A 144,179-nucleotide genomic window follows, 5' to 3' on the forward strand; every position below is an offset into this window, starting at 1 on the left:
AAAGAAATAGATAAACACAAAAAAAAGGTTTTGGAAATTCTATTGGAAAAATGAGAAAATTGCTGATGAACTTTTACCCCTTCTAACTTCCTAACAAAAAAAAAAGTTATGTTTCAGAAATTGCGCTGATGTAATGTAGACATGTGGCAAATGTTATTTAGTTACCAATTTTTGTAACAGAACTTTCTGGTTTAATGTCCCAAAAATTAAAAAGTTTAAAATTGCAAAAATATTTTTAAAATGTTTGCCAATTTCCAATATTTTCACAAATAAAACACGAAGATGGTCTTAATTTTATCCCTATCCTAAAGTACAATAGGTCACAAAAAAAATTTGAATTTCAGAATCACCAGGATCCATTGAAGCGTTAAGAAACGAAAAACGTGGCCCGGTCACGAAGGCAAAAACAGGCTCTGGCATGAAAGGGTTAAAAAGTTAAATGTACTAAAAAAATAAAACACAACACACTTTTTTAGCCAGATGGACTCATATTGCCATATTGTCCAGAGGTCAATATGCAGGGAAGGGGAACAGGCTGTATTAAGTATAAATGCAGTTCACCTGTCATTATAATCCTGTCTGTGATGATAATGCTGCTGAAAAGTCATCTGTACAGAACAGGAAGTGTACGTGTAGTACTAAGACTAGTGGATAGTGTGAAATTTTCAAGATTTCTGCAATACTCATGTTTTGTTTTTTTTTTAATTCGTTTATTGCTGTCACTACTGAAGACAGATACATTTCACTTTCCTATGTGATGTTGTTCACTTAAGATCTTGCGGATTCTGCAGTAACCAGGGCCATGATGCAAATTAGTAAAGATGCAGTGGGTCAGGCCAGGTTTGCGATAATATTAAAAAAAAAATAAAAAATAAAAAATATAATAATAATAATAATAATAATAATAAATTATTATTATTAATAATAATATTACACAGTATATTCATGAGCTCTGTATAACTGCTAGATCAGCAGCAGAGAAAACAACAATTTTTATCAAAATTACGGCAAACAGCTCAGTAAGTGACACATCGCTGGAATCAGGGTCTGTCTCTACATTATGCTATTCTCAGATGGGGAGCAAAAATCTGGTGACAGATACCCTTTAAGGCTGGAGTCACACCTGCGAGAGACTCGCGCGAGTCTCACATCGCATCACCCGGCATGGCCACACACTCTCCTAACAGGAGCGGGTCAGCTGCATGTATTTCTATGCAGCTGAGATGCTCCTGTCCGTAGAGCTGCAGGCCATGTCGGGTGATGTGATGCAAGACTTACAAGAGTCTCGCACAAGTGTGACTCCGGCCTAACGAAACAAGCTGCGACGGCATCAGAATGACAGCAATGAGCAATCGGTAACAGCCAATTAGTGATGCAGGTGGCGCTTTATCTGGCGTTCTGAGAATGTGCACACAATGCGTTGTAAACTCATATCAGGCAAGGTTTGTCTTTTTTTTCTAATGTATTAATGACATCCGCCATATATGTCGCGGGTGTATAAATTAGGCTCACAGGGTGAGTGCCCCAAAACCAGCATATATTGGCTGCGAATTACAGCCAGGGCCTGCCGCTAACAATGGCAAGTGCAGCAGAGCTCCCCCCACAATTGTTAACCTGTTAAACTCCAATGTCAAACCCTGGACACAGCATTTAACATGCATCGGCTTAGGGGAGTGTCCTATGCTCCCAATGGCACACTTGTGAGGTGATCGCAGATCACCATGACAGTCGGGGGGTCTGCTAAAGACCTCCGTACTTATAGTAGTGCTCCCTTATGACATGCCTGTGGCTGGGCTTCAAAAGAGACTGATTTTTTCACTCTATAGGAAACGGTGATTTTTTTCACTCTATAGGAAACGGTGATTTTTTTCACTCTATAGGAAACGGTGATTTTCACTCTATAGGAAACGGTGATTTTCACTCTATAGGAAACGGTGATTTTTTTCACTCTATAGGAAACGGTGATTTTTTTCACTCTATAGGAAACGGTGATTTTCACTCTATAGGAAACGGTGATTTTCACTCTATAGGAAACGGTGATTTTCACTCTATAGGAAACGGTGATTTTCACTCTATAGGAAACGGTGATTTTCATTGCGAGTATATGTAGCAATGTTATGGCCCTGCTGTACATAGCACAAGCCATCAGATGATGATGAAGATTCAAGTCCCCTAAGGTGACTAAAAAGAAGGGAATTTTGTTACTTACCGTAAATTCCTTTTCTTCTAGCTCTTATTGGGAGACCCAGACGATTGGGTGTATAGCACTGCCTCCGGAGGCCACACAAAGCAATTACACTAAAAAGTGTAAGGCCCCTCCCCTTCTGGCTATACACCCCCAGTGGGATCACTGGCTCACCAGTTTTAGTGCAAAAGCAAGAAGGAGGAAAGCCAATAACTGGTTTAAACAAATTCACTCCGAGTAACATCGGAGAACTGAAAACCGTTCAACATGAACAACATGTGTACCCGCAAACAAACCAAAAATCCCGAAGGACAACAGGGCGGGTGCTGGGTCTCCCAATAAGAGCTAGAAGAAAAGGAATTTACGGTAAGTAACAAAATTCCCTTCTTCTTCGGCGCTCTATTGGGAGACCCAGACGATTGGGACGTCCAAAAGCTGTCCCTGGGTGGGTAAAGAATACCTCATGTTAGAGCTGCAAGACAGCCCTCCCCTATAGGGAGGCAACTGCCGCCTGCAGGACTCTTCTACCTAGGCTGGCATCCGCCGAAGCATAGGTATGCACCTGATAATGTTTGGTGAAAGTGTGCAGACTCGACCAGGTAGCTGCCTGGCACACCTGTTGAGCCGTAGCCTGGTGTCGCAATGCCCAGGACGCACCCACGGCTCTGGTAGAATGGGCCTTCAGCCCTGATGGAACCGGAAGCCCAGCAGAACGGTAGGCTTCAAGAATTGGTTCTTTGATCCATCGAGCCAGGGTGGCCTTAGAAGCCTGCGACCCTTTGCGCTTACCAGCGACAAGGACAAAGAGTGCATCCGAACGGCGCAAGGGCGCCGTGCGGGAAATGTAGATTCTGAGTGCTCTCACCAGATCTAACAAATGTAAATCCTTCTCATACCGATGAACTGCATGAGGACAAAACGAAGGTAAAGAGATATCCTGATTAAGATGAAAAGAGGATACCACCTTCGGGAGAAACTCCTGAATGGGGCGCAGCACAACCTTGTCCTGGTGGAAGACCAGGAAGGGAGCCTTGGATGACAGCGCTGCTAGCTCAGACACTCTCCGAAGAGATGTGATCGCTACCAGAAAAGCCACTTTCTGTGATAGTCTAGAAAGTGAAACCTCCCTCAGAGGCTCGAAGGGCGGCTTCTGGAGGGCAACTAGTACCCTGTTCAGATCCCATGGATCTAACGGCCGCTTGTACGGGGGTACGATATGGCAAACCCCCTGTAGGAACGTGCGCACCTTAGGAAGGCGTGCCAAACGCCTCTGAAAAAAGACGGATAGCGCCGAGACCTGCCCTTTAAGGGAGCCGAGCGACAAACCTTTTTCTAACCCAGATTGCAGGAAAGAAAGAAAGGTAGGCAATGCAAATGGCCAGGGAGACACTCCCTGAGCAGAGCACCAGGATAAGAATATCCTCCACGTTCTGTGGTAGATCTTAGCGGACGTGGGCTTCCTAGCCTGTCTCATGGTGGCAACGACCCCTTGGGATAATCCTGAAGACGCTAGGATCCAGGACTCAATGGCCACACAGTCAGGTTCAGGGCCGCAGAATTCCGATGGAAAAACGGCCCTTGGGACAGTAAGTCTGGTCGGTCTGGTAGTGCCCACGGTCGGCCGACCGTGAGCTGCCACAGATCCGGATACCACGCCTTCCTCGGCCAGTCTGGGGCGACGAGTATGACGCGGCTGCAATCGGATCTGATCTTGCGTAGCACTCTGGGCAAGAGTGCCAGAGGTGGAAACACATAAGGGAGCCGGAACTGCGACCAATCTTGCACTAGGGCGTCTGCCGCCAGAGCTCTTTGATCGCGAGACCGTGCCATGAAGGTTGGGACCTTGTTGTTGTGCCGGGACGCCATGAGGTCGACGTCCGGCCTTCCCCATCGGTGACAGATTTCCTGAAACACGTCTGGGTGAAGGGACCATTCCCCTGCGTCCATGCCCTGGCGACTGAGGAAGTCTGCTTCCCAGTTTTCTACGCCGGGGATGTGAACTGCGGATATGGTGGAGGCCGTGGCTTCCACCCACATCAGAATCCGCCGGACTTCCTGGAAGGCTTGCCGACTGCGTGTCCCCCCTTGGTGGTTGATGTATGCCACCGCTGTGGAGTTGTCCGACTGAATTCGGATCTGTCTCCCTTCCAGCCACTGCTGGAAGGCTAGTAGGGCAAGATACACTGCTCTGATTTCCAGAACATTGATCTGAAGGGTGGACTCCTGCTGAGTCCACGTACCCTGAGCCCTGTGGTGGAGAAAAACTGCTCCCCACCCTGACAGACTCGCGTCTGTCGTGACCACCGCCCAAGAGGGTGGTAGGAAGGACCTTCCCTGTGATAATGAGGTGGGAAGAAGCCACCACTGCAGAGAGTCCTTGGCCGTCTGGGAAAGGGAGACTTTCCTGTCCAGGGATGTTGACTTCCCGTCCCATTGGCGGAGAATGTCCCATTGAAGTGGGCGCAGATGAAACTGCGCAAACGGAACCGCCTCCATTGCCGCCACCATCTTCCCGAGGAAGTGCATGAGGCGTCTTAAGGAGTGCGACTGACTTTGAAGGAGAGCCTGCACCCCAGTCTGTAGAGACCGCTGCTTGTCCAGCGGAAGCTTCACTATCGCTGAGAGAGTATGAAACTCCATGCCAAGATACGTTAGTGATTGGGTCGGTGACAGATTTGACTTTGAGAAGTTGATGATCCACCCGAACGTCTGGAGAGTCTCCAGTGCAACAGTCAAGCTGAGTTGGCATGCCTCTTGAGAGGGTGCCTTGACCAGTAGATCGTCCAAGTAAGGGATCACAGAGTGTCCCTGAGAGTGCAAGACTGCTACCACTGCCGCCATGATCTTGGTGAACACCCGTGGGGCTGTCGCCAGACCAAATGGCAGAGCTACGAACTGAAGATGGTCGTCTCCTATCACGAAGCGGAGAAAGCGTTGGTGCTCTGTAGCAATCGGCACGTGGAGGTAAGCATCCTTGATGTCTATTGATGCTAGGAAATCTCCTTGAGACATTGAGGCAATGACTGAGCGGAGGGATTCCATCCGGAACCGCCTGGCGTTCACATGCTTGTTGAGCAGTTTTAGGTCCAGAACAGGACGGAATGAGCCGTCCTTTTTTGGCACCACAAAGAGATTGGAGTAAAAACCTTGACCTCGTTCCTGAAGAGGAACAGGGACCACCACTCCTTCTGCTCTTAGAGAATTCACCGCCTGCAGAAGGGCATCTGCTCGGTCGGGATGTGGGGAAGTTCTGAAGAACCGAGGCGGAGGACGAGAACTGAACTCTATCCTGTACCCGTGAGACAAAATGTCTGTTACCCACCGGTCTTTGACCTGTGGCAGCCAAATGTCGCAAAAGCGGGAGAGCCTGCCACCGACCGAGGATGCGGAGGGAGGCGGCCGAAAGTCATGAGGCAGCCGCCTTGGAAGCGGTACCTCCGGTTGCTTTCTTGGGGCGTGAGTGAGCCCGCCAGGAATCAGAGCTCCTTTGCTCTTTCTGAGTCCCTTTGGACGAGGAGAATTGGGGCTTGCCCGAGCCTCGAAAGGACCGAAACTTTGACTGCCACTTCCTCTGTGGAGGTTTGCTTGATCTGGGCTGGGGTAAGGAGGAGTCCTTACCTTTGGACTGTTTAATGATTTCCGCCAATTGCTCACCAAACAGTCTGTCTCCAGATAATGGCAAGCTGGTTAAACATTTTTTAGAAGCAGAATCTGCTTTCCATTCCTTTAACCACAAGGCTCTGCGCAAAACTACAGAGTTGGCGGATGCCATTGAGGTACGGCTCGTAGAGTCCAGTACCGCATTAATAGCGTAGGTCGCAAACGCAGACATTTGCGTAGTTAGGGACGCCACTTGCGGCACTGCTGGACGTATGAGAGAGTCCACCTGTGCCAGACCAGCTGAAATAGCTTGGAGCGCCCACACGGCCGCGAATGCTGGAGCAAACGACGCGCCGATAGCTTCATAGACAGATTTCAACCAAAGGTCCATCTGTCTGTCATTGGCATCTTTAAGTGAAGCCCCATCCTCCACTGCAACTATGGATCTAGCTGCAAGCCTGGATATTGGAGGGTCCACCTTTGGACACTGGGTCCAGCGTTTGACCACGTCAGGGGGAAAAGGATAACGTGTATCCTTAAGGCGTTTAGAAAAACGCTTGTCCGGATAAGTATTGTGTTTCTGGATGGATTCTCTGAAATCAGAGTGGTCCAGAAAAGTACTCAATTTACGCTTGGGATACAGGAAATGGAATTTCTCCTGCTGTGCAGCTGCCTCCTCTGCTGAAGGGGCTGGGGGAGAAATATCCAACAGCCTATTGATGGCCGCTATAAGGTCATTTACCATGGCGTCACCATCTGGCGTATCCAAATTGAGTGCGGCGTCAGGACAAGACTCCTGATCACCCACCTCTGAGCCATCATATAGAGACCCGTCTCGCTGAGACCCTGATCCGCGTGATGACGTGGAGGGTCTCTCCCAGCGAGCTCGCTTAGGCGGACTGGGACTGTCATCCGAGTCAGAGCCCTCAGCCTGTGATGCCTGGGACCCCCTTGAATTACGGATTAATTCCAGCTGAGGGGGGCCGGGGAACATAGACACAGCGGTGTCCATGGTCTGAGCAACTGGCCTGGACTGCAAGGTCTCCAGGATTTTTGTCATAGTCACAGACATTTTATCAGCAAAGACTGCAAATTCTGTCCCCGTCACCGGGGTAGGGTTCACAGGCGTCTCTGCCTGGGCTACCACCACAATAGGCTCTGGCTGACGAAGTGCCACTGGGACTGAACATTGCACACAATGAGAGTCGTTGGAGCCTGCTGGTAGATTAGCCCCACATGCTGTACAAGCAGTGTATACAGCCCGTGCCTTGGCACCCTTGCGTTTTGCGGATGACATGCTGTTGTCTCCTCAAAGCATATAGGGTGTACAGCCAAGAAGCGACCTTACAGTGTCTACACAAATATAACACTGTGGAACTAGTGGGGCCGCACGTATGTGCTGCTTACCGCCCGCTTAGCGCGGGTGTGTGGTCGCCAGAAAACCCTTAGCCTGGGTCCCTCAGAGCCTGCGTCCGTTCTCCAGCCAGACTGCATGTGTATAATGGCTGCCGGCGTCCTGGGGAGCTGCAAGCCTGGGGGCGGGCCTAGGGCGTGCACAGAGAAAAAGCGCGAAGCCTGTGTCCTACTGTGCTCAGTGAGAGGGCTGGAGCATGTAAATCGTGCTCCAGCCCTCGGCGCTGCCGATTGAACAACGTCTCTCCCCTACCCTGATTGACAGGGTGGGGGCGTTAACGAAGCGGAGCTAGGCCGCAGAAAAAAACCGGGGACTAAAGTTAGAAGCGCCGCCGCCGTAAAAGCGCGGTCGGCGCGTCCCCGGCGCACTACAAGTCGCAGCTGCGCCGCCGCTCCAGGGGCGGTCGGCGCGGCGATCCACACACATAAAGTCCCCCAGTAATCTGCGGGGACTATAAGCCCAGCGCACAGCGCTACAGTCCCCGGCGCACTAGCACACCCAGCAAGCCTGGAGTGTGCGTGGCCTGCCATACGGGGACACAGAGTACCTGAAAGTTGCAGGGCCTTGTCCCTGAACGGCACTCCCGCTCCACATCCAGCAGGTTCTATGGGTCTGTGGATGGAGCCCGGCCTCAGGGCTTGGTGGCCGGTAAGATCCCACTTCCTCAGAGCCCCCCAGGGGGATGGGGAAGGAAAACAGCATGTGGGCTCCAGCCTCCGTACCCGCAATGGGTACCTCAACCTTACAAACCACAAGTGGGGTAAGAAGGGAGCATGCTGGGGGCCCCATATGGGCACTCTTTTCTTCCATCCGACATAGTCAGCAGCTACTGCTGACTAAACAGTGGAGCTATGCGTGGATGTCTGACCTCCTTCGCACAAAGCAGAAAACTGGTGAGCCAGTGATCCCACTGGGGGTGTATAGCCAGAAGGGGAGGGGCCTTACACTTTTTAGTGTAATTGCTTTGTGTGGCCTCCGGAGGCAGTGCTATACACCCAATCGTCTGGGTCTCCCAATAGAGCGCCGAAGAAAAAAAACACACAAAAAGTTTATATGGTCCAACCTTTTGCCCCAGATAAAATATAAAAATTACAACCGTGATATCGCTGCGGTGAGAATTTTTTTTTTTTTTTTACTCAAAATCTAAAAATAATTAGCATGATACATAAACATTGTAAGCAAAAAAAAATAAAATATTCAAGTAGACCAAAATTACATTATTTTAAATCACTCCAATAGCACAAAAAAAAAAAAAAAAAAAAAAAGTAACAACCGATCAGAATAGAACACCTATCCAAAATGATAGCAATAAAAATGTCTCTTCCAGCAAGAATAAGCCATTACACAGCTCCATTGACCAAAAGCGTTACAGGGCCTGAAAAAAATGGTGACACCACTCTACAAATGTATTTTTTTTTTCTTTTCAATGAAGGTTGAATCCACCTGAAAAAGACGTCACATCGCTGCACACCACAAGGGTTTTCCATATCTAAATCTTCCATCCCCATAGGCTTTCTAAAGGTTAAAACAAGCTCAGTTGCTCCTTACACTCCTGAGGTCCGGTGAGGTCTTTCCGCTTATTAGGCTGCAGCCATGACGTTTCGACATTTCGACACTAGCACAGCGGCTCTTACCATACAACCTAATTTGGGCTATTGTATAATGGGATTGATGGAAACAGTGTGAAGATGTTGTGTCGCAAAACTCCGCAGACTGCTCATACTCACTTTTGCAGGAGTAGCGTATGAATCCAGTAAGTTTTCCTCTTCAGTCTCCACCTCGATACTTAGGAGTAGTTAAAGCCATTAAACCATTAAATATGGTGTATTTGAGGGGTCAACCACATGGGGCACTCCGGCTGTTGTCAGCCTGCCAGACATGTTTCGCCATAACTGGCTTTATCAGGGACTAAGGCTATAAAACTACACTGTAGTGAAACTACAACTCCCAGCATGCTAAGGACAGCCTGCAGCTAAAAAGGACCTGCTGGGAGTTGTAGTTCCACAACATCCACAGGTGTATTATCCACAGATACTAATTAAAATCTACAAAAAAGGTAAGAAATAAGGATACAGCTCTTGGATGCTGTTGATGTCCCGGTTGCCACAATGCTTTTCTTTTTTTACATTCGGACGCTTTGAGTTTTTTCGATTTAGAACCTAAAAAAAAAAAAAAAAAAAAAAAGAAAAAACAGCTGTAATATTTAATCGCAAAAACTGCAAATATTTTGGTGCACACCATGCTCTTGGTATTGTATTTGTTTCTCCTATAGGACTTCGAAACTGTAAGGGATAAAAATAAAGAAAAAAAAAAAAGGAAAAGCAGGTAAAAGATACCAATAATAACCAAAGCAAAACGAATCCTATGGACTTTATACTTTTGCTCTAAAACACCGAAGGTTTGACTAAATATTCTCTCCTAGACATAATCTGAGGTCACATTTGTAAGAAAGTAACTAGTCGTTATGCAAGGTATCGTCTGTAACCTAAAGAAAACATGCGGACGAACGGATTGGTTAATTGAAAAGCTAAAACATTCCGAAATGGTAATAGTTACATAGAAACACAAATAAAACCTTTATACGATTCACATAAGAGGCAGACACATGACGAGGAGCATAATATGGAGGCAGCGGGGTGTGAAGTGGAGTAAGGGCTGAATAAACAACAAAAGTGCGTCTGCTCCCATGTATGTCAAAGGTTCATAGGAGTCGTCGCTATGAAGACCCCTCAGTATTGGAAGTGACGGAACGGATAAATCAGACTCAGCGCTAAGTGGGGTAATGAAAGGAAATGGGATCAAGTACAGGTGGTCCGAACACGATCTGCCGGTGCTTTACTCTCTGCATTTACAGATGGGAAAAGAAAATAATCTATATGACATTAATAACTTAAAGACACACCCCCCCCCCCCCTCCTTCCCAGATATCGGCCACCAGTCTATTGTGCAGAGGGATTCCCTGACCCTTCCCAGATAGATGGTGATGTTGAGGGAGATAAGGATCCGGCAACATTTTGGACTATTGATCCTTTTGCTCTCCTCAAGTTGAGCAGCCACGAGGAGGAGTCTGGCACAAAGAGTCCAGGAGGCGGTTCCTCTGTCTTGAATAGTCACATGGGCGGAGCACTCTGGCCGGGGTAGATCATCACACGCTAGCTTTGGCTCATGTGCAATGAAGCAAAGCGTGCAAGCTTCATCTTCGTCTGTATGTGCACTGGATGCCACCCTAGAAGAGAAGCAGCGGGAGGAAGAGAAGCAGCGGGAGGAAGAGAAGCAGCGGGAGGAAGAGAAGCAGCGGGAGGAAGAGAAGCAGCGGGAGGAAGAGAAGCAGCGGGAGGAAGAGAAGCAGCGGGAGGAAGAGAAGCAGCGGGAGGAAGAGAAGCAGCGGGAGGAAGAGAAGCAGCGGGAGGAAGAGAAGCAGCGGGAGGAAGAGAAGCAGCGGGAGGAAGAGAAGCAGCGGGAGGAAGGACGATCACTTACTTCATGCTCTAAAAGGCAGAGATTGGCAACATTGAGCGGCAAGTTCTTGGTCGTAGAGAAAGCCATCCATTCATCAATGAGCTTTTCTTCACTGAGCCGATGAACAGAACAAAGCTCCACCACTGCAGAGAAAATACAAGGGTCAGATGTACACAGTCCACTGTTACTCTTATGGGGCAAGACTAGATTTCTTTATACAGAGGAAGGCACAGAGCTGCGGATCAGACATTGGTCTGATTGTAGCCTTAGGCTATGTTCACACACTGCGTTTTTTACCTGCGTTTTTGGTCCGTTTTTGCTGCAGAAATTTCTTGAGAAATTCTTGTACCCTTTCTGCAGACATTCCCCAGCAAAACCTATGGCAAAAAAAATTAGCTGTGCGCACACTGCGTTTTTTTCTTAAGAAAATTCTTTCAGTAGATTTTCTTAAGAAAAAGAATGAGCATCACTTCTTTTCTGGAGCTAACTGCGTTTTTTGCCATATATAATTGGCACAATAACGCAGGGAGCAACCAGTGGTAAAAACGCACCAAGAATGCACCGAAAACGCGGCAAAAACGCAGGTGCATTTTTTAAGAAAAAGCTTAAGAAATTTAAGAAATTTCTTAAGAAAAATCATTTTTCTAGTGTGAACATAGCCTTAGAGTAATGCAGACCTTAAAAGATATGAATATACAATATGCAGAAAGAAAAGGATCATAGAGCAACAAAGGATCATGTGGCGCAAGTAATAAATGCATCAGGCACATGGCAGACAGGCCTTGTGCACACTACGTTCAAGCAGGAGACTCTGCAGCTCATGAATAATTGAGGGATCAAAATTTTGCCCATATTACTAGGCCCGTAAAGTCCAGGTCTAAAGGGGGTTATTCACCATTGAGGATAAAAAAAAAAAAAAAAAAAAAAAAAAAAAAAAAAAAAGGGGGAATTTTGTTTACTTACCGTAAATTCCTTTTCTTCTAGCTCCTATTGGGAGACCCAGACAATTGGGTGTATAGCTTCTGCCTCCGGAGGCCACACAAAGTATTACACTTTAAAAAGTGTAACCCCTCCCCTCTGCCTATACACCCTCCCGTGCATCACGGGCTCCTCAGTTTTGGTGCAAAAGCAGGAAGGAGAAAACTTATAAATTGGTCTAGGGCAAATTCAATCCAAAAGGATGTTCGGAGAACTGAAAACCATGAACCAAAAGAACAATTCAACATGAACAACATGTGTACACAAAAAAAACAACCAGCCCGAAGGGAACAGGGGCGGGTGCTGGGTCTCCCAATAGGAGCTAGAAGAAAAGGAATTTACGGTAAGTAAACAAAATTCCCTTCTTTGTCGCTCCATTGGGAGACCCAGACAATTGGGACGTCCAAAAGAAGTCCCTGGGTGGGTAAAAGAATACCTTAATCGAAAGAGCCGAAAAACGGCCCCCTCTTGCAGGTGGGCAACCGCCGCCTGAAGGACTCGCCTACCTAGACTGGCGTCAGCCGACGCATAGGTATGCACTTGATAGTGCTTCGTGAAAGTGTGCAGACTAGACCACGTAGCTGCCTGACACCTGCTGAGCCGTCGCCCGGTGCCGCAATGCCCAGGACGCACCTACAGCTCTGGTAGAATGGGCTTTCAACCCTGAAGGAAGTGGAAGCCCAGAAGAACGGTAGGCCTTCGAGAATCGGTTCCTTGATCCACCGAGCAAGGGTTGACTTGGAGGCCTGAGAGCCCTTACGCTGGCCAGCGACAAGGACAAAGAGCGCATCTGAACGGCGCAGGGGCGCCGTGCGAGGCACGTAGAACCGGAGTGCTCTCACTAGATCCAAAGAGTGCAAATCCTTTTCACACTGGTGAATTGGATTAGGGCAAAATGAAGGCAAGGAGATATCCTGATTGAGATGAAAGGGGGATACCACCTTAGGAAGGAATTCCGGGACCGGACGCAGAACCACCTTATCCTGGTGAAAAACCAGGAAGGGAGCTTTGCATGACAGCGCTGCAAGCTCAGACACTCTCCGAAGTGATGTGACTGCCACTAGGAAGGCCACCTTCTTTGAAAGACGGGAGAGAGATACCTCCCGCAGTGGCTCAAAAGGCGGCTTTTGAAGAGCCGTCAGGACCCTGTTAAGGTCCCAAGGTTCCAACGGACGTTTGTAAGGTGGAACTATGTGGCAGACCCCCTGCAGGAACGTGCGGACCTGCGGAAGCCTGGCTAGACGCTTTTGAAAAAACACGGATAGCGCTGACACTTGGCCCTTGATAGAGCCGAGGGACAAACCCTTGTCCATTCCGGATTGAAGGAACGAAAGGAATGTGGGTAAGGCAAACGGCCATGGAGAAAAACCGTTAACAGTGCACCAGGACAGGAAGATTTGCCAAGACCTATAATAGATCTTGGCAGACGTTGGCTTCCTGGCCTGTCTCATGGTGGCAATGACATCCTGAGATAACCCTGAAGACGCTAGGAGCCAGGACTCAATGGCCACAGAGTCAGGTTGAGGGCCACAGAATTCAGATTGAAAAACGGACCTTGTGACAGCAAGTCTGGGCGGTCTTTAAGTGCCCACGGTTGACCCACCGTGAGATGCCACAGATCCGGATACCACGACCGCCTCGGCCAGTCTGGGGCGATGAGGATGGCACGGCGGCAGTCGGACCTGATCTTGCGTAACACTCTGGGCAGCAGTGCCAGAGGGGGAAACACATACGGCAGTCGGAACTGCGACCAATCCTGCACTAACGCGTCCGCCGCCAGAGCTCTGTGATCCTGAGACCGTGCCATGAAGGCCGGGACCTTGTTGTTGTGCTGCGACGCCATGAGATCGACGTCCGGCGTTCCCCAGCGGCGACAGATCTCCCGAAACACGTCTGGGTGAAGAGACCATTCCCCCGCGTCCATGCCCTGACAACTGAGAAAATCTGCTTCCCAGTTTTCTACGCCCGGGATGTGAACTGCGGAGATGGTGGAGCCTGTGTCTTCCACCCACTGCAGAATCCGCCGGACTTCCTGGAAGGCCAGACGACTGCGGGTGCCGCCTTGGTGGTTGATGTAGGCGACGGCAGTGGCGTTGTCCGACTGGATTCGGATCTGCCTGCCCTCCAGCCACCGATGGAAAGCCAATAGGGCTAGATATACTGCCCTTATCTACAGAATATTGATCTGAAGGGACGATTCTATCGGAGTCCAGGTTCCTTGAGCCCTGTGGTGGAGAAAAACCGCTCCCCAACCTGACAGACTCGCGTCCGTGGTGACCACAGCCCAGGTTGGGGGTAGGAAGGATCTTCCTCCCGACAGAGATGTGGGTAGGAGCCACCACTGAAGTGATGTTTTGGTCGCGAGGGAAAGACGTTCTTGTCGAGGGAAGCCGCACTCTTGTCCCATTTGCGGAGAATATCCCATTGGAGTGTACCTTTAAGTTGAAGGGCCCGGTCCCTGGGGTTGAAGAGGCTCCGGTCCGGCAGGTTCCACCAGGGGCTGCGGATGGAGCACGGTCCCAGTAAATGGAAGACCGCTCAGGATCCCACTTCTCCCAGAGCCGCTCAGGGATGGTGAAGGAGACGGCATGTGGCTCCAGCCTCTGTACCCGCAATGGGTACCTCAACCTTAATAACACCGCCGACATAGTGGGGTGAGAAGGGAACATGCCGGGGACCCCGTGGGGGTCCTCTTTTCTTCCAACCGACATAAAAAGTCTGAGAATTCATGAGTGGATGTGTGCCTCCTTCCACACAAAGCATAAAACTGAGGAGCCCGTGGTCCACGGGAGGGTGTATAGGCAGAGGGGAGGGGTTACACTTTTTAAAGTGTAATACTTTGTGTGGCCTCCAGAGGCAGGAGCTATACACCCAATTGTCTGGGTCTCCCAATGGAGCGACAAAGAAAAATATATTTATATATATATATATATATATATATATATATATATATATATATATATATATATATATATATATATATATATATATATATACATACATACACACACACACACACACACACATGCATATACACATACATACATTTATTTTTTTTAATTATATATACATAAATATATACATACATACAGTATATATAATATATTATTTTTTTATTTAAATGCATATGTCTGGAGTTAATATTTTTTGCAACTGCCCTTTATTTGAAATTGTCCAAGGTTTGCCTTCTATAGCCTCTCTACTGCACTGTCTATTGCTGGCTGCTGAATCAGTTAAAGGGAATTTACCAGCAAGTTTTTGCTATGGAATCTCAGAGCAGCATGATGGAGGAGCAGACACCCCGATTCCAGCAATGTGTCACTTATTAGGCTGTGTGCTGTAGTTTCCCTACAATCAATGTTTTTATCAGCAGGAGATTACCAGCACTACAGGACTAGGCATCTCAAGCTTGGTATTCAAGCTAATCTGTGTAACCCCGCCCCCAACACTGATTGGCTGCTTGTGCACAGGAAGCATGATGAGGATTACACTCTTGCGCTCTGTATTGCTGGCCGACAGTGGTGGAGAGTGGTGATCAGTAGCAGGATACTGCACTACCAATCAAAGCAAATACCTCCTCCTGTCACCACTTGCAGTGAACAGTGAGTGGTGACAGGGGGAAGTGAAGCTTTCAGAGTAGCCATGGGCTTCACAAAAATGGCACCGATTTCTTCCCACAGCTGTGACCTGGACAGCTGAGAGGGAACACCCCAGTCACAGCTGGGTCACAGAGGGTAACTTCCATATTGTTGGGGGTGGAAGGACTGAGCCCCCACCTGATCCTGATAAATAGGGCTCTAAGGCTATTTGAGCACTAGACATTTTTCAGGTGCGTTTTTATTCAGAAAACTGCATGACATTGCTTCCCCAGCAAAGTCTATGAGTTTTCATTTTTGCTGTCTGCACACAGTGGGTTTTTTTTAGCTGCGCTTTTGTGGGACCACAAAAACGCAGCATGTCAATTATTCCTGCGTTTTTCACTGCGTTTTCCACCCATTGAGTTCAATGGGATGTTCAAAAACGCGATGAAAAACGCAAATTACACAACTACGTAGGTTCATAGATTCTCTGGCTCCGGGATCTGAGATACATAAGGATCTGACTCCATTTGAAAAACTATGCTTCCTTAGAGAAACACCCCCTCACATAGTCTCAATAATCTACAACATAGCAGTGCCCGAGGGGGATGGAGGAGACGACTTGCCTGACTACGTTAGACATTGGCAAACAGAATTGTGCCAGACTTTTCCCAAGGCACAATGGTGTAAGTCATTTAACCTAACACATAAATCCACCATTTCTTGTAGAATGCAGGAACTCAATTATAAAATCCTCTCACGGTGGTATAGGACACCCGCCAGACTACATAAAATGTTCCCAGAGGTATCTGACGCCTGTTGGAGGTGCAAGACCTCAGTGGGCACAATGCTACATATCTGGTGGACCTGCCCAGGGATACAGGGTCTTTGGAAAGATGTCTTTGCTCTCTATAACCATTTACATCACACGGAAGTGACACCCTCACCGGAAGTGGCCCTCTTATCAATGTATAAAGGGGCAGTCTACAAGGCGAAGAAAGGCTTGCTCTCGTACTTTATGATTTCAATGAGGCAAATCATACCGAGGCATTGGAGATCCCCCTGTACATTGAGGAGAGCAGACTGGGTAGAGGCTATGGATGGCCTGCGGCGTCTGGAGGAGTTGAGAGCGTTTGACGAAGGGAAAGACTCCTTGTGTTTCTCGGTTTGGTATCCGTGGCTTCAGTATAGAGAAACACAGCAATTTCAAACCTGGTTACTCACAGGCGCTCTATCACAATAAATATTCAAGAAGCCGGGATGGGCTCCCGGACACAGAAGTTGGGCGGCATCACAATACAGACCTTCTCCCCCTCCCCCCCATTTCCTCATGTCTTCCCCTCCTTCCCTTTTTCTCTACCTATCTTTCTCTCCCTCTCTCTATATCTCTTTCTCACCTAATTGATATACATAGGGTCATGTTTTCATACCTATTGAACCAGACTATACAGAAGGAAGTTGCCTTTAACACTTTACACGGAATAAATATAAAGATAGAAGATTATTACATGTTAAAATTAAGATGTTCTATAGGATGTTATACAGATTTTACCTTCCACATGATTTGCGATACATTTCATAGTACCATACGTTTTACGAGACTTAAAGACATAGGTTATTTTATAATCTTCATATGCTGTAACATTGGGTAACATGAAAGACCCTTATACATTTCTTATCTTCTGTTATATGAAAACTTTTGAAATAATAAAGAAATATTAAACGAAAAACGCAAATTACAAATATAGCTGCGTTTTAGTGCGTTTCTATGCCTAAAAACGCAGGTATAAACGGCAAGGGGTGGGTAGTACAGTCACGTGTACAGGAAGAGGATTCCTTCTGTTGGTAAACACAGAAGCGTGAATCCTCCCGATACCGCAGCTTCCACCTCCCGTCCGGCATCATGTCCGCTCCCGTCCTGCTGCGCCATGTCCGGGTGGGAGGTGGAAGCAGCTGCGAAATCAAACGTGAACAGAGAGAGGAAAAAAAACAAAAAAAAAAAAAAAAAAAAAGTCATACTCACCTGTCTGCAGACTCTCGGTGCCATGTGCACTCCCAGCTCCTCTCCCGATACCGCCATCCCCCACTCCGGCTGTGTGCAGACTCCCTGGACACGTCCGATAGCTGCAGGAGCTGCCGGTGATCAGCTCATGCGGTCACCTGACTGAATCAGCTGATCGTATAAGTGCAGCGGTGAGGCTGGCTTTTTACCGCCCGGCTTAAATCATCAGCTGATGGCGTCAGGTGACCGCATCACTGATTACCGCCGGATCCTGCAGCGATCATACGGGAGTCTGCAAAGAAGTGTGTAGTTTTTTGGGGTTTTTTGCACTGATGCATCAGCTGATTGTATAAACGGCTTTTATACAATCAGCTGCTGTGTCATGTGATTCAGGCCCTTGATCCTGACATCATCTGATCGATATGTCTTCCAGTAAACCGATCAGATGACATTGGATCCGGATTGGACGGCGCGGGACCCTTGACCCAGGATTACTGCGGAGGGGGTTTCTTTATTTCAATAAAGATGGAATCACTAATTGTGTTGTGTTTTATTTATAATAAAAATATATATATACTAGAAGGTGGCCCGATTCTACGCATCGGGTATTCTAGAATTTACGTATTGTGTAGTTCATGTATGATTTTTGTTATATATATATATAGATGTTGTTGTGTGTAGTTACCAAGTGTTTGTGTAGGGCGCTGTACATGTTCTGAGTGTCGCGGGGGGTGAGAGCGGTGTTGTATGTGTGTTGCGTGTGTTGCGTTGTTTGTGGAGCGCTGTGTGTCTGTAGCGTTGTGTGTGTGTGTGTGTGTTGTGCGGTTTGTGTGTGTGTGGTGTGTTTTGGGGGGAGGTATGTTTTGAGCAATGTGTGTGTTGTGCAGTATGTGCGTATATTTGTGTGTGCAGCGTTGTCTGTGTGGGTGTCTGTGTAGGGCGTTGTTTGTGATTCCTAGTGTGTGTGTGTTGTGCAGTGCGCGTGTGTGTGTGTGTTGGGGGGAGGTGTGCACCTCCCATCGTGCTCCACCCGCCATGCTGCGCACTTGCAAACGTGCTCCATCCGCCATGCTGCGCACTCCTAAACGTGCTCCATCCGCCATGCTGCGCACTCCCAAACGTGGTCCATCCGCCATGCTGCGCACTTCTAAACGTGCTCCATCCGCCATGCTGCGCACTCCCAAACGTGCTCCATCCGCCATACTGCGCACTCCCGATCGTGCACCATCCGGCATGCTGCGCACTCCCAAACGTGCTCCATCCGCCATGCTGCGCACTCCCAAACGTGCTCCATCCGCCATGCTGCGCATTCTCAAACGTGCTCCATCCGCCATGCTGCGCATTCTCAAACGTGCTCCATCCGCCATGCTGCGCACTCCCAAACGTGCTCCAGTGCGCAGTATGGCGGATGGAGCACGTTTGGGAGTGCGCAGCATGGCGGATGGAGCACGTTTGGGAGTGCGCAGCATGGCGGATGGACCACGTTTGGGAGTGCGCAGCATGGCGGATGGACCACGTTTGGGAGTGCGCAGCATGGCGGATGCAGCACGATGGGGAGTGCGCAGTATGGCGGATGGAGCACGTTTGCTCAGCCTCTCTCCTTCCAGCCTCCCTCAGCATCAGCCTCCCCTCCTCAGCCTTCCTGAGGATCAGCCTCTCTCGTCCCAGCCTCCTTCCTCCCAGCCTTCCCATCCCAGCCTCCTTCCTCCCAGCCTTCCCATCCCAGCCTCCTTCAGCATCAGCATTCCCCTCTTCCCCATGATCAGCCTCTCTGCTCCCAGCCTCCTCCAGCACGGCCTGGTCCTCTGCCGACACTCACACACCCGATCGCATACACTCACACACACCCGATCGCATACACTCACACACACCCGATCGCATACACTCACACACACCCGATCGCATACACTCACACACACCCGATCGCATACACTCACACACACCCGATCGCATACACTCACACACACCCGATCGCATACACTCACACACACCCGATCGCATACACTCACACACACCCGATCGCATCCACTCACACACACCCGATCGCATCCACTCACACACACCCGATCGCATCCACTCACACACACCCGATCGCATCCACTCACACACACCCGATCGCATCCACTCACACACACCCGATCGCATCCACTCACACACACCCGATCGCATCCACTCACACACACAGACACTGACGATATCGCACTTACGCGCTCATACTCACAACATCCGGGGATATCACATGCTTCTGGCCATGTGATCCTCCGTCAGGTCCTGGAAGATCACAACAGCACATTTTCGCCGCCGAGAAGCAAGCGATATCCCAGGATGTTGTGAGTATGTGGATGCGATGTGAGGTGTGTGTGAGGTGTGTATGAGAGTGAGTGTGAGTGTGATCTGATGTGTGTGTATGTTTGTGTGTGTGCGTGTGGATCTTCTGGCGCAGCAGGACCTTGATGGGCTTGATACCAACGTATCCACACCACTCCCACCACTGCCGTGCGAGCGGGGGCCGGGGGGGGAGGGGGGGGGGGGAGGGAGTACAGTACTCACCTCCGTGACAGCGCTTGTAACCATGCGAGCATGGTTAGCAACGTATCCACACCAGTCCTGTGCGAGCGGGGGGCGGGGGCGGGGGGGGGAGGGGGGGGGGTGGGCAGGGAGTACCGTACTCACCTCCGTGACAGCCGTGTCAGTTCGAGAAATGCGCGGGAGGAGGGAGGGGGTGGGGCCAGAGCTAACGTGCATTGCGTGAGGGGGGCGGGGCGTGGCGTGGCCGAATTGCCAATGCCTGCAGGGTGCCGGGGCGAGAGGCCAATCTGTGGGGGGGGCGGAGCCTGGGCGAGCGGCTGGCCAATCCGTGTGGGGGCGCAGCCTGGGCGAGCGGCCAATCCGTGTGGGGGGGCGGGGCCATGGCGAGCCCAGCGGCCAATCAGCTTTGTGTCACCGTAAGGACACAATTTTGGAGCATGACAGACAGACAGACAGACAGACAGACAGAATAAGGCAATTATATATATAGAGATATATATATATATATATATATATATATAATAATAATAATAATAATAATAATAATAATAATAATAATAATAATAATAATAATAATAATACACAGAAAAATATTTTTATCTTTACTAGAAATTCATGGTGGCCATGTCTAATATTGGCGTGACACCATGAATTTCGGTCTTAGGGCCAGTTAATAAAACACAGCTAGCCCTAACCCCATTATTACCCAGCGAGCCACCCGACATCAGGGCAGCTGGAAGAGTTGGATAAAGCACCAGAAGATGGCGCTTTTATGAAAGCACCATTTTCTGGGGCGGCTGCGGACTGCAATTCTCAGCGGGGGTGCCCAGAAAGCTTGTGCACCCTGCACTGCAAATTCCAATCCCCAGCTGCCGAGTTGTACCTGGCTGAACACAAAGATTGGGCGAAGCCCACGTCATTTTTATTTTTTTTTTTATTTCATGAAATTCATAAAATAAAAAAAAAAAAGTGGTCTTCCCTATATTTTTGGTTCCCAGCCGGGTACAAATAGGCAGCTGGGGTTGGGGGCTGTACCTGGCTAGCATACAAAAATATGGCAAAGCCCACGTTTTTTTTTATGTTTTTTGGGCAAAAAACTCCTGCATACAGTCCTGGGTGGAGCCTTGTAGTTCTGCAGCTGCTGTCTGCTCTCCTGCATACACTAGTGGAGAATGAAGGAGAATAGATTGAAGCAGAAAATGACAGATCTTTAATGGCATTGTTCACTGATTTAAAAAATAAAAAAAAAAAAAAAAAAAAAAAAAAAAAAAAAAAAACACGCATAAAAACAGTGAACAAAAATGCAGCAAAACGCAAATTGCGGTAAAAACGCATGCGTTTAATGGGATTTGCATTTGTGCGTTTAGCAACAAAGAAACGCAGTGTTTTTGATGCCACAAAAAAAAAAAAAAGCCTAGTGCGCACATACCCTAAGAAATCAGGTGTGAGTGGAGCAGGGACTGATCACGCGCACTACCACTCCATTCGTAATGGGAGCGACGACAACCAGTCACACGCCGCCCTTGGCCGTCACTGGTGGTCCTATCGCAGCAGTGATTGGTGGTCAGCTCTGGCGGCTGCTGTTATACATGTCTGACATTGGCACCCACCATGTATAGGGCAAACTCCTGACCCACTGCACGGCTGATATATACAGCACACAGGTGGAGGGCTTAAAGGGGTGGTCCACTTTCAGGAAGTAGATCCCAAGCTGTGTAAAATACCTTAAAAACAGCAGGTTCTCACCCTCCCCGGGTCCAGTGCCTGCTCCCCACTGCTGCTCAAGTTTTGTTGCTCGCCAATCCATCATCGCTGTGCCATCATCGCTGTGCAGAGCTGGATGGTATAAGCATGGAGCTCAATGATTGGTTACCGCGGTACCGAATGAGGCAAGCAGTGGCGGGCAGGAGGCACTGGACCCTAGGAGGGTGAATTGCCGTTTTAAATTAATTACACAGCTTGGGACCCACTTACCTGAAAGTGGAAAATCCCTTAAGATCAAATTCTATAGGACGCAATATATGAAAGTAAAATATCCAAAAATCAGCTACTCAATAGCCATTCAGGCTTAGACGTATCGCCGCCGTCCTCCTTACGTTTCTCAGACAGGTCTTCATCTTCAAGATTTAAATCAAAATCGAAAACGGCCAGTTCATTTCGGATTTTCTCCAAGGACACAGACATGACGCCAAGACAAGCCTGAAAACACAGTGACAAGATTATCTCCCCTGACCAGACCGGCCGCAGCCCCCTGTACACCACCCCCCCCCCAATCACAGTCCTGGCCGCAGCCCCCTGTACACCCCCCCGCCCCCAATCACAGTCCTGGCCGCAGCCCCCTGTACACCCCCCCCCCCGCCCCCAATCACAGTCCTGGCCGCAGCCCCCTGTACACCCCCCTCCAATCACAGTCCTGGCCGCAGCCCCCTGTACACCCCCCCGCCCCCAATCACAGTCCTGGCCGCAGCCCCCTGTACACCCCCCCCGCCCCCAATCACAGTCCTGGCCGCAGCCCCCTGTACACCCCCCCCGCCCCCAATCACAGTCCTGGCCGCAGCCCCCTGTACACCCCCCCCGCCCCCAATCACAGTCCTGGCCGCAGCCCCCTGTACACCCCCCTCCAATCACAGTCCTGGCCGCAGCCCCCTGTACACCCCCCTCCAATCACAGTCCTGGCCGCAGCCCCCTGTACACCCCCCTCCAATCACAGTCCTGGCCGCAGCCCCCTGTACACCCCCCTCCAATCACAGTCCTGGCCGCAGCCCCCTGTACACCCCCCTCCAATCACAGTCCTGGCCGCAGCCCCCTGTACACCCCCCTCCAATCACAGTCCTGGCCGCAGCCCCCTGTACACCCCCCTCCAATCACAGTCCTGGCCGCAGCCCCCTGTACACCCCCCTCCAATCACAGTCCTGGCCGCAGCCCCCTGTACACCCCCCTCCAATCACAGTCCTGGCCGCAGCCCCCTGTACACCCCCCTCCAATCACAGTCCTGGCCGCAGCCCCCTGTACACCCCCCTCCAATCACAGTCCTGGCCGCAGCCCCCTGTACACCCCCCTCCAATCACAGTCCTGGCCGCAGCCCCCTGTACACCCCCCTCCAATCACAGTCCTGGCCGCAGCCCCCTATACACCCCCCCCCCCCACACAATCACAGTCCTGGCCGCAGCCCCCTGTACACCCCCCCCCCAATCACAGTCCTGGCCGCAGCCCCCTGTACACCCCCCTCCCCTCCCCCCCCCCCCCCCCCAATCAGTCCTGGCCACAGCCCCCTGTACACCCCCCTCCCCTCCCCCCAATCACAGTCCTGGCCGCAGCCCCCTGTACACCCCCCTCCCCTCCCCCCAATCACAGTCCTGGCCGCAGCCCCCTGTACACCCCCCTCCCCTCCCCCAATCACAGTCCTGGCCGCAGCCCCCTGTACACCCCCCTCCCCCCTCAATCACAGTCCTGGCCGCAGCCCCCTGTACACCCCCCCCCCCAATCACAGTCCTGGCCGCAGCCCCCTGTACACCCCCCCCCCCCAATCACAGTCTGGCCGCAGCCCCCTGTACACCCCCCCCCCCCCCCAATCACAGTCCTGGCCGCAGCCCCCTGTACACCCCCCCAATCACAGTCCTGGCCGCAGCCCCCTGTATACTCCTTCCCCGACCGTTGCAGCCCCCTGTATACCCCTTCCCCCTCCTTTACCTGACCGGCCGCAGCCCCCTGTATACCCCTTCCCCCTCGCTCACCTTGACTGGGCGCAGCCCCCTGTATACTCCTTACCCCTCCCTTACCTGACCGTTGCAGCCCCCTGTATACCCCTTCCCCCTCCCTTACCTGACCGGCCGCAGCCCCCTGTATACCCCTTCCCCCTCCCTTACCTGACCGGCCGCAGCCCCCTCTATACCCCTTCCCCCTCGCTCACCTTGACTGGGCGCAGCCCCCTGTATACCCCTTCCCCCTCCCTTACCTGACCGCCGCAGCCCCCTGTATACCCCTTCCCCCTCCCTTACCTGACCGGCCGCAGCCCCCTGTATACCCCTTCCCCCTCCCTTACCTGACCGGCCGCAGCCCCCTGTATACCCCTTCCCCCTCCCTCACCTTGACTGGGCGCAGCCCCCTGTATGCCCATCAGACCTGTACATCACGTTACCTGCGGCTATGTGGGTCAATACGGGAGCCGGGCCCAGGCTCTGAGACAGCTGCACGCCAAACCGCCAGTGACTACAGGTGCCCGGTATCTGCGCTCGTACACCCGTCAATACGGTAACAATCTTCACACGATCCGGAGCGGATGGAATTTCCCGCGCTCAGACATTGTAAAAGCGACGGCGCGCGCGGTAACATGACGCGTTGTCCTGACAGCCAGCCAATCACCGTTGCCAAGGAAGTTATGGGCGTGGTTAGGAAGGAAGAGATATGACGTAGCTTATGGGGAAGGCAGAGAGGGCGGTGCCGTGTGATTGAGGGCGCTGCCGTGTGATTGGCTGCGGCAGGTGTGTATAGGAACTGCTCAAGCTTGGGAAAATCCTCCGGAGAAATACATTAACCCCTTCACCGCCCGGAGGTTTTTTGTTTTTTTCCTCCTTTTCTTCCAATGCGCCATAACTTGTTTATCTTTCCGTCTGTATAGCCATATGAGAGGTCTTGTTTTTTGCGGGACGAGTTGTACTTTTGAGTGAAACCATGAGCTTTACCATATAGTATACTGGGAAAAAATTCCAAGAGTGGTGAAATTGCAAAGGAATTACAATTGTACAAAGTCAGTGCAAGTACCAAAAGTATTTTTTTAAGTGGTGATAAAAAAAAATCTGAAAATTGTTTAAAAAAAAACGGGGGGGGGGGTGTTTGCTTTATCGCTGTTTTCAGAGCCGCTTTCCTTTTTCGGGGTCTGGAGCTGTGTGATGGCTTTTTTTGTGCCCCGAGCTGATGTTGTTAATGATGTTTTCATCGCCTATTATTGTATTATATTGCAGTGGTGCCGCGGCCAAAAAATGTAATTCTGCCGTTTTGAGTATTTTTCTCATTACGCCATTTACCGATTAGATTCATTTACTTTTATACTTTGATAGATCGGACTTTTTTGTAGGCAGCAATACTAAATATGTGTATGTTTTAACCCCTTCAACCCCAGGGCACTTTCCGTTTTTCCGTTTTTGTTTTTTTGCTCCCCTTCTTCCAAGAGCCATAACTTTTTTTATTTTTCCGTCAATCTTGCCATATGAGGGCTTGTTTTTTTGCAGGACAAGTTGTACTTTTAAATTAAACCATAAGTTTTACCATGTGGAAAAACTGCAAAAAAAGTGTGATGGCACAATAGTTTTTGGGATATTTTATTCACGGTGTTCACTATATGGTAAAACTGATGTGTGGGTATGATGCCCGAGGTTGGTGCGAGTTTGTAGACACCAAACATGTATAGATTTACTTGTATCTAAGGGGTTTAAAAAAATTCACAAGCTTGTCCAATAAAAGTGGCGTACGTTTTGCGCCATTTTCCGAAACCCGTAGCGTTCTCATTTTTTGGGATCTATGGCTCAGTGATGGCTTATTTTTTGTGTCTCTAGCTGACGTTTCTAATGGTAGCATTTTTGCGTAGATGCTACGTTTTGAACGCCTGTTATTGCATTTTGCGTAAAACTTGCGGCGACCAAAAAACGTAATTTTGGCATTTGGAATTTTTTTGCCGCTACGCTGTTTACTGATCAGATTAATTGATTTTATATTTTGATAGATCGGGCATTTCTGAACATGGCGATACCAAATATGTGTATATATTTTTTTTTTAACCCTTTATTTTCAATGGGGTGAAAGGGGGGTGATTTGAACTTTTAGGTTTTTGGGGTTTTTTTAACCCCTTTAGGACGAAGCCAGTTTTGTACTTAATGACCAGGCCATTTTTTGCAATTTTGACCAGTGTCCCTTTATAAGGCTATAACTCTGGAACGCTTCAATGGATCCCGGTGATTCTGAGATTGTTTTTTCGTGACATATTGGGCTTCATGTTAGAGGTAAATTTAGGATGATATTTTTTTTTTTTTGTGAAAAAATATGAAATTTGACAAAAAAAATTAAAATTTTGCAATTTTCAAACTTTTAATTTTTATGCCCATAAACCAGAGAGTTATGTCACACAAAATAGTTAATAAACAACATTTCCCACATGTCTACTTTACATCATCACAATTTTTGAAACAAATTTTTTTGGGGTTAGGAAGTTATAAGGGGTTCATCAGCAATTTCCCATTTTTTCAAGAAAATTTACAAAACCATTTTTTTAGGGACCACATCACATTTGAAGTGACTTTGAGAGTCCTAGGTGACAGAAAATACCCAAAAGTGACCCCATTCTAAAATCTGCACCCCTCAAGGTACTCAAAACCACATCAAAGAAGTTTATTAACCCTTCAGGTGCCTCACATGAACTAAAGTAATGTGGAATGAAAAAAAAAAATAACATTTTACCCAAAAATGTTGCTTTAGCATAAATTTTCTCACTTTTTCAAGAGGTAGCTCCAAAAATTGGAGCTCACACTTTGTTACCCACTTTCTTATGAGCGCGCCGATACCCCACATGTGGCGAGAAACCTCTGTACGGGCACATGGTAGAGCTTGGAACGAAAGGAGCAATATTTGAATTTTTGAAAGCAAATTTGGCAGAAACAGATTGCGGGCACCATGTTACATTTACAGGTCCCCTAAGGTACCTAAACAGCAGAAACCCCCCTCAAGTGACTCCATTTTGGAAACTAGACCCCTTAAGGCTTCTATCTAGGGGTATAGTGAGCATTTTGGACTGACAGGTACTTCACAGAATTTGATAAAATTAGGTTGTCATATTGAAAATTTTCATTTTTTTAGCAAAAATGTTGCTTTAGCATCAATTTTCTCACTTTTTCAAGAGGTAGCTCCAAAAATTGGAGCTCACACTTTGTTACCCACTTTCTTATGAGCGCGCCGATACCCCACATGTGGCGAGAAACCTCTGTACGGGCACATGGTAGAGCTTGGAACGAAAGGAGCAATATTTGAATTTTTGAAAGCAAATTTGGCAGAAACAGATTGCGGGCACCATGTTACATTTACAGGTCCCCTAAGGTACCTAAACAGCAGAAACCCCCCTCAAGTGACTCCATTTTGGAAACTAGACCCCTTAAGGCTTCTATCTAGGGGTATAGTGAGCATTTTGGACTGACAGGTACTTCACAGAATTTGATAAAATTAGGTTGTCATATTGAAAATTTTCATTTTTTTAGCAAAAATGTTGCTTTAGCATCAATTTTCTCACTTTTTCAAGAGGTAGCTCCAAAAATTGGAGCTCACACTTTGTTACCCACTTTCTTATGAGCGCGCCGATACCCCACATGTGGCGAGAAACCTCTGTACGGGCACATGGTAGAGCTTGGAACGAAAGGAGCAATATTTGAATTTTTGAAAGCAAATTTGGCTGAATTTGGAATATATTCTCAAATTTGCAGAGCTTTTTGGGTTTCAAGAACAGAAAAACCCCATAAATGTCTTTGTAAGTTTTACCCTGTAATGTATTTGTTTACAGAGGTAGGGAGTAGTTTGACACCATTTTTTATGCAGCTGATGCCTATTATAGATGGTGCACCATTTGGTCTTCAGGGTAAAACTGATGGAATCCCAGAACCTATTCAAAGCTTACAGAGACATTGTGCTACCAAACAAGAAAATCCTTCCAGGAATTATTACTCACAAAGTGCGGCATGCCCCTAAAACACATTTACTGGACTTGGTCTTGCTAACAAAACAGTTGTAGAAGGAAGAATAAACTTTATTGGACGGAAGGGCAAAATGTTCAAATGTGGAGGAGTAGGCAGCCACTATGTGGCAAACCTGAGTGTGCCAAAGATGACAGAACACCAGCAGAGCCGGAAGGACAGCTTTATCTTCCAAATAACTGGTCGTACAATGTCTTCTTAGCTCCATCAATCCCTATATGAGGGACAAATGTGCCAAGCGACATGGTACATCATAACAGGCTCCTGCCCGCCAAGGTAGGAACCGCTATGTGCACAAAACGACCAATTCGTTACAGAATTCTGAAAGTATTGTTCGATGCAGGTGGTTCGGCAAGAACCCTGCAGTAAAGCCCATAGTGTTTGAATATGGCACAGCATCATTGTTAGGGGATCCTCCAATAAAATGATCATGCCCATAATACCAAGATAAATGCAAAGAAAAGTTTTGTGTAGTAAGACCTAGTGGTAATATGAGTCAAACTAAAATAATTGGTAAAAAAAATGTTTGAGTAATGAAGTCCTGGAAAGTTGTCAAATGATGAGACTTTTCAAGAACGTTAGTGGGGTCCACACTCTGGAGTCTAAAGACGTGGGCATGTGGACTGGGTTTTGTCTGAATAATTGTTTGGTATGTGATGATAAAGTCCTGGAATTAATTGTGAAATGGGGTAAAATGTGTTTTACTGCTGAAAATTTTCTCTTTATTACTAGTCCAAGAAAAAAAAATTACTGAACAGAAATATAAAAGTAAAGTATTTTCAAAATTAAAAAAAAGCTGCTACCACACAGTTTGGTGTAATTTATTTATGCCAATTAATAATTGAGGGATGTGTGGTAGGTTTCAAAACAGGGGGAGATGCAAAGGCCTGGTTGGGAGGGGCACATGGGGCAGAAGTACCGGGAATCGCTCCTTGTGCCGTGCTTTCTACAAACACGGCATCTTTTTTGGGGATACCTTTGGGTGGGAGTGGAAGGGATGGGGCGAATGAAATGACGCTCGGAAAGTCTCCGGACATCCTCTGACTCGAAGGCTTCCTCCTGTGCCTCCGAGTCAAAGAGGAGGCTCTCAATAATTTTCTCCTGGTATTGGAGGAAAGAGAGCGGTCCTTGAGATTTTCTATAGAGGATGAAGCTATTATAGGTAGCAACCTGTAGGAGGTAGCTTGCTACCTTTTTATACTAGGTCCTGGTTTTCCGCTTCACTAGATAAGGCTGAAGCACCTGGTCAGACAAATCTACACCTCCCATGAACTTATTGTAGTCTGCGACACAGAGCGGCTTCTGTTTGTCCCTGGTGGCGCCCCTGTCCCTGACCGTCACAGTGGTGTCCGCATGCAATGTGGTGAGCATGAAAACGTCCTTGCGGTCTCTCCATTTTATGGCAAGAAGATGGTCACTTGCCATTGAGGAGGACGCACCCTTCTCCACACGTTTAGACACCAACTGTGACGGTAGACCAACTCTGTTTTTTCTGATTGTTCCACAGGCCCCTGTGTTTGCAGCGTGGAGGGATTTAGAAAGGGGGACACTGGTATAGTAATTATCGGTATACACGTGATAGCCTTTCTCAAGGAAGGGGGTCATTAGCTCCCAAACAATTTTGCCAGGGATGCCAATTGTCTGGGGGCAGTTTTTGGGGTTGATTTGGCGGTCCCTCCCTTCGTAAATGAGAAAGGTACACGTGTAACCGGTTGTGCTTTCGCACATTTTGTATAATTTTATACCATATTTGGCACGCTTGGAGGGGATAAATTGGCGGAAAGACAGACGGCCCTTATAGCTCATAAGGGACTCGTCTATAGAAACATTTTTGTCAGGGGTATACGAATTTAGGAAGGTAGTTTTTAGAAGGGATATTAGGGGTCTCAATTTATAAAGTCGGTCATAGTTTGGGTCATTTCTTTGGAGGGCTTGGGAATTATCGTTAAAGTGCAGGAATCGCAAAAGGGTCTCATATCGGGATCGGGTCATGATGGCTGCAAACACAGGGGTGCTGTGCACTGTTTTTGTTGCCCAGTACGAGCGGAGTGTAGATTTTTTTCACTAACCCCATGTTAAAAGTTATGCCCAAAAATTTTTTAAGTTCGGGGACATTTGTGGGGATCCAGGAGCGGGAATGGATGGAGGTAGGATGTTGGGATATATATTGACGGGCATATAAATTGGTTTGGTGGACAAATAATTGGAGGACTTCTGGGGTAACATAAATTTGGAAAAAATCTAATGGGGTAAAATTTGTGACATTTACATTTATACCGGGGGTTGCTTCAAACGGAGGAATTTGAGGGGAGAAGGACGGGTCAGGATACCATAGTGGCCGGGGAAGGGCACTACTTGGACCTGCCTCTGACGTTTCAGCAGTGACGACCGACTCCGCTACCATCGGGCTGTCGGATCCCGAGGAGGAAGCCGAGTCGTCACCATCCGAAAATCGCTCGATTTCAGAGGCAGACTCTGTATCCGAGCCTGAACTGCCGGAGGCAAGAAGCATGTATACCTGCTCGGCGGTAAATGTTCTCCGCGCCATTACAGTATTTTTCACTGCCTAGCAAAAAAAAGAAAAAAAAATACTACAATTTTTTTTTTTTTTTAAATTTTTTGAAAATTTTTTTTTAGATTTTTTTAACCCTAACCCTGATCCTAACCCTGATCTAACCCTGATGCTAACCCTGATGCTAACCCTGATCTAAGAAAAAAAAAATCTAAAATAAAAATTCTAACTAAGGGGGGATTCTGACGGAGGTGATGAGGATATTTGGGGGGGGGATATTTTGGGTGAGGATATTGGGGATGAGGATGACTGATTTATAATAAAAATTGGTGTTTTTTTTTCTGACAGAAACGGCAGCAAATGTAGTCTCTCTCTCTCTTCTCTCCCAGATCAACTACAAGGGAGAGAAGAGGGAGGCAGACCCAAATGCTGCCATTTCCAAAATATTTGGGGTATTTGATCACTGTGATAGGGTCTAACACAGTGTTCAAATGTCAGGAACCAATGAAATTAATTCCTGACGTTGCTAGGTGGAAGGAGGCAGACTTTGGCGGTCGAACTGCGCATGCGCCCGCCATTTTACACGGACACGAGAAGGAGGGGGGCCGGGGGAATGCCGTGGGAACTCGGTAACGAGACCCAGGTACCGGGGGGGGACCGAGAGGGACCGGACAAGGACCGTTCTCTCACATTTGACTGTTAGATCACGTCAAATGTGAGAGAAACCATTAAAATGCATTAAAAACCGGCATTTCATTTTGCAGGTACATGCTTGCCGTTATTCGGTTAATAACGGCGATCACCGTACCTTTAAATGAAAAAACCGGCCTGAACCATAATCTCCAGGGTCTCAGCTACCCCCGGCAGCTGAGACCCCGGAAATTTTCCGACTCTGGGGGGCGCTAGACCCTTTTTTCCGACCGCCGTTAAAAAGCGGCGGATCGGAAAAAGTACCCTAATATGCCGCCGTTAAAAGGCGTATCGGCGGTCGTAAAGGGGTTAATTTTTTAAAACTTTTTTTTTTATTTTACTAGTCCCCTAGGGGGTTATAGCGATCAGCAATCCGATCGCTCTGATCTATCTGCTGATCACAGCTATACAGCTGTAAACAGCAGATACGGTCACTTCGTGCTTCACTGGCCTCCGAGCTGAGTGAAAACGAAAGTGAAACGTCATAGCTGCAGGCGTCATCACATGACCCTGTGCTACCATGGCAACCTCACATGACTTCCGGTGGGGGCGGCGGTATGTGAAAATCTTCACCGCGCATATATACATCTCGCTGCCAGACTTTGGCAGCGAGATGTAAGGGGTTAATGTTACGGGTGGAATGCGATTCCACTCGTAACATGCAGGCACACATGTCAGCTGTTGAAAACAGCTGATATGTGCACCGATCGCCGCACCCTGCCCGCTGCAGGGGGCGGGGCTTAACGGCACACGATCCATGACGGATAGATCCGTTCATGGTCGTGAAGGAGTTAATGCAATTATCAGTGTAGCTCCTGCAGTAGACACAGGGACTCCCAAAAGAGTAGGGGCCCTGGGCAACTACCCAGTTTGCCCCCTTCCCCTAACACCAATCCTGTGTTCAGTTCTTGTTCACAACACCTTCCCTCACAGGGTTACACCAAGCCGACAAAACCCTAGTCACCCCCCCCAGGGTTGGAAAGGCACACCAGTGGGCAGGACCAGGCGGAAAGAAAACACCCACCTAGGGGTCTAGAGAACCCATGGCGGGAAAAGAAGTAGTTAAAGTTAAAGGTTGGAGTTGACAGCTGACAGTGGAGTGTGCAGAGTTGAGTTGAGAGGAGATGAGAAAGTGAAGTGAAAGCCAGAGAGGAAAGGCGTCGGTGTTGGAGCCCCGGCGTGCTGGCTAGGTGGCAGACGGTGGTCCGTGTCTGTCAGGAGACGGGAAGACGGCTGCCGGAGATCCGAGGTGGACCGAAACAGGGTAGGAGCCCGCCGGTACCGACACCAGAGAACCGACCCGGAAACCGTGCACAGAGGGGGTACCTGGACCCTGAAGAAAAGGTCGGAACCACCGGCTTTGTTAATTAACCAGTTGAGGACAGGATTATAGGTCCTGTCCCACCCAAAGGCAGACCGGCAACCCACCGCGGGGGATAGGGCATCTGCCAGGGCCCCTTTAGATCCCAAGGGTCAGCGTCTGTGAACAAGGTTCCCACCCGTAGTTCTGGGAGCGGACTCCCATGTTCCACACTGGGAAGTCCAAGGAGAACTAAACACAGTGCAGTGGAAAGTGACACAGACCATCACCCCGGATGAGGGACCAGAATACACCCGGCCGCGGCGGCCGGCCACTGGCAATTTGGTTTACAAAAGGACTTGTGTTTATTGACTCACCACATCAATACAACCTCATCCAGTACCACGATTACCAACTGTAAGTTTCCTTTTTCCTGCTTCCTAAATACTGCTCCCTGCAAACCCCTCACAATACCCTGGGCCCCGGGACTACACCTCCCCTACCCGTGGAGGGGATCCCACCTTCCTGCCCCGCTCCATCAGTCCCGGGCACGGTCCCCAGAGGCAGCGGCGGTGCCACCACTCATCACCACAACCCACGGGTGGCCTTACAGACAGTCTCCCCTGTAAATAACCCCTTTTCACTCGTGGGCGACGGACGGCTGCGCGAGCCCCGGATCCGACTGCCACTCGAGCCACAGCCACCGCCCGGATCCGAGTGCCTTGAGCGGGCCTCCGGTTGTGATCTGTCCCCCGCCCGCAACACTAACATACTATTCAATGCCCAGCGTCATCGGCATGGATGTGCGTACCTCTGTCTGTTGTCACCGCCTCTGAAGCCAGGTTAGGGTTAGTGCACATGATCAGAAGTCCTGTCACGTCCGGTCATGTGCACTATGAAGCTGGGTGTACACATCCCGGCTTCAGACAGGTCTAGTGCACAGGCGCGAGAAAAGGTCAAAGACTGCATGTGTGGCGCCCCTGAGGCTTCCGTCGCCACAGAGACATTGCACCTCAGCCAGAGGTGTGATGTCCCATTCTGGGTAAGGAAAGGAGTAAACGCCGGTCCACAGGCAAATCTGCACTACACCCATTGTTAGGCACACACAGGGACCGGGGATAGTGGCAGCTACCCCCCCATGCTGCACGCTGGGCGGGCCGTAAGACCCATCCCTTCTCCCATAGGGTGGGGTCTAGCAACTGGGGAGGTGGGAGGAGCCAACAGAGAGTAGAGTAGAGACAGGAAGGTCAAGTTTAGTCAGATAGAGTTTGGAGTTGAAGGGAGTGAGAAGTCTGCGGGAGGCAGAGGAGGCAGATAGTCTGGAGGAGTGAGGAGTGAAACAGCAAGAGAAAGTGACACTTCATGGTGGAGACCCTGGGGCCCAGCTAGGCTCCGGTGACACCACAGCAGAGAACTACAGAAAGGATTCCAGGGCCACTGCAAAGCTTTCAAGCTTGTGGCCTGTTCCACCAAGTCACCGGCTGGAGGGATCAAGCTGCATACGGGGAACGGTCCCTAAAAACTGGAGGAAGAGAAGTCATTTCCAAAGGTGAACACCGAGGCCTAGGGTGGTTGCAAGCACCCAGGGCCACATCCCACTGTAGAACCCCTGGGAAGAGGGCAGAGTACCGTCCAGGCAAGCCTTCTTGTCCAGAACCTATAGTGGAGGCCAAGACAGGTTTACCCAGAAAAGTCGAGGCTTTGAAGACAGCTGAGGGAAGAAACACAACAGGGGTGCACCGGCTTTTATTCCCAGATCTACCCAGGATCGGTGGAGGTCCCTGACAGTGGGTCCCAGCAATCCAAAGGCACCAGTGTGCTGCAGCCCTGGAACTGTTAGTAAACATCTTAAAACTCCACCCCCTGATGTTGCCTCCATTATTTTGTCTGCACTGCACCATCTACAACACCCTCATAGACTCTTACAAGCACCAACGGTTGCCCCGGGGTACCGCTCCACCTGTGGGGAGCAGGTCCATCCAAGCTGCCATTCCACCAGCCCCTGAGGCCCCATACAGCAGCGGCGGCTTAATAGCCGCAAACCACAGGTGGCGTCACGAATACAAACTTTAATAATCACCACCCCCATTTATGCCATATTAGTTGACCCTGCCAGGGTCACGGAGTCGGGCCCCGCCACCACTGACTACCCCGGACTAGTCCGGCCCGGCACCGGGTGTCCCATAGCCCTGGGGTGGGCGAGTCACATGCACACTACAGTACTTTGATCTGCCCTCAGCCGGGCAGATCAAAACGTGCAGGAGCGCAATGGAGACCTCTGTGTGGATAACGCAGGACGCGTCATGCACATGGAGCTGGGTAGAAGGATGTCGATTGCACAAGGTAGAGGAGGCACTGGACTGAGCGCAGGAACACCCATGGGACTAGACCACCCCCTGGGTGAGTATTATAAAGGTGTTTTTTACATTGTACAGATCAGCCAGGGTGCTCTTATATACAGTATTCTAGAATGCTGTATATAAAAACTCACTGGTGGTGGCCAAGGGCTAAGGGAAAAACCTGGTGACAGGTTCCGCTACATTCACACGACCGTTCCATTTTCGCGGTCCGCAAAAAACGGTCCTGATTTGCCACAGACACAACTGCATCCGTTCCGTACAGTTTTTAATCTTACCATTTTGTACAGACGCTACATTTTGATCGCCTGTTATTGCATTTTAAAACATTTTTGTGGTGACCAAAAAAACTTAATTTTGGCGTTTTTTTCCTCGCCACGCCATGTACTGATCAAATTAATTGATTTTATACTTTGATAGATCGGGGATTTCCAAATATGTTTATATATTTTTATTTATTTTTTTATTGCTTTATTTTCAATTGGGCGAAAGGTAGTGATTTGAACTTTTAGGGTTTTTTTTATTTTTTCTTATTTTTTTAAAACATTTTTTTTACATTTTTTATTTATTTTACTAGGTCCCCTAGGGGACTTTATCACTGCTCAGCCTGATCGCTTGTTCATTTCTGTTGATTAGAGATGCACAACTCTGATTAGCAGAAATGACATGTTGTTGTGTGAGTCGGCGCTCTGTCTGCTCGCACAGGAAATACGTCATGATAGCGACAAGAGTCATCACATGACCCGTCGCTACCATGGCAACCATCGGGTCCCTGTCATTCTCTCACGGGGCCGCTGATGGTGGTGGGGAATGGCGCAATCCCTGATCGTGGCCATTTAAATCACACTGTCAGTATTTGACAGCGCGACCTAAGTGGCAAGCAGGCGCGGGTGTATCTTTGATGCACCCGGGCCTGTTAGCCGCACGTGTCTGCTGATCAGATCAGCAGACATGTGCAGGGATTACCCTGTACTCGCCGCCAGAGCCTGCGGTTAGCGGGGCAACACGACCTAGGACGTATTTATACATCGAACGTCATGAAGGGGTTCATTTTCTTGTCTAGAAAGAAATTTATTAAAGGAGTATATCAGAAAGAGTCTGGCCAAGGGACATATATGGCTATCTACCTCTCGAGTAGCCATGGGGTTTCTCTTTGTTTAAAAAAAAAAGATGGAGGTTTGCGTCCATGCTTGGATTTTAGAGAAATAAGATCACGGTTCACAATCTATATCCTTTATCTCTTCTACTTGACCTGTTTAATCAACTAGCTGGAGACAAATAGTTTTCTAAACTTCATCTTAGGGGGGCAATTCGGGGTGTAAGGTGATGAGTTGAAATTGCATTCTATCCACCCGAGGGTCACTTTAAAAATGTAGTGATGCTATTTGGGTTGACTAATGTTCCGATGCTTTTTCAATACTGTACTTCGTTAATGACAGTTCTTTCCCTTTGATGGGTAGATTTGTTGTGATTTATTTGGATGACATTAATTTACTCACATTCTCATGAGGAGCATCGTAAGCATGTTCAATAGGTTCTTCAAATTCTTTTTGACAATCATTTATTTGCCAAAATGGAGAAATGTCAATTTGAAGTTCAACAGGTATGTTTTTCAATTAATTGGTTTCCTCATCAGGGTTACAGATGGACCCAGTTAAGGTACAAGCCATCCTGGATTGAGCACAAGCTACTGTCAGGAACAGATGTGTAATGGATGGCCAGGGGACACAGGAAACCCTATGCAGACCCTAAGACTGGGGTCCCTGAGCTCACCCTCAAACCCAGAGGTTCCCGTCAAGGTAGGGTGGTCCAGACCCCCGACCTGGCCCTGCCTTCTGTCCTGACTCTGATGACAAATTCCACACCACCCAGGGGACCAACCAGGACAAAAATCTCAAAAACCCCACTAAATATGAAAAACAGACTTACACACATAAAACCAACACCAGGAACAGCCAAGGATATACGGGAAGGGATAACAAGGGAAACGTTGTAGTACATAAACAACCACTTGCACAAACCGCAGTAGACAGCAACAGACACATCCTCTCTGCTCCTGGGCTAGCTCCAAACTGAGTAACCAGCAACATCTCCAGGAAGCAGAGGGATTATATGAAAATGCTCAAATGAAAATTGCTGAGCAAGTCTGCTCCTGCACCAGGGAAGGGATTAACCCTTTAATGTTCAAAGGAAAAAAAATGTTTAAATGTGCATGGTCTCAGATGATGATAGGGAACTTGATCCTGAGCCTGTCCTTATACATGTGACACCTACTAATCATAAAGTATTGCAGAAACTCTTAGGATTCGCTAATTACTATCGAACGTCTTCTCTAAAGCTCCAGTTCGCCGTCAACCCGAGGTTGATTTGCCTTTTGTGGTCGAAACTGACGCCTCTTCTGTGGGGATGAGTGCAGCTCTCTCACAAAAGAATGATGGTTACCTTCATCCTTGTGCTTTTTTTTTTTTTCCTCATAAATTCTCACAAGCCAAGTATAATTGATATTGTGGACCGAGAGCTTCTGGTAGTTAAGAGAGCATTTAAGGAGTGGAGACATTAGTTAGAGACAGCTAAACATAAGGTGACAGTCTTTACCGATCATAAAAACCTGCTATATGTTGACATGGCCAAATGTCTAACCACAGGACAGGCTCGGTGGGCCTTTTTATTGTCTGGATTCACTTTTCTGGGACTTATCTCCCTAGATCTAAGAATGTGGAGTCTGATGCTTTATCACACAGCTTTGTTCCAGAGTTGAGGGATGAAAATCCGGTTAAGATTCTTAGTGAAGAGGTGGTGGTAGGTAGTCCAGTGATTCAGTAGGCTCAGGATAGTGCACCAGAGGGATTGCCTGAGAACAAACATTTTGTACCCTTCTCGTTATGCACAGATCTTCTTAATGAAGTGCATGATTTCATGTTGGCTGGTCACCTGGGTTCTTCTGCCACTTTAAGAGCTATTTCGAGGGCCTTTTGGAGGCAGAACACTCGTAAAGGTGTTGATGAATATTGACATAAATGCATGGTTTGTGCCAGGCCTAAAGCTTCTCGCTAGTCCCTGTTGGGTTTTCTCTTACCTAATGAGGTACCGTCTCAGCCCTGGATGCACTTCTCCATGGACTTCATCACTGATCTACCTAATTCTGGTGGAAATACTGTAGTGTGGGTCGTGGTGGACCGTTTCAGCAAGTTGGTTCATATGGTTCCTGTTCAAAGATTACCTACTGCGAAGAGTCTAGCTACATTATTCATCTCGCACATTGAGAAATTACTTGGAGTGCCTAGAAACATTGGATGGGTTTAGTTTTTAACTAGCTTTTGGCGTAGTTTTTGCTCCAGATGGGTATTAAACTTATATTCTCCTCAGGATATCATCCCGAGACTAATGGACAGACATCATGAACCATGAGGTTTGAGGTAGAACAGTATGTAAGAATGTAAGATGTTTTGTTCCATCTAATCAGGAGGACTGGTGGATCTTCTGCCTCTTGAGTCACTCTCAATAATCGCACCTCTACAGCAACTGATATTTTGCATTTTTGCCTTTTTTTCATCCTATTTTTGGAAAATTTTCCATTTTGCAGTCCTCTATACCCGAGGAAGAGCTATTTTCTTCATGTTTTGAGTAAGGTATGGAAGGAGGTTAAAAAAAGCCTTATGGTAATTTGTGACCGGACCAAGAGAACTGCGAACAACAGACATAGGAGGGCTCCTGTCTTTAGGGTTGAAGAATTTGGTTATCATTAAGAAATCAACATCTTAAAGTACCAGCTAAAAATGTGCTCCCAAATTTGTTGGTCTGTATAAGGTAATTCAAATCCTTAATCCTGACGGTCAAACTCTAACTCCCGGCGGTATGGAGGATCAATAATTCCTTCTATTCCTTTAAACTTTTGAGGGTACACATGATCTTTGAGAAATAATTGAGGTGGATTTTGAGACAGATCCTGAGTATGAGGTAGAGTGAGTACTGGGTGCCAGATGCATCAGACGTCCATTGTTAAGTAGAAGGGTTAGGGTCCAAAGGATAACTTCTAGGTTAAAGTGGAAGATATGCATGCTGTTCGTCTGGTAAGAGTTTTATCAGAGACGTTGGAGCATGGGTATTTCGGAGGGTCTAGTGGCCCCTTGTGGAAGGGGAGGTACTGTTATGCCTCCTGTTCTGTGGCCCGTTTCCCTCCCCACTGAGCCACAGTCAGGTTTGGTTGCTGTCCTGGTTCTGAACATTTTGTTTGTGTGTTCATTGTCTTTCTGTCAACAAGTGTTTCCAATGCTGCAATTCAGTCTGGGTGGGTGTAACTATTCAAAGCTTCCCTGTGCTTCCATTTCCTGCCAGTGATATGTCTAAAGTGCACCCTGCTTGGAAGTACAGCCTGTCTGCGCAGTGTTTCTCCTGGCAGATTATTACTTTTGATTTACCTTATTTTTATTCTGCATCTTCCCCTGGATTATTTAGGAGGTACATGGAACCCTTGATGACCACTTAGGAAGCAAAGGTTCCGTGTGGTCTTCTGAGTCATCCGCTTAGGATTGCTTCAGTCTACGCAGGGGAATTTAGGGACGGCGCAGCTGAGACTTCTAGTCTGTACAAGCACCGGTTGGGTCAGGTGTAGTAATTTTAAGTTAGACCATATTTTATGTTATATTCTATGTGTGCACATCAGTGTGCATAACAGCAATTTTGGGAAAAGGATTATCAGAGATTGGAAAGGCACAATACAGGTATATACTGGACAGTCTATGGATAGAATAGGAACTCAGCTACAAAGTATGGAATGAATACAGTTAGTGATTCTTTACTGGCATACAGTAGGTCTTTAACGGTATCAATTACTGTTCCTGGTTGGTAGCTAATTGCAACTGTTGGCCTTTCATCCATATCCGTAATCAATCTGGTAACTTCTTCAAACGGTGATGTTTTAACTAGCCTAAAATAAACTTTTACAGAAATACCATTGCAGGCTGGGGGATGACTATTGGCCAGTATACACATGAGCAGTTCTCCTTTTTCACTTATATTCTGGTCCATATGGCAATGAGAATATCGGCTGGGTCTTACTCAGTTCGAAGACAAACAGCGCCCGTATCGGCACTAATTTGGGCACTTAATACACTTTATACCTGAGAGATAGAGCTACAAATACAATACTGGACTGGAAAATTCTAATTTTATTTTTTTTCTTTAGTATATATAATAGAAAGTAAATTATAATGGGGTTTAATGACGTCCTGGAAATTGTTGGGGGGCTAGGACGATTTCAGGTGATCAACACTGCAATGCTTTTCATCCCAATGATTTTTATGGCTTCTCATAGCTTTCTTCAGAATTTTTCGGCTGCGATACCGGCGCACCGCTGTCGGATACCGGGTGTGGATAATTCTACGGTTATATATAACCAAAGTGACTTGGCTGCTTTCATACCGCTGGATGAGAATCAAAATGCCAAGAGGTGCCTGCGGTTCACCAATTCCGAGCATCTTTATTGGAAAAATGGTACTTTCCAGAGAGAAACTGAATGTTGTAAAGATGGATGGGTCTACGATAGGAGTGCCTTCTCCTCCACTATTGTCACTGAGGTACGTGCAGGTTCTGTTTATCATGATACCAGTGTTCCTTTCATGTTCATTCCATGGATTTTCATGTAAATTCTACAATAGACCTTTAAAGGGAAACAGTCATGAGATTCATGCTGCCCGAATCATGGACAACAAGACTCAGAGCCTTAGGTGCTTGATTGCAGCTAGGTATATGTAAAGGGGTTGTCCACTACTTTTACATTGACAACCTATCTTTTAGGATAGGTCATCAATGTCTAATCGGCTGGGGTCCGACACCCGGTTCCCCGTCGATCAGCTGTACTCGGTGCAGGCGTCGGCAGCAGGAAATGCTCCGTTCCGGAGTTGCCTTGTCTACCTCGTAGCTGGGTACATCCGCCTCCTATTGATTTGAATGGGAGGAGGATGTGCAGTAATAATAATAATAATATTTATTTATTTATATAGCGCTGTTAATTCCATAGCACTTTACATACATTGGCAACACTGTCCCCATTGGGGCTCACAATCTAGGTTCCTACCAGTATGTTTTTGGAGTGTGGGAGGAAACTGGGGAACCCGGAGGAAACCCACGCAAACACGGGGAGAACATACAAACTCCTTGCAGATGGTGTCCTTGGTGGGATTTGAACCCGCTGCAAGACTGCCGTGCTAACCACTGAGCCACCGTGCCACGCTAAAGTACATGGCAACGGACACTAACAGACGACGGAACAAATCCGGAATTGAGCATTACCGGCTCCAGGACAGAACAGCTGATTGGCAGGTGTGGCAGATGTCGGACCTCAGCCGATCAGACATTGATGACCTATCCTAAGGGGTACTTTGCACGCTGCGACATCGCAAGCCGATTGTAGCGATGCCGAGCGCGATAGTCCCCGCCCCCGTCGCACATGCGATATCTTGTGATAGCTGCCGTAGCGAACATTATCGCTACGGCAGCTTCACACGCACTTACCTGCCCTGCGACGTCGCTCTGGCCGGCGACCCACCTCCTTCCTAAGGGGGCGGGTCGTGCGGCGTCACAGCGACGTCACACGGCAGGCGGCCAATAGAAGCGGAGGGGCGGAGATGAGCGGGACGTAAACATCCCGCCCACTTCCTTCCTTCCTCATTGCAGGCGGGACGCAGGTAGGAGATGTTCCTCGCTCCTGCAGCTTCATACACAGCAGTGTGTGCTGCCGCAGGAACGAGGAACAACATCGTACCTGTCACTGAACAGATTTTCATAGAAAAAAGGGGATATAAAATACTGTAATAATGCATGTTAAGCAGATATCATCTGACCATAATGATCCCCATAGTAGGATTTTAATATAATAGGAAAATTCCGATATAAATTCAAAAAATTGTGATGCCATACAATGGAATATATAATCCAAAATATTTTATTTATTAATAGTCACAAACATTTAAAACAGGAGTGCACAGCGTACACTCCTGATTCACATAATCACCAAATAAGAGGACATTAGAACCTCGCCAACGTTAGGACCAAGACTGGACACTAAGTATAAAGACTGTACCTGGGAAATCATCAGGCTAATCGCCACTCAAATAACCCATAAGGTTATGCCCAAGTACAACAAGTAAACTCCCTCCACCTAGCTACATCACCGGGTGTGTAAGGTATAATCACCCGGAATACTCAAAGAGCCGAACCGGGTATATCATGATCTAAAGTACATACCGGAGGTCAAGGTAACAAGGGAGCCGGTCCAAGGTCCACGCCCGACGCGCGTTTCGGGTACCTTTTTCAGGGGCACCACACACTGTCCGTGATTATGTGAATCAGGAGTGTACGCTGTGCACTCCTGTTTTAAATGTTTGTGACTATTAATAAATAAAATATTTTGGATTATATATTCCATTGTGTGGCATCACATTTTTTTGATCGTACCTGTCACTGCAGCGAAATTATGGAAATGTCCGACACTACACAGATCACCGATTTACGACGCTTTTGCGATCGTTTATCGGCGCATCTAGGCTTTACACGTTGCGATGTCGTTACCGGCGCCGGATGTGCGTCACTTTCGATTTGACCCTGACGAGATCGCAGTAGCGATGTCGCAACGTGCAAAGTACCCCTAAGAATTGGTCATCAATGTAAAAGTAGTGGACAACCCCTTTAAGAACACTGTCAGTTCAGAGAAAACATAGCTTAAAAGAAGGAGTAAAAAGATGTTCAAGATCTTTAAAATTATTACGAGACCTATGAATATCTATATATATAATTGCCTTATTCTGTCTGTCTGTCTTGCTCCAAAACTGTGTCCTTACCGTGACATGTCCTTACGGTGACAAACAGCGGATTGGCCGCTGGCCTCGCCATGGCCCCGCCCCCCCGCACGGATTGGCCGCTCGCCTCGCCTCCTTCCCCCCGCACGGATTGGCTGCTCGCCTCGCTCCGGGTCCCCCCCCCCCCCCGCACGGATTGGCCATGTCCTTACGGTGACAAACAGCGGATTGGCCTCTGGGCTCGCCATGGCCCCGCCCCCCCCGCACGGATTGGCCGCTCGGCTTCACGGATTCGCCATGGCCCGCACGGATTGGCTGCTCGCCTCGGCTCCTCCCCCCGCACGGATTGGCCGCTCGCCTCGGCTCCGCCCCCTCGCACAGATTGGCCGCTCGCCTAGGCTCCGCCCCCCCACGGAATGGCCCCTCGCCCCGAGGTGAGCGCATCAAGGTCCTGCAGCGGCGGAACACACACACACACGCACACACATAAGAACAGACACACGCACACACATCAGATCACACTCACTCTCACACACACCTCACACACACATCAGATCTCATCCACATACTCACATCATCCCGTGATATCGCTTGCTTCCCGGCGGCGATACTGTGCAGTGACCCTCCAGGACCTGCCGGAGGATCACATGGCCGGAAGCACGTGGTATCTCCGGATGTTGTGATTGTGTCAGCGCGTATGTGCGATATCGTCAGTGTGAGTGTATGCGATCGGATGTGTGTGAGTGTGTTCTGATGTGTGAGTGTGTGTGTGTGTGAGTGTATGCGATCGGATCTGAGTGTCGGCAGAGGAGCATGGCGTGCAGCACAGCTGCTGGGACCGCCCACCGGTGGGCACAGGGAGAAGTGGGGTGTGTGTGTGTGTGAGTGTATGCGATCAGATGTGTGCGTGTTTACTGTCTGATGTGTGACTGTGGAGCACGATGGGGGGTGCGCAGCATGGGGAATGGAGCACGATGGGGGGTGCGCAGCATGGGGGATGGAGCACGATGGGGGGTGCGCAGCATGGGGGATGGAGCACGATGGCGGGTGCGCAGCATGGGGGATGGAGCACGATGGCGGGTGCGCAGCTTGGGGGATAGAGCACGATGGGGAGTGTGCAGCATGGGGGATGGAGCATGATGGGGAATGCGCAGCATGGGGGATGGAGCATGATGGGGAATGTGCAGCATGGGGATGGAGCACAATGGGGAGTGCGCAGCATGGGGGATGGAGCACGATGGGGAGTGCGCAGCATGGGGGATGGAGCACGATGGGGAATGCGCAGCATGGGGGATGGAGCACGATGGGGAGTGCGCAGCATGGGGGATGAAGCACGATGGGGAGTGCGCAGCATGGGGGATGGAGCACGATGGGGAGTGCGCAGCATTGGGGATGGAGCACGATGGGGAGTGCGCAGCATGGGGGATGGAGCACGATGGGGAGTGCGCAGCATGGGGGATGGAGCATGATGGGGAGTGCGCAGCATGGGGGATGGAGCACGATGGGGAGTGCGCAGCATGGGGGATGGAGCACGATGGGGAGTGCGCAGCATGGGGGATGGAGCACGATGGGGAATGCGCAGCATGGGGGATGGAGCACGATGGGGAGTGCGCAGCATGGGGGATGAAGCACGATGGGGAGTGCGCAGCATGGGGGATGGAGCACGATGGGGAGTGCGCAGCATTGGGGATGGAGCACGATGGGGAGTGCGCAGCATGGGGGATGGAGCACGATGGGGAGTGCGCAGCATGGGGGATGGAGCATGATGGGGAGTGCGCAGCATGGGGGATGGAGCACGATGGGGAATGCGCAGCATGGGGATGGAGCACGATGGGGATTGCGCAGCATGGGGGATGGAGCACGATGGGGAGTGCGCAGCATGCTGGATGGAGCACGATGGGGAGTGCGCAGCATGGTGGATGGAGCACGATGGGGAATGCGCAGCATGGGGATGGAGCACGATGGGGATTGCGCAGCATGGGGGATGGAGCACGATGGCGTGTGCGCAGCATGGGGGATGGAGCACGATTGGGGGTGCACACCTCCCCCAAAACACACACACACACCGCCACACAACACACCACACACACACTGGGAACCACAAACACCGCCCTACACAGACACCCACACACACAGACAACGCCGCACACACACACACAACACCCAACACACAAACAGCGCGGCACACACAAATATACGCACATACCGCACAACACACACATTGCACAAAACATACCTCCTACCAAAACACACACACCCCACACCAACCGCGCAACACACACACACAGCGCTCCACAAACAACGCAACACACAAACAACACCGCTCTCACCCCCCGCCACACCCAGAACATGTACAGCGCCCTACACAAACACTTGGTAACTACACACAACAACATCTATATATATAACAAAAATCATACATTAACTACACAATACATAAATTCTAGAATACCCGATGCGTAGAATCGGGCCACCTTCTAGTATTATTATAATATAGTCTCTAGGAGTAAGGCTATGTGCGCACGTTGCGTAAATACATGCAGTTACGCTGCGCTTTGTAGCGCAGCGTAACTGCATGTGTCACGCTCCCGGTGTCCCAGCAGCGCTCCTTACCTACTGAGCCGGTCTCACCATCCAGGCACCGCTCTGTAACCACTGAGCCAGTCACACCTGCGTCACGCCACCGCTGTGTACCCACTGATCCAGCCTCGCCAGCGTACCACCGCTCCTTCCTCACTGGTCCAGTCCATGCGTCTACCGGTCACGCCTGCCACTCCCGCTCTTGCTCCCCAGAGTCCTGTTCCTGGTCTCAGGAGTCTGATTCTGACTGATGCCTCTGTATAGGACCGGGCCGCGCCCACTCACCTGGTCTTATAGCCCCAGCACTGCTGCAACAGGAAATGACCTGGGCTGTGCTGAGTATATAAGACTGGCCTCTCCATGTGGGCGGGGCCTGATCATCGTTTGTGTTTCTATGCCTTGTCTTGTGAACTAAGTGCTCAGGTCTTTGTTCATGTTTCCTATTACTGCCTTAAAGTACGCTGTGACCTTAGTGACCTGGTCCTGTCTTTGCTTCCTGATACCTGCACCCGTTCCTGCCACGTTAGTGCTCCAGCTACCATGTACCCCGCCCTCCAGGTGGGGTGCTCGGTCCAGTGGATCCACCTCCTGGGCCTACCAGTCCTCCCTGGCCCTCACAGCATGTGTCCTGCGTCCCCTGCACAGTCTATGGAGATTGTGCAGGGGCCGTGCGCACGTGGCGTCTTAGAGCGCATTGCTTCGGCTGCTGCCCGAAGTGCGCGTTCTAAGAAGTGACATGTCACTTTTTCCTGCGCTTTGCCGGCAGCTCCTGCTCTGTCTATGGCAGGAGCTGCAGGCAGAGCGCATGGAATCGGCTTTTTTTTTTTCTCTACGGACATTTTCTGCAGCGATTTGAAGCGCACGTGTGCTCTTCAGATCGCTGCAGAAATTTCTGCAGGGCTAGTACGCACATAGCCTATCGCTATAAAACACAGGATGTGCGACAATGGTTAGAATGGAATCCCCTAATCTCCCTGAATAGTTAAAGGGGTTGTCTAAAGGTAATCTGTCACCAGGTTTTTGCCACCTAATCTGAGATAAGCATAATGTAGAGACAGAGACCTGATTCCAGCGATGTGTCACTTACTGGGCTGCTTAGTGTAATTTTTATAAAATCACTAATTAATCATCAGTAGATTATCATTACAGGACTATTTGTCATACTGCAGGTAGTCCAGCATATTCATGAGCTCTGTATAACTGCTAGATCTGCAGCAGAGAAAACATTGATATTATCAAAATGACAGCAAACCGCTCAGTAAGTGACACATCACTGGAATCAGGGTCTCTGTCTCTACATTATGCTGCTCTCAGATGAGGGAGCAAAAACCTGGTGACAGATTCCCTTTAAAGGGTGCTATAGCTGGTAGGGTAAATGTCTCATTGGTAACTGTTTCCCCACTAAAATCAGCTAGTTCCTGGGGGATGCCCCATGGTCAAAGAAAAGCTCCCCTCCAGGTGAAATATAGTATTACATGTTAAGTCAGATGAATGCATTCATCTATCTATCAGATTAGGAGCCTTGATTGATGGACTGGAGATAAAGCTTTAAAATATTACCTCCACTTAAAGATTGACAATCGTTTCAATTTTATTTTCCATAAATCAATAATTTATGTAAAAATAAAAATGTTATAATAAATCTTATTAAAGAAATCTGTTTCTTTCGCCTCCTGAATTAAACATTCCTTCTCAAAATTTAGATTTCCCCATTACTAAAATAGATGACTGTTGGTGCTCAAAAGGTTCTATGGAGAACTGTAACGGTCACTTAAAGAATTAGTCTTATCTACAAGATCCTATTCCAATATGTAGTAGGTGTAATAATAATAAGGCAAATACCTCTAATTAGAAATGTATAGTTCTCCTGATATAGCCATGTCTCTTACCTCATGTGCAGGGCATTGCAGCTTAGGTATCCATGGTTACTCATACAGTGACAATTACATAAGTGTTGTAACCATGTTGCAATGCCCTGCACATGAGGTAAGAAACATGACTATATCAGAACTATACTACATTTATAACTGGAGGTATTTGCTAATATTATTATTATTCCACCTACTACATATTGGGATAGGATCTTGGAGATGGGATACCCCGTTTAAAGACCAGTTACTGCATAATATCCATATTTGCCTCCAGCTTCTCCCGCCACACATCTCCATAGAATCTTATAAGCACCACACTGCCATCTCCGATCTCAGTAATGGGAAAATCTGTCTTCCCTGAATACAAATTTTAGAACTGTTTACAGAATGAATGATCAGTCCACAAGGAGAAACAAGCAGATTTTTCTGATCAGATATATTATAAAGTTGCTTATTTTCATGTGAACAATCAGTTTATGATATAAAAACTAAAGTGACGATTGAAGAGTGAACCGACAATCCGCCAACCATCCGCCAACCATCCGCCGACCGTCCGCCGACCGTCCGCTGACCAACTCTTCTCTGACGGATGATGCTGAACTTATGAATTCTAGGTTCCGGAATCTTCGTTCTCCGGGAGAAAAGCCGCCACCAGAGCTGTCTGACCGAGGATTTCTCCTCTCTCCCCAATAAAAACACATTATCTCTCATCTGTGCTGAATGTTCATGTGTGGGAGCAAATTAGGAGGGATAGTTGTTGACTAGGGATGAGCAGACCATTGGAAATTAGGATTTGCTGGGTTCGGCCGGACTTTAGTTAAAAGTTTGGTTTGGGACCCAGACGTGACCGTGAACCACATATAAGTCAATGGGGACCCAAATGGCTGTGCTGTAAAATGATCGTAATAAGGGCTAGCGGGCTACAGAAGGAAGCAAAATGGGGGCAATTTCCCTGCAAAGATATGTGGATAGGGAATAAATAAAAAAAATGACGTGGGCTCCCTCCTATTTTTGATAACCAGTGCAGGTAAGCGTAAAGCAGGCAACCACTGGGCCACCACACACAAAAAACCTAAAGAGGATTGACTAAGGAAACAGGAGATTTTCACCACAGCCTCTAAGGCCAGAGTCACACTTGCGTATGACTCGCAGGGTCTCGCATCGGCATCACCAGACACGGCCGCACACTATCGGACATTATTGAGTCAGCTGCATAGAAATACATGCAGGCGACTCTCTCCTGTCCGATACTGTGCGGTCGTGTCTGGTGATGCCGATGTGATACTTGCCGAGTCATACGCAAGTGTGACTCTGGCCTAATAGTAGAAAAATAGCATGTTTTTTAGTTTACTTTTTTTTTTGTTTGGGGGGTGGGTAATAATACCGTAGTGATTAATAGAAAACATATTTCGTAGGGTTATTTTTGAGAACTTCTTTGTAATTATTCTGAACACCTTTTCAAGGGAATTGTGGCGCCCTGGACTAGCCAGGTCGTCACAGGTACTACAACACGACACCCTCACCCCGAGACAGGCACATCAGCCAGGCACAAAATCCTTGTTGCCTCCCTCCAGGGGCTGATGTCCACAACGGGTGGGGTGGAGCCAGGCGGTTCGCCCCACCCACTGAGGAGTTCACAGTCCTGGAGGCGGGAAAAGGAAGTCAGTGAGAGTGGAGTGAGGAAAGTGAAGGAGAAGGAGTGAAGAAGTAGTGGAGTAGCAAACTGACAGTGTCCGGGTACGTGGCCCGGGCACTTAGAGCAAGGTTGGCAGACGGTGGTGGCCGTCTGCAGGAGAGGCAGATCAACGCGGAACCATAGGACCGGGGACGGGCGGTGGCCCGCCGGTACCGAACCGGGGAGCGAAGTGAAGCCAGCACAAACCGGCAGGGCCTGCGGACCCCGACCAGGCTTGGAGTCGCCGTTAATAAGGTCAAATCCGTCAGTGACCGGAACCCCAGGGGTTTCCTAACAGCCAGGACCCAATTGAAGTCAACCGTCCGACCAGCAAAAAGGAAATACAGCTACCGCCACAGCTATAGTTCCAAGGGCCAGAGCCTGCGGGCAAAAGGGCTCCTCCGGCACATACACACGCTGGGGAGCGGGTTACCGGTGAGAAGCCATCGGGACCGAACATCCACAAAAGGTGCAGGGAAAGGCAGCCACCACCAACCGTCCGTGAGAAGTCACAGCAGCCGGCTGCGAGACCTGTCCATCCAGCCGTTTGGTTTACCAGAGACTTTGCGTACATTTGTGCCTGAGTGAGTACAATCGTGCCTTCCGGCACCGCGCTGTGCAGTCCCCGCGACCCTGCACCTTGCCAGCCCTGTCTCCCCGTCACCTCACCGGGCCCCGGGACCACCAACCCCTACCCACGGAGGGGGGAAACAACATCACAGCTGCTCCCTACCATCGCTCCAGGGATCCCCGTCAATAGCAGCGGTGGTGCCCAACCTCACCACAACCCGTGGGTGGCGTCACGGACCAAATCCCAAACCAAACTACCCCCTTTCACTCACGGGCGAGGAGCGCCGCTCGAGTCCCCGGATCCGGCCCACCGCTCGAGCCACCGAGCAGCAGCAGCAGCAGCGCCGGACCCGAGCGTGGTGAGCGCAGCGCCCCGCCGCCCGCGACAACTTGGCATCACGAACAGGATCTTACCGTTCTGCCGGCTGGTAGAAGTGCGCCTTGTGTCCCGCCGGCGGTGTCCGGCCGAAAAATTTCAGAATCCGCCATCTTGGGCGCGAAGATTTTCCCGCTCGAGCGTCTTCTCGAGCAGTGGAGGCGCGAAAGCTGAAGCCCCGCCCCTGAAGAGGAGGTGCCGGAAAAAGACCAAAGGGGGACGGATGGCGTCCGGCCGCATGTGAACCGAGGCCATAAAAGCAGGGACGCCAGGACTCTGCTGCCATTTGGTTCCTGGAAGATACTGCTGCCAGCATGTACCATCCGTCCACTAACCCCGCAGTCCCCGAGCCCGCGCCCGGCACCACAGCGTGGGTGGAGGTCCGGACCGTCCAACTGAGTAGCCGCCTGCAGGTCCGAATGCAGCTCCTCCTGCAGGAGTGGGAGGCCGACATGGCGGATGTGGTGGCGGCCATACGGAGATGCGAGGTGGAGGAAGTTTTGGAGGAGTGGGTAAGCGGCCCACGCCCCTGTGTTCCTACGGGACCGGTCGTCGCGGCTGAGGGGCCCGGTCTGCGCCCGCTCACCCTGCTGCCTCCCCCGCTACCCGTGTTGACTGCTGCCGCCCCGCCACTAGGCCCGCTACCCGTACAACTGGCAGCGGAACCCTGCCCGTCCGCCCACGCAGACCAGCCTGCAGCTGAAGCCCGCAGACGCCCCGAGCCGCTCCCCTGAAAGCTCCCGAAGGCATCATCCGTCTGCGAAGACTTACCGGTGGCGCCGGAAGTGACCGTGCCCAGTCCCGTCCTGGCTCCGGTGAGCCGTCCCGTGCAGGAGGAGGCGGAGGTCAAGCGGGAGAGGACCCCTGTACCCGTTCCCCATGCCTCGGATGAGGCTGCACCGGGTCGTTGCTGCGAGGCGGCACCCCAGGCCATGTCACCGCGGGATCTTCCACCGAGGGCGCTAGTAGTGGGCAGTGTAGTGGAAGTCCCGCGGGGCCCGACCCGCGCTCAGGTGCAAGCAGCTGCCCCTTACTGGGACAGGGAAACGACCCCGCTGGGCCGAGAAATCGCGGAGAGGGAGAAGCGGAAGGCTGAGCTGATAGCCCGCACGATTCAGGAAAAAGAGAATCTCCGCAGAGCCACCTTCCGGTTACGGGGCCCGAGATACGAGGGTCAGGTACAAATATTTGACCTCCGACGGGGTTATGGATTTATTTTTGAGCCGGGCCTGGAAGCCGAGGTGTTTGTGGCCCGTCAGGATGTCAATGCCCACTTACCAGAGGGCCACCCGGGTCGCAACTTGTTCCCAGGCGACCTAGTAACTTACAGTAAGCACTGTGGAGAGAGGGGCTGGTTTGCCCTTGATGCGAAGCTGAGAGGGGGCCAGGAGGACCAGGAACCGGCCCAGTCCCCTCCTCCGGCCTGCGATGTGGATCTGAATAAGGCAGCGGTTCCTCCGTTGCACCATTGTCCCCGTTGGGACCACCAGTACTGTTAACCTGTTAAGTGAATGTGAATTAACCGAGTAAATCATCTGATTATCCGTCCGAAGAGAACCGTCCCCCGTTGGGACTGGAGTTGTTGTCCCCTGATTAACCCTTGATTACCCCCCACCGTGCATAAGAAACTGCTTATGGACATGCCTGAGAACTTGCAAGGCACCCACGAACTTGTGGGATTGTAAATAGGTTGGGGCATATTTCCGTTGCTGCCTCCGGAGAGGCTGATTTGGAGGATGGGCCTGGAGGAAAGAGATGGCCCAGGTCTGCCACTACCGCAACCGGTGGCAATCCTCTGAGGGTCAGGGGTCCCCCATGGACATGGGGTCCCCTGAAGTGACAGTCGGGTGCGAGATACCGTACCCGTTCCTGCTCTGGCAGCCTGGATCTGGACTGGGGTCAAGGGGTGCTGCCCATTTTCTTAGGCACCAGGCATCAGTTGCTTGGGTGGGAGAGCGGAAGCCGTCTGTTGTTATTAAACTGTATACATATGTTTTGCAACGTTAAAGTACCGTGCCTCCCGTTAAGGGAAGATTTATAATTATGCTTTTGTTGAATGTTTTCACATGTTTTATATCTTTTGCAGTTGAAAAATAAAACCGGTGATGGACGGGCAGCCCGCGGACGGTCTGCATTTAACCAAGGGGGAATGTGGCGCCCTGGACTAGCCAGGTCATCACAGGTACTACAACATGACACCCCCACCCCGAGACAGGCACATCAGTCAGACACAAAATCCTTGTTGCCTCCCTCCAGGGGCTGATGTCCACACCGGGTGGGGTGGAGCCAGGCGGTTGGCCCCACCCACTGAGGAGTTCACAGTCCTGCAGGCGGGAAAAGGAAGTCAGTGAGAGTGGAGTGAGGAAAGTGAAGGAGAAGGAGTGAAGGAGTAGTGGAGGAGCAAACTGACAGTGTCCGGGTACGTGGCCCGGGCACTTAGAGCAAGTTTGGCAGACGGTGGTGGCCGTCTGCAGGAGAGGCAGATCAACGCGGAACCATAGGACCGGGGACGGGCGGTGGCCCGCCGGTACCGAACCGGGGAGCAAAGTGAAGCCAGCACAAACCGGCAGGGCCTGCGGACCCCGACCAGGCTTGGAGTCTCCGTTAATAAGGTGAAATCCGTCAGTGACCGGAACCCCAGGGGTTTCCTAACAGCCAGGACCCGATTGAAGGCAACCGTCCGACCAGCAAAAAGGAAATACAGCTACCGCCACAGCTAGAGTTCCAAGGGCCAGAGCCTGCGCGCAAAAGGGCTCCTTCGGCACATACACACGCTGGGGAGCGGGTTACCAGTGAGAAGCCATCGGGACCGAACATCCACAAAAGGTGCAGGGAAAGGCAGCCACCACAAACCGTCCGGGAGAAGTCACAGCGGCCGGCTGCGGGACCCGTCCATCCAGCCGTTTGGTTTACCAGAGACTTTGCGTACATTTGTGGCTGAGTGAGTACAATCGTGCCTTCCGGCACCGCGCTGCGCAGTCCCCGCGACCCTGCACCTTGCCAGCCCTGCCTCCCCGTCACTTCACCGGGCCCCGGGACCACCAACCCCTACCCACGGAGGGAGGAAACAACATCCCAGCTGCTCCCTACCATCGCTCCCGGGATCCCTGTCAATAGCAGCGGTGGTGCCCAACCTCACCACAACCCGTGGGTGGCGTCATGGACCAAATCCCCAAAACCAAACTACCCCCTTTCACTCACAGGCGAGGAGCGCCGCTCGAGTTTCCGGATCCGGCCCACCGCTCGAGCCACCGAGCAGCAGCAGCGCCGGACCCGAGCGTGGTGAGCGCAGCGCCCCGCCGCCCGCGACAGAATTTGTCAGCAGGTTTTTGCTATGTAATCTGAAGGCAGCATGATGTATCAGCAGTTGTGACAGAGTCACATTTTTGTCTGCTGCAGATCTAGCAGAGTTGTGAATGCTGAGCTGTGTATAACACTGCCCATTCCACTGGTTGGCAGCTTTATGTGTACACTGTATATATTGACAGAAAGCTGCTAATTAGTGCTGTGGGCGGAGTTGGACCAGGAGGCACAAAGATACCTAGTCCTTTAATAATAATCTCTTGCTAATAAAACGCTGATTGTATTGAAACAAAAACACACATCCTAGTAAGTGACTAATCACTGGAACCTAAGTCTCTGCCCTTACATTATGCCGCTCTCAAATTACATAGCAAAAACCTGCTGACAGATTACCTTTTATTGTTTATTAACATTGCTGGAAGTGTTGGTAATAGAAAAATATAGATTTTTTTTTTTTTTTTTTTTAAGAATCTAATAATCTGTTGCTTTGTGTAATATGACAGTTTGTGTGTTTTGTCTTTCTCCTGCAGTGGGACTTAGTATGTAACCATCGTAAAATGAGGCAAGTAGCTCAGTCCATTTACATGGCCGGCGTGTTGGCTGGAGCCTTCATGCTCGGGAGTTTGTCTGACAGGTAATCTTACATAATATTTACCGGTATGTAAATGGCGGTTCAGGCGGTAGAGACACATTTACAGAAACAATCTCAGACACGGATGCCATCAATGTGTCACTGAGTGATGTTTGTGTTTTACTGAGTAATAGGTAGGAGAGGCTAGGACATTCTGTGTTTTGCTTTTTTTTATGTTTGTTTGTTTTTTTTCATAAAAATGAATGAAATTCTAATGCAAAAAAGAGACACATGGATCAAAAATGGATAACAATGACAACCTCGGTGAAAAAAAAAACAGTTTTTCTTGTATGCAAAAAATAAACAGAAAATAAGGTCTGAATTAGGCATTATAGAGGTTGTCCACTACTTTTACACAGATGGTCCATCCTTAGGATAGGCAATCAATGTCTGATCGGCCAGGTCCAACACCCCGCACCCCACTGATGAGCTGTTCCCAGTGCTGGAAGGGGCAGCAGCAGGAAATGCTTAGTTCTGGAGCTGCCCCATCTTCTGATAGTGACCTCTGCCGGGTACTGCACATCCGCCTCCTATTGATTTGAATGGGAGGCGGATGTGCAGTACCCGGCCGTGACCACTATCATTTGATGGGGCAGCTCCAGAACTGAGCATTTCCGGGTGCGGGGGGTGCCAAAAACAGCTGCCAACTGCCCCGTCTCCCCCACGTTCAAGTACTGCACATCCACCTCCTATTGATTTGAATAGTACCGGCCACTATCAGAAGACTAGACATTTACAGAACTGAGCATTTTCGGCTGCCTGCTGCCACTGCTGGAACTAAGAATAGTTGATCAGCAAGGGTGTCAGGGGTTGGACCCCAGCCAATCAGACATTGATGACCTATCCTAAGGCGGGCTTTACACGTTGCGACATCGGTAACGATATATTGTCGGGGTCATGTCGTTAGTGACACACATCCGGCGCCGTTACCGACATCGCAGCGTGTAAACCCTAGGAGCGACGATCACGATCGCAAAAACGTCAAAAATCGTTGATCGGTGACACGTCGCTCCTTTTCATAAAATCGTTACTGCTGCCGGTACGATGTTGTTTGTTGTTCCTGCAGCACCACACATCGCTATGTGTGACACCGCAGGAACAACAAACATCTCCTTACCTGCGTCCACCGGCAATGCGGAAGGAAGGAGGTGGGCGGGATGTTACGTCCTGCTCATCTCCGCCCCTCCGCTTCTATTGGCCGGCCGCTTAGTGACGTCGCTGTGACGCCGAACGCACCTCCCCCTTGAAGGAGGGATAGTTCGGCAGTCACAGTGACGTCGCCGACCAGGTATGTGTGTGTGACGCTGCCATAGCGATAATGTTCGCTACGGCAGCAATCACCACATATTGCATGTGCGACGGGGGCGGGTGCTATCGCGCTCGACATCGCTAGTAATTGCTAGCAATGTTGCAGCGTGTAAAGCCCGCCTAAGGATAGACCAGCAATGTAAAAGTTTTGAACAATCTCTTTAATTAGTTATATAGCATCTCACAGGGCTCAAGTTTATCCACTTAGTGATCACAGCATCTAAAGGGCACTCTACACGCAGCGACATCGCTAGTGATGTTGCTGACGATCGCACCCACACCCTTCGTTTGTGCGTCACGGTCAAATCGCTACCCGTAGCGCACAATATCGTTATTCCCCGTCACACAGACTTGCCTGCCTAGCGACGTCACTGTGGCCAGCGAACCGCCTCCTTTCTAAGAAAGCGGTTCGTGCGGCGTCACAGCGGCGTCACACGGCAGCCATCCAATAGAAGCGGAGGGGCGGAGAGCAGCCGAAAGAAAGTGACGCCCACCTCATTGCCGCAGGTCGCAGGTACGGTGTTGTTCGTCATTCCTGGGGTGTCACACATAGCGCCTGTGTGCTGCCTCAGGAACGACGAACAACCGGCGTCCTGCAACAGCAACAATATTTGGGATTAGAACGACGTGTCAACGATTAGGTGAGTATTTTTGATTGTTAGCGGTTGTTCGTGCATTTCACACGCCACGCCGCCGCTAATGAGGCCGGATGTGCGTCACAAATTCCGTGACCCCCAACGACTTCGTGTTAGCGATGTCGTTGCGTGTAAAGCCCCCTTAAGGTGTTTGCCTGAGGGAGAGGGCTTCTTCTGTCACCAAATCACCTGTCCTGATGAATGTAAGATTCTTGGGGGTCAATATGGTTCTATGGGGACTGCAGGTGTGAACAGCTTAGCAATGTATCTAGTGAATGTTGTCCTGTGTAATATCTATTGTCTACAATACTTTAGAGTCAAGTGGTTTAAAGAAAGCCTGATGAGAAAAAGTGACGAAAGATGGGTTGTCCCATTGCTTGCTTTATTCAATACATTTTGGTTTTCTATTTATTAGGTTTGGACGAAAAGCCATTCTGATTAGTTCGTGCCTGACGATGGCTGTAGCTGGCACACTCGCTGCCTTCCTTCCCAGCTTTGTGACTTATTGCGTCTTCCGATGCTTTTGCGGGATGGCTTTCTCTGGGATTGTTCTCAATACCATCTCTTTGAGTAAGTGGACAAACCTTCTTATAATCCCAAATTATATGTTTGAACATTGACAATCTTATATATAATATAACATTAAAGGGTTCTTCTAATGATCCTATCTTCAGGAGCACACTGCTCTCCTGCCTTTCTGCTTCCCAGGGACTGGTGTGCTCCTGAAGATTGACAGCTTTTGCCGGTGGCATGCATGAGCCTTCTGCTGGGACTGTGTGGTCTCCCATGCGGCAAGAAAAGGCAGCTTTACCTCTGCAGCATAGGAGGAGCGCAGAGACACTGAAGCTGACCACATCCAGCAATCTGTGTAAATGCAGAGTTCTGCGTGCAACCTCTATTGCTTGCTCTCCTTGCCTAAGAATCTGGCCACCTCTGATAAACTGCATAAACAGCCAGTAACCTAGGCAAAAAGCTGTAAACTATTTGTCATGCCAGAGCGTACGGATGCTCAGCGCGCAGTGTGACACAAGGGGAACGACAGGAATGGTATAGAAGCAAGGCTCTGGCTCACCTGCATCTGTACACTACACTCCCTAACATCCCTATATGGGGTCCCCCCCCCCCACACCCGTCATCATCACATGCCTAGGCCCCTCGCTTGCCCTGAACTCACCCTGGCTAGTGAGAAAGCCAGAAAGAACACTAGTCTCACTACTGAGGTTATAAAACACAAGGTAATCGAGACAGATAGAGGGGAAATTAGACACAAATGGGAAAATACTACAAGCTCCTCCAATGCAGCTAAGCAGCATAGCTGCAATAGTCACAACTCCTCAGCTTTAGAGCTGCACCTGAGATTAAGGCTACCAAGGACAGCCAGATAGGAAAGAGTCCTTAACCCCTGCAGCACTAAAAGAAAGTAGATTCACTCAAATACAACTTGTAGACCTGCGAACAAGGCGTTGGGACGTTCTGCTGCACTGAAACACTTTAAAGATGTGTGTATCCTTAGGCTATGTTCACACATTGCTTTTTTGCAGTGTTTTTTTTTTAATACAGATTAAAAGCTGTTTTTTTACAGTACAAGCAAAGGCTGTGAGATATCAGAAATTTCTTGCACATAATTGCTTTTTTTCCCCTGACTGAATTGGGAAACTGCTGCTTTTTTGAAAACTGAAGCATGTCAATTCTTTCAGCGTTTTTTTCCAGTGTTATTTTTTTCTCCATAGAAAGCAATGAGATGTGGCTCAGATGGGTGTCTTAGTCCTCAGGTGTTGGCGCCGCCTCTGTCGTCCTTCTGAAGTCGCAGTGCATGTGTCGCGGGCGGGGAGGGGACGCTGCGCTCACCACGCTCGGGTCCGGCGCTGCTGCTGCTGCTGCTCGGTGGCTCGAGCGGTGGGCCGGATCCGGGGACTCGAGCGGCGCTCCTCGCCCGTGAGTGAAAGGGGTGGTTTGTTGGTGTTTGGGATGTCGGTTTGTGACGCCACCCACGGTGTGTGGTGAGGTTGGGGCACCACCGCTGCTCTGTACGGGGATCCCGGGAGCGATGACAGGGAGCAGCTGGGATGTTTCTCTCCCCTCCGTGGGTAGGGGGATTTTGGTAGTCCCGGGGCCCGGAGTTGTTGGCTGTAAGGTGGGTTGCGGGGCTTGGCCAGGTGCAGGGTCGCGGGGCAGCGCAGTGCCAGACGGCACGGTGGTACTTACTCAGCCAGTAACGCACACGGAGTCTCTGGTAAAACAAACGGCTGGTTGGACGAGTCCCACAGACGGCTGCGACGGTCACTCCCGGTAGGTTGGCGGTAACTGTCTCTCCCTGCACCTTTGTTGTGTTTTCGGCCCCGATGGCTTCCCACCGGTAACCCGCTCCCCAGCGGTAGGTTGGCTAAGGGAGCCCCTGTTTGCCCGCAGGCTCTGGTCCTGGGAGCTCTAGCTCTGGCGGTAGCTTTCTCTCCCTCACGGTTTGGACGGTTGCCTTCAGTCGGGTCTTTTACTGCTGGGAAACCCCGGAGGTTCCCGTCGCTGATGGATTTGACCGGTTTTACGGCGACTCCTAGCCTGGTCGGGGTCCGTAGGCCCTGCCAGATAGTGCTGGCTTCTCTTCGCTCCCCGATCCGGTACCGGCGTGCCACCGCCCGTCCCCGGACCTTACGGTTGTGCGTCAATCGGCCTCTCCTGCAGACGGTCACCACCGTCTGCCAACCTTGCTGTTTCTGTGCCCAGGCCATGTACCCGGACACGGCCAGTCAGTTCCTCTACTCCTACTTCCCTGACTCAACTCCAAACTCAACTGCCTTCCTTTTCCCGCCTCCAGGACTGTGAACTCCTCGGTGGGAGGAGCCAACCGCCTGGCTCCGCCCCACCTGGTGTGGACATCAGCCCCTGGAGGGAGGCAACAAGGATTTGTGTCTGACCTAGATGTTCCTAACCGGGGTGTAGGGTGTGTTGTTGCAGTACCTGTGACGTCCTGGCTTGTCCAGGGCGCCACACATGACGCGTCCTACGTCATCCACACTCGCCGGCATTTAGGTTCTGTACAGGCGCACTTCGATCTGCTCTTTATTGTATTGCGCCAGCGCGAGACCGGCAAGTGTGTATGACGTAGGCGTGTCATGCACCCAGGCTTCAGAAAGAGGACGAAGATGGGCGAAAGAGGAGGCGCCGGCACCGGAGGACGAAGACGCCCATATGAGCCACATTCACCGCAGCGACCAGTTTAGGTGAGTATTATAAAGTGTTTTTTCTGTCTTACACAGCAGCCTGGGCTCTTATATACAGTGTGTTAGAATGCTGTATATAAGAGCCCGGTGGTGGTGGCCGCAGCTTATAGGGCAAAAAATTGGTGACAGGTTCCCTTTAAACATGCCCTGTAGACAAAGAAATATAATCTGCACCAAAAATACATCAAGAAAAACAGCAAAATCTGATTTTTTTAAAGGAACTTCTCCACTGCCAAGAGAGCAGGTTTTTGATGCAGAAAATTTACAGCAAAAATGCAACGTATGAACACAGCCTTAGAAAGAGAAAAAAAACTTCCAAAACTACACTACATTTGTCTATAGGCTGTGCAAGGTATTGTACCTCAACCACTATATCGGAATCAAACTGCAATACCGATCAGAACCCATGGAAAGGTCTGCCGCGGTTTGTAGAACATAGCAGCCAAGTTTTTCTAACCCTTGAAAACTCTTTAAAAAAAACTCATGACAACCTTGTTGTAGGGGTTTGGGATTTTTTTTTCAAACTTTTTATTTAATGAATCTCCTGGATCAGATCATGCATTGTATCCAGTGTCATATCTGGCTCTCAACGTCAGCCAAAGCTATTCTCTTTTGCAGGTCTAGAATGGACGGCACCCAAAGGACGGACTGTGGTCGGCACGCTCTTTGCTTATGGTTTTACATGTGGTCAGCTGGTTCTGGCAGGAATTGCATATGTGGTTCGAGACTGGCGATGGCTTCAGTTTAGTGTTTCTGCACCATATTACATCTTCTTCTTGACCTCATGGTAAGAATGAATATTCCAGAAATCATTTTTCTTAAGATGATGTAGAGATAAGGTGACGATAATCCGTAGCTCCTACTCGCGAGTGATCAGCTGGATCATGTAGTACGTAGTTGACGATTTACAAATAGAGATAAAGCCAAAGTTCGGCACTACTCACATGCAAATATATATACAACATTGTTCTCACCCTTACACTGTATTATGTACGTGGTGCTACACTTCAACCAGTGTCCGATATCGCCAACAATAGAAGCAAAAAAATGGAAGTGGCACTCACCACCCATAAAAAATGTTGAAATTTATTGAGAAGTCTTTAAAACATCCAAAGGGAAAAGCCGGAAGCACTGGCTCTGCAGTCAACCCTGCCACAACTGTCCCCTGTCCCAGACCAGATTGAACATAAGAGCAGTGACCTCTTGTGACCGCTGGCAGTACTGCAGCCATATAAATAAAACCGGTTACCATAACTTTACACAAAAGCACACATCACACATTTACAATAAGGCTATGACCACTGTGATGGTGTGATATTGTGGGTTGTGTATCATTTTGTGTAGGTTCGTATTTTAGGCGTGGTGCTCTGGTCCATTCTGCGTACACTGTCCTGTTTGCAGGTTAATCACCCCCCGACGAGCTTTTGTCCCTATGTCTGGGGCGAGGCCTGGGAACAACCCAAACTCTGCTTACCTGGGAGATTATTCAGTCAGGCTGGGAAGGACAAGATCTCTAGTAACTGCATTGGGAAGAACAAGAGACAAGCAGAAAGATTCATCCTCTGAGGGAGAAGTTGTGGCTACAGGCAGCACCCCAGAGAGCCGTTGAGAAACCCTGATTTCCCTGGAAAAGGACTGCTGGAGGATTGTGACTGACCTCGGGACATTTATCCCATTACTGGACTACTTTACCCTCTGTGTGGTGGATTATTTTATGGACCTTCTGGATTGCTTGGATTAAATGTTCTTTGGAAAGTTCACCCATTTCTCGCTCTGTTGATTGTGTGATATGGGAGAAGGACCCCGTGACACCCTCGTTGCTTTTTTATGTGCACATAAACATATTTTGGCAGGAAAAGCACAGCAGAAAAAAAAAGTGCATATTTTATTGTATTTCAGCGTATTTTCATATGCGTTTTTCCATGCTTTTTTGTGCTCTTTTAAGTCATGGCAACTGCACTTTACTCCCGTGTTCGCTTCCGGGTCTCTGGCTGATATTGCAGCTGGGACTCGGCTCTCTCTGCTCGGAGCGGTGACCGTGCTCCTCCTGACAGTTTAACACCCCTGAGCTCCGATCAGTGCAATCGCAGCATTCAAAAGGTAGGGAGAGGGATATCTCACCTCTCCGTGGCGATTGGGTCCCTGGAATGCAATCACAGGGACCAGATTGTTGCCATAGTAATCCTGGGTTGCCACCATGACGACCCCGGGTTACTGAGCTACATAGAGCCTCACACACCATGCTGTATGCAACTGACATGTTGCTTCTTTTTTCAGCAATAAATCTGCAAAAAAAAAAAATAAGCAGTGTGTGCACAGCAAGTCACGGTTCTCATAGACTTTGCTGAGATGCTTCTTCCTTGCTATTATTGATTTAAAATAAGCAAGGAAAAATACATGAAAAAACGCAAAAAAAAAAGTCACGTGGGCACATAGCCTAAAACTATTGATGTGTTCAGGGGATTACACAACTGTTAGGTCAGCCTCTTAGGCCAGAGTCACACTTGCGTAGGACTCGGCGAGTCTCGCATCGGTATCACCCGACACGGCCGCACACTCTCGGACAGGAGCGAGTCGGCTGCATGTATTTCTGTGTAGCTGACGCGCTCCTGTCCGAGAGTGTGGGGCCGTGTCGGGTGATGCTGATGCGAGACTCGCCAAGTCATACGCAAGTGTGACTCTGGCCTTACACAGTCACAATACAGCTTGAACTGTCCAATGTCCCAATTTGTCTCCATTGTATATAATGTCCATGTGCTACAGGTGTGTCCCAGAATCGGCCCGCTGGCTCATCATGAATGGCCGGTCCCTTCAGGCCTTGAGAAATCTTCAAAGAGTGGCAAGGATTAATGGAAAAGCCGAGGAGGGGAAAAAGCTTTCACAGCAGGTAATGTTCCTGTGCTCGTAAAACTGATTATTTCTAACATATAATGATCTAATACTGTGTTATGTAATCTTCTATAATAGATGAATAGTTTATGTGGATGATGGGGTAGTCCCAAACATTGGCGGTGCATGTGTAGCACCCATGGATATCAGGTACTCTGTTCCGGGCTGTGTCTCTGCAGGGAATGTCACGGTGGTGGCCGTTACCCGGTTCCGTGCCCTGGGCCCTTTTTGTAATGGGGGATATTTACAGGGGAGTTAGGAATAAAGTTATTCATGACGCCACTTGCGGTGTTGCGGCTAAATGTGGGGGAGCCGCCGCTGCAGGTTTTGCTGATGGAATGTACAGCTCTGATGACTTGGGCCCTCCGCAAGTAGGGTATTACCCCAGCGGGTGTATGGTGCAGTAGGCGTTAGAAGAAGGAGTCCAGACAGATATTCAGTGCAACTGGTTTACTCACTTTTCAGGTGTCAACTGGTTGCCCGAGGCCGGCTGGTTTCGCCTCCAGGTCCCTTTCGTCCCAGTGCCAGTCTGGTTCTCTGGTATCTTCTTCCCTTGCACCTGTCTCTGGTATGTGGGTCCCCGTGGTATAGAACACTGGGGGTCCCCGGTCTGTGGTTTGTCTACTTCTGTCTGCCTGACGGTAGTGTGACCCCTGTGGGGTTGGAGTCTCTGGTTTTGTGCCCAGTTCTCCCGTTGTTACTGAGTCTTCGGATTCTTTAGGGTTAGCAAGCTCCTTGATGGTCCTCTTTGCTGTGCAGGTGTTAACAGGTCGGCTTGAAGTTTTTTCCTGTCCTAGGGTCCTGTTCCCCATCGGTGCGTAGTTCCGGGAGTACTCTACCGGCAACAACCTCTCCTGGGTACCAGGTCACCGTTAACCCAAGTCACCACTCCGCACTCTTGCTGTCAACTCTGTTCTGACTACTCTCCACCTGGTCAACTAGTGGACTGGATTGGCTCCACCTCTAGGTGGCCATCCATTGGACCCACCCTTGCTGGGTACCATTCTATGGGGGATTTGTTGGGGTAACTTGGATTACCTGGGTTCTTGGTGTTACCGGCACTGGGGTTCTGGGTCCCTAAGGGGGTAGGCCCTGCATCCTGGTGGAGATGCAGAACCTTGATGGTCTCAGAGGCGCTACACATGCACAGATTGGGAACTTTTTTCCAGGCTCTTTATGGAAGCCTTTAGAGAAAAATGCATGTAAACCTACAGAATCAAATCAATTCTGTTAAAAAATATGCATCAAAACACAGATCTTCAAATATGCATTATAATTAGAAAACATTATTATTGCATATTATGATGATCACACCTACAGAAAACATGCAGATAAAAAAAATAGAAATACGCAGCATGTGAACACGGCTTAAGGAGTACAGTACAGTTTTTATTTTTTGCAGGTTCTTATCGCTCACATGCAGTCTGAACTGAGTAGTACAAAGCAGGATCATTCACCCCTGGACCTATTCCGCACGGCAGGAATACGCAAAGTCACAATCTGCCTTATGTTAGTCTGGTGAGTAGCCGTCACTATAGTATGGTATTTTCAATATGTTTTCAATATTTTATTGTATTTTTTTTTTCTTTTTTATTTAAAATACACAAATGTTGAAAAAATATCATCTTATTGCTTACAATACAAAAATATAAAAAACAATGTAAACCTCCATTTGTTCATGATAACAGCAAGATGTTCCAAATCCATGTCTTAGGCCTCTTTCACACATCCATGTTTCCGGTACATGTGACGTCTGATGTCACATGTACCGGAGACACGGACATAAGGGTACTTTACACGCTGCGATATTGGTACCGATATCGCTAGCGAGCGTACCCGCCCCCGTCGGTTGTGCGTCACGAGCAAATCGCTGCCCGTGACGCACAACATCGCTAACACCCATCACACGGACTTACCTTCCCTGCGACGTCGCTGTGGCCGGCGATCCGCCTCCTTTTTAAGGGGGCGGTTTGTGCGGCGTCACATGGCAGCCGTCCAATAGCAGAGGAGGGGCGGAGATGAGAGGGCGGAACATGCCACCCACCTCCTTCCTTCCTCATTGCCGGTGGAGGCAGGTAAGGAGATGTTCGTCGCTCCCGCGGTGTCACACATAGCGTTGTGTGCTGCCGCAGGAACGACGAACAACATCGTACCTGCAGCAGCAACAATATTAAGGAAAGGAACGACGTGTCAACGAGCAACAATTTTTCACGTTTTTGCGCTCGTTGATCGTCGCTCCTTGGTGTCACACGCTGCGATGTCGCTAATGGCGCCGGATGTGCATCACTAACGACGTGACCCCGACGATATATCGTTAGCGATGTCGCAGCGTGTAAAGTACCCTATACGCAGACCCATGTAAAATCACTGGGTCTGTGCACACATCTGTGTTTTCTTATGGTCTGTGTGCTCCACATGGCGATATGTCTGCTTTTCTCCAGCAGCATGGATGTCACACTGATGTGATTTGTGACATCAGTGTGACACGTACCAGAGAACACACATGTCTGTGAAATAAAATTATTTTTTATACTGATTTGTCTCTAGTGCTGCTGTCTTCGGCGCTGCTGTCACTTGCCTCCGGGCCCCCTCATTATGCTCATGAATATTCACTGTACCTTGGACCTGGAAGCAGCAGCGCCAGTGACATCAGCACTGGGGACAGGTGAGTAAAAAAGTTTATACTTTCCGTATGCTATCACGTATAGCACACGGTGAACACACATGTGCCAAAATCACAGCACACGGATGACCATATGCAATTTCATCATGGTCCTTGCAAAACATCAGTGTTTTGCATGGAAGTGTGAAGGGGGCCTTGGGCTGAGTGCACATGTTCAGTTACAATGGATCCGTTGATAAAAAAAAAGTTGCGCAAACACAACTTTCTTGTCCATTTTGAAAAAATAGATTTTTGCAGGATGAATTTTTTAACATTTGGAGTCTATGCAAAACTGATCTGTTAACGGATTGCTATTTATCTTTCCTATGAAACTGATCCAGTAAGCGAAAAAAGGATCCTTTACAAATGCAAGAGAAATGGATGGATAAATAGCAATTGTCGCGGGCGGGGAGGGGACGCCGCGCTCACCACGCTCGGGTCCGGCGCTGCTGCTACTGCTGCTCGGTGGCTCGAGCGGTGGGCCGGATCTGGGGACTCAAGCGGCGCTCCTCGCCCGTGAGTGAAAAGGGTGGTTTGTTGGGGTTTGGGGTGTCGGTTTGTGACGCCACCCACGGTGTGTGGTGAGATTGGGGCACCACCGCTGCTCTGTACGGGGATCCCGGGAGCGATGACAGGGAGCAGCTGGGATGTTTCTCTCCCCTCCGTGGGTAGGGGGGTTGTGGTAGTTCCGGGGCCCGGAGTTAGTGTCTGTTTGGTGAATTGCGGGGCCTGGCCAGGTGCAGGGTTGCAGGGCAGCGCAGTGCCAGACGGCACGGTGGTACTTACTCAGCCAGTAACGCACACGGAGTCTCTTGTAAAACAAACGGCTGAATGGACGAGTCCCACAGACGGCTGCGGCGGTCACTCCCGGTCGGTTGGCGGTAACAGTCTCTCCCTGCACCTGTGTTATGTTCTCGGCTCCGATGGCTTCCCACCGGTAACCCGCTCCCCAGCAGTGTGTTGGCTAAGGGAGCCCCTTTTGTCGCTTGCAGCCTCTGCCCCTGGGAGCTCTAGCTCTGGCGGTAGCTTTATCTCCCTCATGGTTTGGACGGTTGCCTTCAGTCGGGTCTTTATTGCTGGGAAACCCCGGAGGTTCCCGTCGCTGACGGATTTGACTGGTTTAACGGCAACTCCTAGCCTGGTCGGGGTCCGTAGGCCCTGCCGGATGGTGCTGGCTTCTCTTCGCTCCCCGATCCGGTACCGGCGGGCCACCGCCCATCCCCGGTCCTTACGGTTGTGCGTCGATCTGCCTCTCCTGCAGACGGTCACCACTGTCTGCCAACCTTGCTGTATGTGCCCGGGCCACGTACCCGGACACGGTCAGTCTGCTCCTCCACTACTACTTCCTTCAACTCTCAACTCTCCTACTCGACTGCCCTTCTTTCCCGCCTCCAGGACTGTGAACTCCTCAGTGGGAGGAGCCAACCGCCTGGCTCCGCCCCACCTGGTGTGGACATCAGCCCCTGGAGGGAGGCAACAAGGATTTGTGTGTGTGTGGCTGATGTGCCTAACCGGGGTGTGGGGTGTGTTGTTGCAGTACCTGTGACGTCCTGGCTTGTCCAGGGCGCCACACAATCAGTTAAGGATCCCTTTTCCATACACTCCTATGGTAAAAAACAGATCCTGCAAAAATAATTTTTTCAAAATAGACAAGAAAGTTCTGTTTGCACAAGTTATTTGCCAATGGATCCGTTCTAACGGAAGATTACTGGACATGTGAACTCAGCCTTAGGCCTCTTAACATACCCGTATAAAACACGTACGTGTTACACCGGTACCGGTGTGTTTTTCTGTGTGTCATCCATGGTTTTCCATTATGGCTAAGGAACTAAAGATATTACAAGGCTTCTCCTATACTTTCAATGTCAAACACATACAGCACACAGATGTCATACGTGTGCTGTATGTGTTTTTCATCAACTCATAGACTTTACTGACCCTCGTCATTTGTGTTGGCGGGAAAAAAATGAACATAGGTTATACAGTGCTGGCCAAAAGTATTGGCACCCCTGCAATTCTGTCAGATAATGCTCAGTTTCTTCCTGAAAATGATTGCAATCACATGTTCTTTGTTATTATTATCTTCATTTATTTTGCTTGCAATGAAAAAACACAAAAGAGAATGAAACAAATCAAATCATTGATCATTTCACACAAAACTCCAAAAATGGGCCAGACAAAAGTATTGGCACCCTTAGCCTAAGGCTGGACTCACACGAGCGTATGGCATTCGATGCGAGAGCATCGGATGCGATATGCTAATATCCCCCGGCTCAGGCTACGCTGCGAGCGTGAGCCGAGTGTCATGCGACTGTAACCCGATCTTGCGATCGGGTCACAGCTGTGAAGCTGAGTGCGGGCACTGCGGAGGAGAGGGAGGGGTTAATCCTCCATCTCCTCCACTGTCAGCCTGTGCGTATATCGCACTGCACTGGGATAACATCCGAGTGCAGTCCGATGTATCTCTCGCATCCATTCACTTGAATGGATGCGAGAGATACGGCGGTAGCAGCAAAACGCACCATGCTGCCGCTTTTCTCGCATCCAGAATCTGGATGCGAGAAAAGCTGACCAACAGCTCAACCTCATTGCCTAACATTGGTCAGAGTGCAATGCGAGAATTTCTCGCATTGCACTCGTCCGATTTTCACGCTCGTGTACCCTAATACTTGGTTGCACAACCTTTAGCCAAAATAACTGCAAACAACCGCTTCCGGTAACCATCAATGAGTTTCTTACAATGCTCTGCTGGAATTTTAGACCATTCTTCTTTGGCAAACTGCTCCAGGTCCCTGAGATTTGAAGGGGCCTTCTCCAAATTGCCATTCTGAGATCTCTCCACAGGTGTTCTATGGGGTTCAGGTCTGGACTCATTGCTGGCCACTTTAGTGGTCTCTAGTGCTTTCTATCAAACCATTTTCTAGTGCTTTTTGAAGTGTGTGTCATTGTCATTGTCCTGCTGGAAGACCCATGACCTCTGAGGGAGACCCAGCTTTCTCACACTGGGCCCTACATTATGCTGCAAAATTTGTTGGTAGTCTTCAGACTTCATAATGCCATGCACACGGTCAAGCAGTCCAGTGCCAGAGGCAGCAAAGCAACCCCAAAACATCAGGGAACCTCCACCATGTTTGACTGTAGGGACCGTGTTCTTTTCTTTGAATGCCTATTGTTTTCCTGTAAACTCTGTTGATGGCTTTTCCCAAAAAGCTCTACTTTTGTCTCATCTGACCAGAGAACATTCTTAGTGACAGATTATACATATTTCTAAAATCACACTTTATTAGAATAATTTCTTTAAAATCACAAACTCAACAAAAACTACATATAAATACCTAAACACCATGTAGTGGCTGTCAAGTGTCAATTTTTTTTTATTTATTGTATACCCACAAAGGGACAGAAAAGGGAAAGCCGTCGAGGAATGGGGGCACCGTAAAAATAAGGGTGTACTCCATTGACAGGCAGACAAACAGACCTAGGGATAAGGAACAGAACCATACTAATATACCCCTTTAGTCATCTGGGGATATTCTGGTTACTCTGTAAAGCCACCCGAAGGTCTCCTCTCCTCTCTGTGGTATATATATATATATATATATTTATTTTTTTTCTAATAATTTTTTTCTGATTTTTTTTGACAATATTTTCTGGGAATATTGACACTTGACAGCCACTACATGGTGTTTAGGTATTTATATGTAGTTTTTGTTGAGTTTGTGATTTTAAAGAAATTATTCTAATAAAGTGTGATTTTAGAAATAGGTATAATCTGTCACTAATAAAGTTTTTCCATATACCTGTAAAAAACATTTAATCCTTCTGAATACCCAGAGAACATTCTTTCAAAACGTTTTAGGCTTTCTCAGGTAAGTTTTGGCAAACTCCAGCCTGGCTTTTTTATGTCTCGGGGTAAGCAGTGGGGTCTTCCTGGGTATCCTACCATACAGTCCCTTTTCATTCAGACGCCGACGGATAGTACGGGTTGCCACTGTTGTACCCTCGGACTGCAGGGCAGCTTGAACTTGTTTGGATGTTAGTCGAGGTTCTTTATCCACCATCCGCACAATCTTGCGTTGAAATCTCTCGTCAATTTTTCTTTTCCTTCCACATCTAGGGAGGTTAGCCACAGTGCCATGGGCTTTAAACTTCTTGATGACACTGCGCACCGTAGACACAGGAACTTTCAGGTCTTTGGAGATGGACTTGTAGCCTTGAGATTGCTCATGCTTCCTCACAATTTGGAGTCTCAAGTCCTCAGACAGTTCTTTGGTCTTCTTTCTTTTCTCCATGCTCAATGTGGTGCACACAAGGACACAGGACAGAGGTTGAGTCAACTTTAATCCATGTCACCTGGCTGCAAGTGTGATTAAAGGCCCCGTCACACTAAGCAACATCGCTAGCAACATCGCTGCTAACGAACAACTTTTGTGACGTTGCTAGCGATATTGCTGTGTGTGACATCCAGCAACAACCCGGCCCCTGCTGTGAGGTCGTTGGTTGTTGCTGAATGTCCTGGGACATTTTTTAGTTGTTGCTGTCCCGCTGTGAAGCACAGATCGCTGTGTGTGACAGCGAGACAGCAACAACTGAATGTGCAGGCAGCAGGAGCCGGCTTCTGCGGAGGCTGGTAACCACGGTAAACATCGGGTAACCAAGAAGCCCTGTCCTTGGTTACCCGATATTTACCTTTGTTACCAGCCTCCGCCGCTCTCACTGTCATCGCCGGCTCCTGCTCTGTGCACATGTAGCTGCAGGACACATCGGGTTAATTAACCCGATGTGTGCTGTAGCTAGGAGAGCAGGGAGCCAGCGCTAAGCATTGTGCACTGCTCCCTGCTCTGTGCACATTTAGCTGCAGGACACATCGGGTAATTAACCCGATGTGTGCTGTAACTAGGAGAGCAAGGAGCCAGCGCTAAGCATTGTGCGCTGCTCCCTGTTCTGTGCACATTTAGCTGCAGCACACATCGGGTAATTAACCCGATGTGTGCTGTAGCTAGGAGAGCAGGGAGCCAGCGCTAAGCAGTGTGCGCTGCTCCCTGCTCTGTGCACATTTAGCTGCAGCATACATCGGGTAATTAACCCGATGTGTGCTGTAGCTAGGAGAGCAAGGAGCCAGCGCTCAGTGTGCGCTGCTCCCTGCTCTCTGCACGTGTAGCTCCGTGCGGTGGTAACCAAGGTAAATATCGGGTTGGTTACCGATATTTACCTTAGTTACCAAGCGCAGCATCTTCCACGCGGCGCTGGGGGCTGGTCACTGGTTGCTGGTGAGCTCACCAGCAACTCGTGTAGCCACGCTCCAGCGATCCCTGCCAGGTCAGGTTGCTGGTGGGATCGCTGGAGCGTCGCAGTGTGACATCTCACCAGCAACCTCCTAGCAACTTACCAGCGATCCCTATCGTTGTTGGGATCGCTGGTAAGTTGCTTAGTGTGACGGTACCTTTAGTTCTTGCCAACACATGTTAGGTGCCACAGGTAAGTTACAGGTGCTGTTAATTACACAAATTACAGAAGCATCACATGATTTTTCAAACAGTGCCAATACTTTTGTCCACCCCCTTTTTATGTTTGGTGTGGAATTATATCCAGTTTGGCTTTATGACAATTTTTTCTATTCTTTTTTCATTGAAGACAAATTAAATGAAGTTGATAATACCAAAGAATTTGTGGTTGCAATCATTTTCAGGAAGAAACTGTGCATTATCTGACAGAATTGCAGGGGTGCCAATACTTTTGGCCAGCACTGTAATGGGCAGCACGGTGGTTCAGTGGTTAGCACTGCACGGTGGCTCAGTGGTTAGCACTGCAGCCTTACAGTGCTGGGATCCTGGGTTCAAATCCCACCAAAGACAATATCTGCAATGAGTCTGTATGTTCTCCCAGTGTTTGCGTGTGTTTCCTTCGGGTTCTCCTAGGGAATTTAGAACCCCGATGGGGACAGTGTTACCAATGTATGTAAAGCGCTGTGAAATTAATAGTGCTATATAAGTGAATTAATATTATTTTTTTTTCATTATTATTATGAGTATGTGTGGTATGAGAGAAAAAACATGTGACACATACTGTACTTGAAACACAAACCATGTGAATGAGGCCTAATGTAGAGTTATGGTGCCATCTAGTGATCACTTTCTGAATTGTAGGCAAGAAAGCAAACTGGATTTATTTCTAAAAGTTCCCAATCTCCAGGGATCAAAAGTAAACATATTACATATTTAGATTATATATTTATTAGTTATAATATATTTCTAATTATCTGAAATGTGTTATCACTTTGCTTCTTTCAGGTTTTCCACTAGTTTTGCATTTTACGGTCTTGGCATGGACTTGCAAAATTTTGGTGTTAATATTTTCCTATTGCAATTTGTTTTTGGAGCCATTGATTTGCCATCTAAGCTGGTAGGCGCCATCCTCATGAGCTATACCGGGCGACGAGTGACGCAGTCGGCTTCCCTGATGCTGGCCGGTGTAGCATTGCTGTGTAACGCCTTTATACCTCAAGGTGAAATTATCTCATTAATGTTAGATTTCTGCATTGCGGTATTTAACAATTGTAGCATGTAATATCGAACATAAAAATTGGCCACTTTTTTGCTTTTTTTTCACTGTAATTCAGTATATCTTTTATTTAATATAATCAAAATTCTCTTAATTATAACAGCGTCATTACAAGTTTGCTAATCAAAATAGATCCACTATTCTATATCTATGAAGAATATAAGAAAATGTGAACCAATTGACACAATTTTCAAGTGATAATTTTAAAATTAATATTTTTTATTCAAAAATTAAAAAAAAACCCAAAACATAATTAAAAAGGACAATACCACCAGTGTGGAAGGAGACAAATAAGGCCAGAGTAAAAAATCCCCTTCTCAACAATCAAGTACTGTATTTTTCGGCTTATAAGACGCACTTTTCCACTCAAAAATGTGCCTATGGCTGCCTCTTGGTGCCAGCTGCCTCTTTGTCCCGGCGGCTAGGTGCTTCTCTGTGCGGGTGGGCGGGTGGCCTGCTGGCTGCCACCCTGTGCGTGCGGCTGTGCGGACTGCGATGGCTGTGTCCGCTGTCCCAGTGTGTCCGCGGTCTCGGTTTCAAATGATGGCGCTGGGTGTCAGCGCGTGCGCAGATGGAGCTCCTGAATGAGAGCTCCATCTGTGCATGCGCCGCTCCGGGCGCCATCACTTGAACCGGGACCGCGGACACACTGGGACACACCACACCGGCCTGCTCCACCACTGAGCCGTCGCTGCCGCTGCCACCACTGAGCCGTCGCTGCCGCTGCCACCACTGAGCCGTCGCTGCCGCTGCCACCACCGAGCCGTCGCTGCCGCTGCCACCACTGAGCCGTCGCTGCCGCTGCCACCACTGAGCCATCGCCGGTGCTACCACCACTGAGTTGTCACCGCCGCTGCCACCACCGAACCGTCACCACCGCTGCCACCACTGAGCCGTCACCGCCGCTGCTACAACTGAGCCATCACCGCAGCTGTCACTACTGACCCGCCACTGCCACCACTGATCGCCGCTGACAGCACAACCTCTGCCTCCTGTGACCCGCTTCACCACCGCTGCTGCCCCCCTCTTGTGAAACAACACCGGAGTATAAGACGGATCCCATTTTTTTATCTCTAAATTTGGGGTGCATCTTATAAAACGTAAAATACGGTATATATTATTCAGCATACAAATAACTAATTATAAATAAATGGCAGATCTCAATAAATACCAATAATAAATATTAAATACACAGCCTACAAATATGTAATATATGTAAAGTGCAATAGTGCTAACTGCAATAACATATTCACTGATAACCACTATAATAGTCATTCTTGCTGTATTATCGAAGTGTCAACTATAAAGACCCAAACTCAGCCTAATAAAGTGTGTGGCTTAGCAGCTTCCCAAGGAGTGTAAACAGTTAAACCACAAATTATTGCACCAATGACCAACATAATTCTGTGCACTTACTTATCCAAGTGTCTCTTGGCCCATGTGTCTACCTCCTACCTCCGACGCGTGTTTCGTCACCTTCATCAGGGAGCAAAAATTTAGATACTTAGCACACAAAAATGGCCAGTTTTAAGTGAGCCCTACAGCAAGCTGCAAGGCGACTTACAATTTATGGGGGATTTTAATTCCCCAATTGCAATTTCCTATCCGCCAATAAATTGTAGATTTGTTTTTTAACTCAAAGAGAGGCATTACTTTGGTAAGGACTCAACAAAAAAAGAGGTCGACTTGATGTTGGCTGTTGGGCTCACATAAAACTGGCCATTTTTGTGTGCTAAGCATTTTCATTTTTGCATGTTTTTACATAGCAGTAATGCATGTCTATATTCCCATACTCATTGTTCCATGCCTTAGCACTGCAGTGTCTCCTTTTTGTTACTATGTTTCATGCTGAGTTTACCCCTGTTCACATTAGAAAGGTAGGATGTGTCATCAGTCTATTTCTTAGATTACAGGGTTATGCCTTCTGATCGAGCACTCCTGCTCTTCAGCCTCAGGCGATTTTAATTCTCTATTTGCAGGGTCCTATCCACTCATACATTGTAAGGTTTTTTTAACCCAAGGAGAGGCATTAGTTTGATAGGGACTCAACAAAAAAGAGGTCACCTTGCTGTTGGCTGTTGGGCTCACATAAAACTGGCCATTTTTGTGTGCTAATTATCTCAATTTTTACATGTTTTTCATAGCAGTAATGCATGTCTATATTTCCATATTCATTGTTCCACATGGCTGACTTAATGGACATGTGGCTACAGGGAGAAAAATAAGTCCTATTCTCCCTGCAGCCGCTTGCTTATTCAATTGGGTGGTGCAGGGAGTACTGTGACCGCGATGTTACCACCGCCCCACCCCACACACTGATTGACAGCCTGCACTTAAAGGGATAAGAGTCCCACCAATCATGTTGATGACAGAGTTTAAGGAAGGGCACTTTTCCACTTTGATTTTTTTTTTTTTACCTGTACAACCACTTTTCCTTTTATCTGGGATATCCGGTTAGTGCTATTTTAATGTATTCTAATTTAGATATTTAATTTGTCTTTTGCAGAGATGAAAATGGTGCGGTTAGTGTTGGCCGTACTTGGTAAAGGTTCTCTGGCCTCCTCATTTTGCTGTGCTTACATCTACTCTAGTGAGCTCTTTCCTACTGTAATCAGGTAATGTCCATAAAGCATATGTAAACCTTGATAGGGCCAGGTTCACACTTAGGTGGCAGCGTGTTGCATTGAGTCGCATGCATGTCAACCATGTGCTTGTTGCAATTTGCAGTAAATGCTGTTGCAGGTGGTGCAGCGCACTACAACCCTAATGTCACATGGTGTTTTGCTCTAAACTCGCCAAGTGTCATGGTGGCATCAGACGCTGTTCACACCACAGACTCTGACACTCCTCAGTATACTTTCTCTGGTACTTCTGAGTTACACATGCAGGCTCGGGCATCGACCAGCTGTGTGCTCATTAGTGATCGGACTAGTAGGAGTTAATTTCTGTAATCCTGCTGGTTACATTTTGAATCACATGTTGCGGGAGATCTATCACAAGTACTCCCCACCTTTTTAAGATGAATGAGTTTTGTCTTCCTATGCCAACTATAGCTTTCTGCTACACCGGTCCGTGTGCTGTTGTCTTCCAGTCTGGTGATTTACTGTGTGTTGCATGGTTTGCAGTGTAATTCTGGTTATTTCATTTCTGCTTTAGTTTTCCTCCTTATCACTTGTTGTCTGATTTCTCTATGTGAGTGTGTGTGATAGAGTTTTGGTTTCCCCTGTTTGTCTATTATTGTTGGTGTTTACACGCTCCTGTCCCGGCATCCCGCATGCGGTAAGGAGGGAGGGGGTACTAGATCAGGGCTTGTCAGGTGCAGGGTAAGGAAGGCGGCCCAGACATTATCACCATCAGCAGTATCTCTGGAATCAAGGACAGCCAGGGCCCCTCCTAACCTGAGAACCAGTTTTGGAGCCCCGGTCCCCTGTTATACCCTGCCACCCCGTGACCCCTCATTTGCCCAGTGACAACCCATCATTATAATAATTGGATTCATGCTGCTACTAATTCTTGTCCCTTTTCTCTCATGCAGACAGAGTGGGTTGGGAATTGTTGGCATGAAAGCTCGAGTAGGCTCCATGGTGGCCCCTCTGGTGTTGATGCTCTCGGAGATTTCTCCTATTTTCCCGCCAGCTATCTATGGTGTTGCTGCTATTATATCTGGGACTGCTGCAATATTATTGAATGAAACATCCAACCAACAATTACCAGACACTATAGAAGAAGTGGAAGCCAGGTAAGGGTACCAAAAAATAAATTCCGACCAGGGTTACACAGGTATGTGGTGATCTGTGTGACGCAAATATACCAGTCACCTATAGAGTTTTTAGAAACTTTTTGGTATGTTTTGTAGCCTGTGCATAAAGAATTCTAAAAAAAAACAGGTTCTGACTCCGATATTCCACTTTTGCCCCTGAGGCGCTCACTGAACTGAGTGCAATGTATGTCAACATTACAGCGGCTGTTACGAGGGTCCTCACTGTCTGCGTACAGTAGACATGTACATTGCCCACACAGGCCTTTCTGCCGTAGGCATGTCACATATATGTGTCGCGTGCATCAGATAGTGAGGGAGGCGGCTCAATCACAGATTTATGCACCTCCGCAATGTTTGGTGTTTTCATACAGCAGCACTATCTTAGAGACGCCTCTTAACCATTCAAACACCCCCTCGGCAATTTTTCATTTTTCGTTTTTGTTTTTTCCTCCCCTTATTCCGAGAGCGATACCTTTTTTATTTTTCCGTCAATATTGCCATATGAGGGCTTATTTTTTGTGGGACGAGTTATACTTTTGATTGACTTCATTAGATTTACCATATAGTGTACTGGAAAACGGGGAAAAAAATTCCAAGTGCAGGGAAATTGCAAGGAAAAGTTCAATTGTTTGGGGGTCTTTTAAGGGTGCTTTACACGCTGCGACATCGCTAGCATATTCTAGCGATGTCGCGAGTGATAGCAACCGCCCCCGTCGTTCATGTGACATTTGGTGATCGCTGCCAAATCGAACATTATCGCTACGGCAGCGTCACACGCACATACCTTATCAGCGACATTGCTGTGACTGCCGAACAATCCCTCCTTCAAGGGGGAGGTGCAATCGGCGTCATAGCGACGTCACTGCGGCGTCACTAAGCAGACAGCCAATAGCAGAGGAGGGGCGGATATGAGCGGCCGGAACATGCCGCCCACCTACTTCCTTCCTCATTGCCGGTGGACGCAGGTAAGGAGATGTTCGTCGTTCCTGCGGCGTCACACATAGCGATGTGTGACGCCGCAGGAACAATGAACAACCAGCGGCATGCACCACCAACGATATTATGAAAAGTAGCGACGTGTCAACGATTAACGGTTTTTGACATTTTTGCAATCGTTGATCATCGCTCCTTGGTGTCACACGCTGCGATGTCGCTAACGGCGCCAGATGTGTGTCACTAACGATGTGTCCCCGACGATATTTCGTTAGCGATGTCGCAGCGTGTAAAGCCCCCTTTAGTCACTGTGTTCACTATATGGTGAAATTTACGTATTCGTATGATGCCTCAGGTCGGTGTGAGTTTGTAGATACCAAACATCTGAGCGGGGCAGAACAAAGCATTGCAGTGTGTGCGCCGGCGTAGGAACGGCGAGTGTGTTTGACGTAGGACGCGTCACGCACACAGGCTTCAGAAGGAAGACGAAGATGGCCGAAAGAGTAGGCGCTGGCACCGGACAATGGGAGGCACCCATATGACCCAACTCCACTGCAGCGCGACCGTTAGGTGAGTATTCTAAAGTGTTTCTTATGTTCTACATAGCGCCCTGAGCTCTTATATACAGCATGCTAGAATGTGTATATAAGAGCCCACTGGTGGTGGCTGCCACTTCTGTGCCGAAAAACCGGTGACAGGTTCCCTTTAAGGCCTCCTTCACACGTCAGTGTTTCTGGTACGTATGTGCTTTTTTTATACGTACCAGAATTACTGACATACGCAGACACATTATAATCAATGGGTCTGCTCACACATCAGTGATTTTTCACTGAACGTGTCTCTGTGCAGCATACATGGGTGTCCGTGATTCTGCACGGAGACAAGTCCGTTTTTTTCTGGCATCACTGATGACCCACGGACCACACTAGGGTGTGATCCGTGAAACACGTACCGGAAAAACACTGACATATTAAATAATAAACATTTTCACCTAACTTTTCCAGCGATTCGCTGTGCAGCCTCTGCTCTCTGCAGCTCCTGCCCGGCTCATGAATATCCATGAAAGCAGGAACAGCCGACCTGGAAGTAGCTGCAGAGAGCAGTGGGCAGACGCTTCAGAGCCGAGGAGTTCAGCACCATGGACAGTAGGAGGGAAGGCAGGTGAGTAATGTCCATTTGCAATCACGGAGGGACATGTGCGTGTTTTACACGTTAGTGAAGAACGTCAATGTTTTTCACTGATATGTGAAGGGGACCTAAGGCTGAGTTCACACAGGGCATCTTTTTTTTTTTTTTTTTTTTTTATAAACCATCTTTTATTGAAAATAAATCGTTATACATGTACAGTGTATAAAATTAGATGCAATTTCAGAATATCAGATATAGCGTTGATTATGCAAATTATAAGACAGTGTTTTCTTAACTAACCTAATAAATCTAGAACTTCCACAAGCCCTCCCCTTCCCCCTCCCCTTTCCCCAGGCACAAAACATATTTGTAGTAACCTCTTAGCTAAGCCTAAAGGCTGCTTTACACGTGGCGATTTATCGTGCATTCGCATGTGCGATCGCATCCGCCCCCATCGTTTGTGCGTTACGGGCAATTTGTTGCCCGTAGCGCACAAAGTCGTTAACCCCCCGTCAGACGTACTTACCTCCCGAACGACCTCGCTGTGGGCGGCGAACATCCAGTTCCTGAAGAGGGCGGTTTGTTCGGCGTCACAGTGACGTCACACATCGGCTGCCCAATAGAAGCGGAGGGGCGGAGATGAGCGGGACGTAACATCCCGCCCACCTCCTTCCTTCCTAATTGCCTGCGGGACGCAGGTAAGCTGTAGTTCATTGTTACCGAGGTGTCACACGGAGTGATGTGTGCTGCCTCGGGAACAATGAACAAGCGGCGCACAGAAGGACGATCGATTTTTTTTTTTTTTTTTTTTAAATGAGCGACGTGTCAATGAGCAACGATAAAGTGAGTATTTTTGCTCATTCACAGTCGCTTGTAGCTGTCACCCGCTACGTGAAACGATGCCGGATGTGCGTCACTAACGACGTGACCCCGGCGACATATCGTTAGATATATTGTACCGTGTAACGGGGCCTTAATCGGTGTGGTACCTGCAATGAGTTGTCTCATATACCAGTCGGTAAATTGGAAGCATTCGTGTATCGATTGGCGTACCGGGAGTGGTTGTGTATCGATATAGTGTGACCATGTGAAAAAGAAAGGTTCTGTTCTTTTGTCTTTATGTAATAGAGATTCAATCCACTCCATTTGGAATAAGTAATTAATCTTTCTGGATATAAAAGTTAAAGTGGGGACCGTGTTTTGTGCCTATAGATGGAGGATGCTTTTTCGAGTAGCTGCGGCCCAGATAATTAAAATACGTTGTTATCGAGCAGAAAGTCCACCGAGCTGATTTTGTGACAATATATTAAATATTGCCCATTCAGGTGATAGTGTAAAGGGAATATTAAGCGTATTTGTGAGGTAGTCATGAAGAAGTTCCCAGGCCTCTCGGATTTTTGGGCAGTCCCATAGACAGTGGTATGTGTCTGCTGGACACGGGGCATCTTTTGATGCATCTTTGGTGCGTTTCTGACATCACAAAGATGCACCTATATGCATGCATTTGCTTCCTACAGCAAAGTCTGAGATTTAGATTTTCCTGTCCACCCTGGGCATATTTTGTTGGCTGCATCTTGGCTGCGTTTTTGAAGATGCAGCATGTCTATTTCTGTGTTTTGCAGCATTTTGGAGCCCTTCCAGTCAATAGATTTGACTTAAAAATGCATTGGGCAAAATGTGGTAAAAACGCAGTGCGTTTTTGTTGCATTTTTGGTGCATTTGTGATGCACTCAAGATGCACTGGCAAAAAGATGCCACGTGTGAACATAGCCTTACAACATGTACACTATTCTCGGTCTACAGGGCGAGGGGCACGAGTCCATCATGCCCTCAAAGAACACTAGAGTCATCCTTAGGCTAGGTTCGCACATTGCGTCTTTTTGACGCTGCGTTTTTGTGCGTTTTTGGCCGCTAAAAACGCGCAAAAAGGCACTTGCGTCGAAAAAACGCATAAAAAAAACGCATGCGTTTTTGCCGCGATTTGGTGCGTTTTTGGCTGCGTTTTGCTGCGTTTTTGATCTCTGCGTTTTGCTGCGTTTTTCAAATGCATTGCATGGGCGGAAAACGCAGAAAAACGCAGGAAGAAGGGAATTTTGTTACTTACCGTAAATTCCTTTTCTTCTAGCTCCTATTGGGAGACCCAGACGATTGGGTGTATAGCACTGCCCTCCGGAGGCCACACAAAGCAATTACACTAAAAAGTGTAAGGCCCCTCCCCTTCTGGCTATACACCCCCAGTGGGATCACTGGCTCACCAGTTTTAGTGCAAAAGCAAGAAGGAGGAAAGCCAATAACTGGTTTAAACAAATTCACTCCGAAGATACGTCGGAGAACTGAAAACCATTCAACATGAACAACATGTGTACCCGAAAAACAACCAAAAATCCCGAAGGACAACAGGGCGGGTGCTGGGTCTCCCAATAGGAGCTAGAAGAAAAGGAATTTACGGTAAGTAACAAAATTCCCTTCTTCTTCGGCGCTCCATTGGGAGACCCAGACGATTGGGACGTCCAAAAGCTGTCCCTGGGTGGGTAAAGAAATACCTCATGTTAGAGCTGCAAAGACTGCCCTCCCCTACGGGGAGGCAACTGCCGCCTGCAGGGCTCTTCTACCTAGGCTGGCGTCCGCCGAAGCATAGGTATGCACCTGATAATGTTTGGTGAAAGTGTGCAGACTCGACCAGGTGGCTGCCTGGCACACCTGTTGAGCCGTAGCCTGGTGTCGTAATGCCCAGGACGCACCCACGGCTCTGGTAGAATGGGCCTTCAGCCCTGATGGAACCGGAAGCCCAGCAGAACGGTAGGCTTCAAGAATTGGTTCTTTGATCCATCGAGCCAGGGTGGCTTTGGAAGCCTGCGACCCTTTGTGCTTACCAGCGACAAGGACAAAGAGTGCATCAGAGCGGCGCAGGGGCGCCGTGCGGGAAATGTAGATTCTGAGTGCTCTCACCGGATCTAACAAATGTAAATCCTTTTCATACCGGTGAACCGGATGAGGACAAAAGGAAGGTAAGGAGATATCCTGATTAATATGAAACGAGGATACTACCTTAGGGAGAAACTCCTGAATGGGGCGCAGCACTACCTTGTCCTGGTGGACCACCAGGAAGGGAGCCTTGGATGACAGCGCTGCTAGCTCAGACACTCTCCGAAGAGACGTGATCGCTACCAGAAAGGCCACTTTCCGTGATAGTCGAGAGAGTGAAACATCCGTCAGAGACTCGAAAGGCGGCTTCTGGAGAGCAACTAGTACCCTGTTCAGATCCCATGGATCTAACGGCCGCTCGTACGGGGGGACGATATGACAAACCCCCTGCAGGAACGTGCGTACCTGCGGACGTCGTGCTAGACGCTTCTGAAAAAACACCAATAGCGCCGAGACTTGCCCTTTAAGGGAGCCGAGCGACAAGCCCTTTTCCAACCCAGATTGCAGGAAGGAAAGAAAAGTAGGCAATGCCAATGGCCAGGGGGACACTCTTTGTACAGAGCACCAGTAAAAGAAAATCTTCCACTTCCGTGGTAGATCTTAGCAGACGTGGGCGTCATAGCCTGTCTCATGGTGGCAACGACCCCTTGGGATAATCCTGAGGACACTAGGATCTAGGACGCAATGGCCAGACAGTAGGTTCAGGGCCGTAGAATTCAGATGGAAAAACGGCCCTTGGGACAGTAAGTCTGGCCGGTCTGGTAGTGCCCACGGTTGACCGACCGTGAGATGCCTGTCGCCAGAGCTCTTTGATCGTCATGAAAACCGGGACCTTGCTGTTGTGCCGATTCGTGAAACCCGTCCGGGTGCAGAGACCATTCTCCTGCGTCCACGCCCTGGTGACTGAGGAAGTCTGCTTCCCAGTTTTCTACGCCCGGGATGTGAACTGCGGATATGGTGTATGCTCTGTCTTCCACCCCTAGCAGAATCCGGCGGACTTCCTGGGAGGCTCGCCGACTGCATAGTCCGCCTTGGTGGTTGATGTATGCCACCGCTGTGGATTGTCCGACTGAATTCGGATCTGTTTGCCTTCCAGCCACTGCAGGAAGTCTTGCAGGGCAATATACACTGCCCAGAGTTCCAGACAATTGATCTGAAGAGTGGACTCCTCTGAAGAGAGTCCTTGAACGTCTGAGAAAGGGGGACGTTCCTGTGTAGGGACATCGACTTCCCCTCCCATTAGCGAAGAATGTTCTATTGAAGTGGACGCAGATGAAACTGCGTGAAAGGGACTGCCTCTGGATGAGGTGTCTCCTTGAAGGAGAGACTGCACCCCCGTCTGTAGTGACCGCTGTTTGTCCAGTGGAAGCTTCACCATCGCTGAGAGAGTGTGAAACCCCAAGCTAAGATATGCCAGCGATTGGGTTTAACTTTGAAAAGTTGAGGACCCACCCGAAACTTTGGGAAGTCTCCAGCGCCATGTTCAGGCTGTGTTGGCATGCCTCTTAAAAGAGTGCCTTGACAGGTAGATGGTCTAAGTAAGGGATCACAGGGTGACCCTGAGAGTGCGGGAGTGGTCCCACTGCTGCCATGAACTTGGTGAAAACCCGTGGGGCTGTCGCCAGACCGAAGGGTAGGGCTACGAACCGAAGATGCTCGTCTTCAATAACGAATCGTAGCAAACGCCGGTGCTCTGGAGCAATCGGCACGTGGAGATAAGCATCCTGATGTCTATTGATGCTAGGAAATCTCCTTGAGGCAATGACGGAGCGGAGGGATTCCATCCGGAACCGCCTGGTTTTCACGTGCTTGTTGAGCAGTTTAAGGTCCAGAACGGAACGGAAGGAGTCGTCCTATTTTGTCACCCCGACCAGATCGGAGTAAAAAGTGTCTCTTGTTCCTGAGGAGGAACCGGGATTACGACTCCTACTGCCTGCAGAAGAGCCTCGGCTCGGCCGGTGAGGAAGTTTTTGCGACAAACTGTCTCTCACCCACCGGCCATTGACCTGTGGCAGTTAAATGTCGCTAAAGCGGGGGAGCCTGCCACCGACCGCGGACGCGGAGAGAGAGGGCTGAAAGTCATGAGGAAACCGCCTTGGTAGCGGTTCCTCCGGCTGCCTTCTCCGGGCGCGATTGAGCCCGCCAGGAACCTGCGCCCCTCTGAGCCTTTTGAGTCCTGTTGGACGAGGGCAATTGGGACGTGCCCGAGCCTGGGAAGGACCGAAAACTCGACTGTCCCTTCTCCTGATGGGTCTTGTTTGATAGCTGGGGTAAGGAAGAATCCGTACCCTTGGACAGTTGAATGATTTAATCCAACCGCTCACGAAATAGTCTGTCACCAGATAAAGGCAATCTGGTTAAGCACTTTTGTGGAAGCAGCATCTGCTCCAATCCCTTAACACTAGGAGCGTAACAACACGGAGTTGGCGGACGCCACTGACGTACGGCTCGTAGAGTCCAGGACAGCATAAACAGCTTGAGTCGCAATGCCGACATTGCGAGGTGAAGGACGCTACTGCGGCCAAGATGTACATGTGACCGCGTCCCTCTGCGCAATACTAGCTGAAATAGCTTGGAGTGCCTCTATGGCTGCGAATGCCGGGGCAACCGACCCGCCGATAGCTTCATAGACAGATTGCAACCAGAGGGCTATCTGTCTGTCAATGGCATCTTTAAGTGAAGTCCCATCTTCCACTGCAACTATAGATCTAGCCGCAAGCCTGGAGATTGGGGGATCCACCCTTGGAGCGCTTGAGCACGTCAGGGGGGAAGAGACAACGCGTATCCTCAATACGGTTGGAGAAAACGCTTATCGGGATAAGCGTGGTGTTCCTGGACTGCTTCTCTGGAGTCAGAGTGACCAGAAAAGTACTCAATATACGCTTGAGATACCGAAATAGGGATTTCTTCTGCTGTGAAGCTGACCCCTCCACTGGAGGAGTTGAGGGAGAAATACCCAACCTTCCATTGATGGACGCTATAAGATTATTCACTATAGCGTCACCATCCGGTGTATCCGGATTGAGAGCGGTCTCAGGATCAGAGTCCTGAACAGCTACGTCTGCATCATCATACAGAGAGTACTGTGATGAAGTCGAGGGCCGTTCTTAGGGAGCTCGCTTAGGCCGTCTGGGACTGTCGTCCGTGTCAGAGCCTGCACCCTGGGATGCATGGGACCCTCCTGGAGCCATGATTTGTTTCGAAATCAGGGTGGCCAGGGGCATTGAATCAACATTGCCCAAGGTCTGTCTGGACTGCAAAGTCTGTAAGATGTTAGTCATAGTCACAGACAATATATCAGCGGAAACTGCAACTCCGTCCCTGTCCCTGGACAGGGATCACAGGTGGTTCTTTTGGCCACCTGTAGCAGAGACCCCGTTGAGTAATTGCACACACTGGGGGTCCTGGAACAGTATCGCATGCAGTACAAGCAGCATAGAAAGCCTGTGCCTTGGCACCCATGCTGTTTTTTTTTTTTTTTTTGTTTTTTTTTTTTTTCGCTGTTGCTGTCTAGCCATCTAGGAGCATTAGCCAAGAATAGCGACCGTACAGTGCAATGTATGGCATACAAGCATGAAGTACAATAAACACTTCAGCACATGCAGTACAAGGAGCATAGAAAGCCTGTGCCTTGGCACCTTTGCTTTTCTGCTGCCGTTGTCTAGTTATTCAGGAGCATTAGCCAAGAAAAGCGACATACAGTGAATGTATAGCATACAAGCATGAAAATAACCACTGCAGCACATGCAATCCAAGCAGCATTGAAAGCTTGTGCCTTAGCACCCTTGCTTTTCTGCTGCTGTTGTCTAGTCATCAAGGAGCATTAGCCAAGAATAGCGACATGCAGTGAATGTACAAGCATGAAAACAAACTCTGCAGTACATGCAATCCAAGCAGCATTGAAAGCTTGTGCCTTAGCACCATTGCTGTTTGCTGCCGCTGTCTAGCCATCTAGGCGGGTAGACAGCCAAGAATAGCCCTTACAGTGCAATGTAAAGCATACAAGCATAAAGGACACATGACACTGCAGCACATGCAAGACAAGCAGCATATAGAGTCTGTGCTTTAGCACCCCTGATCTTTTGCTGCTGTTTCTAGGTCTGCATCCTGAATAGCGACCGTACAAAAGTACAACAGGACTGTGAGGTAAATCCGGAGATATGACGATAAATCATGATATTCAAGTATGTCAGGAAGCCCTCTCCTGGTGTCACCCCCCCTTTCCTTCACACAACTGGTTTAGCAACAAATCCCATGGCCATGTCCTGTGATATGGAAATTAGGTGGCTTAGGGACAATGGACACAGGATGACTCCCTGCCGTCACCCTGTAGTAGGAGCTGCTATCTAATTAGCAAGGCTATGGAAATAGCCAGACAGAACGACTCCAGTAAAAAATGGTTCATATCTCGCAAGCCATATTTCCGATAAATATGGCAACCATAAAAATGGTGTCTCCGCATGTGGACGATGCCGGCACCCCCTTTTTATGGGAGCAGGACATTGGGAAATGCCCCAGGCGTGATATCAGCCAATGGGGAACTGGCAGACAGGTCATGAGTCCCCTCGTTCTGTAGCTAAATTCATAACTGTCACAATGAGAGCATTGGCGTCCGCCTACGACGCTCCCAGGCAAAGTTATGGCCAATATCCCCTTTGCTGGATAATTCTGATCCATGCAGGGGGAGTGGCAGTGCTTCCCTGTGAGGTCACTAAGGTAGGAGGGGACCTGGATCTGCCCAGGTTGATAACCCTACTTCGGCCATTTTCCAGTGTTCTTCTGCTCGGGGGCCTGGTTGGGAAAGACCTGTGAGGGAGTTCCTGGAAACCTGGTCTACAGCGCCCCCCTGTGGCCAGACGCAACAAGGTAACTGCTGGAACTGTGTATGCCTGTTTGTAACCCATGCTTTGATTGTAACTGTACTCTGACATATGTATATTCTGTAGATTCCCTATTGTATATATTGTAGTTCTAGTGTGCTTTAGGCTGATTAAATTATATAATTAATCTTGGGCTGTTCTGTTATCTCGATCTTGAATCCCACGTCTGTGTGTTCGGCTAATAGTTACCGTAAATCGGTTGGTGGCAGCGAGTTGTGCCAAGGATTATTGTGGGGAGGCCAGTGAGATTCGGGAAGATATTATATATTCCGCCCGCGGAGGTCGGGGGAATATATACCCTACTCTCACCGGGGACCCTTCAATAATCGGCATAAGTAGTATAGCGGCCTCCTTGCTTATTGTCGGGCAATTCCATAATTGGCCTGACTATAAGAGGGGCGCTAGAGAGCGCGTCACGTGCTCTGTCTGTCGGTCGGGAGGTATAAAGGAGGGGTGACCCCCCTTGTTACCCCCCGATTGTGACGTACTGGTAGCCAGCGCGGGGGATTTCTGAGTGACCCCCCCCAGGTGGTTTGTGACATATTGGTGGCATAGCGGTGGGATCGAGATAATAGTGTGTGTGAGTGTGAGACCCATACTCCCAGACACTAAAGACTGCCTGCAGCAGCTGTGGCTGCTGGGGTCTTCAGACTAGCTCAACACTAGAGTGTCAGAGTGCAGATACTGTAAGGTGTGTGGAGGCATCAGGTGTCAGTTCTGTGTCAGTGACCAAAAGTCTGCAAGAATGGCTGATGGCACCAGGAGCAGAGCTATGCAACTGGCCAATGCTAAGGCAGGAGCCGAAGAGAGGGAGGACGGTGCTGTGGACAGCAATGAGGAGGTTGCCCACGAGTCCTCCAGGAGCTCGACGCCAGAAAACCGTTCTGCCGAGGACATTGCGCAACCTGGCACTGCTGGACAAGATGAGGAGGAGCTCACCCAAGGTTCCTCAACGAGCCAGATGCCAGCCCTCCGCTCTGAAAGGGACAGTGAATCACCAGGCTCCGCAGCGTGCCGCAGATCACCACGTGCCATTCCACCGAGCCTGGGAGGCTCGGATAGCCTTCTTCAAATGGCTATGGCCCTTCTCCAGGCTGGAGACCAGAAGGGCTACAAGGAACTCCTGGCAGAGCGCAGGGCAGAGCGGCACGCAGAGCGTGAGGCTGCGGAGCGAGAGCGGCAGGCAGCGCGTGAAGAGCGAGAGCGACAGGCAGACCGTGACTACCAGCTGCAGCTAGCTCAGCTCCGGCCCTCATCAGCCACATGTGACCTTCGAGACACCAAACTTCCAAAGGTCCGTGTTGAGGACTTCCCAGTGCTGGAGAAGGATGGAGACTTGGACTCTTTCTTGACTGCTTTTGAACGGACTTGCTTGCAGCACCATCTGGACAAGGACCAGTGGGCCAAATACCTGACCCCCCGTTTAAGGGGTAAGGCCCTGGATGTCCTTGGGGACTTGCCTGCTGAGGCAGATCAGGGCTACGACACCATCAAGCGGGCCCTGATCCAACAGTACAACCTCACTCCAGAGTCCTACCGCAAGAAGTTCCGGAGCCTACAGAAGGGACCAAAGGACTCCTGGGCTGACCACCGGCGGGCACTTGCCCGAGCTGCCGACCACTGGACCCAAGGCCTGCAGCTTTCCACCGGACCGGAGATCCTGGACTTGTTCATCACGGAGCAACTCTTGTGGAACTGCCCTGAGGATCTCCGCCAGTTCATCCGAGACCAGAAGCCAAAGGGGTCCACGGCTACAGCTGCCCTTGCCGATGACTACACCAACAACCGGGCCCCTGAGGCCAGGAGAGCGGCCACCAGCAGCACCTGGAGAGGGGGTAAGATGAATTCGGCGACTGCCCCACCTGCCCCTAGACTGCAGGGGGTGTCCCCCTCAACTCCCCTCTCCAGGCCCGTGGCGGAACCAAGACGGTGCCACCAGTGCAACCTACCTGGACACTTCAAGGCCATGTGCCCTCAGCGTCCCAAGGCCCCGGCTCCGTCCCCGTCCCAAGGGCCGCCCAAGGTGTATTGTGTGGGTGGGGGTGGTGGTAGGTCCCTGGACAGCTTCCAACCTGTCACCGTCGGCCGGTCTGTGACCATAGGACTGCGAGACAGCGCCTCGGAGGTGACTCTGGTGCGGCCTGAGATGGTGTCCCCCCAAGACTTGATCCCTGGAAAAACCCTCGCTGTCTCCGGGATTGGAGGCATTGACCCGGCGCTGCCTGTTGCTGACATTTATGTGGACTGGGGCGCAGGGCGAGGGGTGAGGGAGGTGGGGGTAACTGATCGGATCCCCGCAAACGTGCTACTTGGGACAGATTTGGGGCAGATAACCTCCCAGTTTGGGCCCCAACCAAGGGCTGAACCTTCAGCCAGTACTGACATGCCTCCGGACAATGTTAATGTGTTATCTATGAATGATGTAAGGGAGGAGGGAGTGAACTCTGATATTTCTGCTTGCATAGACACCATAGACACACACACAGCTGCAGCTGTGACAGGGGAGGGGGTCAGAGAAAGGTGTGACAATGCCTCTACAAGTAACCAGCCTGTGAGCTGGGATCTGTTGCCCTCTGCAGGGATAAGCAGAGAGCCGGGTGCTGCAGGGGGAGGACCAGTGTGTGGGGTGGGGGCTACCACAGCAAATGTGGGGTCCCCAGAGATTTCACAGCGGGGTTCTGTTGCTGCAGGAGGGGAACAGGCAGGTGAGATTGGGGCCGGTCCAGGAGCGGAAGTGCTCCCAGGTAAGATCTCGGTGCATGGTTCCCCCACAACCGGGGTGTCAGGAAGCCAGGTAGGTCTGCCTGAACCGGCGACTTGGTCAGGAACGGAGGAGGAGCAGGCACGACCCACGGTCGCAGCGGCTGTGGCCGCTGTCACCCGCAGTGGGAGTGCTGGAAGCCAAGGGGCCTCCCGGAGGTCCGATAGCTCTTCCCCTTCTGACCAAGTGGCAGCCGAGTCAGGTGGAGGCCAGGACACAGGTCCCGGGGTACTGACTGAAGATGTGACAGTCTCGTCGATTCTGGCCACATCTAGTCAGGGGTTTCAGGCAGCGTTAGAAGCTGACGACAGCCTGAAAGCTCTTAAGGAGCAGGCGGCACAGCCTCCCTCGGACTCGGACCCGGAGCGAGTGGTCTGGGACCAAGGACGGCTGTACCGGGCCACGGTCCAGCAGGGTTCACCGGAGGCGTGGCCCAGGGACCGACAGTTAGTGGTACCCTATCCGTTCCGGACGGAGTTGTTGCGGATCGCACATGAGATTCCGATGGCCGGACACCTAGGGATCGCTAAGACCAAGGCCAGGTTAAACCAGCATTTCTACTGGCCAAAAATGGGGGCCGATGTGGCTGCCTACTGCCGTTCGTGTGAAACCTGTCAGAGAGTGGGGAAGGCGGGGCCACACCCCAAAGCCCCACTAGTATCTCTGCCAATCATCGATGAGCCTTTCAGGAGGGTGGCTGTGGATCTGGTCGGCCCGCTGGCCATCCCCAGCAGCTCCGGGAAACGCTTCATACTGACGGTAGTGGACTATGCCACCCGGTACCCAGAAGCAGTGGCCTTGTCGTCCATTCGGGCTGACAAGGTGGCCACCGCATTGCTGGAGATTTTCTCCCGAGTGGGTTTTCCCCAGGAAATGCTCACTGACCGGGGGACCCAATTCATGTCCCAGCTGATGGAGGCCCTCTGTAAGCAAGTCCAGGTGCGACATCTGGTGGCCAGCCCGTACCATCCACAGACTAATGGCCTGTGCGAGCGGTTCAATGGCACCTTAAAGCAGATGCTTAAGATGTTGGTCGACTCCCATGGGCGTGACTGGGAGCGGTATCTCCCACACCTGTTATTTGCTTACCGGGAGGTTCCACAGGCCTCAACAGGATTCTCACCGTTTGAGCTCCCGTACGGGCGACGTGTGCGGGGCCCCCTGGCTCTGGTGAAAGAGGCTTGGGAAGGGGATTTGGCCACCCCTGGAGTGTCGGTTATCGAGTATGTCATGCGCTTCCGGGACAAAATGCAGGCCTTGACGCAACTGGTACACGACAATATGGCTCAAGCCCAGGCCGATCAGAAGCGTTGGTACGACCAGAACGCTTGTGAGAGGACCTACCAAGTGGGTCAAAAGGTGTGGGTACTGGTCCCCGTACCACAGGACAAGCTTCAGGCAGCCTGGGAAGGCCCATACCTCGTGTACCAGCAGCTCAACCCTGTGACGTACCTGGTCACCCTGGACCCTGCCCGTGGAAGGCGGAAGCCCTTCCATGTGAACATGATGAAGGCACATCATGAGCGGGAGGCATGTGCGCTCCCCGTGTGCAACCTGCCCGAGGAGGGAGAAGCGGAAACCCTCTTGGATATGCTAGCCCAGGTTAGGGCAGGCGGATCCATTGAGGATGTGGAGGTTGGCCACCAGCTCTTGGAGGACCAACGGTCCCAGCTGTGGGCCACCCTACACCCCTTCCGGGGGTTGTTTACCAACCAGCCCGGAAGGACTGACTTGGCTGTCCATCACGTGGACACTGGGGATCATCCCCCGATCCGGCGTTCAGCATATCGGGTCTCCCTGGAGGTGCAGCAACACATGCGCCAGGAGATTGACGAGATGCTGAAGCTGGGGGTGATCCAGGCATCCAACAGCGCTTGGGCCTCGCCTGTAGTCCTCGTCCCTAAGAAGGACCGAACCACTCGGTTCTGCGTGGACTACAGGGGGCTCAATGCGGTCACGGTCGCCGATGCGTACCCAATGCCACGCATCGATGACCTGCTCGATCAGTTGGCCGGGGCTCAGTACCTGACCATCATGGATCTGAGCCGGGGATATTGGCAGATCCCCCTGACTCGCAAGGCCAGGGAACGCTCTGCCTTTATTACCCCATTTGGACTGTACGAGTCCACGGTGATGCCATTCGGGATGAGGAATGCCCCTGCCACTTTCCAGCGGATGGTCAACACCCTGCTCAAGGGACTTGAAGGGTACGCGGCCGCGTACCTGGATGACATTGCCGTCTTCAGTCCCACCTGGGAGGACCACCTAGAGCATCTAGCACAGGTGCTCAGGCGGATCCACCGGGCAGGTTTGACCATCAAGCCGGGAAAGTGTCAGCTGGCCATGAGCGAGGTCCAGTACCTCGGTCACCGGGTAGGTGGGAGAACACTGAAGCCCGAGCCTGAGAAAGTGGAAGCCATCGCATCCTGGCCCACCCCCAGGACCAAGAAGCAGGTGATGTCCTTCTTGAGGACCGCTGGGTACTATAGGAGGTTTGTTCCATGCTATAGTAGCCTGGCAAAGCCCTTGACGGACCTCACCAAGAAGAAGCTGCCCTCTGCAGTCGATTGGACAATGGACTGCGAGACAGCCTTCCGGGCCCTAAAGGACGCCCTGTCCAGCCCGCCCGTGCTACAGGCAGCCGACTTCACGCGGCCGTTTGTAGTACAGACCGACGCCAGTGACTTCGGCCTCGGTGCGGTGCTCAGCCAGGTGGACTCTGCGAGCCAAGAGCACCCAGTCTTGTACCTGAGCAGGAAGCTGTTACCAAGGGAAGTTGCCTATTCCACGATGGAGAAGGAGTGCCTGGCCATAGTGTGGGCCCTGCAGCGTCTGCAACCCTATCTATACGGGCGCCACTTCATCGTGGAGACGGACCACAATCCCCTCAGCTGGTTGCACACCGTCTCTGGGACGAATGGGCGATTGTTGCGATGGAGCCTTGCGCTCCAGCAATACAACTTCACCATTCGCCACAAAAGGGGCCGTGACCACGGTAACGCAGACGGGCTGTCCCGACAAGGAGAGGTCGCGGACGGGCGCACGGGGGAACACCGGAGTGTGCTGCCCCCTAGCGCCCTCAAAAGGGGGGAGGTGTGAGGTAAATCCGGAGATATGACGATAAATCATGATATTCAAGTATGTCAGGAAGCCCTCTCCTGGTGTCACCCCCCCTTTCCTTCACACAACTGGTTTAGCAACAAATCCCATGGCCATGTCCTGTGATATGGAAATTAGGTGGCTTAGGGACAATGGACACAGGATGACTCCCTGCCGTCACCCTGTAGTAGGAGCTGCTATCTAATTAGCAAGGCTATGGAAATAGCCAGACAGAACGACTCCAGTAAAAAATGGTTCATATCTCGCAAGCCATATTTCCGATAAATATGGCAACCATAAAAATGGTGTCTCCGCATGTGGACGATGCCGGCACCCCCTTTTTATGGGAGCAGGACATTGGGAAATGCCCCAGGCGTGATATCAGCCAATGGGGAACTGGCAGACAGGTCATGAGTCCCCTCGTTCTGTAGCTAAATTCATAACTGTCACAATGAGAGCATTGGCGTCCGCCTACGACGCTCCCAGGCAAAGTTATGGCCAATATCCCCTTTGCTGGATAATTCTGATCCATGCAGGGGGAGTGGCAGTGCTTCCCTGTGAGGTCACTAAGGTAGGAGGGGACCTGGATCTGCCCAGGTTGATAACCCTACTTCGGCCATTTTCCAGTGTTCTTCTGCTCGGGGGCCTGGTTGGGAAAGACCTGTGAGGGAGTTCCTGGAAACCTGGTCTACAGCGCCCCCCTGTGGCCAGACGCAACAAGGTAACTGCTGGAACTGTGTATGCCTGTTTGTAACCCATGCTTTGATTGTAACTGTACTCTGACATATGTATATTCTGTAGATTCCCTATTGTATATATTGTAGTTCTAGTGTGCTTTAGGCTGATTAAATTATATAATTAATCTTGGGCTGTTCTGTTATCTCGATCTTGAATCCCACGTCTGTGTGTTCGGCTAATAGTTACCGTAAATCGGTTGGTGGCAGCGAGTTGTGCCAAGGATTATTGTGGGGATGCCAGTGAGATTCGGGAAGATATTATATATTCCGCCCTCGGAGGTCGGGGGAATATATACCCTACTCTCACCGGGGACCCTTCAATAATCGGCATAAGTAGTATAGCGGCCTCCTTGCTTATTGTCGGGCAATTCCATAATTGGCCTGACTATAAGAGGGGCGCTAGAGAGCGCGTCACGTGCTCTGTCTGTCGGTCGGGAGGTATAAAGGAGGGGTGACCCCCCTTGTTACCCCCCGATTGTGACGTACTGGTAGCCAGCGCGGGGGATTTCTGAGTGACCCCCCCCCCGGTGGTTTGTGACAAGGACACTTCGGCATTAGTGGGTCAGCACTTTAGTTGCCGCTTACCGCCCGCACAAAAGCGGGTGTGTGGCGCCGGAATCCTGTGCCGGCAGCTCAGCGCTTGTCTCCGTTTTCCCGCTCTGCGTGCCGGAATGGCTGCCGGCGTCCAGAGGAGAGGGGCGGGCCGAGGGCGTGCCCGAGACAAGAGCGGGAACCCGGCGCCCACTGTGTCTAGTGCAGGGGGCTGGAGAATGCAAATAAGGCTCCAGCCCTCGGCGCTGCTATAGAACAGCGTCTCTCCCTTTCCCTGAGTGACAGGGTGGGGGCGGGAACGAAGCGGCGCTAGGCCGCAAAAGCCGGGGACTAAAGTTAGAAGCGCCGCCGCCGTAAAAGCGCGGTCGGCGCGTCCCCGGCGCACTACAAGTCGCAGCTGCGCCGCCGCTCCAGGGCCGGTCGGCGCGGCGGTCCCCACACGTAAAGTCCCCCAGTAATCTGCAGGGACTATAAGCCCAGCGCACAGCGCTACAGTCCCCGGCGCACTAGCACACCCAGCAAGCCTGGAGTGTGCGTGGCCTGCCATACGGGGACACAGAGTACCTGAAAGTTGCAGGGCCTTGTCCCTGAACGGCACTCCCGCTCCACATCCAGCAGGTTCTATGGGTCTGTGGATGGAGCCCGGCCTCAGGGCTTGGTGGCCGGAAAGATCCCACTTCCTCAGAGCCCCTCAGGGGGATGGGGAAGGAAAACAGCATGTGGGCTCCAGCCTCCGTACCAGCAATAGGTACCTCAACCTTACAAACCGCAAGTGGGGTGAGAAGGGAGCATGCTGGGGGCCCTAGTATGGGCCCTCTTTTCTTCCATCCGATATAGTCAGCAGCTACTGCTGACTAAACAGTGGAGCTTATGCATGGATGTCTGACCTCCTTCGCACAAAGCAGAAAACTGGTGAGCCAGTGATCCCACTGGGGGTGTATAGCCAGAAGGGGAGGGGCCTTACACTTTTTAGTGTAATTGCTTTGTGTGGCCTCCGGAGGCAGTAGCTATACACCCAATCGTCTGGGTCTCCCAATGGAGCGCCGAAGAAAGAACTGACATGTCCATTTTTTTTTTTTTTAACTCAAAAACGCAGGAAAAAAAACAGATGTGTGCGGACAGCAAAAATGAAAACTCATAGACTTTGCTGGGGAAGCAAAGTCCTGCAGTTTTAAGGCCAAAAACGCACCCGAAAAACGTGCAAAAATGCACTGTGCGCACATAGCCTTAAGGTTGACCCTGACACTGGCTGCCTTTACTCCTATTCACCAGGCATGACGGGAGGAATGCTCTAAACCTGTCTCAAAAGTCAGACAGAGAGCCCAGGAAAATTTAGCAAGTATTAAGAACTTGATGGTTTATATTCCTATTTCCCTCCAAAACTATTTTGAAACAGAACCCCCAAAAAGTCTTTTTTTTTTTTTTTTTTTTTTTTTAAAGGGTATTTTTGGAAAAAAAAAAACCAAAACCCTGACCCAATGCTGCAGCTTGCTTTAAAAAAAAAACAAAAAAGAAAAACTTTTCTTCACTTCTCCTGGTGTCTGTTATTGTCTGCAGCGTTGACATTACAGTAACAATGCTGCAGCCAATCACTGAGCTCAGCATCTCTGGGTGGCTAGTGCTGTCAACTCGGGCAGAACCGCTGAGCTCAATTATTGTCAGCAGCACTGACATCATGGTAAATAGCGCTGCAGCCAATCACTGACCTCAGCAGCTCCAGGTGGCTAGAGCTGTCAACACGGGCAGAACCGCTGAGCTCCGTTATTGGCTGCAGCGTTGACAACGTGACTTCAGCACTGCAGACAATAACTGCTATCGTGAGCAGTGGCGGAGACTTAGCACTGGATCTGGGGAGGAGTTGTTTTTTGTGTTTGTTTTTTTGTTTGTTTGTTTGTTTTTTTTTAAACAAACGGCAGTCAGGGAACATGGGGTTTTCTGAAATCAGCATACCCCTTTTAAAGGATATTGCCAATGCAAAGTGGATACTGGCATTATCCTTCAGGTTCTGATTCCGACCATTTCATTGATTTAAATAGTAGTTTGCAAAAGACACTTGTAAGTCACGCATTATATGTTTTAACAGCTAAAACCAAATGCATAAAAAACTCTGCATACATGTGTCCTACAATGCCCTACCCAGGGTAACCGTCTACATACTGGAAGTGAGTCGCATAAGGCTTGATGACCGATTCCCTTGAACTCAAGGGTTGCATGTAAAGTAAATTGAAGTAATAGTCTTAAAGCGGTTGTCCGCCTTTTGGTTTCAATTTTTTTCTTCCTTAAATACATATCTTTATCTATTTTTTTTATACTAGATTTGCGCTAAAATTTTGCTCTGTTAGCCTTCTACAGCCTCTGTGTCGCACTGTCTATGGCTGGCTGCAGAATGAGTTATCTGAGAATCCGTCAGCGAGTTCATTCTGACGATCCAGTGGGAGAGTTTCAAATCATCTGTCTTTTCTGAGTTCCTTTCAGCTGATTTATGATCGATAGTAACTGTCTCTCTATCTCTCTCCCAGTCTCTGTCTGTCTCTGTCTGTCTCTGTCTGTCTCTGTCTGTCTCTGTCTGTCTCTGTATGTTTCTCTGTCTCTGTGTGTCTGTCTGTCTGTCTGTCTCTCTCTCTGTCTTTCTCTGTCTGTCTGTCTGTTTCTTTCCCCGACTGCCTCTTTCTCTGTCTCTGTCTCTTTCCCTTTCTCTTTCCCTTTCTCTGTCTCTTTCCCTTTCTCTGTCTCTTTCCCTTTCTCTGTCTCTTTCCCTTTCTCTGTCTCTTTCCCGGTCTCTGTCTCTTTCCCGGTCTCTGTCTCTTTCCCGGTCTCTGTCTCTTTCCCGGTCTCTGTCTCTTTCCCGGTCTCTGTCTCTTTCCCGGTCTCTGTCTCTTTCCCGGTCTCTGTCTCTTTCCCTGTCTCTGTCTCCCTCTCTCTCTTTCCCTGTTTCTCCGTCTCTTTCCCTGTCTGTGCCTATCCCTTTTCCTGTCTATTTGTGTCTGTCTGTCTCTTTTCTTGTCTGCCTCTTACTCTGTCTGTGCCTATGTCTGTCTGTCTCTTTCTGTCTCTATCAGTCTCCCCACGACCTCTTATTACCTCACACATAAGCTTCTTATGCTAAGAATCACCTTAGTTCCTATAGTAACCAATCACAGCTCCTATTAATAACCTATAGCTCGCAGCTTCATTGACTTTAATGGAGGCAGGTTTTTTGGAGAGTAACTATACAGCGCAGGGTTAAATTTTCCTGTCAAAACAGTCTGACGTTCCCTGAGTCACATGAGGTGTCTGTGATTGTAAATGCGACAGTGCGGATTCCTTTAGCGGACACACACACACACACACACACACACACACACACACTCAGCTTTATATATTAGATATATATACTGGATATCTCTGGTTTATACTCAACAGTTTGTATTTCTAGTATCTGTCTATGTACCGTAACTCAACTTTTTTTTTCAAATTTATTTACTATAGGTCTATAAAGAAAGAATTACAAAAAGTCATCTATAAGGAGGAGGTGCCTCTTACCCAAAGCCAGAAACTACATCACGTGCAAAAAATCCACTTGATTGACACTGTGTGATTATTTCCATATTAGGAATCGCCGCAAACTTTGTATTAAAGGACATGGACACCTTTGGGGACAATTTCTTTACTTAGTGCATGTATTTTGTGCTGTTAATAATTTTTGCAATTTGCTGTCATTAATTGGGTTGCACCATTTGGCTTTTACAGGCTCTTTTGTCTCCATGAACATTTGCTGGCTACAAAATGAGTTATTTAAGAGTCAGTAAGTTTGGTCTGATCGGAGTCTGTAGCTTTTTGTATCTGTCTTTTTTGAGCTCATGTCAACTGATCTATGACCATAAAGTTCAGCTCAACTTCTTTGTGGCCGTAATTCAGTAGAAATAGTTAGAAACTCCTATCAGAACAAGCTCACTGACAAATTCTTAGATAACTAATTCTGCAGCCAGTGCACCACAAAGGCTAAAGGAGGCAAACTGAAATTTTTTTATTTAAACCTAATAACAAAAAAATGTTTCACCCCCAACGTGCATACTTATTAGTAGTGATGAACAGACTTGCAGTTAACAGGGACCGGCGGGTCCCAGTTATCTTTTTTTTTTAAATCCGGTTCCGGGCTAGAGTCTGGACCCCATGGGGATCAGTCTGGCAATGAAAAATGTTGGTAGAAGGGATAGGGGAGGAAGCGCACTGTACTTGCCGAGGCTCTGGCATTCCCTTCCAATGCCACGCATTATCGTTCATGCATATGCACTGTTTTTCCCGCCCACCAGCATCTGTGATTGGTTGCAGTCAGACACGCCCCCACCCTGAGTGATAGCATGTCTGACGCTTCCCATTGCAGACACTAGTATTGTGATATATTTTAATAAATAAACTATTTGGGGTAAGGTCCCCCCATATTATGATACCAGCACGGATAACCCATATAGCAACAAGCTGCAGCCCCCCCGCCGTTCGCTTATCTTGGCTGTGTATCAAAATAGGAGGTATTGCATACGGCTATTTTTTAATTATTTAAATTAAATAACTTAAAAAAAATGGCATGCAGTCCTCCCAATTTTGATACCCAGCCAAGATAAACACTGACAGCTGGGGGCTGGTATTTTCAGACTGGGGAGGCCCATGGTTATTGGGCCACCACCCAGCCTAAAAATAGCAGTCTGCTGCCGCCTGGGATTGTCAAAGCCATTGGTTTCGACTATACCAGCACTTTACCCGGCTCTTTTCCAGTACGGATCCACCCATCACTACATACAAGTAAAAAAAATATCCTGAAGGTGTCCATATGCTATAAAGCAAGTTCTATTTAAAGGGATTTTTTTAGTTTTATGTATATAAAATCAGGCAGAACTAGGTCCATACAGGTTCTGAAAACTGACAACAAACAGTTTAAAATCATAAAGCTACATCTGATTAAGCCATATGTGAAAATCTCAGGTCATAGGTTGTATTAATCACCTAGACAGGTTAACAATGCAACAATGTTTATTTACAATAGTCCTTATGCACCTTCAGACGATGGATATTAGATCATCTCATCACACCCACCTTGTTAGACATTTTTTTTCATGTACCTTCAAGTTTGAAGTAGGGCAGTCTCCAGCTAGTATTTGCAGGATTGTGTATCTGGGGGGCTTCCAGCAGAGGAAAACAATAGACGCACAACCCCCCACCTGATGCAGAACAATGAATCCTACTGCAGGCCTAATTACATCAGAGTCAATGAAGACCAACTAGAATACACACTTTTCCAACCCCTTCCCCCTTCAAATTGTGTACCAGCAAGCAATCTCTAATAAAACACAACAATAAGATTGACGTAACTGGCGCTCCATGTAGTAAAAGTCCAAATCCCATAGAGCTCTATGTCCATTGGTCAACTAGTCTTTAGTCCACAGCCAGCTCATCAGAACGGATAACATTGGAAAACCTAAAGAGAAAACCCAACTCCCACCTTATTTCTGAAACTTTAGAGGCAAGTACAGATTTTTTGCCAACATAAATCAAATGCAGTATTTTATGAAAGCCGAAAATGAAAGATTCTAACGAGGATCTCAGCTCCATCATAGTTAAATTTGGTGGTGATTCTTCTTTATAGAATTAATTGATGTTCTCTTGTAAAATATATTTTACATTTCTGAAAAACAATTTTGGAGTTCTCCTTTAAGTCACTTTTCCAACATCATGAAAAATACACTTGCTTACTACGGTATTATGTGTCCAACCATCACGTATGGGGAACTACCAACAAACCACTCATGGCGGATGACACCACTGCATGTCCAGTTGTGATAGAGGTCTGGGAGATTCGCGCACTATTAAAGGGCTAATGTGGTGCCATTTGGTCACAGTACATTTTGTAACTGGAAATTAAAATGTAAATGTAATTAGAATATTTATAACCCAAAATACTATTTGGCCAAACAAAATAAACGGAGAGCAGATAAGGTACTCCTGCAGCACGGCTGACAAATTATTATTACCTACAGAATAGTTTTTTTCAGGTCACATTTTATTATTCTCTAACTGCAAATGTTTATTTTGTGTTACCAAATCTTATTTTGTGTCCTAAATTATATATGGAACCTATTAAAATGTCAAAATCAAAGTTGCAAGTCCATGGCGCATAATGTTATTTTAAGACTGATAATAATGATCTGCACAGAATGCACTGCTGTATTGTTGTAACACTGACATCCCTGTGCTCCCCGCTCTCCTCCTCTCCCTTCCACAGGGACGTGGGCTACTCACTGCCGCGGCCAGCTCTCACATGTGTCCCGACGGCTCATCATCACTCCTCCACTTGTGCACCTCCCGCATCCTCCTCCCAGGGCTTGTTCACACGGCGCATGTCTTCCAGGAGTGTTTCTGGAGCGGGTGCGCGCGGGTGCCACTGCCCTTTTTTTTTTTTTTTTAAAGGGCCAGTGTGTTACTCCCAGGAAATGCCTCTCAGCCTATCGTTGAGAGGCACTGGATACATAAGGCTCTCTCCCAATAGGGGAGGTGCCTGATCAACATGATTAGTTAGCTAGTGTTCCTGTGTCCTAGCCAGCTAGTTGTCAGGTACCCTTGTTTGCTGTGGTTTTGTTTCAGTGTACTATTTCCCTGCCTGTCCATCCCAGCCGTGCCTTCAGCCTCAGCTACCCCAGTGGCCTTTGAATGTATTAATCAAATAAAATAAAATGGTCTCGCAGGGCCACCATAAAATAAAGGGACAAATTCTGTAAAGGGAAGCTATCAGGTGATTTTTTTAAAACAATACTAATGATCTCTTTAAATAGCGCTTAAGGAGACCTTTCAGGATCAGTAAGTTTTATTGCTCTACAATATCCTGTTATCTTGCTGTAACCTCCATAGAATTCAGTGTGATGTAGTAACTAGTCAAGCATATGTAAATACAATCTGCATCTTTACTGCTCCCTCCTGCCTCCTCTCAATGCTGGCATCAGGTATAGTAAATCTGAACTGAATTTGCACAGATGCGCCCACCCCCACCCATACTCCCTCCCACCTCTCAGCAGTGATAGTAAATGCACTGGGAGGGGGGAGCAATGAATGTGTAAATTGTATTTACATAACTTGACTAGTGTGCAGGAGACACTGAATTCTATGGAGCTTACAGTAAAGGTCCAGTCACACTAAGCAACTTACCAGCGATCCCAACAACGATAGGGATCGCTGGTAAGTTGCTAGGAGGTTGCTGGTGAGCTGTCACACTGCGACGCTCCAGCGATCCCACCAGCAACCTGACCTGGCAGGGATCGCTGGAGCGTGGCTACACGAGTTGCTGGTGAGCTCACCAGCAACCAGTGACCAGCCCCCAGTCTCCTAGTTACAGCACACATCAGGTTAATTAACCCGATGTGTGCTGCAGCTAAATGTGCACAGAGCAGGGAGCAGCGCACACTGAGCGCTGGCTCCTTGCTCTCCTAGTTACAGCACACATCGGGTTAATTGCCTGATGTGTGCTGCAGCTAAATGTGCACAGAGCAGGGAGCAGCGCACACTGCTTAGCGCTGGCTCCTTGCTCTCCTAGTTACAGCACACATCGGGTTAATTGCCTGATGTGTGCTGCAGCTACATGTGCACAGAGCAGGAGCCGGCAGCACAGGCAGTGAGAGCGGCGGAGGCTGGTATCAAAGGTAAATATCGGGTAACCAAGGACAGGGCTTCTTGGTTACCCGATGTTTACATTGGTTACCAGCCTCTGCAGAAGCCGGCTCCTGCTCACTGCACATTAGTTGTTGCTGTCTCGCTGTCACACACAGCGATCTGTGCTTCACAGCAGGACAGCAACAACTAAAAAATGGCCCAGGACATTCAGCAACAACCAACGACCTCACAGCAGGGGCCAGGTTGTTGCTGGATGTCACACACAGCAACATCGCTAGCAACGTCACAAAAGTTGTTCGTTACCAGCGATGTTGCTAGCGATGTTGCTTAGTGTGACGGGGCCTTAAGATAACCGGATAAGGTAGAACAATAAAACTTACTGATCCTGAAAGGTCTCCTTAAGCCCTATTTTAAAGATAACATTAAGGCCATGACTCAATAAGCGACATCGCTGATGAGTCACGTGCTTTGTGACGCAACAGCGATCTTGCTAGCCATGTTGCTGTATGTGACATCCAGCAACGACCTCGCCCCTGCTGTGAGGTCGCTGGTCATTGCTGAATATCCTGGACCATTTTTTGGTCGTTGCTCTCCTGCTGTGAAGCACACATCGCTGTGTTTGACAGCGAGAGAGCAACGATCTGGAAGTGCAGGGAGCTGGCTTCTGCGGACGCTGGTAACCAAGGTACACATCGGGTAACCAAGCAAAGGCTTTGCTTGGTTACCCGATATTTACCTTGGTTACCAGCGTCCGCAGCTTTTAGAAGCCGGCTCCCTGCACACGTAGCCAAGGTACACATCGGGTAACTATAAGTACAGCGCTTTGCTTAGTAACCCGATGTGTACTATGGTTACCAAGCACAGGGTTGTTACACGAGTTGCTGGTGTCTGATCTCTGATCGCTGTGGAGATCTGCCTGTTTGACAGCTCACCAGCGACCATGTAGCGACGATGCAGCGATCCCTGCTGGGTCAGATCGCTGGTGGGAATCGCTGGAGCGTCGCTTAGTGTGACGGGACCTTTAGTGTTGTACTACAAAATCACCTGACAGATACAGTGCCTACAAGTAGTCTTCAACCCCCTGCAGATTTAGATGCAAATAAGTTAGAGCCTGCAAACTTCAAACAAGAGCAGGATTTATTAACAGATTCATAAATCTTACAAACCAACAAGTTATGTTGCTCAGTTACATTTTAATAAATTTTCAACATAAAAGTGTGGGTCAATTATTATTCAACCCCTAGGTTTAATATTTTGTGGAATAACCCTTGTTTGCAATTACAGCTAATAATCGTCTTTTATAAGACCTGATCAGGCCGGCACAGGTCTCTGGAGTTATCTTGGCCCACTCCTCCATGCAGATCTTCTCCAAGTTATCTAGGTTCTTTGGGTGTCTCATGTGGACTTTAATCTTGAGCTCCTTCCACAAGTTTTCAATTGTGTTAAGGTCAGGAGACTGACTAGGCCACTGCAACACCTTGATTTTTTCCCTCTTGAACCAGGCCTTGGTTTTCTTGGCTGTGTGCTTTGGGTCGTTGTCTTGTTGGAAGATGAAATGACAACCCATCTTAAGATCCTTGATGGAGGAGCGGAGGTTCTTGGCCAAAATCTCCAGGTAGGCCGTGCTATCCATCTTCCCATGGATGCGGACCAGATGGCCAGGCCCCTTGGCTGAGAAACAGCCCCACAGCATGATGCTGCCACCACCATGCTTGACTGTAGGGATGGTATTCTTGGGGTCGTATGTAGTGCCATCCAGTCTCCAAACGTCACGTGTGTGGTTGGCACCAAAGATCTCGATCTTGGTCTCATCAGACCAGAGAACCTTGAACCAGTCTGTCTCAGAGTCCTCCAAGTGATCATGAGCAAACTGTAGACGAGCCTTGACATGACGCTTTGAAAGTAAAGGTACCTTACGGGCTCGTCTGGAACGGAGACCATTGCGGTGGAGTACGTTACTTATGGTATTGACTGAAACCAATGTCCCCACTGCCATGAGATCTTCCCGGAGCTCCTTCCTTGTTGTCCTTGGGTTAGCGTTGACTCTTCGGACAAGCCTGGCCTCGGCACGGGTGGAAACTTTCAAAGGCTGTCCAGGCTGTGGAAGGCTAACAGTAGTTCCATAAGCCTTCCACTTCCGGATGATGCTCCCAACAGTGGAGACAGGTAGGCCGAACTCCTTGGAAAGGGTTTTGTACCCCTTGCCAGCCTTGTGACCCTCCATGATCTTGTCTCTGATGGCCTTGGAATGCTCCTTTGTCTTTCCCATGTTGACCAAGTATGAGTGCTGTTCACAAGTTTGGGGAGGGTCTTAATTAGTCAGAAAAGGCTGGAAAAAGAGATAATAAATCCAAACATGTGAAGCTCATTGTTCTTTGTGCCTGAAATACTTCTTAATACTTTAGGGGAACCAAACAGAATTCTTGTGGTTTGAGGGGTTGAATAATAAATGACCCTCTGAATAAACTTTTCACAATTTAAAAAAAAAAATAAAAAAAGAAATAACATTGTTTTTTGCTGCAGTGCATTTCACACTTCCAGGCTGATCTACAGTCCAAATGTCACAATGCCAAGTTAATTCCGAATGTGTAAACCTGCTAAATCTACAGGGGGTTGAATACTACTTGTAGGCAATGTATGTGGTAATATTTCAGGTAATGAAAGTGTCAACCATAGGAGGAAAAAAACCAAAACAGTAAAGGGATAAGGAAAACAGGAGGGAGGTAAGATATGAAGACAGCATAAAGTATATCACAGATTATATCACACAACAAATTATAGAAAGAGCCTATTGAAATATCCTATGAAAATCCATAGAACAAAGGCCAAACACTCCACATTTTCCTAAATTTATCTGAATGCCAAGAACGTTCCCAGATAGGTCTTCCATTCGGCAAATACTAACCACCTCCAAGTATTATTCGGACATGTCAGGTTCTGCAGTTGACCGCCACAGAGTGGGCCGCCATTAAAAAAAAAAAGCAAAGAATATCTTTCTTTTGGTAGCTTATAGAAGAGGTTAAAATGGAGAGAAGAGACATCCGAGGACTGTTTACCACCTACTCCCTGTGACCATGTGAGAAGTCCTCCTGAACCATGACACCTCCAAGCCATAAGTATTGCCAATCTTCTGTCCTGTGACCCTCCTGAGCCACGGACACCCCCGTCCTCTGAGCCCGCAGCATTAGCGACCCAGCTTCCTGAGCTTCTCTACCGCCACCACCGGGCCACCCTGGTAAGCTAATGTAAAACACACTAGGATTATACCCTGGACCCCCATTTTAACATTAAAAATTATTTTTTCCAATTTTCCTTCTCTAAATTTGGGGTGCATCCTATAATCCTAGGCTTATACTCAAGTCAATAAGTTTACCCAGTTTTTTTTAAACTTTGGTGCCTCAGCTTATACTTGGGTCAGCTTATACTCGAGTATATACGGTATATAGAGGGAATCTATATATTGGTAAATTTATCAACACTATTATTTATTGTACGTCCGTACCCTTTACCTCATCTGTTGTTTTCTTCATATATTTTAAGTAATGCTTAGCACTTTTTACACTCTGCTATGTCCAAAGAATTATATGGTAAAAAGTTGCAGAGTAACATGTTAAAAAAAGGGTTGTGTATTTAGTAAGAGGACATATCATAATAAGAGAAACACGACCACCCTGGACCCCATGAGCCTCCCACGTATGTTTCGCTTTGTAGCTTTTTCAAGGATTAAAAAAAGAAAAAACAGCTTACCATTTTTTACACTCTGCCATGTCCATTTATTGTTTTGGCCATGAATATGTTTTTATTGCACTATAAATTGTAATGATGTATTTGAATCAATATACTTATTGTATATGATTCCTCATGGTTTCTTCTCTGTTTGTTATTTTATAGTTATCAATAGATGTATGTAATAGCAATTATCAGCTGTGTATTTATTAGTATCCCAGTACTGTTGAACCTAACCATTGCGCATTTGTGCAAGTGTAGCACCCACAGGGCAGGGGTTAAATGTTACTCGTCGCCAGGCCGGTGATGTCGGGTCCGGGATTTCCGGGGTGGCCCTGCCCGGCTTTGTGGACCCGAGGTGTACAATAAAAGGGGGTGCTGGATGGTGGATGATGAGGATGAAGGGGTTGAGGATGTTGGGAGTAGTTGTTGTCTCGTGACCCCACCTACGGTATACGGCCAGGAATTAGCTGCCACTGCGGTGAGGGCCCTCTGGGGCGTGTGGTGTCGCAGCTAGGATAGTTCAGCATCCCACAGGTGAAGCTAGGCCCCCCAGGAAGGATGATGGAGGTAGCAGTGGCCGTTAGCACCGAAGCGCAGAGCGCCGGAAATGAAGGGGCGGACACAGTAGTCGCGGTTCCAGGTCTTTACCCAAGGTCCAAGGGTTGCCTGGGAGGTGCTGGTCTCTACCGCGATGGGCTCCAGCCGATCACGGATAAGTTAGAGGTAGCCACCAGGGCTTGAAAGTGTCCTTTCCTAAGGGATGCCCCTTCAGAAGTGAGGAACCCGGGCTAAGCCTCCCGCTCCAAGCCTCGGGTACCGCGAAGAAAAGAGAGAAGAAAGTGGTGTTGTGTCACCAGAACTGAAGTCCCGACTTGACTGAAAATTGTGTAAAGGCTGCTCCTACTTCTACCTACTTCTACCCCAAGTGGTGACTGCCCCCCAGGTGGTTGTCCTAGTGACCGGGAAAGTCCCATGCCTCGTGATGGCCACTCCCAGCCTACCCTAGTTCAGTCCCCAGTGAGAAGGCACCTAAGCTGTATGTAAGGTTGAATGTGGAAACATTGGGGATTAACCCCTTCCTTACCCGAGATGAATACTGCACCTTAAGGGGCGCCACACAAGTACTATTCCAAACGTAATTGGTCACAAGTACAAGCAAGTGTCGCGGGCGGAGGGGCCGCGCTCGCTACGCTCGGGTCTGGGGCTGCTGCTGCTCGGTGGCTCGAGCGGTGGGCCGGACCCGGTGACTCGAACAGCGCTCCTTGCCCACGAGTGAAAAGGGGGTGGTTTGTTTTGGGAAGATAGTCCGTGACGCCATTCACGGGTCGTGGTAATAATGGGCACCACCGCTGCTGGTGACGGGGATCCCGGGAGCGATGGCAGGGAGCAGCTAGGATGTTGGTTCCCCCTCCGTGGGTAGGGGTTAGTGATCCCGGGGCCCGGTGGTGAATGGGGAGGAGGGCTGCTGGGCGCAGTGCGGTGCCTGATGGCACTATTGTACTCACAAGTAAACCACACAGTGTCACTGGTAAACTAGAAACTGCCGGAGTCCACAGCCTTCTGTGTGGAGGGTGTTTAGGGTCCCACACGCAGTACAGCAAGATCCTGTTCTTGTTTTGCAGCCAGACGCTTTTTTATCCTTCTTCAGTCGGGAATGGGGAGCCCACTCCCCCTGCAGTGATCCGGGTCACCCCTTGATGCCGGCGGGCCACTACCCTGCTTCGGCCACCTCGGGCCCCTTCCTCACACTTCCCTTCCTTATAGAGCTATCCTCTCCTGGTCTGCTCTCTTCACACTCCAAACTCACTCTGCCCTAGCCCCTCCCCTCCTGCTCTGTTTAGCTCTTACACTGGGGGGGGGTCTGTCCTGCTGCACTGGTGTGGGATCAGATTACCAAGGAGGAGAATGGCCTGCACATTGCTGGATTTATGCAGGCTCTGTGACACCCTGGTTTTCCAGGGCGTCACACAAGCGCCCCTCACTACTAACTACAATGATGAGGACAAAACAAAACTTTTGTGCACGCCAACTCTGATGTCTATAGCTCGTACCTGACTTACTGAAGCTGATGGAGTCAGACACGTATGTGGCGCCCCTGACCTGGTCAGGCACCACTGAGTACTGCACCCATGCTGGGAACAGTACAACACAGGTAATCCAGAAGGCTGACCGGGGTGTGACTACACAGGCGCATAGTGATCAGGTCTCACACATGTACCTTTGAGAGGACCCCTGGGGATCCCAGGAGGGGGCAAAGCCTTCACCTTCACTGGAATAGTGGAGGGGGCCAAAAGCCTCCATCTCCTCTCAAGGGGTGTGGTAAGAGAGTCTGGTTGCTAGGTGGCGTAGGCAGGCACAAAAGGGAAAAGAGAAGGAGGAGTAAAAGAGTCTGGAGTCTGCAGCAGAGTGTGGAGGAGTGAGGAGCAGGAAAGTGAAGCTCAGACAGGAGCAGCAGTGAAGGTCCCAGATGTGAGCCGGTTCAGAGCAGAGTCCAGGGAGCTCCGAGGAGAGCTGACCCCTTCCCCTGGGCTGCTGTAGTCTGACAGCGTCCGCGCAGTGGCTACCGACGGGGGAGAACGGTCAACTAGGAGTGCTACCCGAAATCCATCTTCAGCTAGAGAGAGAGCAACGGAGTGGGAAGTAAGGAGACTGCTAGAGAGTACCAGGCCCAAACGGGCGGCAGATCCCGAAGCGGAGATAGATCCAGCTTTCTTTTGCTAAACCTGCCGGTGTGGGGCTCTCAAAGCCCACGCCACAACACCACAAAAGCCGCAGCCACGTAGCCACAGTTAGGGCCCATAGGTCACAGGAGGCAAGCAGCTGGAGTGGCCTGGTCCAGGCGACAAGCAAACGGCAACCGAAGGGGAGAGAGGCTTCAGCAACTTCCCTGGGTGACCCCCATAGGGACTAAAAGTCGGGGTTACCCCAAACCACCAAGGGCTAAGGAAGGCGAGTTAGTAGTCACCCTCACAAGTCAGCCTGAAGGACACTTGGTTCCCACTTGGTTCATCCCAGCTACGCCCGGGTTACTCACCCTGCCATCAACTGTGAGTAAAAACCCTGAAAGACATCCTGCCTGTGTTGAGTCATTCTGCGCCTTGTAGTTCTACACATCTACACAGGGCCCTGGGGCTTGCCTCACTCTCAGGAGGCTACTACAACTGGCTGCACCCACCATCAGCCCCAGGCATCCCTTAACCTGCAGTGGCGGTCCCTACTGACCGCAAATCTGAGAGTGGCGTCACGACAAACTACCAAGAAGGTTTCCTACCTGTGACCAGACAGATCCATCTGCGTGGAGTCCCTGAAGGTAATGCACCGACACAGCGTTCGCGGGGCTTTACACGTACACTTACCCATCCTTTGGACAGGTTGTGGTCAGAAGGGGAGACCTCTGTGGCCACTGTGTTGGGAGCAATTTCTAGTCAAGTTACATCTGCCTTTATACTTGTGTGTTAATTACACTTTTAAAGCTCAATTGTGATCTGAATAATAGCTGGACTCCCAATTGGTGTATGTTGTTGTTGTAGTCTATTTGCACGCAGCAGATCCAGTATCACGCACCATCCCTATCACATGGAGCCCAAGAGATGGCAAGAGTGCAACTGCTGTTGCGTGCTATCCATGAAGTCATTCTCGCTAAACTATATTCTTAAGGCCTCTGAGACGACAGTGAGGGGACAGCTTCTTAAGTTCATGAAACTTTCATAGTAGTTTCAGGACAGTAGTTTCAGGATAGTTCAGGTAGTTTCAGGACAGTGAGTTCTACTGTCTTTACAAACTACCTACAAGAATTAGTGGACTGGCATCAATTTGGAGGTTGTAGCATGGCACAACTTTAACCTAGCCATGGCCTCATCTGAGGGGGGTAGACAATAGTGTCTTCATGTCACTAGGGAACCATGATGGAGAGTGGTCCCACCGATTTCTGGTGTCAGGAGATCACATGACGTATCTATAGGGATAGGCGGGTCTCCAATGTAAAACTTCCCTTACCAACTGTACCTAAAATAATGACACAGACTACGACTTTATTGCACGAATGGCCACAGCTTTATTTAACAGTATATATGTACCCAAACTCGTGGCTCCACATGCCACCCATTGATAACACATAACCTGTACATATATACTTATTCTCCACAAAACACACCTGATAGATCCGTCCGAGAGGCCCAACCATCATTCCTATCCCCCGGCCGTAACCTCCAACCGGCCCAGAGGACCACCTCGGCCGTGACCAACCGACCCGAGGTGTGGGGTAATAACGTTCCATCGTTAATTACCCCTCCCCAGAACCTGCAGGACCTCCGCACACAAGTTCCCATCCAAACCGAAGCCACTCCCCCTGAGTGGCTTCATACCAACAAACCGACTGTCGGTACTTCCAACCTCTCTGAACGGACCTATCACCCCGCTGTGACAAAAACAAAGCTCTTTTTTTTTTTTATTTATTTATTTTATTTTTTTTTTTTCATGATACTTCCACCCCCGTATAACTTAGGGTTTTTTTTTTTTTTATATTATTGCAGGGCGGGTGGGTGGGACACATTGATTGTAGGACAAAGAGGCAGTGACCTATGCACATCCCCCTTTATACCCCCTGCAACACCCCACCTCTTCCAGTCTATCCCCCAATCCCCTTTGCCATTTCTCCCACCAATCCAAAAGCCCCATATACAACCTTCTAGCCATATACCTTAACCCTTTCCTACCCTGAACCCTCCCGATCGTCATGGGGCCTATTCACCCCTATGGGGTTCACTGCCCATCTTGACGTATCTATAGGGATAGGCGGGTCTCCAATGTAAAACTTCCCTTACCAACTGTACCTAAAATAATGACACAGACTACGACTTTATTGCACGAATGGCCACAGCTTTATTTAACAGTATATATGTACCCAAACTCGTGGCTCCACATGCCACCCATTGATAACACATAACCTGTACATATATACTTATTCTCCACAAAACACACCTGATAGATCCGTCCGAGAGGCCCAACCATCATTCCTATCCCCCGGCCGTAACCTCCAACCGGCCCAGAGGACCACCTCGGCCGTGACCAACCGACCCGAGGTGTGGGGTAATAACGTTCCAACGTTAATTACCCCTCCCCAGAACCTGCAGGACCTCCGCCCACAAGTTCCCATCCAAACCGAAGCCACTCCCCCTGAGTGGCTTCATACCAACAAACCGACTGTCGGTACTTCCAACCTCTCTGAACGGACCTATCACCCCGCCACAGACCGGCCAAGTGACACCTTACTTGGCCCGGGCCCGCCACACCCCCATTGTTTGCTTTAAGCCATCCTTCAAAACCAACATCCACCAATCCAAACCTATGCCCGTGAGATGAACCCCATCTCGCCTCAAATAATGCTCGGTGGACTCCTCCAGCTCTCCCTGTCGGACCACCAATCGTCCATTTCGCGCTCCGACCCTGCCAATGCCCGGTTCAATTTTGTACCCGGGCCCTGTTAATATGATCCACCGACCTCGCGAAACGCCACTGCTTCCGGCTATGATACCGGACCCTACAATCAAAATACCAGGGAACGCCTTCCACAAATGCAACAAGTCAAACCTGATATCCCTCTTCAACTCTGTCGCCGCCCTCACTCCAAGGTCATTCCCTCCCACATGCTGAATTAACGCATCCGGTTCCCGATCAATACAGCTAAAAACACCACCTCAAGGCGAACTCTCCCCCAGGTCATGACCAATTTCCGAGCCATTTCAGACGGGCTTCCGTCAGCGCCACTCCGAGCTGCCGACCGTCCCGGCGACCATCCGCCCGCAAAGCTTCCCACCATCTCCCAATCTGCCGAAACCATTCTTCACTCAGACCTCACCTAACGGCTTCAGTCGCTGCCCCAATCCGGAAGGAGTGGGACCCTCAATCCCTTGTCTCCTCCCACACCCGTACTAAAGCCGTCTTCAGCACTGCGATAAACTGGAATCACTATAAAGCGGATCCATCCCCATGCCTAAGGAAAACAACAGGGTAACCACCCCACCTTCCAAAACTCCTTCACTTGTACCACCGGGCGTAGCTAGTGCCCTGGAAATTCAAACAACACCACCAGGCATCCCCGGCCCACTTGATCTGTCATTGAAAACCGTAGCCAGCATTCCGCTCTATCCATCCCAAGCATCACACCCTCCACCAACAGTCCGCCTCCTGCTTGCCCAGCCGGGCTAACCAATTCTCCGATGCGAAAGGCCCAAAGAATGCCAATACGAAGGCCACCGTGAACAAGGCTCATTCATAAGGAAACGAGCATATATCCCCACAAACACCCCACCACACGACCCAACAATGGGAACGCTATAGGCCGCCTTGTGACCCGCGACCGCGCCCCCTTTCGAACACCCCTTCATCGCCTGCCGTTCCAGAAAAAACCTTTGTCGCGTCCCGACCACTTGCATTTCAAACAAGAAAGCCCACGCCTCCAACTTGAAACCTATGACCGAACAGACCGACCTGCAGAAAAATCCCCATTAATCAACGACAAAACCCCCAACGTTCCTCCCGTGTAACCAGGCTCCATCCAATCCGCCTTCACCAACTCTACCCATTTCTGCCACACCGACTGATACCGGCAACCAGTAGCCTCGGACACCGATCTCCTAAGTCCCTCAAATGCTACACCGACACCAGGTCCCACAGCCATTACGGGCATAGCACTCCATCCTCGTCTGCTCCCGTCACAGTCACCGGAACCTGTGCTACTGCAATCGAGATAGCGCATCACCCACCTCATTTTGAACCCCGGCACATACCGCGCCACCACCCCAATGTTGAGCGCCAAGCAACGCAACAATAGCTGCCTCAAATACCCCACTACTGGAGGTGATTTAGCCGACAGTGAATTGCTAGAATGCACCACCGCCATGTTATCACCATCCATGCCAAGCTTCTTGCCTCCAAATTCGGGCCGCCACTCTAAAGCCACTAAGATGGGAAACAATCCCAGCAGCGCAAGATTCTTTACAAGCCCCTTTTTTCACTCAAAGCCGTGGCCATTTTCAACGCACCAATGTGTTTGAAAAATTGCCCCAAACCCGAGCCCCCCCCGCGTCCGTAAAGAATTCCAGCTGTTTATTTGACAATGCCATCGGCCAGCCATAACATCTTTCCATTGTATTGTTCCAGAAATGCATCCCACACCAGCAGATCTCCTTTCATCCCTTCGTCACTCTGACAAAATGATCCGAAGCTGTCACCCTTGTAGCTGCGCCTGCCAATCGCCTATTAACTATTTGCCCCATCGGCATAATGCGACAAGCAAAATTCAATTTATTACGCACTGACTGCAAATGTCGCAACCGCACCTTCCCAGCCTAAGACAAAACTGCACTGACGCCTTCAAATCACGCAGCTTGCCCCACCGGCAATCGGCGTTCCATAGCCACCGTATCAAATCCGTTGCCCGAAAAACCTTGAGCCGTCCCTGGCCCTTCCGCTTTTTCTTTGCAAACGGAATACCTAGGCTTCCTGCTAACCCCTGTAACGTAAATATCAACAAAGGAACAAACTAAGGAGCCCACCGGGCCAACGTAAAGAAATCAACCCAATAGTGAATCACCGCATGGACTACTGCCACTTCCCTGAATACCACTTCCACAAAAGAACTAAACGCTGCAAAATAAACACATGAACTGGAACAACCCCGTGGGCAGGCACCGATCCACATAATATTCACCATCCCACATGCACCCTGAAAGCTGAAAATTCTCCGGATGCCGGAATTAACCAAAATTGCTTCCACCTCCGCCTCGGCCATCAGGGCCCCCCCTGCCGGGCTTCCCGCAGTGACTCCCATGCCGTGTCAAATGAGACATGCAGACCACAGACAACTCAGGTGAAAAAACCCATCGGTCACTGACAAGTCTGCCGGATAGGATAATGATGAATGAGCCAAAAGGTGTTCGGCTCCTTCCTGGGCACCACCCCAAGTGGCGAAATCCTCAAGCTGTAGAATGGCGGGTCCTTGAACAGGCCCGCCATCATCCACAACTCCACCCCCTTCTGCAGCTTTTCCCCCTACCACCTCCAAATGTTTTTTAGCGGACCTCAAATTACCGAAACACCGGCGCCTCGGATTCAAACGGAATCCGGAAACCCTCCCTAAAACCTGTCGCCAACAGCTCCACCGCCCGAACATACGGTTATCTATTTAAATAGGGGTGCATCGCCTCTACCCTCACTGGCGGCCTCCCTTTCCAGACCCCTCCCCCCAACTCTCCTTAACCTTGGTCGAAACACCTGGCCAAAGAGCGGGAGCCTCCACAACCGGAACACTCGTATTGTAACCGACACGACGCCCCCAAACTCACTTGCCCCTCATTAAATTGCCAGCCTGGCCCTTTTTCTGACCAGCCGGGGACTCGCCGCTCGCCCCCGGGCTCCCGGCACCCCCTCGAAAGGGCTGGGCCGAGGCCGTCATTAACCGCATCCACAAAGAAATATCTTTGTGGTCCCACCGGATGCCAGGCCGCAGAGCCTTCCGCTGCCGGAACTGCGCATCATATCACAGCCAGCCTAAACCCCCATACCCTCAGTTAGCCTCGCCGATCGAGTCCATGTAACCGGAAAAGGGGGGAGGGGGGGGGGACGCTCCGGCTCCTTTTCCCCAATCACCCCGGCTAGGGCCACAAAGTACTGTAGCCAGTTAGTAAAAATGAGCAACCTATACTTCCTTTTCTCCTCCTCCTCCTTTTCCTTCTTGGAGTCACTCGCTTCCTTCGTCCACGTTAAACTTTTCCAAGGGGAGCAGGGAAAAAATTTTTCACATACTCCCCTCTTCGTAACTTCTCCCTTACCTCCTTTTTTTTTTTTTTTTTTTTTTTTTTTAAATGTACCCCCAACGGACTTTCAACGCCCACGTATCCTGATACTGCACTCCGTGCCCTATCGCCCAAACGCGCAACCTCGTCCTTCTTTCCGTTTGTCTTTTCCATGCCCTTGCTAACCACCGGCTCAGCCGCCACGCCGTCCGCCTGACCCGCAACAACCGCCAGCCGAAGCCCCCCGTCAGACCCAGGCCCACTCTGACCTCACCGTTCCGCCAACACCCCTGCAATACCCCCCAACAGCTAAGCCCAAAAATTCCGCCCCGGGTAACACCGACTGACTGACCGCCCCCAGCATGCTACCCCCCGCAGAGGAACCCCCATCCCCGCTACCCACAACATTAAACAATAGTGGTCGTCCTCTTACCGAGCTGCCTCTGAACCGAGCAGCCGTAACACGAACGTCCTGCTGCCGCTCCATCCGTTCAGCCGCCTCCTCCAATCCTTCTTCCTCGCCGGCTTCAGAGACGCTGCTGAATTCCTCAGGGGGGACCAGCGAGGGGACAGCCTGCCTCCAGCGCCCGTCAACCCCCACGGTCACCTCACCCTGCTCCTCCGGGCGTCTCCCGCTGGGCCTCTGTCTTTTTGCTACGCGGCATCCTGCCGCAGTTCTTCTTTTCTGCCTCCACTCCTGCCTGCTGCGCCATCCCCCCTTCAGGCATCTGTATGGGTCTCCCTCCCTGCCGACTGCAGGGAGGCCGTGCCGCTCCGACGTACGCAGGGAACTCCCCCCAGCCTGATCCTTGCTGGGGGGGACCGTTATTACTGACCGGAGCGTCCGGCCCTGTGAACTGCAGGGCCCTGCTCCCGGTCCTCTCCGGCTGCCGCTCTGATCCGCGCCGCCCCGCACGCACCGATCGCTGCCCTGCCGCCTGCAGGAGCTCTCCGCTCCCCCTCCACAACGCTGGGCACCACCCCCAGCCAACTCCTCACTGGGGGCTGCCGTCGCTCCGGTCCGGGGCCGTGCAGGCCGCAAACCGGAAGTAGGCCTTGCCGAAGCTCCGCCCACTTCCGGCCTACGGGATCTCCGGCGAGGATTCCTCCCGGCGGCTGGTGACTCTCCAGACAGGTGAGGAGAGCTCCGCTGCCCCGGAGGGTCCCCGAGGGGGGGGCTCCCAGATCTCTTCCTCCTCCCCCCGCCAGGGGAGTAGCGCTCCGGTGGTCGCGCCCGCCGAGCGCGCAGTGCCGGCCTGGGAGCAGAAGCAGCAGGCCTAACCGCTCCAGCCCCCAGACCGCCGCCAGCTGCTCCTGCAGCGTGTCCACTTCGCTGACTTCAGAGGCCCCACCAGCAGTGCAGCCAGGGCCGCCATCTTGCAGGTCAGCGAGGCAGCAGCACAGGTGGGACACATTGATTGTAGGACAAAGAGGCAGTGACCTATGCACATCCCCCTTTATACCCCCTGCAACACCCCACCCCTTCCAGTCTATCCCCCAATCCCCTTTGCCATTTCTCCCACCAATCCAAAAGCCCCATATACAACCTTCTAGCCATATACCTTAACCCTTTCCTACCCTGAACCCTCCCGATCGTCATGGGGCCTATTCACCCCTATGGGGTTCACTGCCCATCTGCACAGGGTTTCATACACATTTGCTCAGGTTACTACTGCTGACTGTGAAAATTCTCCTTTATCCAGTGCTGCTTGGGTTAAGTAGATCCTCTGGTTCCTGAAACCCTCAATGAAAGGAATGGGCAACTGTTCTCTATTGCTAATTAGCTCTGCTATAAAGACTTCCCTCCTAGTCCAGGTAACCGCTGGTGATAGTTTCTACTTAGCTTGTCTCTAGAGGGAACCTGTGAGCTGAGGACCAGTGAACACTTGCTGTGTGATGTGTGAAAGCTGTATTGTTTTCCCTTGATTATTCCTCTTTGGTTTTTCCCTTCTGGTTGTTCCTCATTATTACCTGTTGTTGTTTGCAGTGCTTTGTATGATTGTTGTTTATTTTACCCTTGTGTTATCCTCTCTGTATCTTTAATCTAGAGCAGGACTAACTATCCCGCTGTCCTGCACACTATACAGGACTAAGTCCAGGGAAGGATAGGGATAGGAATGTGATCGGTGACGGGGTGAAAAAACCCATATAGGCACGTTAGGGAGTGCAGGGCACAGCTTCAGGTGAGTTTAAGAGGTGACACTGCTCCCCTTTCCTTAATGCCAGGACCAACAATTGTAAAATGTAAATTGTGTGTTGTGTTGATTGTGGGTTCCTGTGTGCATGGCGAAACCCTGGTTGTCAGGACTCTGTTTTTTTGGTTTATCCTTTTTGGGCTTTTTTGCCCTTTTCCAAAATGGTGTCCCCTGCTTCATTGTTTTCCATGTGTTCTGTGTCCTCTTGCCTTTTTAACCCCAGTCCAGCCTCCAGTCCTCTGAGTATTCTGCCTGGTTTCCTACTCCTAGTGGTATCTCAAGTTACTGCAGCAAATTCAAGTGTGAAACTCCTGTTGCTGCTCTTCAGAGGTTCTGCCACCTTCTGCTCACCTGCTGCCTCCAGCTGCTGATGCCTAGCTCCTGCTGCGGCTCTTGCCTGACCTGCCTTCCTGACACCGGTAGTCACGGCGTGCTACCACAATAAGACTGAAAGCAAGCTGATTTACAAGGTTTACTCCAAAAATTCTTTATTAACAATAAATGTTTATAAATAAAAAGCAAATACAATCGAATGGAACCACCCAAGTGACGGATGGAATAAATTCACATGGGGGACACGGCACCTATGGTGAAATTGTCACCAATATACCAATGAAACAAATTAAATAACATTACTTAATGTATGGCTGACAATGAAATCCACAGTCTATATACTATTATATATGTATATAATAACTATCAGGTATAAAATTGTTATATATAAAGACAGTGAAGTATAATATGTAACCACACATCATATTACCAATGACAGTGTATCCAACCAAGGTATTGGTGCAGGGGCCCCCACAAACACTGACGCGCGTTTCGCAGCTACCGTGCTTCGTTCAGCAATCGTAGTGTCTCATATGTGATGTATATACAGCATTTTCAGTGTCTCTTATATGATGTATATTAACCAGTCTTAGTGTATCCTATATGATGTACATAGAGCAGTCTCAGTGTATCCTGCGTGATGTATATACATTAGTCTGTGTCTCCTATGTGACTTGTATAGTAGAGTTTCAGTGTATCCTATATGATGTAGGGATCCTATATGATGCAGCAAGTCTCGGAGAGGTAATTATTATGGGGGACTTTAACTATCCTGATATAAATTGAGGAACAGAAACTTGCAGTTCCAGCAAAGGAAATAGATTTTTGATAACAATGAAAGATATTTACCTTTCACAAATGGTACAGGACCCCACAAGAGGGGGAGCACTACTAGACCTTGTACTAACCAATAGGCCAGACCGCATATCAAATATACAAGTTGGGGGTTACTTGGGGAATAGTGATCACAAAATAATAAGTTTTCATGTATTCTTTAGTAAGATGTCTAGTAGAGGGGCTACAAGGACACTAAACTTCAGGAAAGCAAATTTTAAACGGTTGAGAGATAATCTTAGTGCAATAAACTGGGATGATGTACTAAGTAATAAAAGTACACAAAGCAAATAAGAGACTTTTATGAGCATCCTGAATAGGGCTTGTGCAGAAAATATACCCTATGGGAACAAACATGCTAGAAATAGGAGGAAACCCCTATGGCTAAATAGAGCTGTAAGGGAAGCAATAAAAGAAAAACAGAAAGCCTTAAAAGAATTAAAGAGGGTAGGTAGTGATGAGGCATTATATAATTATAGAAAATTAAATAAAATATGTAAAAAGCAAATTAAGTTAGCTAAGTTTGAGACAGAGAGACTCATTGCGAGAGAAAGTAAAAATAATCCTAAAATATTCTTTAACTACATAAACAGTAAAAAACTGAAAAGCGATAGTGTTGGCCCCCTTAAAAACAGTCTTGGTGAAATGGTGGAAGGGGATGAGGGTAAAGCCAACCTGCTGAATGACTTTTTTTCTACGGTTTTTATACAAGAAAATGCCATGGCAGATGACATGACCAGTGATACTATAAATTCACCCTTCAATATTACCTGCTTAACCCAGCAGGAAGTACGCCGCCGCCTCGAAATCACTAAGGTTGACAAATCTCCGGGCCCGGATGGCATACACCCCAGAGTACTACAGGAATTGAGTTCTGTGATAGATAGACCATTATTTTTAATCTTCTCAGATTCCTTAATAACAGGGTTGGTACCGCAGGACTGGCGCATAGCAAATGTGGTGCCAATATTCAAAAAGGGGACAAAAACTGAGCCGGGAAATTATAGGCCGGTAAGTTTAACCTCTACGGTTGGTAAAATCCTTGAGGGTTTCTTGAGAGATGCTATACTTGAGTATCTCAAGAAAAATAACCTTATGACAGAGTATCAACATGGGTTTATGAGGCATCGATCCTGTCAAACTAATTTGATCAGCTTCTATGAAGAGGTAAGTTCAAGCCTGGACCAGGGAAATGCAGTGGATGTTGTGTATATGGACTTTTCAAAAGCTTTTGATAAGGTGCCACACAAAAGGTTGGTACATAAAATGAGAATAATGGGGATAGGGGAAAATATGTGTAACTGGGTTAAAAACTGGCTCAGTGATAGGAAACAAAGGGTGGTTATTAATGGTACGTACTCGGACTGGGTCTCAGTTCATAGTGGGGTACCACAGGGGTCAGTATTGGGCCCGCTTCTTTTCAACATATTTATTAATGACCTTGTTGGGGGCATGCGGAGTAGAATTTCAATATTTGCAGATGATACTAAACTCTGCAGGGTAATCAATACAGAGGAGGATAATTTTATATTACAGGGAGATTTATGTAAATTGGAGGATTGGGCTGAGAAGTGGCAATTGAAGTTTAATGTAGATAAATGTAAGGTCATGCACTTGGGTAGAGGAAATAACATTTATGATTATGTACTTAATTGTAGAACACTGGGTAAAACAGACACAGAAAAAGACTTGGGTGTATGGGTGGATGGTAAACTTCACTTTAGTGGACAGTGTCAGGCAACTGCTGCCAGGGCTAATAAAATAATGGGATGTATTAAAAGAGGTATAAGTGTTCATGAAAAAAATATAGTTCTACCTCTGTACAAGTCACTAGTGCAACCGCACTTAGAATACTGTGTACAATTCTGGTCACCGATATATAAGAAGGACATAGCTGAACTGGAGAGGGTGCAGAGAAGAGCGACCAAGATTATTAGAGGAATGGGTGGGCTGCAATACCAAGACAGGTTATTAAACTTGGGGTTATTTAGTTTGGAAAAACGAAGGCTTAGGGGGGATCTAATCACAATGTATAAATATATGAGGGGACTGTACAGAGACCTTTCCAAAGATCTTTTTACACCTAGGCCTGCGACTGGAACACGGGGGCATCCGCTACGTCTTGAGGAAAGAAGGTTTAATCATAATCACAGACGAGGATTCTTTACTGTACGAGCAGTGAGACTATGGAGCTCTCCGCCGCATGATGTTGTAATGAGTGATTCACTACTAACATTTAAGCAGAGCCTGGACGCCTTTCTTGAAAAATTTAATATTACCAGTTATGTATATTAGATTTTATGACAGGGTATTGATCCAGGGAACTAGTCTGATTGCCGTATGTGGAGTCAGGAAGGACATTTTTTCCCCATTGGAACTTGTTTGCCACATTGGTTTTTTTTTGCCTTCCTCTGGATCAACATGTTAGGCTACGGGTTGAACTAGATGGACTTAGAGTCTCCCTTCAACCTTAAAAACTATGATACTATGATACTATGATGTATATACAGCATTCTCAGTGTCTACAATGGGATGTATATACAGCAATCTTGTGCCTCCTGTGTGATGTATAGAGCAGTCTTAGTGTATGCTATGTGATGTTTATATAGCAGTCTAAGTGTATCATGTGTGATGTGTATACAGCAGTCTCAGTGTATCCTATGTGATTTATGTACATTAGTCTGTCTCCTATGTGATGTGTATAACAGAGTCTCAGTGTATCCTATCTGATGTAAATACAGTATTCTCAATGTCTTCTATGTGATGCATACAACAGGTTTTCAGTGTCTCATATATGATGTACATAGCAGTATCAGTGTCTCCGATGTGATGTATATACAGCAGTCTTGTGCCTTCTATGTGATGTGTGCAACATAGTCTCAGTGTATCCTATGTGATATATACAGCAGTTTTGGTAGTGTATCCTATGTGACATATACAGCAGTTTTGGTAGTATATCCTATGTGATATATACAGCGGTCTTATTGTATATTATGTGGGGGCAGCACCGTAGCTCTGTGGTTAGCTTTGACATGCAGTGAAATATGCATCTGTGTTCAGCACAACTTACTGCTGGAAATTCTTTACAAAAGTTCTTATTGAGTCCCCTGCTCTCCAGACCCACACAAACCTGGAAAAGCAGTTGCAAGCAGCAAACAACATCATCCTTACCATCTAACATCCCACGCGTCACAATAAAGAAGCAATTTCAGCCATCACATCAGGGGCGAGTTACATAAATGTTTGACCAAATAGAGGAGACTAGTTTTTAATTTGATCATTTTGTATAACCCTCAAATGATGTCAAAATGGCTTTGGTAAAATAATGTTCTCCACTCTTGGCTTACAGTGACCTGTGGGGCCTGGATGTGGCTGGAAGTCCTGGACCCGGCCTATACTGAAAAGCCAGAGATCTGCCATGCAAAGGCAGGAAGAATAGGACCAGATGGCGGGCAGTGAGCAGTGGGGCGGCTGAGGTTAGCGGTGAGGTATTATTTATTTATTTTTCTAACATCCAACGTTTGTAACTAGCGATCGTACATATGTCGGATGTTCGTAAGTCGAGGGACTGCATGTATAGTATATAAAGACTTTTTACCACCGAGGACGTACTGGTATGTCCTTGGTCATGTCGGGGTAATAACTGCCGGCTGCTGTGGTGAGCCGGCGGTGATCCTTGCACATGTCTGCTGATTTTAACAGCAGACATGTGTGGCTTACAGGCGCAGGTGGATCCATGATCCACCCATGCCTGTTAACCCCTGAGATTGCACTGTCAAAATGTGACAGTCCCATTTAAATGGCGACGGTGGGGAACGCGCAGTAACCCGCTGCCATCGGAAGCCCTGTGACGTGATTACAGGGAGCTGATGGCTGCCATGGTAGCGACGGGTCATGTGAATACCCCTGTCTCTATCATGACATATTTCAGAGCCGACAGAGCAGCGGCACTCACAAGAAAGATGCATTTCTGCTGATTAGAGCTGTATAGCTCTGATCAACAAAAATGAATGACTGATCAGACTGCTGATCCTTATAGTCCCCTAGGGAGACTAGTAAAATAAAAGAAAAAAGTAAAAAAAAAAAGGTTTTTAAAAAAATATGAAAAAATAAAAAACCTAAAAGTTCAAATCACTCCCCTTTCACCCTATTAAATATAAAAAGTTAACAAAATAAAAAATATACAAACATGTGGTATCGCCGTGTTCAGAAATGCCCGATCTATCAAAATATAAAATCAATTAATCTGATCGGTATACAGCGTGGTGAAAAAAATGCCAAACACCAAAATTATGTTTTTTAAAAAATGCAATAACGGGTGATCAAAATGTAGCATCTGCACAAAAATGGTATCATAACAATGTCAGCTCAAGACGCAAAAAGTAAGACATCGCCGAGCCCCATATCCTGAAACATGAGAACGCTATGGGTTTCAGAAAATGGCACCTAAAGCACAAATCTTTTTTGGACAAACTTCTGAATAAATTTAACCCCTTTGATAAAACTAAACCTATACATGTTTGGTATCTATGAACTCGTACCGAAGTGAGGCATCACACCGACACATCAGTTTTACCATATAGTGAACATGGTGAATAAAATATTCCAAAAACTATTGTGGAATTGCACTTTTTTTGCAATTTCACTGCATTTGGAATTTCTTTTTCCTGTTGTCCAGTACACTGTATGGTAAAACTAATGATTTCTTTCAAAAAGAACAACTCGTCCCGCAAAAAACAAGCCGTTATATGGTAAAATTGATGGAAAAATAAAAATGTTATGGCTTTTAGAAGAAGGGGAGCAAAGAACGTAAAATCGCTCAGGGTGAAGGGGTTAAAGTGATCCAGCTGTAGTTTTGATTGGCAGATTTGGAGCGCCTATGATATGTTGATTGCTCTTTATGACACTATGGTGCAGGATGCGAGGTGACCAGAAGAATGCAATGCGGGAATTTATTTTTACAGCATTAATTGTACGGAATAAATAATTTTAGATTTTAAAATTTCAATGTTTTACAGATGCGGCAATTGTAAATAACGACGTGAAGATGAAGCGGAAAAGGTGGGGGATTGCAATCTTTATTGTTTTGTTTTGTTTTTTTATTTTTTTTTTAATATTTATGTTTTAGTTCTCCTACCAGATCCTACAATGTCTTGGTCATTTGTACAACATAACAGAGAATACCACGGACCCCTGAAATAATGTCAGCGGCGGAGGGGATGGGGGTCCGAATGGCCCCTTCTCCGACTTTAACCATCCAGTACCCAACCTGGATGGAGCCCCCACCCCCTGACATAACACATATACACTCTCCTGTCTGTATTATGGGGCGCATAATGCCTTTGGAATATATATTTCAATGAAATGAGAAATGTGTGTGTATATATATATATATATATATATATATACATATATATACATTTCTCTGGAGGGTCTCAAAATACGACCTTATACTTTTGGAGACCTATTACCTTTCAAAAAACAAAAGGAGACGTCTCAAAAAATGTTGGCAAAATATTAATTTCTTCCATCAGTAGCGCAATACTGGGCTCAGAAGGAGCAGTGTCCCGGGGCCAGAGGGCGGCTAACACCGCTCTAGTGTAACGCCCCATGTACGAACATCTCTTTAAAAGGGGTATTACCATCTCTGATAATTATTGTATATTTCTCGAATATACTATCATTGTCTATTAATCATTTAAATATGTGCACCTCACCTGCTGCAGAACCTCATAATACACACCTCAGCTGCTGCAGAACCTCATAATATACTCCTCATCTGCTGCAGAACCTCATAATACCCACCTCAGCTGCTGCAGAACCTCATAATACACACCTCAGCTGCTGCAGAACCTCATAATACACACTTCATCTGCTGCAGAACCTCATAATACACACCTCAGCTGCTGCAGAATCTCATAATACCCTCCTCATCTGCTGCAGAACCTCATAATACACACCTCATCTGCTGCAGAACCTCAAAATACACACCTCTGCTGCTGCAGAACCTCATAATACACACCTCAGCTGCTGCAGAACCTCATAATACACACCTCAGCTGCTGCAGAACCTCATAATACACACTTCATCTGCTGCAGAACCTCATAATACACACCTCAGCTGCTGCAGAACCTCATAATACGCACCTCAGCTGCTGCAGAATCTCATAATACCCTCCTCATCTGCTGCAGAACCTCATAATACACACCTCATCTGCTGCAGAACCTCATAATACACACCTCAGCTGCTGCAGAACCTCATAATACACACCTCAGTGCTGCAGAACCTCATAATACACACTTCAGCTGCTGCAGAATCTCATAATACCCTCCTCATCTGCTGCAGAACCTCAAAATACACACCTCTGCTGCTGCAGAACCTCATAATACACACCTCAGCTGCTGCCGAACCTCATAATACACACCTCAGCTGCTGCAGAACCTCATAATACACACCTCAGCTGCTGCAGAATCTCATAATACCCTCCTCATCTGCTGCAGAACCTCATAATACACACCTCAGCTGCTGCAGAATCTCATAATACACACCTCAGCTGCTGCAGAACCTCATAATACACACCTCAGCTGCTGCAGAATCTCATAATACCCTCCTCATCTGCTGCAGAACCTCATAATACACACCTCAGCTGCTGCAGAATCTCATAATACCCTCCTCATCTGCTGCAGAACCTCAATACACACCTTTGCTGCAGAACCTCATAATACTCACCTCAGCTGCTGTAGAATTTCATAATACCCACCTCATCTGCTGCAGAACCTCATAATATACTCCTCATCTGCTGCAGAACCTCATAATACCCACCTCAGCTTCTGCAGAACCTCATAATACACACCTCATCTGCTGCAGAACCTCATAATACACACCTCATCTGCTGCAGAACTTCATAATGCACACCTCAGTTGCTGCAGAACCTCATAATACACAGCTCAGCTGCTGCAGAATCTCATAATATACACCTCAGCTGCTGCAGAACTTCATAATACCCACCTCATCTGCTGCAGAACCTCACATACACACCTCATCTGCTGCAGAACCTCATAATACACACCTCATCTGCTGCAGAACCTCATAATACCCTCCTCATCTGCTGCAGAACCTCATAATACCCACCTCAGCTGTTGTAGAACCTCATAATACACACCTCAGCTGCTGCAGAACCTCATAATACACACCTCAGCTGCTGCAGAACTTCATAAAGCACACCTCATCTGCTGCAGAACCTCATAATACACACCTCATCTGCTGCAGAACCTCATAATACACACCTCATCTGCTGCAGAACCTCATAATACCCTCCTCGTCTGCTGTAGAATCTCATAATACCCACCTCAGCTGCTGCAGAACCTCATAATACACACCTCATCTGTTGTAGAATCTCATAATACGCACCTCAGCTGCTGCAGAACCTCATAATACACACCTCATCTGTTGTAGAATCTCATAATACGCACCTCAGCTGCTGCAGAACCTCATAATACATGTCGCGGGCGGAGGAGGGGACGCTGCGCTCTCCCACTGCTCAGGTCCGGCTGCTGCTGCTGCTCGGTGGTGGCTCGAGCGGTGGGCCGGATCCCGGGGACTCGAGCGGCGTTCCTCGCCCGTGAGTGAAAAGGGTGGGGATTGATTGTGGGGATTTGATATTGTCCGTGACGCCACCCACGGTTGTGGTGATATTGGTGACACCACTGCTGCTCTGGACGGGGATCCCGGGAGCGATGACAGGGAGCAGCCTGGATGTTAGTTCTCCCCTCCGTGGGTAGGGGGTTGGTTGTCCCGGGGCCCGGTGATGGGGTAGGGATGGATTGCAGGCGGGTTACGGGGCCTGGTGAGGCGCAGGGTCGCGGGGGCAGCGCTGTGCCGCACGGCACTGTGGTACTCACTCAGACAATGATGAGGACACAGTTCTCGGTAAAACACACGGCTGGATGGACGGGTCCCACAGACGGCTGCGGTGTTTCTCCTCCCGGCAGGTTGATGGTGACTGCCTTTCCCTGCACCTGTGTAACATGTACGGTTCCAATGGGTTCCCACCGGTAACCCGCTCCCCAGCTTGGATGGGTGCCGAAGGAGCCCCTTTTGCCCACAAACTCTGGCCCTGGGAACTTTAGCCTTGGTGGTGACTGTGTTTCCCTCTCTCGGTTGGACTGTCGCCTTCTGTCGGGACTTGGCTGCTGGGAAACCCAGGAGGTCCCCTTCACTAACGGATTTGGCAAATTCACGGCGACTCCTAGCCTTGCCGGGGTCCGTAAGCCCCTGCCGGATGGTGCTGGCTTCTCTTTGCGTACCGGTCCGGTACCGCCGGGCCACCGCCCATCCATGGTCCTTACGGCAAGCTCCAATAGGCCACTCCTGCAGACGGTCACCACCGTCTGCCAACCTTGCTGATCCGTCCGGGCCACACACCCGGACCAACTTCAGGCTGCTTAACTGCCACTTTCCTCCTTCCACTTTCACCTCCAAAACTAAACTAACTGCCTTACTCTTCCCGCCTCCAGGACTGTGAACTCCTCGGTGGGCGGGGCCAACCGCCTGGCCCACCCCCCCTGGTGTGAACATCAGCCCCTGGAAGGAACATCAGCCCCTGGAGGAAGGCAACAAGGGTTTCTGTCTGACTTCGGTCTGCCTGACCGGGAGTGTGGGGTGTGTTGGTGTTGTTCTTGTAACATCCTGGCTTGTCCAGGGCGCCACATACACACCTCAGCTGCTGGAGAATCTCATAATATGCACCTCAGCTGCTGCAGAACCTCATAATACACACCTCATCTGTTGTAAAATCTCATAATACCCACCTCATCTGCTGCAGAACCTCATAATACCCTCCTAATCTGCTGCAGAACCTCATAATACCCTCCTAATCTGCTGCAGAACCTCATAATACCCTCCTAATCTGCTGCAGAACCTCATAATACACACCTCATCTGTTGTAAAATCTCATAATACACACCTCAGTTGCTGCAGAACCTCATAATACACACCTCATCTGTTGTAAAATCTCATAATACGCACCTCAGCTGCTGCAGAACTTCATAATACACACCTCAGCTGCTGCAGAACTTCATAATACACACCTCAGCTGCTGCAGAACTTCATAATACACACCTCAGCTGCTGCAGAATCTCATAATACACACCTCAGCTGCTGCAGAACTTCATAATACGCACCTCAGCTGCTGCAGAATCTCATAATACACACCTCAGCTTCTGCAGAACCTCATAATACACACCTCATCTGCGGCAGAACCTCATAATACACACCTCAGCTGCTGCAGAATCCCATAATACACACCTCAGCTGCTGCAGAATCTCATAATACACACCTCAGCTTCTGCAGAACCTCATAATACACACCTCATCTGCGGCAGAACCTCATAATACACACCTCATCTTCTGCAGAACCTCATAATACACACCTCATCTGCTGCAGAACCTCATAATACACACCTCATCTGCTGCAGAACCTCATAATACACACCTTAACTGTTGTAAAATCTCATAATACGCACCTCAGCTGCTGCAGAATCTCCTAATACACACCTCAGTTGCTGCAGAACCTCATAATACACACCTCATCTGCTGCAGAACCTCATAATACACACCTCAGCTGCTGCAGAACCTCATAATACACACCTCATCTGCAGCAGAACCTCATAATACCCTCCTCATCTGCTGCAGAACCTCATAATACACACCTCATCTGCTGCAGAACCTCATAATACACACCTCAGCTGCTGCAGAACCTCATAATACACACCTCAGCTGCTGTAGAACCTCATAATACACACCTCAGCTGCTGCAGAATCTCATAATATACACCTCAGCTGCTGCAGAACCTCAGAATACATATCTCATCTGCTGCAGAACCTCATAATACACACCTCATCTGCAGCAGAACCTCATAATACCCTAATCATCTGCTGCAGAACCTCATAATACACACCTCATCTGCTGCAGAACTTCATAATACACACCTCATCTGCTGCAGAACCTCATAATACACACCTCAGCTGCTGCAGAACCTCATAATACACACCTCAGCTGCTGCAGAACCTCATAATACACACCTCAGCTGCTGCAGAATCTCATAATAACCTTCTCATCTGCTGCAGAACCTCATAATGCACACCTCAGCTTCTGCAGAACCTCATAATGCACACCTCAGCTGCTGCAGAATCTCATAATAACCTTCTCATCTGCTGCAGAACCTCATAATACACACCTCAGCTGCTGCAGAACCTCATAATGCACACCTCAGCTGCTGCAGAACCTCATAATACACACCTCAGCTGCTGCAGAACCTCATACTACACACCTCAGCTGCTGCAGAACATTATAAGACACAACTGTTTCAGAGAAAACACATATTTAATATTCTGCCAGGGTCACTGTAACCAGGATGACTAGTCCAGGAGGCTGCTCCCTGCTCCGATCCCGAGACTGACAGGTCCCGTCATGCTTGTAATTCTGCACATTCACCTGCTCAATCCTGCACACCGTACATATATATATATACAGTATATATATACTTTGTCACAAAAGTGAGTACACCCTTATTACATCTTTTCATGGGAGAACACTGAAGAGCTGACCCAGTGACACAATGTACAGTGTCAGTGTGCGGCTTGTATAAGGGTAAACTTGGTGTTCTCTAAATAACTGAACACACAGCCATTAATGTCTAAAGTGCTGGCAACAAAAGTGTGTACACCCCTAAGTTAAAATTGTCAAATTGTGCCCCATTAGCCTTTTCTCTCCCAGGTATCATGTGACTCATTAGTGTTACAAGGTCTCAGGTGTGAATGGGGGCAGGTGTGTTACATTTGGTGTTATCTCTCACACACTCTCTTATACTGGTCACTGGAAGTTCAGAATGGCTCCTCATGGCAAATAATTCTCTGAGGATCTGAAAAAAGGAATTGTATTGTCTATATAAGATGCAGTGACAGCACGCTCGGCTCACTGTACCCCAGAAACAGTGCAGGAGTGATAGGTTAGGATTATAGTCATATAGGCAGGGATTAGAGCCTTAATTTTTTTTCAGGGGTACATCTATTCTATTTAGTATTTACTATTGATACAGTTGTTTGTTGCATTCAGTGTAGGGATAGCTGCTGGGGAAGCGATAGGTTTAGATTAAAGGCATATAGGCAGGGATTATAGCCTTACAGTACTTGCTTTTTAATAATGGGAAAAATTGTATTCTGAGGCCCTCCTCTATGTCTCTTCTATGGTGTATTAAAGTCCCTCCTTCTACTTTTTGGCATCCCTTGCACATAGTGCATAGGCATTACTAGTCTAGGAGTCCAATCCGTAATAATGGGAAAATTTGATTGTCTGATGCCCTCCTCTACATGTCTTCCAAGGTGTATTACAGTTCCTCCTTCTACTCTTTGGCAGCCGTTGCACATAGTGCATAGGTTTTACCAGTCTAGAAGTCCCAGTACTTAGTAATGGGAAAAAAATGTTTTCTGAGGCCTTCCTCTACATGTCTTTCAGGGTGTATTGCAGACCCTCCTTCTACTATTTGGCAGCCCTTGCACTTAGTACATAGGCTTTATGAATATAGGAGTCCCACTACTTATCAATTTTAACAGAATGTGTGTGAGGCTCTCCTTTATGTATAATGCAGGGTGTATCAGGGTTTTTCTTCCTTCTAATTTTTGGCAGTTCTTGCATTGTCACATAGGCTTTGTGAGTTACAGAGTCCCTTCTTCATACATTAAACAGGATGCATCTGACCATGTCACACACCACATGCCCAGATAAAGTGGCAAAAAATGTTAAAATTACATTTGCCAGTGAATAAAGCCCTCCACTACGTGTCTTCAAAGGTGTATTGCAGTCCCTCCTAATTTTTGGCAGCCGTTACACTTTGTGGATAGTGGATAGTAATACTTAGACCATGATGAAGGTGCATTAAACGCTGAAACGCGTTGCCTGATGCCGACGTCTATATGAACTAATTCTTGCTGTATCCATACATTGTGGCTTGCTTTTAAATGAAAATTAAGTTATATTTTACTGAAAATACCTAGAATAACAGACTGGACTGACCTTTCTATCTTACTCCTGATTCACCGAGTGTGCTTCACCCCCTGTCTGTGCTGAGTGATCTGGATACCAAGCCGCTATATTGGACATCTGATTGGGGTAAGCTGGCTGCACAATAGTTATATACATATTCCCCTATCACATATTATTTTGTGTTTTATTATGTGGAGTGATGTTTCATGTTTTTCTTTTTAATAAGATATATTAAAACTTATATTTTAACTGTCTCTCACATTGATACTGTGAAAATATTTCCACCAATGCAAATAAGTAGTTTTTACAAAGTTATCCCAAATAAAAAAGTCACCCCATTATTACTTCATGTTATTTCAATAATTATTTGGAAGAATAACTGCAGCCTTCCTATCTATACATATATACTGTAGCTGCTTGTAATAGAATATATCGATGATGACACAATGTCCGCAGCTGATAGATGTCACTATAGGGTGATGAGGTCACAACATACCGGACAGTTCTTAATGCCATGTAACGGATAATTCTGTTGAGGGTGTTTTGAGGAGTTATAGAGCGAGCAGTGTGTTATTGAGTTATTGTGTTATTTATTGTATTATTGTGTTATTAATTGTGTTATTGTGTGTTTGTGTTATTGTGTGTTTGTGTTATTGTGTGTTTGTGTGTTTGTGTTATTGTGATTGTGTTATTGTTTTATTGTGTGATTGTATTGTGTTATTGTATTATTGTGTTATTGTGTGATTGTATTGTTATTGTGTGATTGTATTATTGTGTGATTGTGTGATTGATTGTGTGATTGATTGTGTGATTGATTGTGTGATTGAGAAAATGGCGAGTGATAAGCGCATTAAGCGCATTATTGTTTTGTCCGACATAGAGGACAGTGATGAGGATTACCATCAGGTGAGACGTCATTTCTTCACATTATTCTTATATATAACTCATTTATGGTCTCATGAATTATCATTACCGCTAATTGTTGGTTCCTTAATAGCTAAAAATGAAGAGTAAAATTCCTATTTGGGTATTGGATACATAACCTGCAACCTGAGAAAATCACAATTTTTTTCATTTAAGTGTTATTTTCTTATCCTTACTGATGTTTTGATGATTATGTGAAATTTGGAGTCTAACATTTCTTCTTTTTTTCTAGTCCCATCCAAAAAAAAGACCACGACTTCCGGAACATCAATATGAAGGTGGCTTCCAGACTGGGCTAACATCCAGAGACCCAGGTACAATCTAGTCCCTGATGATATGTAGAATCATAGAATGGTAGACTTGGAAGGGACCTCAAGGGCCATCGGGTCCAACCGACTGCGAGTGCAGGTTTTCTTAAATCATCCCAACTATATGTTTATCCAGCTTCCACTTGAAGATTTCCATTGATGGAGAGCTCACCCCTTCCCGTGGTCGCCTGTTCCACTCCCTGACTGCCCTCACCCCCTCCCGTGGTCGCCTGTTTCACTCTCTGACTGCCCTCACCCCCTCCCGTGGTCGCCTGTTCCACTCCCTGACTGCCCTCACTGTCAGAAAGTTTTTCCTAATGTCTAATCTGATCTCCTTCCTTTTAGTTTCATCCCATTGCTTCTTGTACTTCCTTGTGCTAATGAGAATAGGGTGGTCCTCTCTGCACTGTGACCGTTCAGATATTTGTAGACCACTATTAAGTCTCCTCTCAGCCTTCTCTTTTGTAAACTAAACATTCCTAGTTCTTTTAGCCGGTCTTCATATGACATGGTTTGCAGACCTTTTACCATATTGGTTGCTCTTCTCTGAACTTGCTCCAATATATCGATGTCTTCCTTGAATTGGGGTTCCCATAACTGTACACAGTATTCCAGGTGGGGTCTGACCAGGGCAGAGTATAGGGGAATAATGACATCTCTTGATCTAGATTCAACCTGACAATGTGCCCTAACAATCCTGGGTTCATAAGAACAGTTTGAGATTGCAGCATTTGAAGCCTCTATACTTATTTTTATTTTATTTTTTATATTTATTATATGATTAACGGCCTTGTCTTAGGAAAAAATTTCAATGGGTCTATGGCGTCCGACCCTCAAAAACAGCATTCAGTGTAAACACAGATTTTCCCGTTTGGGCGTTCATTCCTGGCACTGCAGCTCACCCAACGGGACTGGGTTATAACCAATGAAAGGGACAATGATGATTTCGGCAGTAGCACTGCGGTCCCTTCATTCTGTTGAGCAGACCCCCCCAATTATTATAAGTCTACCAATCTTCCCGCCCTGGAAGATCTCTTTAATTATCACCTTTAATGACCTAATATATTATTTCCATTTATTCCTCAGATCATATAACATCAATCTCATCATCAAGCCATGACAGGTAAGATGAATCACATCTTCTCCATCGCGGAGCTCAGGGCCCATTGGGAGACAGCTCTATTGAGGACAATCAGTGTCCACCATCCCGGCTTCATATATGATCCTGGTGGTCCTGGGCCGTTGAATATTTTATCTGATCCATTTATATTAATAACTGAATTTCAAATTTGAATTTTCCCACTAATTCATTTTTCTATATTTGTTTTCACAGTTCCATCAATGTCATTGTGGTCTCTGATGATGAGGATTCCACCATTGGTGAGGGAACAACATCTCCCAAAAGTAAGGACTAAAGAGCTGTCATTTTTACACACATCCTATCTTTCTGGTATTGGACATAATCCATTGATCCATTCTCTTATATGTTATTCACAGGACTCAGGACTTGTTATCATGAAGCAGCCGATTCCTCTGAAGATAGCGGATCTCTACTGATGATAGTGGAAAGCGATGATGACGATGATTATGTAATAGTATCACCACCATCTACTGTTACAGGTCAGTGTCCAAAACTAAGGAATATATCATAATCTACACAGTACACATACATTTCCCCTAACACTAATCGATCAATAGTCAGGTGCGGCTAGACCGGATAGCCAACAAGTGGTCACAGCCATGGCACCCATGGAGTAAAGAGGAGGCCATGAATATCTGGCGCTTCTTCACTCCCTTTAAGTGCAGGTTCCAGACTTTAGATTTTGTAGATATCTTGCACTTGCCTGCACATATTTGTTATTGTTCTACATTTTTGCTAAGTGATTCCTAGCCATCATTTAGGTGTATTTTAAATGGTTTCTAATCTTTGTATGTGGTACTGCGAAAATGTACTTTAACAAAGATTGTATTGTATATATTTATATGGTGATCCTTGTTCTGTGGCATTCTTTCTTCATTTTATGTTTAGACTTTAGATTTCTATCACAATATAGAATATATGTTCAGATGAAAAGATTATCACTGCTCCATATTTCATAAAAATAAAGAAAAGAAGTATGCAAAAAGGATCACCTAAAATAATCAATGTTTATTATATGTGAAACCAAAGACATTAAAAATACTTAAAAAGCCAAATGGCTATTGATCACATAAACCAATAACTGTGTTTAATTATGCCCTATCCAGCAATCACATGGTTAACAAAAGCAAAAAGATTGGTAAAAACACTTATAGTGCTTGGTGCTTGATTTGCAAAACAGATCATCCTTGCCCCAGATAAAGCCTCATTTCTAGTGGCGAAACACATGGGGTATCACTTTGCTTCCCCTATCGATGCACTTCTTACTATCCAGCCTACTTTAGCAGGTCTTGCTTTTATACTTGAACAGGCTTCATCACATTTAAATGGCTGTGCTGGCTGTATATACATTTTTTAGCGCATGCTTTTTATTTACCTTGTTTTCTCTTATACACTATATATTAATCAGGATATTATTAGTTTGATTACTATGCTTTTTGGGATTAAATGATTTTTATCATATATTCATCTCTTGTGATATATATTATTTATTGGTATACTTTACATTATCAGGTTTAGCTGATTTTTATATTGTTTTCTACACATTGTATTAAAAATATTCTATCCACTTGCCTTTTGGCTAATCTTTATGTTAGTTTTCTATTATTTAAGCACGGTTTGTCTATATTGCTATTGTTTTGCACTTTATTTTAATGCTTTTACCAATCATTTTGCTATTGATTAACTATGTGATGGTCAATAGCAATTTGTTTTTTTAATGTTTCATGTACAATAAACAGTAATTATTTTAGGTGATCCCTTTAGCATACTTTATTTTTATGTAGATCCTCTGGTATGCTGCAGGTTGATCCCTGTGTATAGGGTGGTGTCCTCTATTATCCAGGTTTTTTTTACTCTTCCTTGTTTCCTTCCCTATACAGAATCATCTGAATCGCTTGAATCGCTGGAGGTGAGATCCCCTTCAGAGGAGCAGTAAGTATATAAAGTGATATAAAGTTATATATATAATATGGTATAAAATAAAAAGTGCTGTCCTCTGCTGGTGTATGTCCTCAATCATCAACTCCGCTTACAAGATCCAGCATCCTCACGTGTCTTTAATTGTTTGAACACCCCAAGACCTTTCCGCTAATCCCCCTCTCCCCTCCGCCCTGTGTAGTTACACTTTCACACCGCTGACATACCAGATTTTGGATTCCTACATTGACATTTATGGGATATTTATTTCAGTTCCGATCCCTCCATCTGCCTGGACTCATATCTAATTGGTGGCTGCCCCTATTGTAGATGTACCCATGACATGCTATCATTGGGGTGACTTGATCCTTAAAGGGAAATCCTTACTAAATTGTATGGGAAAGGAATGAATAAGTAAATGTTCGGTGTTCTGACATAACCTAAGGCTTCATATCTGATCTTCTGTTCTTTCCAGTCCAACTTGTAACATCAGAGGCTGCTTCATTGAGGACATAACATCTCCCGGATCACCATACCTGAGCAATTTCCAGCAGACCAAGCACCACCTGGCATCACGATTGTTCAAGTGGTACAACTGGACCATATTTGAGAACCAGGTAAGTTCTATGATCCCTCCGGGTTGTATATTCTGTTTCTGTAACTCTTTATGTCACGTTTTATGTAATTGAATCATCACTAACCTTCACTATTCCTCTATATAAATATATATGCTATAGTTATAGAGGTGCGGTGGTAGCAGTCACCCCCCGACCCTGGTGCCTAGGGGAGTCTTCAGGACCAGTGGCCACAAGTTATACCTCGTTTATATAGTGTCCTAGAAGCGACTGTATTTTCCTCTGTTTTTGATGGAATTACTCATTTAATGTATTTTTATTCTTCATTCCTCGTCTTTAGCTTCCTGAGTCCATCATTATCACGTGGAGTAAGCGGCTGACAGCGACAAGCGCGTTCTGTATTAATATCTGTCAGGACGGACAGCGCCACTCCACCATCGAGCTGTCAGAAAAAGTGTGCGACTCTGCAGGTAAGTCTCACATGTCAATTATTTTGTATAAATATTACATTTTGATAAAAGTAACAGCTTGTTAGGGCCGGATGAAAGTTACTGCAACTTTCATTTTTTCCAATTGAGAGAGTGTTTGCAGCATTTTGGATACAGCGTGTTTCAGCTGAGTCCAAAATGCTGCATTGTACAGTACAAGCACAGGGGATGGGATTTCTAGAAATCCCGTGCCCACTGTGCGTGTGCGGCCCACAGCAAACACTGACCTGCAGTGCAGGTGAAAACTCTGAAGCTCCAGGTCATTTGTCTCTTAGGTTGTCCACTACTTGATGGCCTATCCTTTAGGATAGTTCCCCAATGTCTGATTGGCCTGGATCCAATACCCCCCCCGCCCCTTAGCTGTTTTAGGTGTCGCCACCGTCAGCAGGCGGACATAAATGCTCAGTTCCTGGAGTTTCCCGTCCTCTGATAGCGGCAGTGGCGGGTGCTGCATTTCCACCGCCCATTCAAAACAATAGGAGGCGAATGTGCAGTACCCGGCCGTGGCCACTATCAGAATACGGTACAACTCCGGAACTGAGCATTTCCGGCTGCCTGCTGCCGCCGACACCAAGAGCAGCTGATCTGCGGGGTGCGAGGTGTTGGACCCCAGCCAATCGGATATTGATGACCTATCCTAAGGAATAAGCCATCAATGTTAAAGTAGTGGACAACCCCTTTAAGACTTCCCCATAATATAGCATAGCAGATGTTCCCCTGTGGTGGAAAGCTTCTCTATATCTTATGATTATTGTATATTTTGTATCTTTAGACCGCCTTAGAGACACATTAGTGCACGAGATGTGCCACGCCGCCTGCTGGCACTTTCACGGCGTACAAAATGATGGCCATGGACCACTGTGGATGTTATACACACAAAAGGCCATGGACACCCATCCGGAATTACCACCAATAACGGCACACCATACATATTCCATCAAGTATAGGTTCAACTACGAGTGTGAAAATTGCGAGTGCAGGTAAGGAGATATATTATTTTTATATTACTGTAACGAAACTCCATTAATGCAACTTATATTCTGATGCCATGAGATCACTGAAGACTAAAATCTAATATTCAGTATGAATCCATGCCCTCCTGTAATAGCTGATATTCCTTTCCTGGCTGCTGATCCCTGTTTTTTTCTGTCTCCACAGAGTCGGACGGTTCAGAAGGATTATTGAGGAGAGAGCGATCTGCAAAAAATGTGGCTGCAAACTTCAATTGCAAAATACCATCTGAGGACCATTGTCACCAATGGGTCGCATTCATCTGAGACCATTGTAGTATTATATTATTAGAATATTAAAAGTCTTAGCAATTTGCAGATCTCTGGTTCTCTTTAATATGAGTGAATTTAACCTCATTTGGTGCTGAAAGGGTTAAGGGGTTCCATGTTTGCTGAGATTCCATTTAGCTCTAATCTCAGCTGCTGCACCTTGTTGCCACTTCCCTTCATTATTTAAACTCACTCCAGGTTCTCCGATGTGTCAGTGATAGTTCTTTCTATGCTGACCTCTGAAGAAAGCTGTGGTAGCTTTTCAGTGGATCCAGTGGAGCTCCCCCCATGGAAAAGATTTGGAGTTATTTTGTATCTGTCTCCCTGTTTGTCTCCCCTCCCTTGTGTTATATTTATGTTATTAGTAAGACTAGTGTCTTGCTAGGCTGCTCCCTAGCCAGTGCTGGTCTAGGCTCAGCCAGGGCCAAGGCACGTGATCATGCACAGGGCGAAGGACCCATCTAGGCACGTTATGGAGCTCAGGGATCAGCCACAGGTGAGCGTGAGGTGGTGACCCCTCTCCCCTCTGCCTATCACCTGGGTCTTCCATCTTCTCTGGTGTACCAGTCTAGTTGTGCCACAAGCTCGGCGTTCACTCGCCAGAGCGTGACAACCGTCCATCTCCTTCACTCCATCTATCCAAATTCTCAGAGAGAAGAACCACAGTCCATATATTAAAGAGATTTTCTGACGCCAAAATATATAAAAAAATTTAAGCTACGCTGTGCTTTATTGTAATATACAACACTTCTAAGAATTTAGTTTTTTATTTCTACCTTTTTGTTCCTCCTGAATTTCACCTCATTGTCTGCAGTCACTTTGTTTACCTGCAGCTCTACCAAACTTGGCCGCTCCCGCTGCTTTTTTGTCTACCCTCATAACCAGAGCTGGCCCTGCCCAGCCTTAGTGTCCAGCCCCGCCCTCTGCCTGGCTACTGCACACTCATTGGCTCATTGGCTGTCAGTGATTTGTCTCAGCCCCGCCCTCTACCTGGCTACTGCACACTCATTGGCTGTCAGTAACCAGCCCCGCTCTCTGCCCGCCCACTGCACTCTCATTGGTCATCTGCACTAGACCTCTCTGAAGTCAGGACTCGGACATCCGGCTTCATACTGCGCATTAGTGTGTCGGGCATTCAGATCAGCGGACACAGGTACGTACATCACGGCTGAGGACGCTGGGCGATGGGCATTGAATAGCATGTTAACATGCCTCTGTGGGTGAGCTAACATGCTAAGAGGGTGGAATGAGCGCAGGAACTAATGCCCTTGGGACTAGTCCTTGCGCTCATTAGCATATCATATAGGATCTTTAGAAAAACTTTTTCTAAAGATCTCTTTATCTTTTCTACTTGCTACAGTGACAGTTTGCAGGGGTCGCCACTGATGGGGCCAGGGGTTCAGGGGGCCCGCGGACCTCAGCTCCTGCTTCAGGACATCGATCTGAATTACAGCACAGTGACTGGTCAGGACCCTACAGTCATGGCCAAAAGCTTTGAGAATGCTACAAATATTAATTTTTACAAAGTCTCCTGCTTAAGTTTTTCTAATGGCAATTTGCATATACTCCAGAATGTCATAAAGAGTGATCAGCTTAACAGCAATTACTTGCAAAGTCAATATTGGTTAAGAAAATGAACTTTAACCCCCAAAACACATTTCAACATCATTTCATTCCTGCATTAAAAGGAGCAGCTAACATCGTTTTAGTGATTGTTCCATTAACACAGGTGTGGGTGTTGATGAGGACAGGGCTGGCGATCAATCAGTCATGATTAAGTAAGAATGACACCACTGGACACTTTAAAAGGAGGCTGGTGCTTGGTATCATTGTTTCTCTTCAGTTACCCATGGTTATCTCTAAAGAAACACGTGCAGCCATCATTGCTCTGCACAAAAATGACCTAACAGGGAAGAGTATTGTAGCTACAAAGATTGCACCTCAGTCAACAATCTATCGCATCATCAAGAACTTCAAGGAGAGAGTTTCCATTGTTGCCAAAAAGGCTCCAGGGCGCCCAAGAAGGACCAGCAAACGCCAGGACCGTATCTTAAAACTGTTTCAGCTGCGGGATCGGACTACCAGCAGTGCGGAGCTAGCTCAGCAATGGCAGCAGGATGGTGTGAGTGCTTCTGCACGCACTGTGAGGCGGAGACTCTTTGAGCAAGGCCTGGTTTCAAGGAGAGCAGCAAAGAAGCCACTTCTCTCCAGAAAAAACATCAGGGACCGACTGATATTCAGCAAAAGGTACAGGGAGTGGACTGCTGAGGACTGGGGTAAAGTCATTTTCTCAGAGGAATCCCCTTTTCGATTGTTTGGGACATCTGGAAAACAGCTTATTAGGAGAAGAAGAGGTGAGCGCTACCACCAGTCTTGTCTCATGCCAACTGTTAAGCATCCTGAAACCATTCATGTGTGGGGTTGCTTCTCAACCAAGGGAATCGCACCACTCACAGTCTTGCCTAAAAACACAGCCATGAATAAAGAATGGTACCAGAATGTCCTCCAAGAGCAACTTCTCCCAACTGTCCAAGAGCAGTTTGGCGCCCAACAATGCCTTTTCCAGCATGATGGAGCACCTTGCCATAAAGCAAAGGTGATCACTAAATGGCTCATGGAACAAAACATAGAGATTTTGGGTCCATGGCCTGGAAACTCCCCAGATCTTAATCCCATTGAGAACTTGTGGGCAATCATCAAGAGACGGGTGGACAAACAAAAACCAACAAATTCTGGCAAAATGCAAGCATTGCTTATGCAAGAATGGACAGCTATCAGTCAGGATTTGGTCCAGAAGTTGATTGAGAGCATGCCAGGGAGAATTGCAGAGGTCCTGAAGAAGAAGGGTCAACACTGCAAATATTGACTTGTTGCATTAACTCATTCTAACTGTCAATATAACCTTTTGGTACTCATAATATGATTGCAATTATATTTCTGTATGTGATGTAAACATCAGACAAACACAATTAAAAAGCAGAGGGCAACAGATCATGTGAAAATATAATTTTGGTGTCATTCTCAAAACTTTTGGCCATGACTGTACACTGTAAACTGCGGCACCGCGGGGTTACAGGAGACAGCAGCTTCTCTGAGGCTGACAGTGTACCGGCTAATTAACAAATGTATATTTACTGCTCCCCACGCCCATAATCCCGCCCACCTCTTTCCACTGAATATTGGGAGTGGAGAGCCGTGCATATATATGCATGCTCTGTAATATCAGCACACTGATAACCCAGCTGCCGGCTTCCTGCAACTGCTGGGTGATCTGGTGTGCTACTATTATAGAGAACCACAGGTGGACACACCACATGTGCATTTGTACTGGCGCCCCTAAGGAGGTGGGGCCCAAACAACTGTAGAAAACTCAATCTCCCAGTGACTGCAGGGAAGCAGGGGCCGTTCCAGCGTCATTTGCAGATATAAGGGCCGCACTCTGCAGATGATGCGGTCACCCCCTGCTCCTTCTGGAGCTGCTGCTGCAGGGTCTGTGCAGGAGAGGTCGGCACTGTGGGAGTGACACATACAGTGTACAGGGCCTGAGGTGAGGCTGGGGAGGGCTGTGTCACTGTGACGCCCTGGGCAAGCCAGGGGACACAGGTCACACACCACCACACCCTACATCCCAGTTAGGAACACCAAAGCTACTCAAATCCTTGTTGCCTTCCTCCAGGGGCTGATGTTCACACCAGGGAATGGGCCAGGCGGTTGGCTCCGCCCACCGAGGAGTTCACAGCCCTGGAGGCGCGGAGAAGCGGGCAGATAGAGTTTGGAGGAGGAAGTGGAAGGAGTGGAGTGTGAGTCAGCTCAGGGAAGAGCTTGAGTAAACAGTGAAGTGGTAGAGCAGCTAAGTGAAGTGAAAGTGAAGTAGTAGTGGAGCAAAGAAGAAAAGAGTAAAAGTGAGCGTAGACAGACCTGAAGTTGGTCCGGCTAAGTGCAGGACAGTGTCAGCAAGGTCAGCAACAGCGGTGATCGTCTGGAGGGGGACTGCTCGGAGGTTGCTGGAAGGACCACGGACGGGTAGTGGCCCGGCGGTCTGGAGCAGTATACGAAGGACAGTCAGCACCAGGGCAGGGGCCTCTCGGACCCCGGCAAGGCTAGGAGTCGCCATAATTTGCCGAATCCGTCAGTGAAGGGGACGTCGATCCCCCAACTACCAAGTCCCGACTGAAGGCAACAGTCCAACCATTGAGGAGAGACACCGCCACCGCCAGGGCACCAGTTTCTCAGGGCCAGCGCCTGCGGGCAAAGTAGGGCTCCTCCGGCCCATATCCAAGCCGGGGAGCGGGTTACCGGTGGGAACCCATCGCTACCAACATAGAAACACTAGGTGCAGGTCAAAGGGACATCACCGTTACCTACTGGGAGAGCAAGTGCAGCCGTCTGTGGGAACAGTCTTTCCAGCCGTGTGGTTTACCGAAAAACTGTGTCAACGTCTCAGGCTGAGTGAGTACCACAGTGCCGCAAGGCACAGCGCTGCCCCCGCGTCCCTGCGCCCACCAGCCCTGCATCTCCCATCTCATCACTGGGCCCCGGGATCACCAACCCCTACCCACGGAGGGGCAACACAACAACTGGCTTCTCCATACCATCCTTCCCGGGATCCCCCATACAGAGCAGTGGTGGTGCCAACAAATCACCACAACCGTGGGTGGCGTCACGGACAATAAACAATCCCCACACCCAACAACCCCCTTTCACTCACGGGCGAGGAGCGCCGCTAGAGTCCCCGGGATCCGGCCCACCGCTCGAGCCACCGAGCAGCAGCAGGCCGCAGCAGCCGCGGCAGCCGGACCCGAGCAGCAATGGGAGAGCGCGGCGTCCCCTCCTCCGCTCGCGACATCACCCTGTACACCCACCTGTATGGCTGCTGCGGGGGGAGGGGCTGCTGCCATCATGAGCCTCAGGGGAAGTGAATGGTTAAGTGCAGCCCCTTCCTCTCCCTCCGTCTCGTCACTAGAAGCAGTCGGGATTGAGAGCAGAGGGAGGAGGACATGGCAGCTGTTGTAGCAGAGCCAGTGACAGGCTCTGCTCTGAGTCCTGCTCTGTGCTGTGTCCTCCATTTCCTGCAGACCAGAGACTTCACTGGTCATGGCTCTTGTCCTGGGATGAGGCAGCGATGAGAAGGCCCTGCTGCTCCTGGCAGAGGTGTATCTAGGCTTTCCAGCACCCGGGGCAAGAATTCAGTTTGGCCCCCCCCCCTTAATGGGCAGTTTGGGGGGGTCGTCATGTGACCAATCACTTATATGTGATTTGCACACTTAGTCCCGTGATGACGAGCTGATATTAGTAATTCTCTCAATGTTCAATGAGAAACGTAGGAAGAAAAGCTAATTGTCACATGCAAGTATGAAAATCACATATGAGTGATTTAGCAATGACCTTTTGCGGCTTACCCTCCTTGTGGAGTGTCAATGACTGCCTTCTGGACATCTGTCAAGTCAGCAGTCTTCCCCCTGATTGTGTAGCCTACTGAAGCATACTAAGGGACCATTTTAAATGCTTAGAAAGCCTTTGCATGTCTTTTGTGGTAATTATTCTAATTTTATGAGATAATGAATTTTGGGTTTTCATTGGCTGTAAGCCATGATCATCAACATTAACAGAAATAAACAATTGAAATAGATCCCTCTATGTGTAAAGACTCCATATAATATGTGTTTCCCTTTTTGTATTGAATTACTGAATTAAATTTGAAATTAACGTTTGCTGATATTCTAATTTATTGAAATGCACCTATCTATATATATAATTGCCTTATTCTGTCTGTCTGTTTTGCTCCAAAATGACGTCATTACAGTGACAACAGTCGCCACAGCGCGTGCGCTAAAGAGCCTGCGACCAATGGCTCAGCTAAGTGAACAGCACGAACTACAGCGCAACAGGACGACGCCCGACACCTTCCCCCGAACCCACATGGAGGCCCGACTCCCAGGTGACTGCTGCATTCCCAGGAGCCCACACCGAGAACCCAGCCGAGACATATCCTTGCGTTGCTGGGATCGTGTCGGGAGCCGGCGTACGCTGGTAACCATGGTACACATCGGTAACTAAGCAAAGCGCTTTGCATAGTTACCCGATTGTGTACAATGGTTACGAGCGTAACTCGTTTCCACTCCCCCCGCCCTCCACATGTATACACTGAACACACACACACACACAAATAGTCACCTGTCCCCAGCTCTGCAGTCCCCGGCACTGACGTCCTCAGTGCCATGGCCCCACTCGGCTCCATCCCCCCGTCCCTGCCCTCCGCCCTCCAAATGTATACACTGAACACACACCCTGGCACTACTGCACCCATCATCCCTGCACACACTCAGGCACTACCGCTCCCATCAGGAGAGACTTATCAATCAACTGGAGTGGGGCAGGGCCATGGACTAGTCAGCCGAGGTACATAGTCCCTGGCCGACTTTTCAAAATATGCTTATCCTTAAACGCTGCAGCAATTGAGGATAAAACATGGCAGCAAGTGTCTGATTCATGTTGCCAGTGGTTCAGGTGGCACAAATCCGACGAAAGGTTCCCTTTAAAAAGCCCTACCCACACAAAAGTTAATGATTGATTTGTATTCCTTGAAAAGCCTTCTTGGTAATTTAGTTTGGATATTGGATATTTTTTATTCATTTGTTGGGTGGTTGATATTTTATAAATCACACATATATTTCTATAGCCAAAAATGCAGGAGCCCTCCTGCAAAGTTATCAGAAGAGACCTGTGTGTCTATTAACATGTAAACCCTCGTGGTGGCATACAAGGTGACATGGCATTAGTTCCTGCCAACTTAAGTATTCATTTACAGCTGTAACGTCACAGGTGCCATGAAGAAGAAATAAGTGACACGTGCCCGAGATCAGACACTAAAGGCTACTTTACACCAGACAATCTATCGTGCAATAGATCGTCGGGGTCACGGTTTTTGTGACGCACATCCGGCATCGCTGGCGATGCCGGCCTGTGTGACACCTCCTAGCGACGCAGTATCGCTCACAAATCGTGAGTCGGGTACTGGTCGCTAGGTTCCATAATATCGTTTAATTTAGTTGACCATCGTTTCCGTGGTAGCACACGCCGCTCCGTGTGACACCACGGGAACGATGAGCAGCTCACCTGCCTCCCGCGGCCGCCGCCGGCTCTATGTGGAAGGAAGGAGGTGGGCGGGATGTTTACATCCCGCTCATCTCCGCCCCTCCGCTTCTATTGGCCGGCGGCCGTGTGACGTCGCTGTGACGCCGAACGTCCCTCCCACTCCAGGAAGTGGACGTTCGCCGCCCACAGCGAGGTCGCACGAGAGGTAAGTATGTGTGACGGGGGTTACTGACTTTGTGCGACACGGGCAGCGATTTGCCCGTGACGCAAAAAGGACGGGGGCGGGTACGATCGATTGTGAAATTGCACAATCGGTCGTACCGTGTAAAGCAGGCTTAAGACGATAAGGAAATAATGCATTTGTGATACATCTCTAAAGATATTTTTACTTTTTAAATGGACTGATCTCAATGTGATACACAGTATATACTAGTGTTCTTCAAAACACTGTTCATAAGGCACCATTTGTACATAGGGAATAAATGCATAGCATGTACGAAGCGTCCTCCTACTAATGATACAACAGATAATCCTGGGGATCCATAATAACTGCTACAAAGCCAAAGAAGAACAGATCCACATGATCATATCATAAAATTAAATCTTTATTGTACACTAGCTGTAGTCCCGGCGGTGCCCGGGATAGTAACTAAGTCTCTCTGACACTTTCTCTCTCCCACTCTCTCCCCCTCTACCCTTCCCTCTTTCTATCTCTCCCTTTCTCTTTCTCCCACTCTCTCCCTCTCTCTATGTGTCGCTCCCGTGCCAGTAGCCGAGCTGCTCGGATCCGGGTTCTCAGTGGCTCGAGGGTCTCCCGACCCAGGGGTCGTGCGGCCACTCAAATGAAAGGGGGTATTTACAAGGGATTTTATAGAGTTTGTGATGCCACCCATGGTGTGTGGTAATTAGGAGTACCACCGCTGCAGTTGGGAGTACCCGGGGGTGATGGAGTGGGGCAGCCAGGTGTTGTGACCCTCCACGGGTAGGGGGGAAATACCCCGGGACTCGGTGATTGAAGGGGAGTGCCATTGGGTGCAGAGGGGTCACTGTGGTACTCACTCAGTCCCTTAAGCTGACACCGACAACTGGTCAAACAAGTCTCTGGACACCGCTGCCGCTGAGGAGAGCTTAGTTCGGGTCCTGTCCCCAATGGTGCTGCCTGGTGATCCGTGACCTGCCTCTTGGCACTAAGTTTACTTCTTTGGTGGTTCCGGTAGTGTGAAACTTGCCGGGTCCTGCTCCCCACTATGGCTAAGTGTGGGAGCTTGCTCTCAGGGTTCACACTTGGGATTTTCTGGACCGTTTTGAGTGGAAAGTCCTATCTCCCTCGTTGCGCTAGTACCCCGATTTTTGGAGCGGTTGGGAACGAATCTTGAAGGCTCCGTTCTCCATGGGTAAATTATCGGGTTGCCTGAAGCTACTCCCCGACCTAGGGTCCACATACCCCGTCGTGCCTTGGTCCCAGCCCGGTGATGGTGTGGCGCCCCTGACCTGGTCAGGCACCACTGAGTACTGCACCCATGCTGGGTGAGTGCAAACAGGTAATCCTAAAGGCTGAATAGGGTGTGTACGCACAGACACATAGTGACCAGGTTTCACACACACACCTTAGAGGGGACCCCTGGGCAGACCCAGGAGGGGGCGTGGCCGCCACATCTCAGCTAGTGGTGCGGTAGAGAGTCTGGAAACTAGGTTTCAGTGGCAGTCAGAGAAAGGAGTAGGAGAGGAGCAAGCTGAGTCTGAAGTGGAGATGCAAGAGAGCGGACACGCTAGTCAGACCCTGCACGTGTAGTGGCTGTTGGCAGGGGAGAACGGTCACCAGAAGTTGGACAGAAAGACGCTGAGGAAGAGGATTCAGCTGGTCGTGTACACAGACTTCTGGAGGGCTAGGCACGCACGGGGAACAGGTCCCTAGAGCCAAACATCCATTTAGTGGTCTGCTAAACCTGTCGGTGGGGTGGACAATAAGTCCCACACTAACCAAAACAGTCTGAGCATCAGCAGCAATGAGGGGGCCCATAAGGAGGGTTGAGCCTGAAGCTATCCACCTTGGTCCACGCTACCAGCAAATGGACCAGAAAGGGGAGAAAAGGCAGCTGCGACTTCCTTGGATGATCTTTCTCTCCTACTATCTCCCTCTCTCTCTACACCTCTCTCCCTCTTTCACACTCCCCTCCCACCACTGAAATCATATTAACTGACGCATAAGTTTCTTATACTAAGAATGATCTTCGTTGCCTATAGCAACCAATCACAGGTCCTATTAATGACCTGTAGCAAAACAAGGGGCAGAGCTGTGATTGGTTCCTATTGGCTACCTGATAAATATCTTGGCTGTCAAAACAGCCAATACTTTACTTCACACATCCAAACAGTGTTTTTGGTTTTTTTTTGTGAATCACCGTAAAGCGCAGGGTTAAATTTTCCCCTCAAAACATAGTCTATGACGTTCCCTGAGTCAAATGAGGTGTCTGTGCAAACTTTCATGATTGTAAATACGACGGTGCGGATTCCATTAGCGGACACACACACACACACACACACACACACACACATACACACACACACACTCAGCTTTATATGTTAGATTATGCAGCACAAAAATGCATATAGTAATATGGAGGTCTTTGAGGAAGAATCCAAACAAATAGCAACAAATTAATATGAGCAGCACCCTGCAAGTAGTAAATACGGCTAAAAGTCACTGTAAGATAGTAATATACATAGATGTATAAAGTGCAAGTACAACAAAAATGCTAGTGCCTCGATACAAATATTACATGATCCAATAATCTCCACAGATCTCAGAACAACATATGTCTTATATATATATATATATATTTATATTTTTATATATATATATATATATATATATTGTGAGGTAGCACGGTCGGCTGCGCAGCCTAAGACACGGGATCCAGGCATTAAGGTTCACAGCACACGGTTTAATGTCCAAACAAAAGTCCACAACAATATACATGTGCCTCTCCAGCAGAGAGCTCAGGGAGTTCTGTTCACTCCCTCACACCCGGCACACCTGCCCTTGTTCCTGTTTCCATTTAACCCTTCCTTCAGCCTGTAGGGAAACAGCATTAACCCTAGAGTGGATTTACTTTCTATCATGGAGTGAGCACAACCGGGGCGAGACATACCGGCCGTCATAGATAACCCCGGTCACAGTCTCACACACCCCCCCCCCTCAGTTCAAGCGTGCGGGGTTGAACTCCCACCATCAAACACGGGCCGCGGGACAAGGCATCGGCGTTGCCCTGCAACCCACCGGCCCTATGTTCAACCGTAAACTGGAAGTTCTGCAGAGAAAGGAACCACCGGGTAACCCGGGCATTCCGTTCCTTGGCGGACCTCATCCAGACCAGTGGAGAGTGATCCGTCACCAAGCGAAACTGCCGTCCCAGCAGGTAATAGCGTAGGGACTCCAAGGCCCACTTGATCGCCAGGCACTCCTTCTCCACTACGCTATAATTCCGCTCGGGAGGGGTGAGCTTCCTACTTAAGAAGGTGACGGGGTGTTCCTCCCCCTGAACCACCTGAGACAACACTGCCCCCAGGCCGACCTCTGAGGCGTCAGTCTGAACTATGAACTCCTTCCGAAAATCAGGGTGTACGAGAACGGGCTGTCCGCACAGGACCCCCTTCAGGGCCCGGAAGGAGTCCTCGGCCTGCGGAGTCCAGCGCACCATGACG

At 48.6% G+C, this 144,179-nt stretch overlaps 3 protein-coding genes across 4 annotated transcripts in view; 2 read left to right on the forward strand and 1 right to left on the reverse strand.

The window, feature by feature from the left end:
• POLA2 (DNA polymerase alpha 2, accessory subunit) overlaps window positions 1-24,102 on the reverse strand; it is a 180,176-nt gene extending 156,074 nt beyond the window's left edge. The window contains exons 1-5 of one of the 2 annotated variants that reach the window (XM_075326171.1): window positions 23,884-24,102; window positions 21,842-21,944; window positions 10,680-10,801; window positions 9,273-9,358; window positions 8,927-8,984 (exon numbers count right to left, since the gene is read on the reverse strand). In XM_075326171.1, the coding sequence (XP_075182286.1) occupies window positions 8,927-8,984; window positions 9,273-9,358; window positions 10,680-10,801; window positions 21,842-21,929 (354 nt within the window). In that variant the 5' untranslated portion in view covers window positions 21,930-21,944; window positions 23,884-24,102. Of the gene's footprint in view, window positions 1-8,926; window positions 8,985-9,272; window positions 9,359-10,679; window positions 10,802-21,841; window positions 21,945-23,831; window positions 23,852-23,883 lie in introns of those variants that run through there. The other variant, XM_075326172.1, reaches the window with a different exon arrangement.
• A 15,442-nt stretch (window positions 24,103-39,544) lies between these two features.
• Window positions 39,545-94,936, forward strand: LOC142254844 (solute carrier family 22 member 6-A-like). Its single transcript, XM_075326181.1, has 10 exons — window positions 39,545-39,910; window positions 53,036-53,139; window positions 55,495-55,649; window positions 58,916-59,084; window positions 61,061-61,184; window positions 62,589-62,704; window positions 70,139-70,353; window positions 72,916-73,024; window positions 73,945-74,148; window positions 94,653-94,936. Exons 1-10 carry the CDS (start codon window positions 39,545-39,547, stop codon window positions 94,759-94,761), a joined length of 1,671 nt encoding a protein of 556 aa, XP_075182296.1. The 3' UTR covers window positions 94,762-94,936.
• Window positions 94,937-127,309: 32,373 nt separating this feature from the next.
• On the forward strand, window positions 127,310-133,342 carry LOC142254331 (germ cell nuclear acidic protein-like). Its single transcript, XM_075325377.1, has 10 exons — window positions 127,310-127,652; window positions 127,903-127,984; window positions 129,065-129,101; window positions 129,312-129,382; window positions 129,476-129,598; window positions 131,000-131,051; window positions 131,512-131,653; window positions 131,952-132,081; window positions 132,872-133,079; window positions 133,258-133,342. The coding sequence occupies exons 1-10, from the start codon at window positions 127,578-127,580 to the stop codon at window positions 133,340-133,342; spliced, it is 1,005 nt and encodes a 334-aa protein (XP_075181492.1). The 5' UTR covers window positions 127,310-127,577.
• The last annotated feature ends 10,837 nt before the right edge of the window (window positions 133,343-144,179 follow it).

This window comes from Anomaloglossus baeobatrachus, chromosome 10 (genome assembly GCF_048569485.1).
Source record: "Anomaloglossus baeobatrachus isolate aAnoBae1 chromosome 10, aAnoBae1.hap1, whole genome shotgun sequence".
In the NCBI taxonomy this organism is placed as follows: Eukaryota; Metazoa; Chordata; class Amphibia; order Anura; family Aromobatidae; genus Anomaloglossus; species Anomaloglossus baeobatrachus.

Coding starts and splice junctions, on each gene's coding strand:
- LOC142254844 (XM_075326181.1), top strand. CDS start 39,545: ATGGGGTTTAATGACGTCCTGGAAATTGTTGGGGGGCTAGGACGATTT. Junction 55,650..58,915: donor TCTCAATACCATCTCTTTGA/GTAAGTGGACAA, acceptor TCTCTTTTGCAG/GTCTAGAATGGACGGCACCC. Junction 61,185..62,588: donor GGAAAAAGCTTTCACAGCAG/GTAATGTTCCTG, acceptor TATTTTTTGCAG/GTTCTTATCGCTCACATGCA.
- LOC142254331 (XM_075325377.1), top strand. CDS start 127,578: ATGGCGAGTGATAAGCGCATTAAGCGCATTATTGTTTTGTCCGACATA. Junction 131,654..131,951: donor GGACCATATTTGAGAACCAG/GTAAGTTCTATG, acceptor CCTCGTCTTTAG/CTTCCTGAGTCCATCATTAT. Junction 132,082..132,871: donor AAAAGTGTGCGACTCTGCAG/GTAAGTCTCACA, acceptor TTGTATCTTTAG/ACCGCCTTAGAGACACATTA.